This window comes from Mugil cephalus, chromosome 11, assembly GCF_022458985.1.
Source record: "Mugil cephalus isolate CIBA_MC_2020 chromosome 11, CIBA_Mcephalus_1.1, whole genome shotgun sequence".
Lineage (NCBI taxonomy): Eukaryota > Metazoa > Chordata > Actinopteri > Mugiliformes > Mugilidae > Mugil > Mugil cephalus.
The window spans coordinates 324326-444890 of NC_061780.1; the positions used below are offsets into that span (position 1 = coordinate 324326).

Genomic DNA, 120565 nt, shown 5'->3' on the forward strand with positions numbered 1-120565 from the left:
TGCTAAGCCTTATGCACCAGGAGATCAAGGATCTCAAGACAAGCTTAGAGTTTTCTGACGATCACCCCTGGCTCTACTGAAGGATAAGTATTAAGAAAAGTAAGCCATGTATATTTGTTATTTGTATGTTTATCATAAAGGTGTACATTTGCATATATAAATATAAATATTTAGAATAGAAAAAAAACAGAAAAGAAAAAAAACCTCACAAAACGTTAATGTATGTCACTCCTCTTACCTTCTCACTCACTCACCCCCCCCCCCCCCCCCCCCATCATCAATTATTCCAACACTAACCCCCTGATTTCTCTCCATTGTCTGTAAATCCTTTCATGCTGATAGCAGCAGACGACCCCGTAAAGACATACAAAATCCTCTACCAACACAACATACAAAGAAGGACTGAATGCTTTCAATCTCCATGACTCTGTTAACTGGGGGTCATCTCTTGGAATGTGCATGGCATTCGCTCGCAGGCAAAAAAAATAAAATAAAATTATGGATTATGGATTATATCTCCAAATTACAAGCCGATATCTTACTCATTCAAGAAACTCACCTACAAGATACAGAAGAAAAATCTCTTACAGATTTTCTGACAAACAATTCTATTGTACAAAGAATCAACACCAGTATACACCCTATCATAATCAGTGATCATGCACCGGTGTCCCTCCACCTTCAAATAGAACCTTCCCTAAAACCACCACCCACATGGCGCCTGAACACCTCATTACTGAGAGACCCTGAATTTGACTCATTAATAAGGAAGGAATGGAAGGGATTTTTGGAAATAAATGACTCTCCAAATTTATCCCCATCTCTGATTTGGGAAACAGGGAAAGCCGTAATCAGAGGCAAAATTATATCTTACTCCTCTTACAAGAAAAAACAGGACCAACAAGCAGAAAAAAACATCGAGGATAAGATTAAAGAAATAACAGAACAATACACCACAAACCCAAATGAACAATTATGGACCAAACTACAAAATGCGAAACTACAATTAGAAAATATCTTGACAAAAACAAAAAAAAACAGAATTCATACTTCAACAACTTAGATACCAAAATTTTGAGCATAGCAATGAATCAGGCAAATTTCTTGCAAATCAACTCCAATGCAACAGAGAAAAATCTCTTATAAATGCAATTCAGGACTCAAGTGGCAAACACACTCAGTCACCACAGGAAATGAATCATATCTTTTACAGCTTCTATGAAAAATTATATTCAACAACTACCAACCCGAATCCTGACGACATTCAGGCCCTCCTCAAAAAACTCAATCTACCCCAACTGACGGCAGAACAAAGAAACATATTGGATTCGCCACTGACCATGGAAGAACTATTAACAGCTTTGGAAAACATGCCTACGGGCGAAGCTACTGGGCCGGATGGCTTCCCTGCCAAATTTATGAAACAGTTCTGGTCAGATCTGGCCCCCTTGTTCCTAAGGACTGTTACAGAAATCAAAAACACGGGTTGCATAAGATCCCAAATGAATACTGCTGCAATTAAATTACTTTTAAAACCAGATAAAGACCCAACACTCCCTTCCAGCTATTGCCCTATGTCATTGATTAATACAGATATCAAAATTATTTCCAAAGCACTAGCATCTAGACTAGAGAAAGTAATTTCATCAATAATTCGCAATGACCAAACAGGTTTCATCAAAGGCCGACAATCTACAAATAACGTTAGACGGCTCCTTAACCTGATCAGCACGTCCCAGCGTAGAAATACAGAAGCCATTGTTTTATCACTGGACACTGAGAAAGCCTTTGATAAATTTAACCGGGCTTTCCTCTATGCCACCCTTCAAAATTTCGGCTTTGGAGAGTCATTTATCCACTGGGTGCTGCACTGTATAATTCACCTAAGGCCACAGTCACCACCAATGGTATCACATCACAAAGCTTCACCTTACAGAGGGGAACCAGACAAGGATGCCCCCTGTCTCCCCTACTGTTTGCTATATTTATTGAACCGCTCACATCAGCAATACGTCAGAACTCCAGTATCCAGGGTATCCACTCATCCATCTTTGAACATAAGATCAATCTATATGCTGACGATGTTTTACTTTACTTGCAACAACCTCAGAGATCATTACAGGAAGCTTATAATTGTATTTCAAAATTTTCAGCCCTCTCTGACTACTCAATCAACTGGTCCAAATCAACAATACTACCAATAACGGACAAAGCATGGGATCCTGCAGACCATAAACCCCAACTACCCTTTTCCATAGGAAATATCAAATACTTGGGCATAAACATCTCACCTAAATTGTCAGAGTTAGTGCAACTGAACTTCGATCCACTCCTGGATAAAATCTGTGATGACCTGAAGCGCTGGACCAATCTTCCTATCTCTCTGATGGGACGCATAGCAACAGTTAAAATGAAAATTTTGCCACAAATTAATTACTTATTTTCCATGATCCCATTCAAACCCACAGCAAAATGGTTCCAGAACCTAGATTCTGCAGTCACCAAATTTTACTCAAAAAACAAACAGACAAAAATTAGCCTCACCACCCTTTCAAAAAATGTATCAGAAGGAGGACTTGATGCACTGAACTTTACAAACTACTACCTGGCAAATCAGCTACAATACATCACCAAATGGATAAACCCAGAGGCAGATTACAATTCGTGGTTATAAATAGAACAGGCCAACTGCCACAACATATGCATTTCGGACCTGCCCTTCATTACAATCACCCTTAAGCGTCATAACTGCTTCCAAAACCGCCACCCTGTCGGCTTGATGGAAGAGTCTAGAGACCACAGGATCCCTGCTGGAACCCTGTGGGTTCTCCCCAATTTGGCACAACCCTGACTTTGTGAATAACAAAGTCCCTCTTCACCTCAGCACTTGGAAGCATAAAGGAATAACCCACCTCCATCCCCTCTTCCAGGGGAACTTACTTATGAATCACAGAGATTTATTTGATACGTTTGAAATAAGAAATGGAAACTTCCTTCGATACCTACAGGTGACCAAGACAATCAGAAAGAAAATCCCAGTGCTCCAGAACTGCATACAGCCACCACAATTCGTCACCAACATTAAAAAACTCACACCGAAAAAGAAGAAAACCCTCTCTTTAATATATAAGCTGCTATCAACCACACATTTAATACATGTACCAATATCAAAATGGGAAGCCGATCTTTCCCTGTCTACAGACTTTGATTTCTGGACTCAGATCTGCCAAAATATATTTAAAATGTCAAAAAACTCGAATTTACAGCTGATCCAGTTTAAAATACTCCACAGATCACACACAACTTGATACAAGATGTATAGAATGGGCTTCTCCCAATCCGACAAATGTACGCAATGCACCCAAAACTATTCAGATTCTTATATCCACGCTCTCTGACTCTGTTCTCCGGTACAGCACTTCTGGTCACTTGTAACACAGAAACTCGCCTTAATTTTGGACTGCAGAATCCCATTAACCCCTAACTTGTGCCTCATTGGTGACCTGGAAACAATCAGTCTTCCTCACCATCTATCACAATCTCTCCTTGTAGCTCTCACCATCACCAAGAAAACAATCCCAATGAACTGGTAGAACAAACAGTCACTAAACATTTCCCAGTGGTTGAACCTTCTTTCCGATTATATATCATTGGAGGAAATACCTGCTACCCGAAAAAATCAGTTGATTCTGTTTGCCAAAAAATGGTCTGTATTCTGCGACTCCCTCAACCTTAATTTACATCTTGACTTTGCCTGCTAGCTTTTGCCACTTCTGTTCCACTTACTGTAATGCAATAATAACGCGCCGGGCGTGGCCCCGACCGCCCGTGCCTTGGGGTCGGAGCCTGAGGGTGCGAGGGGCTGCCTGAATACCACCCTGGGCGTGTCCGGTCACTCCGTCGCGTCGGGGCTGGGGGAGCTGCGGGGGTTGGGTCTCCGTCCACCTTGGGGGCACCCCTGCCACCCCAGGGGGTGGATGGGGGGGGTAGGCGAAGCCATTGCTCGGCTGGTCGGTGTTGGTTCTTCTGGGTTTCCTGGGGGTCTGTCGCATTCTGGTTGCTGTGCTGGGCTAGGGGCAGTGTCTGGTCGGGGGACTTCCTGAGTCCTGGGGGCCCTCGCCCCGTCTGTGGGTCCCATGGGCTGCTGTTGCGCCTCGGCCCTGCTGCCGGGGACTTGGCCCTCACTTGCCTGCCTCCTAAATTGCACTCACCTCACACTCCACCTTACACTATGTGGCTCATTACAACCAAGGCTAGGTACACCACACACACCCATCCCAAGTTTTTAATGCACCTCACCTTAGGGGTCCACCCAGGATCGGTCAGGGCAGGCTGCAGGACAGTAGTGTGCTACAGTCCTCTGACCCATCCGACACTCCTGTTTGCTCCCTGTCTTAATGCACCACACCACATCCAGGGTCACAGGGTCACGGTGTAGAGGCTTGCTTCCTCATCAGGGACTGAGGAAGCACAGTAATAGGGACACTGCCACTTTTCATTATCCCTTGGCACGGCTTGGGGGGCCTGGTCCTCCGCTAGCAGGAGCATCTTGGGCTGGTGGTCTCCCTGGCCTGGGTGCGCCAGGGGCATGGGGCCGGCACCTTGGCCCCCCTGCTCGGATGGCCCTTCCCTGGTTGGGCGCTGGGCCGGTGCCCGTCTGCGGGGGCTTTGCTGGGCTCCTGAGGGAGTCCTCTCAGCTGTAGAGGTTTCCATGGGGGGGGTGTTGGCGGCAGTGGTTGGGCGGGCTGCGGTGGCTGGGGGGCGTGGGGGGTATGGGGGGCTGCTCTGGCCTGCACCGGCTTGTGCTCACTTGGTCGGTCTGGGGGTGTTGGTCGTCGCTCGCCATCTGTGCAGGGGTGTGGCTTGCCCCGTGGCTACGGTGGTTCTCTGGTCCTCTCACCCATGCGCCCCACACTGGGGTGGAGGTTCTCAGGCGCTGGGGCTTCTGACCTGACTCTGGGCCCTGGTAATGGTCTCACTCATATTTAGGGAATGCCCACATGCATGTGTTTTGTCACCTGCCAGCCCATGCTGGATCACATCAAGAAGAATTGATGAGTCCCTGCTATTAAGGGCTGGATTATTGTTTTCATTCTATCACTACGTGCCCTATGGCAGACTTCTCTCCTTCCACCCTTACCCCCCTGGATTCTCTGATCTCTCCAGAGATGACTGTACCCAGTCATACTTGAGTGAGGTGACTCGGGAAGCACAGAACCCTACACTCCAGTACTTCCTACTAGCACCACATGCCTCTCCTCCACTGTCCATCCTTCTACATCTTTTCTTTCCTTTGTTCTCCCCCTCTATTCACTGAGGTGTAGCACTGCCCTCTCTGCCACACAAGGTCACTGCACTCAATAAAGATCAACAGGACAGTTCTCAGGGAGGGCTGGTGATGGCCACACTCATGCACTGAAGTAATAAAGCTTTCAGCCGCAAGAATATAACTGCATCAACCTCATATAATGTTGACACCCTGTGGTGTTCAACTATGCAGACAAATGCAAAAAAAAAAAAAAAAAAATGAAGAACAACTTTAAGACAGACTGTTGAGAGTGTTGCACAGGCTCTGAGTGGGGCTCCCTTCTTGTGTATTTTGGGAAGTCCATAAATACACGGTGTAGCTTCCCCTGGGTACAGAAAGTAATAAAGGAGTCTGTCGTCTGTCGATGGCCTTTTCCTTCTCCAGCCTTCTCCTTCTCCAAGGAAGAGGAGCACAGCAGAAGGAAGAACATCACCATCCCCTACATAGCTGGTGTATCGGAGAAACTGAGGAGAATGTTTGGTAAACACCGCATCCCAGTTTATTTCAAACCTGCCAACACACTAAGACAGAAACTGGTCCACCCCAAAGACGAAACACTTAGGCAAAAACGGAGTAATGTAGTGTATGCTGTTCAGTGTAGTGAGGAATGTACAGACTTGTACATTGGGGAAACAAAACAACCCATCCACAAACGCATGGCCCAACACTTTTTTTTGATTTTCTATTTATAATTCAGTCTTGACTTCTGTCCCCAAGAAGTTTCAGCGCCATTCACACCTTGAGCCTCCAGGCTCCCATTGACAATAGCCTCGTTAGAGCTCTATTCATAGAGTAAGTAGCTTAGGCACACAGTTCCCCCCATAAGGTAAGTACCAGCCATTTTGGAAATCAGTGGCCCCAGTTTCTGGTCAAGCTAGTTTCGGGTGGGTGGTACCCACAGAGTTCTTCCTATTTAAACCTCAATTTCCCACTAGTTTATCAGAACTGAAGAAGCTACTCGGATGAGTGGTGAAACGTCTTCAAGAAATTCAGAAAGAAGTCCAGCTGACCTTATTCAACCTTTTTTGGGTCAGATTTTATATTGATGTGTTTTTTTAGCACATTTAATACACTTTTAATGCCTCCAAGTGAGAAGGTCCAGGTTCAAGTCGGGCCTTTCAGGGTGGGGTTTGCATGTTCTCCAGGTACTTCGGCATGAGTGGACTATATATATATATATATATAGTTATAGTTATATCTTTGTGTTGGAAAAACAAGAGCAGAAGTTTTCGAAGTATTATTATTATTATTATTTCAACCTAAAGTGTTACTTAATTCAACTAAAATGTCAATGCATTTGCCACTAATTGTTGTTTACTTGTTTGTTTATATCGATAATTATACCTGATTTTCTTACAAGAAATCTACAAAACTTCCCCTGCACTGTCCAGTATCCAGGTATTTACCTCAGTCACAATGGTTTAATTTTTGGCTTAAAAGTTACTGAATTAATTTCAAGTCACTGAATCGTTTCGGATCGCATCGGCAACCACAAATTGGGATTCGAATCTAATTGTTGTTAAAACAAATTGTTACACCCCTACGCACTAGCATCAGATACAGGGACCACAAGAGATCCAACCTATACCTATTGAGTTTCTGGCCCTGAAATCTACCATACCTGCAGATTTCTGTATTTACGGGTGATGCGTTTCAACCATGCACGCTGAATTGATTTGAATTGAATCATTTCAATGTGATTTATATAGCATCAATAACAAAACAAATTGTCTTAAGATGGTATGAGGAGGCTTCAACACCACGGACTGGGAGGTTCTCTGCAGGCCCCATGGCGAGGACATTAACAGTCGGATGACCTGCACTCTTGACCTGCTTGACTACATTCACTTCTGCATGGAGAACACTGTACCAGTCAAGAAGGTACAGTGCTTTTCCAACAATAAACCCTGGGTGACCCCAGAATTAAAGACCCTGCTGAACAGAAAGGGGCGAGTTTTTAAAACTGGAAACAAAGAGGAGTTGAGGAGGGTCCAGAAGGAGCTGAAGAGAGAAATACGGAGTGGCAAGGACAGGTAGAGACACCAGTGCCTCCAGGGAAACAACACCAGAGAAGTCTGAAGAGGCCTAAAAACCATCTATGGATATGGCAAGAACAGTGGAAGGGGCTCAGAATGGTTTGACTGTGTTCCTGCCCCCTCCTCCACCAACCACCACAGCCCAGACCAAATAGCACACCTAAACCATATCCCATCCCTACCCCCCAGAACATTCCTGTCGCAAACAACACACCTCTCACCCCAGCCCCCACTTAACCCAACACTGGTCTCTTCACACCCTTCCCCCCAAGTTTTCCATAACCACAGACCAGGTGAGGAGTGAGCTATGGAGGGTAAAAGCAGGGTAAAAGCAGAGAAGTCAGGGCATCAGCTCCAGACTTCTCAAGGACTGTGCAGATCAACTCTGCAGGGTTTTTCTGCACATCTTCAACTTGAGCCTCAGTCTGGAGAGAGTTCTGCTCCTGTGGAAGACATTTTGTGTGGTCCTGGATCCCAAGTCTGGACATCCCAGTGAGCCGAATCACTTCAGGCCAGTAGCCCTCACCTCTTTCCTGATGGGAGGATCCTTGGAGAGGATCATCCTCGGTCACCTCCGTCGTCTGCTCTCTCCCCTCCTTTTCACCCTGTACACATCAGACTGGGAAACGTTCTGGAGTACAGGGAGGTCATCACGACCCGGGTCTCGATGTGAAAAGGTCGTTGAACCCGGGTCAACGACCCAGCAATCAACTCGGGATTTTATCGGATCATTTCGACGCAGCTTCGATATGAACAGGAATACTGACCGTGAACGGTCACACAAAGCAGCTGGGCTAGATGGTGTGTGCCCCTGGCTGCTGGAGGGCTGTTCAGCTCAACTGGCTGTGTCCCTCCAATGCATCTTCAACAGAAGTCTCCAGCTGGGAAGGATACCGGTTCTGTGGAAAACATCATGTCTCATGCCGGTCCCTAAAGTTAGACAGCCTGCTGAGATGACTGACCAGTGGCCTTCACCTCCCATCTGATGAAGACCCTAGAGAGACTGGTTCTTTGCCACCTGAGGCCTCAGGTGGAATATGCTCAGGACCCTCTTCACCCTCTTCGTTCTACCTGAACGAGTGGCCACAGTTTGTGAGATTGTAAAACGGGGTCTTGGAGACTGTCATGAGCAGCGCAGGGGCCCCCCAAGGGATGGTGCTGTTCCTCTTCACCCTGTACACGTCGAATTTTTGTTCTCTGTTATCTTGAGACTCTTGGACAAAACAATTTCCCTGTGGGGATCAACAAAGTGATCTTGAATCTTTCAGTGAGTGAGTTACTAGAGTCTTTCTACCTCTCTGTTGTAGTGAGTGCCCTGTACTTTGCTTAGAAGTACCAGCTAAAAAGACATCAGAAGGATTAACAAATTGATCAGAAAGGCTGAACATACGATTGGTAGGGAGCTGGAGACATTTGTCTCAGTGAGGGACAGGAGGACACTTAAACTGATTCAGCTCTCATAGTGAACACTACAGAAGTTCTCTCATACCAAACTCCAGCTTACAACAACTTGTCTTTCAGTGGATAACTCCATGTTATTCATGTGAATAATGTATATTTTTCCATCTCTATTTATTGTACATTTGTTTATATGTCAATTCTGTAAATATTCTGCTTACACTATCTTTTATTTTATTTTAGTCGATTTTTCTCGTATTTTATTTAGGTCTTAAATTTTTCTTATTTTATCTTTCTTTTTTCAACTGTGACACTATTGGTCACAGTAATCTACTACAGAGACTTGAAAGTGTGATCAAGATAACAGGAACTTCATTTGATTGGTTTGAATCATATCTGTCAGACAGATTTCAGTTTGTCCATGTACACAACAATTCTATGCATACCAAAGTAAGCTATGGAGTTCCTCAGGGTTCTTTGGTAGGACTAGTATTATTCACATTATACATGCTTCCCTTCCCTTAGGCAATATTATTAGAAAGCATGGTATAAACTTCCAGTGCTACGCAGATGATACCTAGTTATATTCATCCATGAAAACGGATGAAACTAATCAGCTGATTAATTTCCAAGCATGCCTTAAAGACACAAAGGCTTGGATGATCTGTAAATTTCTACTTTTAAACTCAGACAAAACAGAAGTCATTGTATTTAACTCTAAACATGTCAGAGATTCATTATCTAATGACTTGGTTTCGTTGGATGGCATTACCTTGGCCTCCAGTACTACTGTGAAATCATATTCTACAGTGAAAAACCTTGGTGTTATATTTGACCAGGATATGTCCTCTAATTCTCACATAAAGCAGGTGACCAGGACTGCTTTCTTTCACCTGTGTAATATCATCAAAATTAGGAACATCCTTTCTCAAAGTGATGCAGAAAAACTAGTTTGTGTTTTCTCTCTGTCCTCTCTGTTTCTACCTGTCTGGCCTTCGGCAGATGGGTCCCTCCATATGAGCTGGGTTCTGCTCAAGGTTCCTTCCTGTTAAAAGGGAGTTTTTCCTTGCCACTGTTTCCCTCAGGCTTGCTCTGGAGGTTGTAGCCTGTTTTTTGTAAAGCGTCTTGAGACAATTTATATTGTTATTGGCACTCTAAAAATGAAATTGAATTCAACTTAATTGAATATTTACAGGTACCTTCATAGTGTTTTAGGGAAGTTGTTACATACACAACGAGTGACACTACGAATTTGAGATTGCAAGCAAAATTTAAATCTGAATTTGAGACACCAAAATTAAGGTTTGTATAGAAAATTTCAAATAAACAGTGATTCCTAATCTTCTGATTAATTTCTGTTTTGGCTCTCCAAAATTAACCTGAATTGAATGTGAAATAAGTCTTCTATTACAAACCACCTACTGACAGTTAACCTTGTGAATGAAAGTGGTCACCCAATAACTGAAAGGTTGGCGATCTGATTCCACCCTAAACCTATATACAGTAAGCTATATAAAAGCCAGTATTATAGCTATATAAAATCAATTATTAATATAACTGCATGCAGCAATGAGGGGGTCCAAGCACATCGGCCAATCGGCCATAAGGCTAGACGAGAAGAAGAAAACGTAGAAAAAACAATGGGTTCCAGCAACTTCGCTGCTGGGACCCCAATAACACTAACAAAAACAATGGGGTTCCTTGCAGCTTCACTGCTTGGACCCCCAATAATAATAACACTAACAAAAACAATGGGGTTCCTGCAGCTTCGCTGCTTGGACCCCCCAATTACTGCCAATCGGATTAACTGCCAATTAACATCTCAGAGACAGCCAGGCTGTCAGTTGATGGGCATCCCACTTCTGTCTTACTTTAGGTCCTATTAATCCAACTCCTGGAGGTCCTCTGGGTCCTGCCGCACCAGTTGGGCCTTGGTCTCCCTGTGACAAAGAAGTTTCATTTAAAAATTAATCAGTGGAACAAGTGAAAGTCAAACCTCCTGCATTTCCTTTGCACACACATTCCACCAAAACATTAAACTTTTTCTGTTTCTATTTCGTAACTATTCTATTTTTATTTCAGATCCATGCTTTGTTGCAATTTTCCAAATAAAATTTGCGTAACATATGAAAAGTAACACCTTTATTTGCTTATGTGCTGTGAGAAAGTCGATTCTTCCAGTACACAGAATATTAATGCTAATTTTACCTTTTGTCCTTGAAGTCCTACACCAGGAGCACCTACTGGACCTTGAATACCTGGTGGCCCAAAACCGCCCTGGCAAAAACATTTGCGTGATATACAATAACGTTTAAAGACACAGGATGGATGATAAATCAGGAATGTTCATTTGAATAAAATTTTCAAGTGTTTTCACCTTGTCACCTTTAACCCCAACACCGGGAAGCCCACGATTGCCCTTTGGACCATCAAATCCTCGATCACCCTGAAACAAGACTGATGTATTTATGTAGATCTGCCTGAAATGCATACAATGTTTATGGTCATCCGCAGGTATTATGCGGAAAATGAAATGCACGAAAGGCCTGACAGAAACTTCAGAAGAGTAAGAATTCTTTAAACTGCAACACTCCAGCTGAATTAAGTGAATATGGGGAAATGGTCTTGTATTTATATAGCACTTTTCTATCTACTTTTGGACCTACTGTAAAGTACTCAAAATACTTTACAGTCACAGTGACACATCTACACATTTGCTCACACAAGCACAACTAATCACACAGTATGGTCAAGATCTGGGAGCAACTGGGGGCTCAGTGTCTTCCTCAAGGACAATTCGGCAGGTGGCATATTCTGGGGATTGAACTGCTAACCCTCTGGTTCACCCCTCATGGACAACCTATTCTAGTAATGGCATTCATGTAACTACAGTAGTGTGAAAAAGTGTTGCCCCCTTTCCTGATTTCTTATTTCTTTACATGTTTGTCACACTTAAATGTCAAATCACTGATTAAATAGTTAATGTTTGAGATTTGAAACATTTATCAGTGAAGATTGTGAAATCTGAGCGCAAACTCCCTCAACCAGCTCTTTTCATAATACACAGTCACAGACATAGTTAAGAAGAATATGACAATATTTATTCTACAGAAACAATCTCAATTTACAAATGACACCACTTTGATGAACAAATACTCATATACTACTCCTTCATTTATAATCTACTTCTACCAAGCAACAGAAATATAGTGTATACTATAGTTTAACAGAAGTGTGCGTGAGGACTTTAGGAAGTCCTAAAAGGACTCCCTTTGTTTGAATTAGCTGGCACTTTCCTGTGCTCAGACTGTAGTGTAACCATACAGGCCCCACTCAGGCTTGTAGGCCTAACAGTTGTCATCAGGCAAAAGGTGGGGTACACACTGGACAAACAACCATTCACACTCACTCATGGGCAATTTAGAATTACTAATCAACCCAACGAGAATGTCTTTGGAAGTAGGAGGAAACCACACAGACATGCCCAAACGGGACTCAAACCTGGACCTTCTTGCTGGGAGGCACCAGATTTATCCCCAGACCCAACAGGAGGGGGGAGGACTTCTCTGGACAGTCCATAATGGACAGGATTGTTTTGTTTCCTTTGCAGATTTCTGAGCCTAGGAACCCAAGTCATAAAACAGGCTTTTAAGCATATTCCAGTGCCAACAAACCAAGAATTCTGATGGACATGTTAATCCACATCCAGGTACCCCACAGATAAGAAACCAGACCTACAGGCGTCACTGGACATCTGGCGAGATACACATCATAAATAAATTAGAACTGCAGCACCTTTCTTTGACTAGAACGTGGAACAATGAAATGTACACTTGTAACCAAAAATACAATGTCATCTGATCATCTTCGTAGGCCTTATAATGACAAAGTTAGCCTTTGAATATTTTTATCTTAAGTTTCTACCAAGGAACCATACTGCCATCCAGAGGCTAGTTAAGGAAATATCTTTGGAATGTAATTCTACTGAGTAATACTGTGATAGCGTTTTAATAAGTTTATATTCTAAAAAGCCAGACTGGTTAGTAGCCCGAATATAATCTACCTTTTCTTTCTTCTTTCTTCTCCTTATTGTAGCTTACTATTAACCATTAACCATTTTGAGGAAAGTCGAAGAAATTAATGGATGTTTCTTACAATGAGTTTTCATACCGACATGATGTTTGATTGAAGGTGTCTGATTTCATATGTCTCATCTTAATTCTGGATAGGGTTGCAAAGGGGCGGAAAATTTCCGGTACATTTCCAGAAACTTTCCATGGGAAGTTAAGGTGGGGAATTTTGGAAATATTCCAAATTGGAAACTTTCCATGGGAATTATTGGGAATTAACTGTAAACTGGGGGTAATTTAAACAAACTGGATCATATCCAAACATAAATGTAATTACATTTGAGGTAGCTACCACTGCCATAATAAGCTAGCCTCTTAAATGGTCAATGAAATGAAAAATAGCTTATATTTAGCACCTATTTTTATTTGATATTTCCAAGTTAAACCTCAATACTATTATAGATCAAATATATTTACCCCATAATATTATCAAAACTTATTAGTCCGCACTCAATTGTGTGGCTTCAATAGTCTTGTGCTTTGGGCTTAAAAGTGTGCCCTCCAGGGTTCAAGAAAACATCTGTGCATGTGATGGAGGAATACACAGTGCATGTAAAGGGTGTGGCCTCAACAGCCCTCCAGTAAGCAGTGTGCATGTGACTGAGTGTACCTGAAGTAAATCTGGTTGTTTTAGCCAAGATTATGCTACAAGATATTTCCCCCAACTATATTTAAGTTCCATGTTGAGGGCCAACCTCCCATTTTGTAAATTTCAGATTTATTCACATTCATTTTCATTAATTTCCGTTTATTCCCATGAAAAGTTTCCAACTTTGAAAATTCCCGGAATTTTGCAACCCTAATTCTGAGCTTAACATTGTGAGAAGTACTACCATTATTTAATGCTCTTGAAATGAAAGCGCTCATACGTAAATCTTTCCAAATTTGCAAAGACCAGTTTCGCAGCAAAGGGGTACACCCTGGACGGAAGTGGTGTGATTAACTGGCTTCCCAGTTAGTTTTTGTCTTTGTGATACTTTTTACTTTTAACTTGACATTTTGTTTGTTTTTTTGTCCGCCTATTGGCATGTTTAAGTTTTATTCTTGAATTTTTCTCGCCATATTGAACATATGACTTTTTCTTTGGCATTCGCATGTATTAACACACTTATATTGGATTAAATCAGATTTTCCCTAGTTACATACATGTGAAAAGCCAGAGTTATTCAAGGAATGTTTAGACTAAACAATTAAACCAAAAACAGTTCGGCAAACAACACAATTAATTGTTACTTGTAGTCCTCTGCACAAATCCCAAATACGACTGGACAGTTCTCCTGAGACAGCCATTTGACAGTGACAGATTTGAGTATTCACTTATGTCCATCTTGAGATGAAGGTGTGCTATTATTTTCTCCATTACATATACATTTTCCACTCTCTCCTGCCACTGAGGTATAGTAGGAGGAAGCGATTTTAGCCATGAGGAAGTTATCATCCTTCTCACGCACGACTTTTTTAAAGTTCTAACTGAATTTGTTTTAACTGTCAAGACAGTCACACATTGATGATATTTTTGTAGATATGGTCAATCGGCCATCAAAGTATTTTTCAGTTTCATTATTGGCAACTACTTGTTTTATCACATGTCATCAGACTTTGTCACACGGCAACTTCAAGTGCCACTTTGTCTGCGCAACCCTGAGGAAGACCCTGGGTCAGGACCTGTCTATGAAAGTTCTCAGTCATCCAGGTCATGGCACTCTAACCCTGAGATCTGAGCTCACGAGGACAGCTTTGGTCACCCAGAGTGGTTCGGAGCGGCATCAGTGGCGTCCTCTGGACATGAGTAAACTCAACTTTGAGCAGAGTTGATGTGCTTGTGATATATCTAAACAAGCCTTAATCTTTAATTTAGGAAATTAGGTTCCGTTTGCGTCCTCATTTCTGTTCACACTAGTTTGTGGAGTATGCGAGCATATGCGGAGTGAGAGGACAGAAGAGCTGAGAGCTCCTGACTGCATGTCAAACAATTCTGCTAAATAACTGGAAAGGAAAATTATCCAAGTGGTGAAAATTTCCCAAGTACATCCTCGAGGTTCTGGCATTGGATGCAGACCCAAGGCAAGCAGAGATGCCAGGGCAGGCCAGCTACAACGGCAGATTTGATGAGATGTGCCAATGATTCACCTTTTGATTAAAACCATGGTGCTTAAGGAAGACGATTTCGAAAGAATGCATCACATTGGAGTATTCAGGAATAACGCAAAATACCCTCGGGCTATTAGATTCAAACTTCATTGTGTCAGAAGAAACTGGAAATCTTGAAAACAACCAGAGGGAGACAAGAAAGATGTAACTTCAGAGTGGTGACGGACATGTCAACCCAGCTCACAGGAGGATAAACAAACTTTGGTCAGAAAGAGAAAAACTGCATCAACTGGACCTTCAAAACCTTCATACATTATCCGGCAGTTCAGTGTGTGGAAAACGGGAAAGCTTTGGAAATTTAGAAGAAGCAAAAAAGGAGCTGAAATGCCAATACCCATCTCTTGTCTAAGATAAAAACCGGGAGGCACAGGCAAGGTTACGGTCAGTGTGTCATTTAATTTATAGCCTTTATAGATCTTCATGTAAGTGCCTAAAGTAATTTAAAGGATGGTAAAGTTCTGATAAACTGGCTAAAAATGTTTTTTTTTTTTTTTTTTAAAAATGCTTATGAATTGAAAGTATAAACGAAGTAAATATGGTGCCGGAAAGAGCGTCTGAACTTAAGGATTTAAGGGAGAAGTATAGTTTTATTTAAATATGGGCCTATGAAATATATAAATTTAAATGGACCATATTATAATTTTTTTTGTTCTGTTCTCAAAAACATTTGTAACATGCAGGTAGGAGTACTAATTAACAAGAGGAAGAGCAAATGGAAGAACATAATAAAGGCTTTGCCCTAACAGAAATTCAACCTGCAATTAATAATTTCCCTAATGAAAAAAAAAAAAAGAAGAAGCTCCTGGAATGGATGGCCTCCCAGTAGAATTTTAGTTAGATGTTGAAACGTGGCCAGATTTAAAAATTAATTTGATGGGTAGAATAAATCTTTTTAAAACAATGTGGCTGCCAAAGTATCTTTATATTTTCCAAACTAGTACTATTTCCCCACCTAAATGTTTCTTTAAGGAAGTGAATTGACTAATATCATTAATATCTTCATTCATTGGTCCAATAAAGCTCACAGATTAAAGAGGAGATTATTACATTACCCTAAGCATGAAGGAGGCTTAAACCTAACCAATTTGGAACTTTATTTCAATTCAGCTCAGATGTTTTATATCGAAAAAAAAAAAAAAAAGTATACATTTTATAATCAATAGTATCCTTAGTGTCTGGAAAAAAAAATAATGATTCCCAGACATACAAAGATTTAGAACAATTCATCAATAATGATTCAAAATACTAATTTGAACTGGGAGACATGGATAAAGGGTGGAACTAGTTGATGTTGTTAATCAAAATCAAATTTCCATGTCCTTCTTGCTCTGTTTCATGATGAAAGCCTACTAAAATGAAAATGGAGAGGATTGTAGCATCTACTCTCAGAAGGCCATTCAAGTTTTTTCATTAAACAAGTAGGTTACATGATGTTGGTTGTTTCACCCATTTCCCTCCATCATGTTTACTGACTTCAATAGCTTTGATTATTCACAAACATAACAAGACCAAGCCATGCTTAAACGCAATAAAAACTTATTTTATCATTGTAGTAAACAACAGTAAAACAGGAATATGTGACATTTTGTGGTCACGGACAATCCAAAATTCATTTTCCAACCTTCTCCTCTTAGTTCTCCTCGCAGTAGTCCATGCAGGGCTGCTGGCTGTTCGCTTTCATTTCCGAAGTACCAAATTCATGCTTCCGGTCTTCCAGAAGTGGGTAACATTGTGTGTGTGGCACTTCAAAGAGTCCGTATAGAACGCTTCCTTCAGGTAGTAGATCCGAAACGATTCAATGACTTGAAATCGATTCAGTAACTTTTTAGGCAAAATTAAACCAGTGTGATTGAAATAAATACCTACTCAGTGTTTCCTCTACATTCATTTAGGAGCGGCGGGCCGCAAACAGATAACTATCTTGCTCAGTATCACCTCGTTGGGGTTCTTAATCTACCGGTTACAGTCACTTTTTAAACTTCCTCAAGTGTCTTGATCTGCTCAGTTTATCAATAAAGAACGAGGTTATTATGGCCCAGAAGTTTAACACCACATGTCTGTTTCTATTTATTATCTCCTCTTTTGAGCGCTGATGTTCTCACTACAGGCTGGTCTGATGACAATATTACATGATGGTTGTGACCGACGCTGCATGTTAAATTATCCGACGTTTCATCGAGTTGTTTTCTTTTTGCTCAGGTCACTGTGTCACTGGTGAGACGAAGCGGAGAGGCAAGAAGATGTGAAGGCCAATGTTAGCATTAGCATATACATTAACGGTGTTCTCGGTACATAAACCTAATTTGTAAATTTTGTTTGTCCAGTTTTACAGTATTTCTGAAGTACATACTCTAAGCGGATCCTCTGTGCTTAATCCAATGCGTTATTTCCTAGTATCGATACAATCGATTGATTATCTTTTAAATCGATATTAGATTGATGTATGCTGCCCAGGAGGCCAACTTGCTGAGCACAGATTGTCCAATTGTTTTGCAGCAAACTTGAAACAAACTTCCACATGCTTTTTCTTCAGAAATGGAGTCTTGCGTAGTGAGTGTGCGTACAGGCCATGGCCATTGAGCGTATTGCTTATTGTTTTCTTTGAAACAATTGTACCCGCTAATTCCAAGTCTTGGTTGTTGGACAACTCTTCTGATAATTCTTTTCACTTCTCTGTCAGAAATCTTGAAGGGAGCACCTGGTTGTGGCCGGTTTATGGTCGAATGATGTTCTTTCCACTTCTGGAATATGGTCCCAACAGTGCTCACTCGAACATTCAGAAGTTCGGAAATCCTTCTGTAACCAATGCCATTAGAATGTTTTGCAACGATAAGGTCGTGAAGGTCTTCAGAGAGTTCTTTGCTTTTACATATCATGAGATGTTCCTTGTGTGACACCTTGGTAATGACACACCTTTTTATCGGCCATCAGTTTGGACTGAACCAGCTGATATTCATTTGCACTGACTAGGGGCAGGATGGCTTTCTAATCACCAATAGATTTAAGCTGTTGTCTTGGCTTTCCATGCCTTTCTTCACCTGCCTTTCTGCGTGTGTTCAACACTTTTTGCTTCTGTTATTTTACATTATTACACGTAACTTAATTTCTGAACTTATTTGTTTTGGTTTCTTTCTATGTATGGATTACCTGGGTTGTTACCTAGACCTGGTGAAACTTCCATGTCAACAGCACCTTTAGAAATATGTTTACTATGAAAAATACTTATACTTTTTTACCCGCTGTATTATAGTAGAGATAGGATTCATAAATTTGACAGCAGCTCCTCTGATAAATGTTTAAAATGTGGCATGCAGAGTGACTCCCTCATACATGCTTTTTGGTTTTGTGAAAAGTTTGGGAGAGCACTGAAACATGGATCTCCAAAATGTGTAATTGTAAAATTCTATTATCTCCAGATATATGTCTATTTCAAAATATTGAGGAAATAAAATACCCTACTGGGTGGCAAATCCTTTTTTCATCATTAGTTTATAAGAAACTTATTTTACAATATTGGGAAAAAAGACGCTCCGTCACTTTGGAGTGGAAAACATTATTGAAATACTACTTGAGCATTAAAAGGACAATGTCAGAGGACTGCAATAAGGCAACATCATAAATTGGAAATCAATTTAGGATGCTTTGTAACACGAGTATAGCCGCAAATACAATATAATATAACACAATATAATGCAGTTAAATATATTAAACACATTGGCAGCTTTACACAGGGGCCAACAAGGGCCAGTGCCCCTGTAAAATTGCTCCTGGCCCCTGTTGTGGCCCCTGTGCTGAACGGATAATAGATTTATTAATTTCTTATAGTGACATGCGCTGGCTCGAAGATCAGAACTAATGCGACGGAGCGTTTTACACAGACTCCTTGAAATGCTACACACAGAGTGTTACCCGCTTCTGAAAGACCAGCAGCGTGAATTTGGAGGTTTGGATGAGTTTGGAGGCCTAGGTTGGAAAATGATTCAATTTTCGTAACATAAGTGACGAAATTACAACACATTTGTTTTTACTGTTGTTCACTAAAATGTTAAAATCCATTTTTATTGCGCTAAATCACGGCATGTCTTGTTATGTTTGTGAATAATCAAAGCTATTGAAGTCAGTAAACATGATGTCACGCTTGGGAAATGGGTGAAATAACCAACAGCATGTAGCCTATTTGTTTAATGAAAAACTTGAACGTCCTTCTGAGAGTAGATGTTACAATCATCTCTATTTTCTTTTTAATAAGCTATCATCATGAAATGGAGCAAGAAGGACATTACGTCCTTTTTTGTTTTTTCTTTCTATTTTTCCTCTTTACTGTGCATAAAGACAGAGTGAGATGATGAGTGTGATTTAGATAGTGTCTCCTCTGCGTGTAGCTAAATGCTTAGATAAAAAAAAGTGTCATTGTGCAGATAAAAGCTTTATTTCATGCATAAAGAGAACTCTTATTTATTAAGACAAAGAATGTTTGTGTTATTGTATTAATACGCAATGAATTTTGTTTTGGATTTAAATAAAGTAGAGAATGTCTCACCATTAGTTTGTGACCTCAAGCTGAAGTGAACTTGGCTTCAGCAGCACAACAATGATCCATAATACACTTGCAAGTTTACCTGTGAATGCCTGAAGAAAAAAAAAGAGAGTGTCCTAACATGAACTCTAATTCAATGCTCTGGCATGACCTTAAAAAAGCGGTTCATCCTGAAAAGCTCTCCAAAGTGGCTGAATTACGAGATGAGTGGGCCAAAATCATTCCACAGCACTGTAAAAGACTCAGTCATCACAAACGCTTGATTGCAGATGTTGCTGCTAAGGTTGGTCCAACCAGTTTTTAGGTTGAGGGGGCAATCACTTTTTCACACAGGGCCATGTAGATTTGGATTTTGTTTTCATTAAAAACAAAAACCTTAATTTAAAACTGCTTTTTGTGTTAACTTGTATTACCTTTGGCTAATTTGATGATCTGAAACATTTAAGTTTGACAAACATACAAAAAAAGAAAGAAATCAGGAAGGGGGTCAAAACTTTTTCACACCACTATGAGATACACATGCCAAGTCCTGTTTTATTGCGTATACATATGATGTTAATGGTTTGTATATCAGTGCCATCACAACGATCATTTTGAGAGGTGTTGTGAATACGGACAACTCATAATTTCGCTGAGGGGACCAAAATGGCTGAAGCAGGCTCTGACAACAGCACACCTTCAGAGACCTATGTCTCAGCATGTCAGAGCTGTTTCCCTCAGACCAACTACAAATGTCAGAAATGCTAATATATGTATTTGTCCTCCACAATTTTAAATGAATGAAACATTTAGTGAAATTTAAGAATAAGACTGTATCAAAATAATATTTAAATTTGACATTTGTGTTATGACATATGGCTCAGTTTTAGGCTTATACATGATCATTACTAACCTTTGGTCCTGCAAACCCTTCCCCAGGAGATCCAGTGTTTCCTTGTCTACCAAGAGGTCCTGGAGGTCCCTGGAACCAACATGACTTTTCATTAAAAATCTATATATAAAGATAATACAAGATAGCCCAAACGGTCATACTGTATACAGTGTTATAATATAGTCCCTGTGATGGTTTTGATTATTACCTGTAGTCCTGGTTCTCCCTTCCCAATTGGACCAATGGGACCTGGTTTTCCCTGAATGCCCCTTTCACCCTGTAAGGAGTCAACCATTTTAAAACACCATCCTACGTGTTCGCAGACTTACTGGAAGTTTAGTCTCACACTATGAAGTCAGTGTGGCTCAACTAGGCCACAAAATTAAGCTCAGTTCACAAGCCCAGCTACTTCAGGTGAATGACACAGATGCTGCATCTACTGGTAAATCACATTCAGAGTGTCTTATTTTAGTCGTGTTAATATGCCTGCTTTTGCTGTTTCTTCTGTAAGCTCCATCCCGAGTTCCTCTCTTTATGTCTTTCCATGTACACACCACCTAAAATAATTTACTGCTAATGCAATAAGTTATTTAACAAAAGTTTTCACCTGTTTCCCCAGTCACCAGTTTTAACCAGTAAAGTATTCGGGCACCGTGTGGTGTTTCCGGCATGTGATCGCAATTTAAAAAAAGATTGACATTTAGAAAAAAAAAAAAAAATGTTGATGCGGGATATTGTCTGAAATAGTAATTTCAGGTCACCTACCAATGGAATGAGAGTAACGTAGCTTTCCCTCTGACTCACTAGCCATTCAGAAGTAGGGTGGGGGTGGGTCTTGGAAAGCTGGTTGAGATTCAGCTGATGCCACATTCATAACAACTTGGGAAAAAATTACCTCTGAGTTGTCAAACTAATAAATCACTGCTTCAAAATAAATAAATAAAAAATAGCTGCTGTACATATTGTATTGTTAAGCAAACGGTTGGTGACAATATACCATACTCTATTTTATCTCTTCCTAGTTAACCTGTAACATGAACACTATGTTATCAGAAGTCTGATACTTCCAGGTTGAAATGCGGAATTTGTGAGTTTTGTGAGCCAGCGTTTTTTCATCGAAGTCACTGTTGTCAGAAAGACTGACAGTACATTTATGGAGCAAGAAGAATGTGTCTTAACTGCAAACAAAGGACTTAAAAATAGTAATAGTAATAATAATAATAATATTTAAATAAGTTGTGTTGTGTTTTCACATTTGTTCTAATTCTAAGTGTCACCTTGGCTCCAGGGAATCCAATACCAGTTTCTCCTGATGCCCCTGGTGGTCCACTGGGCCCTCTGTCTCCCTGTGATGAGAAAAGAAGTTTATTGTTATAAATAAATTACCATTTGTCAGCTCCATGATTGATCAAACTTGGATAGACAGGTGGGTTGTAGTAGTTTTTATTAGTTATGGGTAGATATTTTAAAGGGGACGGGTGGAAAGACAAATTGCCAAAAATATTTTTTCTAATGTATAAGGCCCAAATTCTCATTAATGTTCTTCTTTTTTTAAAAAAAAGCTTTATATTTTTCAGATGTTATGATAAATGACCTTGCTTACCTATTTGTACTCAAAGGGCTTTTACTGTGATAGACGCATCTACCCATTCACTCACACAATCACACAGCAGTGGGAGCAACTTGGTGTCTTCAGTGTCTTGCTGAAGGACACTTCGGCATGTGGCACATTCCAGGAATTGAACCGCTAGCCCTCTGCTTCTAGACAGAAACTGCACCTTCCCTTGTCAAGACTGGGAAGTGATCCACTTGATCATAGCAGGCATCAGCCACTGGTCTTGGGGTTGTTGGTCTTTAGATTCATGTAGTAGGACTGCGCACATCCACTTCTCTTCCACCGGAGGGCCTTTCCTTTTCCTTTCCAGAACAGACAAGTACATCCGCAATGTCTAGCTTGAACATCTTGAGATTTTTGTGCTTTGGCACAATGCATTCGGAACATGGTGATCCATCCTCCATAGTAGGGATGGGTTCCCAACCAAGTCAAAGTTCTTTAACAGCACCATGGTCTGTGCAGAATATGCTCTTGCCACTATATGTCAGGAAATCATAAACAATGTCAAAAACAACTGCTTGAGCAGAGATCTTAATACTCCCACAGTGAGGTCTGATTGGAAGATATTGCCAGAGGGACCCTGCCTTTCTGCACTTGTAGGGGACTATCATTTCATCTATTAAGAACTAGTTCTCACTTTCAATTTCCAGACATTTCTTTCTCATGTGCTCCAGCACTGGTGAAATCTTGCAGAGCCAGACCTGCTGACAACATCCTGCTCCTTAACACCAGCAAAATCAAGGAGCTCATTGCAGAATTCAGGAAGGAGAGAAGAAGCATGCATGATCCTATCCATATGAACCGGATAACCATCGAGCGTGTCTCCAACTTCTTGCGGACCCACATTTCAGTGGACCTGTGGGCCAGCAAGCCCACAAGTCACTGAATCTTCTCCACCTCAGTGCAATAATAAAACAGCAGGAGACCTTTACAGCATACAAGTCACATCAGAAACAATGTTAAGCTGTCCAAAATGCTGATTCAACATTGCAGGATGTACAGTGGTTAATGATGCTGGCTACCATATGGAACATCTGGACCCTGGTCAAAAACACTCAAAAAGTATTTTTTCATAGTGCAGTATTGCTTGTTTTAGGTTCAGTATGTGAATATTCTCAGCTAAAGCTACATGATTAAAGTTATTTCATTTTTTTTAGATATATATTTCCCAGAAGTTGCACTTTTTTATTTCACTTATTTTGCATGAGAACACCAACTGATTCTGTTAAAAATGACTGTTAGTGAAATGTTGTGATTGTCATGTCCGCTTTATGATTAATGCTTGAAGGAGTGACTGAATAGAGCAACACTTGGCAGCTAATTGAGGGTAAAAGGAAATAGTTTCCTCTCTTGCATTGCCACTTGCTTGCACTTGTTTTTTTGTGCATGTTTTCATACTGTGATATCATATTCTATAGTGAAAAACCTTGGTGTTATATTTGACCAGGATATGTCCTTTTATTCTCACATAAAGCAGGTGACCAGGACTGCTTTCTTTCACCTTCGTAATATCATCAAAATTAGGAAAATCCTTTCTCAGAGTGATGCGGAAAAACTAGTCCATGCATTTGTGTCTTCATTACTGTCTCTCATTACTGTCTGGCTGTCCAAATAGCTCTTTTAAAGGCCTCCAATTGATTCAAAACGCTGCAGCAAGAGCACTGACAGGAATTAGCAAGAGAGATCATATTACTCCAGTATTAGCTTCTTTTCACTGGCTCCCTATAAAGTCTAGAATTGAATTTAAAATCCTCCTCCTTACAAACAAGGCCTTGAAAGGCCTAGCTTCATCATAACTGAAAGACCTCATAGAACCATATTGTCCCAACAGATCACTACGATCTTAAATTTCAGGTCACCAGGCAGACACCGTCTCTACGTTTAAGGTCAGGCTTAAGACTTTTCTTTTTGACAAAGCTTATAGTGCTGGCTTAACTATCCCTTAGTTATGCTGCTATAGGCCTAAGCTGCAGGGGGACGATGCACTGAGGACATGTCCTCTCCTCTTTCTTCTCTGTCTCCTGTCCTCTAATCTCTTACAATTTGTTTTCTATTTCTAACCACTGTGTCCCACTCTCTCCCTTCCCTTCCCCTCACCCTCCATCTTCTTGTGAGGGTCTCTGGTCTGGAGTGCTGAATATCTGACCTGTGGAGTTCTAAGCTACATCTGCTGCTGTGGCCTCATCAACCAGCCCAGTCTTCATGGTCTGGAGTGCTGTGTATCAGACCTGTGGAGCTCCATAAACTATATCTGACCCAGTCTTCATGGCCTCCTCCAGTTGTCCACTCCTACCTAGATTACCTACCTACCTACCTAGAATTCACCTACCTGTCCATGATTCCTGTTATACTCACAAACTGTCACATAAGATTATCAGCTGTGTGCCATATTACTAGATCCTATGTGTTTCCTTCAGCTTGATGTATGTGTCTATGACAGAAGTTTGTTTATCTTGTTATAGAGGCAATGCAACGCGATGCCTCTATATTGTTATTGCTCGCGTTTATTCTTTTTAAACTTCTTCTGTAACTTTTTCGGTGCGCTACTTGTCCCAGAGTTCTGGAGCAAAATGGACAATGTTATATCAAAACCGAGCGTGCAAGCGACCAACATTCCGCCCATCTGCTCCCATGTTAAAAAGAGATCAGATTTGGGGTGAAAAACGGCAACACGAGGTGTTCTCTCTCTCATCACAGCAGCCATAGTTTTCACCGTACGTGCGTGGAACCAGCATTAAATCGAAAGAGGACCCTCGTCTGACGCTCACAATGCGTTCATTTTCCCCGTACGACCTATCGTTGGGGAGTTATGAATGTAAAGTTCTTATCTAAGTGAGGGGTAGCTATATATGAAGTTCTTATGTAAGCTGTGAGAGAGCAGGGGAGGGGCCGTAACCATGGTTACAAAACCCACACAGCTCACAGCAATGGAGGAGGAGGGAGGATCTCATAGTGACAGCATTATATAGGGAGGAGGGTCTAATTAACAGCAGGTGTGTACCTGCTCATCATGTTTGCTGCAGTACTTAAGGAGGGGGGATTTCATCAACACAACAGCTGTGTACCTGCTGGCCATCACGACGTAACACCAAGTCACTCACGCCGCCAAATCATCATGACCACCTTAGACATGGACGGAGAAGGAGGAGGCCAAATCTCACTCCACAGACACTCAACTGTAGCTTATAACGTGCTCCTTCCACACACCCAACTGCGCAGCCAACCCTGACCTCACATTCGAATAAGTCTGCCAAAACATTATGACCACTCAAACGGTTACAGCAGTACAGTGGGGCGGGAACCGTTATTAACGCGACACTGGTCTGTCTGTCAACACAATGCTGGGTCTCAGACAATGCCAAAACATTATGACCACTCAGGCCCTTACAGCAGTATTCATATTGATAGCATTATATAAGGAGGTTTGTCTAATTAACAGCAAGTGTGTACCTGCTCAATATGGTTGCTCACTGCTGAGTCACTCAGGTGGCCATATTATTAGGAACACCTTACACATCCATTGTAATGAAGAAGGGCAGATCTGACATTTGCAGCAGTACCTAAGGAGGGAGGCTTTCATTAACACAACAGCTGTGTACCTGCTCAATATCGCTGCTCACTGTTGAGTCATCCAGGTGGCCAAATTATTAGGAACACCTTACAGTGAAGAATCTGACATTTGCAGCAGTACCTAAGGAGGGAGGCTTTCATCAACACAACAGCTGTGTACCTATTGGCCATCACGACAGAACACTAAGTCACTCACACCGCCAAATCATTATGACCACCTTAGACATGGACAGAGAAGGACAAGGAGGCCAGATTTCACTCCACAGACATCCCACTGTAGCATACGACCACCTGCGCCTAACGCACTCCCAAATATGCAGCCAACACTGACCGCACATTCAAATAAATCTGTCAAAACATTATGACCACTCTGGCCATTGCAGCAGTACAATAGGGTGCGGACGCTTATTAACGCGCCACTTGTGGCCCAGCAGCAGTTCTGTTCTGGGTCTCACACAACCTGCCAACAGATTATGACTACCTCATGCCAACACCAGTACGCAGTTACAGCAGCGACCCTGTAAACCCATGCAGCCGCAGCATTGCCTCGTTCAAAATTTCCCCTTGGGAATTTTCTAGTTTGCCCTGTTTCTCTTGTTTGTTTTCTCGCTGTCCTCTCTGTTTCTACCTGTCTGGCCTTCGGCAGATGGGTCCCTCAATATGAGCTGGGTTCTGCTCAAGGTTTCTTCCTGTTAAAAGGGAGTTTTTCCTTGCCACCATCGCCCTCAGTCTTGCTCTGGAGGTGCAGGCTGGTTTTTGTGAAGCGTCTTGAGACAATTTGTATTGTTATTGGCGCTATATAAATAAAATTGAATTGAATTGAATTACATTATTCTGAAAAACTGGTGAACAAATTAAACAGCGGAAGATAAATGACTAAAATCCATCTACGCACCATGAGTCATAATAAAGCTGCATCATTATTGTGTTGGAAATCTCTCTGGAAATTTTTTGGCAAACACTACTTTGAGCTTCCTGAGGTGTTTACCCAGAGAAAGATGCCTGTATCTACAGGCAACATTATCAGTGAAAGGGAGTAAGTGGCCTTATCTTAAAGGAGCTCAGATTCATCGCCTAAGAAACCACATCAGCTTGTTAATTGGCACCAATGCCTCCAAGTTGATGAAAACTTGGGAGATGGTTAACAATTATGGATATGGACCATATGCTCTCAAAACCTTATTTGGCCGGGTAATAAATGGTACAATACAAGGAAACAATGACAAGCAAAGTGGGAGTAGTTACCCTATAGTCATTAGACTTGGACTTGGCAGACTTTGGCGATCCACGAGGTAAATTACTCTGTCGCCGTACCTTCATTGAACATAAAAGCCATCATGTCTGAGTTGCAAGGGGCTGGGGCGAACCCCAGAACGATGAGGACAAACCCCAGAACAATGAGGACAAACTGTCGTGTCCAAGCTGCAAGGACCCGTGTTGGACCCCAGAATAACGAGGAATACCCGATCGCTTAACGAAGACTCTCCTCTAGACATACGCTTGGATCCTCCACACGCACTGCTCTGTATCTGCTGTGAGCTTGGCTCTTAACGAGATGCCATCTTGGCTTGGCAGAAGCGGTGCTGCTTGTGTTGCCATCTTGGCCACGCGACTCCTTCGCCATCTTGGTCACGTCACTCCTGTGACGTCGCCATTCTCTCTCTTTCTCCTTTCCCCCTTTACACACACAAGGACACACACACACAGATCTACACACATCACTAATGGTATTGCTATTACATGTGTGTTGCCAGTTGTAGTCAGTAACTTAATTTACTTTTTAGCATTAATAATTGAATAATAATAGTTTTTTGGTAAGACATATTATTGTAAAATAATCATTGCTTGTAATAAATCTTTTTCAGAATCAGAATCAGAATTACTTTATTGATCCCAGGGGGAAATTACTTTTCGTTACAGCAGCTCCTACCCAAAGTGTACCAGTATTAAGAACAAAGAGCAATGTAGGCAATAAGAATAAGTAAGAGAATGCAAAAAATATAAGAAATATATATATTTATAACAATATGTACAAGTGTAAGTGAACCTGTTGCTGGATTCATTATCAGTGTTCGAACGCAGACTTCAAACCCTTTTTGAGACTGTATCTTTTTTTTTTTTTTTAACATTCGGGCCTTTTTTCAGAAAAACGCCTATTTAGGACATACCCAAAGTAAATTGAATGCTGTTCATAAATAGTTTGGAGCTCATGCATGATCTTGGTCTCTTTTGAAAGCTAAGACTCTGAAGTTTCTGTGTTCCCTCTATCAAGGGTAATTCTGACAGGTAATCATCCATAGATTCTCATCACTCCCATGATTAGCTTGATACCAGCAAATGACCTGAGCTCATCTGCAGTGATACTGGCTCCAATTTGTTGACAGAGCTGGACTTTGAGCTATACTTACTAACCCCATGAGTGTGTAATATATTGGTGTAGACACAGATGGGCCATTAGTTCCAGGTATTATATTAATCCTTGAACATTTTTGTTTTCACAAAATTGTACACATACTCACAAGATGTTTATAGACAATCCCAAATGTTAAAAATCCCAAAGTGCATTATATTTAAGAAAAATGTTGAACACTATAAAGTAAATTGGAATGGCTTATTATTTGTTTATGGACAGGTTAAACAAATAAGGAAGGACCTGTGGGAAGAATTTTCTTCTGCCAACCAATGGTTAATTGAAAAGTATATCATTTTTCATCAAGGTTATTTGTTAGCTAGCACATATACATATTATCATGGTTACCAGTTCAGGCACACTAGTAATTCTGTAATGATCTGATTGTGATATCCTATTAAAATGTTTATCTTCCCCTACAGCATGTTAATTACTGAGCTTTAAATGGAGTATAAGGTGAAACCTGCCTGGTGAACAAAATAATTATATTTTTGCTTGTTTAAATTATTATTTTTTGTTTTTTGAATTAGTCCAATCAATTTCTCAGGTGCTTTAAATAAGCTCAAAGTCTAAATGAAAAATGCCCTGGTCTATCAGAAATCCACAAAAACATGATATTCTTTTATTGGTGGTTAACGTGTCTTTCTTCTTGCATTAAGCTTCTTTTATAATTTTACTTTAAAGACACTGGGAAAGCAGACAATAACATGAAATACCTCAAAAATTCAATGCATGTTAGGTCTTGGAGAAACTTACTTTAGGTCCGGGTAGGCCCTCAGGGCCCAAGTCTCCTGGTAGTCCTACTGCACCCTGAAAAACAAATACATGTACACCTTTTAGCGGTTTACACATAGAGATTAATTATGTAAATGTCCTTTCTGTCTTCCAGACTAGACTATACTGTTGGCCTCAAGCAGAGTTTTTCTTTGCCATGATCGCCTAATGTTTGCTTTGCGATTTTCAGGCCAGGTTTTGTAGAGTCTTGAGAAATTTTGTATTGTTATTGTAGCTACCTAAAATTTAATTCAGTACAATGTAATCAAACTTACTATTTCCTTTGCTGACAAAAGAGCATAAAACTATTATCTATGAGTTTTAAGAGAATGCCGCATGTGACTTGACAGATTAGCAGCCAAAACCAACGACCAATACAACAAGATTAACAGCAACAATCATGGCTTTGTAATGTTTAATTCTCAGACCTGGCTCACAAAATAACATGGTTATACTGACACTGTGCCAATGGCACAGAGGAGGAAACGTGGCAGCCAGATTAATGCACAAATCCCATGGTACAAAGTCTGTTCCTGCAAAAGAATAATATCCTGCAAGCTTGGATTCACATGTTCAAATTTGCTGCACTGGTATCAGGATTACCCATAATCAAATTTTCACATTCCATTAGTGCAGAGACGAATAAAAAAATTCCACCGCAATTTTTCAACTTGAAGGGAGACTATACTGTCTGATGGCGACGTATTGGAATGTAGCTCAGAGTGGAAGTAAGACACATTTATTTATAACCACAACATCTTGAAAGAAACTAACAAGAAAATGATTTAATTGTTTTCTATAAAAGTGAAATTTTACAGTGAATCGCTCAAGGAGGTTTTTCCATTAATACCTCCATATTAAATCAGATAAACTTATCTTTATTAACAGGATATGTGCCTCAGCCTTTTAAAACTGCTGTAATTAAACCTTAACTTAAAAAACCTACTCTTTTGTGCCCAAGAACAGATGCACTGATCCTTGGAGATTTTATAACCCTCGCACCAAGAAATATTCCTTCTTTTCTCAGATGCATCAACCTTTTTCTCGGAATGATTATTATTTCATTGAGGCTAAACTTATTCCCAAAGTACTGTCTGTCCACAACCCCAGTACTCAACACCTTGGAGGTTCAATATATTACTGCTCTCAGATGATAAGTTCACCGAATTTGTTGCATCTAAAATTGATGACTATATCTCTATAACTCAAAATGATACAGAACCAGTTTGATGTTCACTGTTATGGGAATCATTAAAAGCATACTTGTGGGGACAAATCATATCTTACTCCACCAATTTGAATAAGTCCCGTAAAGCCAAATTACAAGAACTCTCCATTAATATTACCAATTTGGACCAGCAGCTCACTACGTGTTTACAGACTGAATTTGATCTCACCACCACTAATGATGCAGAGCGACTTCTCTTACGATCACTCTCCACATATTATGAATATGGTGACAAGGCAAGACGGCTCATGGCTCATCAACTACTTCACCAGGTAGCCTCACGTATGATCTCTCAGATAAAAGACTCGTCGGGCTCATTGCATAAGGATCCCACCGCTGATAATTCTGTTTTCCACTCATTATTTTCTTTTTTATATAAGTCTAAATCTTCACCTGACACCACTGAAATGAATTCATTCTTTGATACTCTCAATTTTCCTGTGATAAGCTCAGATGCTGCTAAAAAAAAGTTGATTCACTATTAAGAGTAGAAGAGATCACTCTCGCTATGATAAGCATGCAAAATAACAAAGCTCCTGGCCCAGATGGACTTCCAGTTTCCAATTTTTTAAGAGATTTTAGGATAAACTGTCCCCTTTACTGCATGCTGTTTATAAGGAATCACTGGAACATGGCATTCTCCCTCCCACTTTAAGGCAAGCCTCCATAAGTCTCCTCTTAAAAAAAGATGAGGATCCAGATCTCTGCAGCTCTTGTAGACCTCTCTCATTAATAAATGTGGATGCTTGCTAAAGCTTTGGCCTATTGTCTGGAAAACATTGTACCAACTATTGTCTCTCATGAGCAAGCTGGATTTGTCAAGGGGCAGCAGTTATTTATTTTTTTTTATTTTTTTTTTTTTGTTATTTTTTTAATATTATTTACTCTAAAACTACCACGATTGCTTATGGTGTGGAAAGGCTCCCAGGATCCGCAAATCCACACTTCAGAGATGTAAACTCAATGGTGGACTGACGCTTCCAAATTTCCAACTGTATTATTAGGAGGCACATATCCCCAAAAATTCTTTTTGGTTTAAATCAATGAACCTACCATTGTTCAACTTGGAGGCACAGTCGTGTGTTTCATCCTCCTTTACTGCTTTGCCTACCTATTTCATTCAACCTCTCTGGCTTTACAGATAATCAAGTGGTTCACTCCACACTTAAAATTTGGTATCAGTTCAGGACGCACTTCAAATTTAACTCAGCATCTACTTTAGCTCCTTTCGTGAAGAACCATTTATTTCGTCCTCCGTTTACAGATTCAACCTTTCTCTCTTGGCATGACAAAGGCCTGAAATGTTTTAAAGACCTTTATAAGGATGATTTTTTTGCAGCAGCAGCAGGAGCAGCTTTACCGACCTCTCAGGAGAATTTCATCTCCCACATTCTCATCTGTTTCGATACTTTCAAATTAGACACTGCGCTGAAGCTTTGTTTCCAAATTTCCCCTTCTCACCGCCGACTTAACAGTGGGAGGTGCTTTTGAACCACAATCCATTTCAAAAATCACTCATCTCTAAAGTTTATAATGAGCTTCTGTCTTTTGATTGCTCACCAGTTAGTAAAGTCTAGGATCTAAACTTTGAGAATGACTGGTGGGATGCTGCTCTTAAGAAAATTCACACAAGCTCATTCTGCACTCGTCTCACACTTATACAGTTTAAAGTACTGTTTAGAGTCCATTTTTCTAAACCTCAACTGTCGCAAAACTATACCAGTATTGCCAACAAATGCGACAAATGTCAGGCTTCACCCTGCAATTTAACCTATATGTTCTACCCTTGCCTGCTACTCTCTTGCTTCTGGTTGAATTACTTTGATACCATGTCAAAGATACTTTCTTTCTCCCCCCATGTGACCATATTTGGGCTCCCAGACGACCATAACCAGTTTACTTCTAATCAATTAGATATTTTAGCCTTTACTTCTTTGGTGGCAAGACGCCACCTCCTTCTGCACTGGAAGTCGACGAAAGCTCCCTCCAGTACTCAGTGAGTACAAGATCAGATATTCAGTGAAAGGTAACTCCAGTCCCTGCCCTCTGATTGACAGAACCCCCTCCTTCTCCCCCTTTTTTCTCTGTCTTTTCCCCCTTTATTTTTTTTTCTGTTATTTGTTTTGTATTGTTATTATTTGATTTGTGTATTGTATTGTTTGCACGACCACATTCCTGTGGTCCACAAATTAAGAAAAATATCCTAAGAGGTAGATTGTGTGCCTTGTTCTTGGTTCACCAGGAGGAATAGTGTTTTTTTATGTTGTTGATGTTCATATTTTGTTGTTTGTTATGCAGGGATGGTGTGATACCCAATGTGGGTTTGAAGTTGACTGCTGTTCTGACATGCATGACCTTCTAATAAAAAACATTAAAAAAAAAAAAAAAAAACTACTCTTGATCCAGATTTTTTAGCCAACTATAGGCCTTCCTTTTATTTCTAAAGTTTTAGAAAGTGTGGTTGCCAGTCAGTTGTGTGGTCATATAAACAGGAATGGTTTGTTTGAAGAATTTCAGTCAGGTTTTAGAGTTCATCATAGTAGACTACAGAGACGTCTCTGGTTAAAGTTACCAATGATCTCCTCGTGGCTTCAGACGATGGACTTGTCTCTATACTTGTCGTGCTAGATCTTAGTGCTGAATTTGACACTATTGATCACAGTATTCTACTACAGAGACTTGAAAGTGTGATCAAGATTCTCACGCTCAGTGTTTTGTGTTAGAACAAATTTTATTCACATTATACATGCTTCCTGTTGGGTTTAAAGGGGTTAATAAGGCCTTAAGCCTGTCTATCAACTTGGGAAGAATTAAGTAGCATGTTACTTACGCTATCTCACCATATCAATCGTTGTCTTTCGCTTCACTACACCTTGCTCACAGACTAGGACACATTACACCAAAATTTCTCACACCCTGGAGACCAGATAAAGCCAATCGGCTACACATAGAAACTCACTGACACATGAGAGGCAGTACTCCTCCCCATTGTCTTACGGGCGGGGTCTAGGTAGAATAAGATCACTGTACGTCCCTGAAGTGAGGCTTTTGGTTCTTTTTACCCCTAAGGTGAACTGGCCAAAGCCTCAGCGCTGAAATCAATATCTATTCTCTGTGTACAAAATAAATATCCAAAACGTGAGAAATTGTCGCGTGATTTGTGCGTAGATGAACTACCCTTTCCAACCGGTATAAAGATCCTGGGCTGAAGGAGAGGAAAAACATCCCTCCTTCACAAACTGGGGGCTCGTCCGGGATACCAGGAAAGGAATGTAGTTACACTGGAGGAGCATCTCTTACAGTCAGCGGCCGCAACTAAGTAAAAGGTGAGCAGAAAACCTCTTAACAAATTTCTGCATGTCTTATGAGACATCTCGTGGCTGTGAGAGCATGATTCAACAGTAGTCCTGTTTGTAAGAATAAAACACAGAGAATACGTACGGATTAGTCTACCAGAGAAGGGTTTAGAAGGTCCCCTCATCCAGATAGTCAGGCTGGATATTGCCTGATTGGCTGGATGTAAAAGCTGCCCTCTGAGTTTATGAGAAAAGGCTAGAAAAGAAGAGAAAAGAAGATAAGAAAGAAGATAAGATAAGAAAAAGGGCCGACCGCGCAGTTTAAAGGCCGGAGGGGTCTGATCAGCCCCCAAAAAGGACCACCGACTAGGAGTTTAGGGTTTAGAAGGTCCCCTTTGTCTAAATATTTAGGCTTGTAGATCGCCTATGTATTCAGAGAATAGAAGCTGCCACTCCGAACGCCTTGTAGACCAGACTAGGAGTTAGGGTTTAAAAGGTCTCCCTTTGTCGGAATGTCTAGGCTTGTAGATCGCCTAGGTATTCAGACAAATAAAGCTACCACTCTGAGTGTCTGAGTAGATAATACTAAACGAGTTAGGGTTTAAATGGTCTCCCTTTGTCGGAATATCTAGGCTTGTAGATCGCCTAGGTATTCAGTCAACAAAAGCTACCACTCTGAGGGTCTTGAGTAGATGAGACTAGGAGTTAGGGTTTAAAATGCCTCACTTTGTTTGAATACTTAGGCATGTGGATCCTCTGGGTGTTCAAAGAAAAAAAGCTGCCACTCCGAGTGCTCAAGTAGAACAGACTAGGAGTTAGGGTTTAAAAGGTCCCCCTTTGTCTGAATATTTAGGCAGTGGATCCCCTGGATATTCAGAGAATAAAAGCTACCACTCCGATGTCTGAGTAGATAGACAGATTACTTCATTCATCCCCGAAGGGAAATGAGGTAAGGGAGTAGGAATAGGAGAAGTACAGGAGAAGAATTTAGAGGTCTCTCATTCAGACAATTCGGGCCCGATATTGCCTGTGTGTCTGAGTGTAAAAGACACCCTCTGAGGTAATAGAATAAAAAAAATAAGAAATCATTATAAAATAGCAGAAATAGGGAGAGATAAAAGAGCCTAGGTGCTTTATGTAGGTATTAAAAATGTATCTTTTGCTTTTACTGTTGTGAGTGAGATCTGCAGAGCACGCCGAAGCAGCGGGTGGACGGAAACCTAACGGTGATAACATAAGTCCACTGTCCGTTGAAGTAAGCTGTTCAAGGGTCTAAATAAGTTCTGGTGTCGTGACCAGGTCCTTACGTGAACGGTAACTTGGGCTGAGAACTCCGGACATAGCGTGCCATACCTCTCAGCTAGCCAGATTGTGTGAATGAGAACACAGTATGAGTGATTCAGACACAGCTGAACCAGGGACTTTAGGAGCCCATATAAAGAAAAGGAGGGACAGAATAAAACGATCTTTCCCGGAAAAGAGAGCTTAAAGATTTTGAAAAATGGTGCAGAGACGTAACAACAGATGGTCTGTTCGGTGGCTTAGGGGGGCCCCCCCACTGACAACCACTCTATACAGGAACTCTCTAAAATATAAAAACCAAACAAAAACAATTGATTCAGCTGATGACACAATTTGAAAAAGCGGGAAGGTTATCAAAGGGAAAGAAAGAAAAACAAAAGGTAAAGATTGAAGATCATATACATTTACAAGCATGCATTTTTAGCAGTTGCTTTTCTAGCCACAATAACATACCAGTGCAAGCAGTCCAGACCAGAGAAAAGCAGGAAGATAAGGACGGACTAACAATGACAACTGCCGCGACAACTGGTGAGATATACACCAACATACACCAACATACATGCTGTATCCACGTGACTTGACCCAAGATACAGAACGGGTATATGGACAAAAAGGGACAGATCATTATCAGCTGAGGTCCGGACAGAAGAATGAGGCTCCTGGTCAGTTCCCCCTGATAGAAACTAGGACCAGTATGGGATAAATAAAGGAGAGACAGTACCACCCACTGTCCTACGCAGACCAAGCATTGCTAAAAACCACACTGCCAGACCACAAAGATGGAGGAAATAACTGGATAAGAGAATTTCTAAAAACTTTTAGTGGGCAGGTGCTGGCCATGGGAGACGTAAGAGCGTGTTTGGTTGCACACTTGGAACCCCATGAATTAGCCCGGTTGGAAACAGCCGCTGGAACCGTACAGGTCGTTGCAGCGGAACCTCTTGAATGCCTGGCCCCTAGGCTCTGGGTGGCTTTGAGAACTCAATACCCAGTAAAAACTGACTCTAATCAAATGAATGATATGAAATGCTACAAGCTAAAGTATAATGGAACATTTCAGTGCGAGTTAGAAAAAGTTGAAAAAAGCAGAACACATGGCAGAGAAACACCGACTCTGAATTGGCTATGCAACTCTTGAAACATATACCAGACGAAGTGTGGGCGACTGGACCTTTTGATGTAGGACATTGCAGAGAAATAACTCCTATCATACTACAGATGAAAACACCAGAGATCATAAACCAACCTCAATATCCCCTATCGAGTGAGAAGGCAAATGGAATCAGGGGAACGATTGAAGGCCTGCCTAAAGCTGGCTCCCGTGGCTAAACCAGGGAGGGCAGATCATAGGTTAGTGCACGATCTCAGAAAAATAAATGCAGGATCAAAAATTTAAATGGTTTACTGTGATGGATCTATCAAATGCATTCTTCTGCATCCCTACAGCGCCAGAGTGTAGACACCTGTTTGTGTTCACTTTTGAAGGGAAGTAATATACCTATACTAGATTACCACAAGGCCTCACAGATAGTCCTTCCCTGTTTAACCACTCACTATGGATTCTAATGTCCAAATTCCAATTTCCAAAATCTGTTGTATATTGCAATATGTTGATGACATTCTGATCGCAGGCGAGACTGAGGAAAACGTAGCACAACTGACAGCCCCATTGCTCACATGGTTAGGGTAGAAAGGGTTTAAAGTATCCAAATCTAAATTATAGAACTGCAGAGCTCGAGTGGCGTTCCTCGGGAGAATAATTTCAGGACAGGGGGTAGGTATGACAGCGAACCACAAAAACAACATACTTTCATATGCAAAACCTTTTTGGGGATGGCAAATTACAGTAGGAATTACATATCAGAGTACGCTGAAACTGTGTATCTCTTAAGGAAACTTATTACAGATACAGGACACAGCCAGCTAAAAGCTGACCTTACCTGGACTAAGGAAGCAGAAGAGGCCTTCATCACCTTAAAACAACAGCTAACACAGGCTAGCGAGCTCGCCGTTCCTGATTTGGGAAAAATGTTTGAACTTGATGTGAAAGAAAAAGATGGTTTTGTGCGCTCCGTACTGTGGCAGCCCGGAGCTCAAGGGAGGGCAGTGTTATGCTATTATGGCACTAAATTAGAACCAGTGGAACAGTGTTATGCTATTATAGCACTAAATTAGAACCAGTGGAAAAAGACCATCCTACTTGCACCAGAGCACTATGTGCTATAGCTAAAACACCAAAAGGGACAGCTCACATCACACGAGGACAGGACATCACAGTACACATAAACCATGCGGTAACAAGCTACATTCAAAGCCAAAAGGTTCACCTTAAGCCAACAAAGGACCAGTAGAATGCATTATGTCAGTTCATGAAGGAAGAAATGAATGAGACTATGAAACAGAAAGTCATTAGTGAAGTAAGTGAGTATGTAAGAGAATGAGTATGTTGAGTATGCAAGCTAAAGCAGCCCCTCATGAAAAACAGGCGTGGGTTGACAAAAGAAAAGAAATGTGAAATAACAGGCATATGGAGGTCACATGATGAGAGAATTGTCACCTCCTCTACCTTACTGATGATGTTATGTGAAGAGGGACATAAAAGGGGACATCAGTCAGGAAGAAGGCTTACTGAAATGATAGGGGCAAAAATGGTGGCATCCCTATCTATCAGAAGTGTTTAAATATTTTGTAGATACAAGTGTTTCCCGTCCCAAACAGACCATGGCAAGAAGTGGTGATTGAATTCACAGACATGGGAATTTATCAGAGACTAAAAGGCTGTAGATATTTGCTTGTTTGTGTTGATACTTTTATTAGATGAGTGGAAGCTAAACCTACCCTACAGGTCATGGCTTACACTGGCCTGTTTGGAAGTGGTAAGTCTGATGGCGGCCGTGCTGTTAGTATGGCTGAATGTAGAGGAGAGATCACAGATTAAGGAAAAGGATGCTGTAAGTATCCCCCACAATATAATTATTCCAACAGGGGGACCTAAAATTCGAACATGACGAGAAACTCACCAAGATCAATATATACAGAGGTACGAGTGCTTGAACTTTTTTATGAACGGGGTATCAGATAAGTATAAATTAGTTGATCAAATCGCAGCCGGGTGGGGAATCCATATTCCTCTGGATCACCCCTAACAAAAATGTGGAGGGAATAAATTATTTACATCACAATATCTAGAGATTGGCAAACTATACAAGAGATGGGTCTCTTACTGCACACCAGAATAGACTTGCTCTGATCCTGACTGAAAAAGGAGGTGTCTGTAGCATGTTTGGAGAAGTGTGCTGTACATTCATCCCCTATAATACTGCCCCTGATGGATCCCTGATCAAAACCTTGAGAGGCCTTAGAGCCCTCTCGAATGAATTAGAAGAACATTCTGGGGTCACAGACCCCTTATCTGGCCTGTTTGACAAAATCTTTGGTAAAAAATTAGTAGTTAGCGTAGCTACCTCACTGGCTATTGCATTTGTGGTGGTTGCTCTGTGTGGTTGTTGTTGTATCCCATGTACTAGGGCTCTCATCATACGGTGTATCGACAAGGCGCTGGGGAATATGGAGTCCAAGAGAGCACCACCAGCGCATCAGATGAACCTCGCAGAGGGCGTGCCTCTGCTCGATCCAAGTGCCGAGATACAGGAGAGGCCATTCCAATATTCAGATAGGGACTCTGACAATGAGCCTGACCTGGATGATGTAGTATGAGCTCAGGGTCTACAATAACTGATCTTACTATGTTAGAATAGCATTTTGCTTTGTGGCTTGCTTCTAGGCTTTGGCTTTTGATATATACGTATATATGCATTTTATACACATATAGTGAATGTTAGTTAATTTTCCAAAGATGTTGCACACACAACCTGAGCCTACCGGAGAGATGGAAACGTGTTTGGGGGAGCACGTTCACGTGACCGCTGGAAGGAGACCCAGGTTACAAATATAGTTTAGATTGCATCCATACACCCATTTCATACAGGGTTTTTACATTACATGATAATTTAGGGGTGGCATACCCTTAAGGCACGCCAACAGGGGGGTTTGTTGGGTTTAAAGGGGTTAATAAGGCCTTAAGCCTGTGTATCAACTTGGGAAGAATTAAGTAGCATGTTACTTACGCTATCTCACCATATCAATCTTTGTCTTTCGCTTCACTACACCTTGCTCACAGACTAGGACACATTACACCAAAATTTCTCACACCCTGGAGACCAGATAAAGCCAATCGGCTACACATAGAAACTCACTGACACATGAGAGGCAGTACTCCTCCATATTGTCTTACGGGCGGGGTCTAGGTAGAATAAGATCACTGTACATCCCTGAAGCGGGGCTTTTGGTTCTTTTTACCCCTAAGGTGAACTGGCCAAAGCCTCAGCGCTGAAATCAATATCTATTCTCTGTGTACAAAATAAATATCCAAAACGTGAGAAATTGTCGCGTGATTTGTGCGTAGGTGAACTACCCTTTCCAACCGGTATAAAGATACTGGGCTGAAGGAGAGGAAAAGATCCTTCCTTCACATTCCCTTAGGCAATACTATTAGAAAGCATGGCATCATCTATTGCTATGCAGATGATACCTAGTTATATTTATCCATGAAACCAGATGAAACTAATCAGCTGGTTACACTCCAAGCATGCCTTGAAGACATAAAGGCTTGGATGACCTGGAATTTTCTACTTCTAAACTCAGAACTGAATTTAAAATCCTCTTCCTTACATACAAGGCCCCGAAAGGCCTAGCTTCAGCATATCTGAAAGACCTCATTGTACCATATTGTCCCAATAGATCACTATGATCTCAAAGTTCAGGTCTACTTGTGGTTCCTAGAGTTTCTAAAAGTAGAATGGAGGTAGAGCCTTCAGCTATCAGGCTCCTCTCCTGTGGAACCAGCTCCCAGTTTGGGTTCAGGGGGCAGACACTGTCTCTACTTTTAAGGTCAGGCTTAAGACTTTCCTTTTTGACAAAGCTTATAGTTAGGGGTGGACTTAACCATCCCTTAGTTATTCTGCTATAGCCCTGGGCTGCTGGGGGATGACGCCATTAGCGGTTTTACACAGGGGTCAACAGGGGCCAGTGCCCCTGTAAGATTGCTCCTGGCCCCTGTTGTTGCCCCTGTGCTGAATGGATAATAGATTTATTAATTTCTTACGGCGACATGCGGTGGTTTGAAGATTGGAACTAACACGAAGGAGCATTCTACACAGACTCCTTGAAGTGCTATACACACAGTGTTACACGATACTCGCTTCTGAAAGACCGGATGTGAAAGTGAACAGTCAACAGCCCTGCATGGACTGCTGCAAAGACGCCAAGGTTGGAAAACGATTAAATTTCGTCCGGTCAGTCATGTCAGTCACGCCAGTGACAAAATAACGTCACATATTCATGTTTTACGGTTGTTCACTACAATGATAAAATCCGTTTTACTGCGCTTATCCGTCTTGTTATGTGAATAAGTGAATAAGCAAAGCTTTTGAAATCAGTAAACATGATGTCATGCTTGGGAAATGGGTGAAATAACCAACAGCATGTAGCCTACTTGTTTAATGAAAAACTTGAATGACGTTTTGAGTGTAGATGCTACAATCCTCTCCATTTTCTTTTTAGTAGGCTATCATCATGAAACAGAGCAAGAAGGGCATTATCTACTTTTTTTTTATTTCTATTTCTATTTTTCCTCCTGACTGTACTTAAAGTAAGAGTGAGATGATGAGTGTGATTTAGATAAAGATAGTGTGATTCTACATTTAAGTCTCATGCTGTGAAAACTCTGCGTGTAGCTAAATGCTTGGATTAAAATGCTTGGCAGAGTTATGGATGCACTAGGACTTGGCAACATCAAATTGAAAATGATTTTTTAAAGTCAGTGATGTAAAGAATATCACAATGTATGATGTACTGTATGTTCCCAAGCTATCCGGAAATCTTTTCTCAGTGGGAGCTGCTACCAGAAAAGGAAATACAGTGCAGTTTAAGAAGTCTTGTTGCTACATTCGTGGAAAAGATGGAGGTCTTCATGGGATGGGAACACAGAGATCTGATGGACTGTATCAGCTGGATGTCGATGGAAGTTTGCCGGTGTGTCATGGTGCATCAAATGCATCAGTAGCAGCCAGCCTGTGGCATCACTATATGGGTCACACCAGCAAGTTGAAGCACCTCAGACATCTGGTAAATGGAGTGGATTTTACTTCAGACAAAGAAGCTCCCTTCTGTGAAGCGTGTGTGGAGGAAAAGCTGTCAAGCGAACCACATAAGCCAGTGAGAGATTCGCTCTAAATGTAAGTTACAGTTGATCCATAATGATGTATGTGGTCCCATACAGACTGAGTCCATAGACGGAGCAAAGTACTTTGTGACTTTTATTGATGACTATTCCAGATGGTGTACGGTCTATTTCATGCAACAGAAAAGTGAAGTTCTTAGCAAATTCAAGGAATTTGCAAAGACATTCGCAAATGAGTGTGGGCAGAAAGTCACAAGGCTGAGAACAGACAATGGTGGGGAGTACACATCCAGTGAGTTTCAAGAAAACCTGAAGGCTCAAGGTATCCACCATGAAATGACACCTCACACACCTAGTGGTGGGCGGCTATGGCTCAGTAGGTAGAGCTAACCGAAGGGTTAGCGGTTCAATCCCTCGAGTGTGCCATATGCCGAAGTGTCCCTGAGCAAGGCACTGAACCCCCAGTTGCTCCCAGTGCAACTGGCATTGGTGTGTGAATGTGTGTGTGCTTGTGTGAGTGAATGGGTGGATGTGTCTCTGACTGTAAAAGCGCTTTGAGTACCTTTGAGAAGGTAGAAAAGCGCTATATAAGAGCAAGACCATTTACCATTACACCTCAGCAAAATGGTGTTGCAGAAAGGATAAGCAGAACACTAATTGAAGCAGCCAGAGGTATGCTGTCTCATGCTAAGTTGCCAAAGATGTACCGGGAAGAGGCTGTAGCAACTGCAGCAATAACAATACAAATTGTCTCAAGACGCTTCACAAAAACCAGCCTGCAACCTCCAGAGCAAGGCTGAGGGCGACAGTGGCAAGGAAAAACTCCCTTTTAACAGGAAGAAAACCGTGAGCAGAACCCAGCTCATATGGAGGGACCCATCTGCCGAAGGCCAGCCGGGTAGAAACAGAGAGGATACAGAGAAAACAAGAACAGGAGAAACAAGATAAACAAACTTCTGTCATAGATACATACATCAAGGTGAAGGAAACACATAACATCCAGTAATATATCACATAGCTGATGATCTTATGTGACAGTTTGTGAGTATAACAGGAATCATAGGCAGGTTGGTGAATCGTTCATCTAGGTAGGAGTGGACAACTGGAGGAGGACATGAAGACTGGGGCAGATGTAGTTTACAGAGCTCCACAGGTCAGATGTATCTTAAGACTCTAAGGATTCCATAGGAGAGGACCCTGATAGCTCAAGGCTCCACATCTACTTTTAGAAACTCTAGGAACCACAAGTAGACCTGCACTTTGAGATCTTAGTGATCTGTTGGGACAATATGGTTCTATGAGGTCTATCGGATATGATGGAGCAAGGCCTTTCAAGGCCTTGTATGTAAGAAGGAGGATTTTTAATTCAATTCTAGATTTTAAAGGGAGCCAATGAAGAGAAGCTTCATCTGCTCTGAAGAAAGAGACACCCTACAAGAGATGGAGTGGCAAAAAACCTGATATGAGTCGCATGAGGGTGTTCGACTGTATTGCTTATGCACATGTTCCAGACACAGATCACACAGAAAAACTCCAAAGAGATATGGATATGATGAGTTTGCTGACTTTGTAACTGTTGATCATTATGCTAACATGTGCTGTGTTACAGAACTAAGCACACTGACAGAAGCACTGATGAGTTCTGATACAAAAGAATGGCAGGAAGCAGCTGACTTGGAGGATGAATCACTGCTAGAAAATGAAATGTGGGACTTGGTGACTCTACCAAGGAATCGCAAGGCCACTGGATCAAGGTGGGTGTTCAAAGTCAAGCACCACAGTGACGGACAAGTGGAGAGACACAAGTGTAGACTCGTTACTAATGGCTACTCGCAGATGTATGGTGCTAACCGTGATGAAAACTTCTCACCCGTGGTAGTTGACATGAAGGCAGATATCTTAACTAAGCCACTGACAAAGGTTTGAGCATCTTAGGAGAGAGATTGGGCTTTACCCTGTTTAAGTTTAGTGTGCTTACTGTACTATGCTTTACTGTTCAGTATGTTATTAAAAGAATAAACTAGGCAAAAAAAGAGGAGTAAAAAAACAAAGGAGTAAAAAAAATTAGCAGGTTTGAACGTTTTTAAAAAAAATATTTGTGATGTGGAGCACTAATCTTAGTTATGGAAATGACTAAAGTGCTTAAAAGTCAGTGTAAAATTAAGTGGGAGTGTTGTAAAGTCAGTAATTTGACACTATGTTGAAAGGATGTCATACTGCCCTCTACTGACTGTTTTTGTAACTGTTCGTCTGAATGAACACGGGAAAAAAGTTCAATAATGTATTTATGACAGAAGTTTGTTTATCTTGTTTCTCTTGCTCTTCTTTTCTCTCTATCTTCTCTGTTTCTACTCAGCTGGCCTTCAACAAATGGGTCCCTCCATATGAGTTGGGTTCTGCTCAAGGTTTTTTCCTGTTAAAAGGGAGTTTTTCCTTGCCAAGGTTGATTGCTCAAACATTAAATAGCCCTGCATGACTAGTCTACTTTTTGGCCTGGGTTGAAACCTATAAAGTATGCATTTTTAGTTAAAGACGATAAACCAACACGAAGACCAGAGAGCTGTCTATGGGAGAAAAGCAAGCCATTTTCAAGCTGAGAAAAAAAAGGAAAATCAATCAGAGCCATTGTACAAACATTGGGCATAGCAACCAAAACAATTTGCAATGTCCTGAATAAGAAAGAAACTACTGGTGTACTGAGCAACAGACGTCAAACAGGTCAGCCAAGGAAAACAACACTAGTTGATGGCAGAAATATTGCGAGAGCTGTGAGAAAAAAACTCAAAACATCAGTAAGTGACATCAGTAAATGGTATCACAATCCACTGTTCAAAGAAGACTCAGAGAGCAGAAATACAGAGGTCATACCAAAAAATGCAAACCACTCATCTTCAGTAAGAACTGGAAGGCCAGATTGAAATTTGCAAAGAAGTACACAGATGAGCCACAAAAGTTCTCGAACACAATCTTATGGACTGATGAGACCAAGATTAATCTCTACCAAAAAGATGGAAAGGCCAAAGTGGGGAGAAAGAAAGGGACTGCTTATGATCCAAAGCATACAAGCTCATACAGGCTACAAGCTGTGAAGCATGATGGAGGTAATGTCATTTTGTCTGCCATTTAACGGAGAAATGCATCCAAACTAATTGGGAGGAATTTTATCATCATGCAGCAGGACAATGACCCACAGCACACTGCCAACACAACAAGGGACTTCATCAGGGGAAAAAAAGCGGAAGGTTTTAGATTGACAATCACCTGACCTTAACCCAATTCAGCATGTATTTCACCTCCTGAAAAGGAGACTGAAGGGAGAAACCCCCCCCCCAAAAAAAAAAAAAAAAAAAAAGAACTGAAAGAAGATACGGTAAAAGCCTGGAATAGTATCACAAATAAAGAATGCAACAGTTTGGTGATGTCGATGAGTCACAGGCTTGAGGCAGTCATTGCAAGCAAGGGTTATGCCACCAAATATTAAATGTTATTTACTTGAAGAGGATTTGTTCCATTATTCTTGCTCACCTAAAAATGCTGTACTTGTAAAAAATATACTTGTTGCATTACAAGGAAAAAAACTTTTGTGAGGTTTAAAATGATTCATTCCAGATCAGATTTGTCATCTCTGACCTGATCTCCTTTTTGTCCTCGTGGTCCTGGAGGTCCTTCGAGTCCCTGCAAGACAACACTTAACCCATTATGAAGACAAAGTCTGTGACACACAAATATCTCAGCAAAAAATATCCTTACATTGTCACCCTTCTCCCCAGGAGGGCCACATTTTCCTCTATCCCCCTGAAAGACCAAAACACAAGATTAGACTGTTGTTTTCTGAAGAGATGAGAAAATCCTCTGAGGGAACCCATTCACTTACCTTATTCCCTTTGAAACCTTGGCGACCCTATAAAAGGTTCAAAATCAGAGAGACTTTTAATAAGAAGACCTTTAATAAGAAGCATGTCTGTTTGTAATTGTGCAAATAATTTGGAAACATTTTTTTTTACCTCTGGACCATCACTTCCAGGTTGACCGTTCAAGCCAGGTTCCCCCTTTAAAAAAACAAAAAAACAAAAAAAACATCTTACAATGAGTTGCTTCAGAGTGAAACAATAACACTTTTCAGAAAGATTTTGTCTTTGTTAGATTCTACCCTTGCTCCTCTCAAACCAGGTGGTCCTCTAGGGCCGGGCTCTCCTTTCATACCCTGCAATAAATAAAGCTGTGAAAATGAGGGAATACCAATAATCTTTATAATAATAAGCATTGATTATATTATGGGGAACTCCACTGTTACACAGAGGATACTGTATTGTTTCTGGAAACTCACATCCCTCCCAGGAAGGCCTTTCTCTCCTTTTTCACATGGACACACATGTGGACACTAACAGAGAGGAAAGTAAAGATTATTATTGTAATTATTCCTGGTGCAACTGTTTACACAAATTAAATAGAGAAATAAAATGATGCCTTTAAAAAACAAAAAATTAATAAATAAATAAACCTTACCCCTTCAACTGCAACTCCAGCCTGGAGACAAAACATAGTATCAGATAAATGTGTTATATTGCTACACGGCAGAAATCTAGTGTTGCATCCCTTTTAACCGTCACTATACAGTTTAATAACTTTAACTGGAACTATATACTATTGTAGCTTACTATAGATTTGCTTTCTGGATACATAATTTCCTGGATGACTAAGAACCTTCATGGACAACTTTCAACATATAACCTGAATTTAAACTACAGCTATTCTTAAAATAACATATTGGAGGTCCATGTTGCACTTTCATTCTGCATATGAACAACAGGTCAAATTCTATGCACATAAATTAAGATTTAGTAGTTTTAGTGAAAACAACTTGGGCAATGTTTATTAAAACATCTCCATTACATAATACTACACATTTCTCCTCCCAGCCTGTTAAACAGACCCTAATTATGACTGAATTACTATCTACATGCCTTACAGCGGTGTATACATTGATTTGTTAACTTCACATATATTCTAGGCTTTATTTACTTGTATGTATACATGTTTGATATGGACATGAGTCAGTGATTGACTTTTGATAAGGCCAGAGTCTTTTTCACCAGCTGAGATGCTGATCTTTTGATATTAATCCATCCTAATGACTAAGCATGGTTGGGTGCAATGTTTGAAAAGCATCTCAGCAGTCCTGAGACCGGTGGCACAGTCTGGAAGAAAGGTAGGAATCATACCTGCTGGTGTGGGATTGAATTGGATTTAGAAGACAAACGTGTAGGAATGTGTCTTTACCACCAACAGGTCAAAGTTGGAAGTACATTTGTGCACGTAACTTTTGAACCGTACGCCCGAAATTTACAAACAAGGTATCTCTGTGATCCTTGGATCATGCTGAGTTCAGTCTACCCGATGACGTCAAATGCGTCATGATAGATTTTCCGCCATCTTGGATTTTGTCAAAAACCTTTAAAAAGTTTCACGCGTCGCAAATTTTGTCCGATTCTCACGAAAATCGGCACAGACTATCTTTAGTCCAAGCTGCACAAAAGTTACCTATTGCCGTTCTTTGTGTCACATTTGTGCGCTCCCGCCACAGCCAATCAAATATGGTGGCGAAGGCTGTGCCGATTTTCATGAGAATCGGACAAAATTTGCGACCTGTGAAAACTTTTCAGGTTTTGACAAAATCCAAGATGGCGGAAAATCTACCATGACGTATTATGACGTCATAGGGTAGGCTGAACTCAGCATGATCCAAGGATCACAAGGATACCTTGTTTGTAAATTTCGGGCGTACGGTTCAAAAGTTACATACGCAAATGTACCTCCAACTTTGACCCGTTGGTGGCGCTAGAGCGTACTTACTGGCAACATGTAACTCAGGCAAATTAAATATACCACTGTCCTTAAGGTATGTACAAAATTTCACAACTTTTACCATACGGTTCTATGGGCTGCCATAGACTCCAATGGCATAAGACGGAATAATATTAATGATAATAAGAAAACGTAGAAAAACAATGGCTCGCTGCTTGGACCCCAATAAATATAGCTGCATGCAGCAATGAGCAGTTATGGACTCCATACAGCAAGATGACGCAATGGGGAGATGCAAAAAAACCCGGCCGTCATATGAAAAGAAACTAGAAGCAATTTGCATTTCTTGCAGAAATGCGCCCGCCACACCTGTAGAAATCTGCGCAGACACGCACGTTGCGGCGGCCATCTTGGGAATGGCGCAATGCATTGTTGGATGCATAGTTTTCCGCCACTCCCTTTCCCGACATGTGTTTGCAACGAGAGTCTCTGGGTTATATAAAATAATCCTCATTTGCATTCATAACAATGGCTGGATACAATCGATGTGCCGTGTGCGGATGTAGCAATGGTCGCCGATGTAACTCCGAGTGAATGTAAATGATTATGTCCGTAGATGTCTTGTTAAATGTTCTGAGTTTGATGAAGATGTTTTATATCATGTAACTGCTATGGACGTGTTGAATTTATGTGTAAAGCTTTGGAAAATTAAATTGATGTATGCTGTTACTAGCGTATGTAAGGATAAGACAGCAATTGTGATCATTATATCATAAACTGTAAGGTGTTATCATTAAATATATCATTAACACTGTGTTGATTATTAATATCAATCCGTTTTGATAAATGCCTACAAGCCTTTCAATGGCGTTGCACATGGTCTGCATTTTCAATTCGACCAATTTATATAGTATCATAAATATATGTCAGACATTTCTAATAAACCAAAGGGATTAAAAATCAGTTGAGTATTCAGTGAGTAATGATGATTGTAATCGTTGATAGTCCTCTGCCTCAGTTTACTAATAGAGTCAGTAAATTGTTGCAGTAGCAACGAGCGCCATCTGCCGGGCCCTAATTAGCGTGTCACTTGTATTCAGGGGTGCGCATGTGCACTGAGGTACCGCTGAGTGAATTCTCCGGTCGTTCGCTGTGAAGCAGTTTCTTGTCCGAGCTGTTGTGTATCGTTAAAGTTGAACAAAATAATATGAAACACAACTGCTGCTTGCTCTCCCACTGATTGTGATTGGGACATAATGCAACGGACCGCTGTGTTTTGGCATTGGAATCTCACAAATTTTGTCCTATAAACATGTAAATTGCATTCCCAGATGCCGCTCATTCACCACATTAGTGCTATTACCTGTCTTGCTGAAATATTAATTTTTCGCGACCTAAGTCGTTTGTTTCTGAACTGTCCGTGCTGTGTTTTAGTTCAGGCTGGTCGGGCTTCTCCCTCTCTCCCCCTCCCCTTGGAGAGGGGCCCGGTGGTCACCTGTTCGCCCAGCCTCATATACAGTAATGTATTTTGATATAGACCTGAACTAGGGGTGGGCGATATGACGGTATGAAATCGTGAACGATTACAACGAGAAGACGATCTGTCAAATTGCAGAGATTGTGGGATCGTCGAAGGCACATTCTATAAATTTGCTGTTCTATGCTGATGCACCGTCGCACCAGACATATTACGTCATCAACCTGACCGACCAATCATAGCGAAATACAGGCAGTGACGCGCTTTCTTACCCGCCTCCTTGTTTATGTGTGTAGCGTGTAACTGGAGGCTGTAACTATTCATTAATACACAGGATGAGATGTTACAATCCCTTGTGCCATGATCTAAGGCAAAACTCCCTTAGAAGCCAGGTCCAACTGGACAACCAACCAGCAGACCAGTGGTCAGCTGTTAAACTATGTCAGAAACCAGATACAATTAGCCTAGCCACAGAAATAAAAAACACCAGCTAATTAGCCTAGACACTAGCAGTCGGTAATAGAGATGATGGGAATGCAACTACACTCAGACCAGGACATCTCATCCTTCTGCCTATGTCAGAAACGAGGTACAATAAGCCTAGCCACGGAAACGAAACACTCGAAGGCACCAACTAATTAGCCTAACTGCCAATAGTAAGTAAGAAATGATGGGACATGCAACTATGCTTCAAACAACATTCCTCCCCTCTGCCAAGATCAGAAGTTACACGCAAGAAAACACCAGCAAACGAACCTAACTAGCAAAAGTAGGCTGTGTGCAGTGTGAAGATATAATTCCTTCACCCCAGTAAATTGCAACCGCAATTTACTGGGGTGCCCCAAGGAAGTGTCCTGGCACCATTCTTCTTCAAACTCTTCATCTCCGACTTCCAACACCACCTCCAAAAGTTAGTCGCATGTATTGCCAGTGATGATGAGGAGTCACCAGGGTGAGGAGGTGGAGATTGTGGACTCGTACAAGTTCCTTGGGGTGCACATCAACAACAAACTGGACTGGTCACATAATACAGACACCCTCTACAGGAAAGGACAGAACATGATGTTCTTCCTAAGGAGACTGAAGTCATTTGGCGTTTGTAGTAGACTCCTCAAGACTGGTGAGGTCAACAGACTCAAATAACTGGTGAGGATAGCCCACTCGATGGTGGGATTGAACTTGGGACTGCTTGGAAACAGTGGCTGCGAGAAGGTTAAAGGACAAAATCTGGGAAATGATTGGACAATCCCTCTCACCCTTTGCATGACAAGCTGTGGCTGACAGGCAGCTCATTCAGCCAGAGAATCATCCCACCCCAGGGCAGAACACTTCAGGTGCTCCTTTGTGTTCACTGCCATCAGACTGTACAACAGCGCACAGCTCTGACCTCACTGAGCCCATATATGCACAACTGTTGTCACTTTGTTCATGTGTAGTGTATTTTTTGTTGACTGTTGTGTTTGTCCTATTTAATGTCTTTTTGCTGCCTACTCTCTGTGTCCTATTTAATTTCTTTTCTGGTCACTAGTTTTCTTGACTTGTACTGCTGTAACGTTTGAATTTCTCCAATGGGGATAAATAAAGTATTATCTTAATTCCAACACAGATAGATTATTTTATTGACAGCACTGCAGCATCGCTTGGTACAACTCTAAACCTAGTTGCCCCTCTGAAAAAGAAGGTCATGAACCAATAGAAGTTAGCTCCCTGGTACAATTCACAATTGTGCAGTTCAAAGCAGGCAGTCCGAAAGCTGGAAAAAATGTGACATTCCACTAATCCTGAAGAAGCTCACATAACCTGGAAAGATAGTGTAACAACTTGTAAACAATCTCTCTGTAATATTAGAACAGCGTATTATTTGTAATTAATAGAAGAACCTACAGAATCAGCTACCAGTATGGGTTCGGGAAACAGACACCCTCCTTTTTTTTGTAATTTACCTTTTATTTGTTTTTCTTTTAGTACCAAACAACATATATGCGGCAACTGGGCACAAAACACATAACATAGGGAGGATCTAAGTGTTAAATAAGACAACAGAATTAACATAAATACTGCTTACACAAAAAGACACATGTACCCACACCCTTACTGTCTTTATACACCACATCCTTCTTTTTGCATGGGCACAAAATTTGGAGGATGTGACCTTAATCAGGACCAAAATCAGGTCTTACACCTGACACATAAGAGAGTCATTTTGAAGAATTTTCTTCTAAGATATCACATTGATGTCTTAGCCTAAATGTGATCCTCTCCATCACATATATATTGTAGATTATATCAATCCATTCATTTATTTTTGGTTTGTCCCTTTTCAGCCATTTTCTGGTCAGGGCCTTTTTACATCCCACTAATAACACTCTTAACAGGTATATATCTTGCTTTGTGTGTTCTAGTACGTTCACATCACCAAGATACATGATTTTAAAGTTTAGGTATGTTGTCTTTGTAAAGACAGCCTCCAGGACCCCATGGACATCTCTTCAAAGTGAAGCCACAGAGGGACAGCCCCACAAAATATGATAGTGTTTTGCTAATATGTTTCCACAGGACCTCCAGCAGGCGGTCTGATTTGAATAGTTAGTCTTTTGCGCCGGAGTGCTGAAGAATCGAGTCACATTCTTCCAGCTGAATTCCCTCAAGGAGGGGGAGCATGTCACTGTCCACTGCTGTTTGCAGATCCTGTCCCACTCTTCCTGTGATACTTTGAGGCCTCCCTCTGCTTCCCAACTTTCCTTAATGTACAAAGTGTGGTCACCTTTTAGATTTTGGAGAGCCAAATACAATTTAGATATTATTTTTGGAGGGTACCATTCTTGTAAGCCCTTTGAAAAATGTTGAGAATTTCTTCCCTCCGTAAGATGACATCTGTTGGGAATTTTTTATTCATAAAGTCTGTGATTTGTAACTACCTAAAGTGATCTTGATTTTGTAAGCCAAATTTATCCATAAGGTCCTGTAAACTTAGACTTGTATCCTTATCTAGTAGTGTAGTGTGCCGTAAAGCCATTCCCCATCCAGTTTCTAAACCTTGTATCATACTTATTGGGTATAAAATCTGGATAAGCGAACCATTTGAACATTTAAGTCTTTTTTCTCAAATTATACCTTTTAAATATTTTATATCATATTTTTAGGTAGCCCATTATCCAGGGATTATGAGGATCCAAAAGATGATTAGTTGATGATGGGTCACCAACCAGAGTATTAACTGGTAATCCCTTCCCCATAGACATTTCGATTTCTTTCCATCTCGATTATAATTTGTTATACACCATCCAACTAGAGGCTGAATTTGAGCTGCTTTATAGTAATTACTGAAACAGGGGAGATCCAATACACTTTTTTCCTTTGGTAATTGTAGAGTTTTGTATTTTATTCTTGGCTTTTTCCTTCTTGAGGCTGTGAGTACAGTTTTTTATGATATTCTTTGAAACAATCTTTAATTTCCTTAATCTGGTGATGGATATTCTTGGTTGTAGGGTCTGTTATCCTGTATATTGCGTTAACTGCCTGTTGTCTTCCCAATTTGTATGCTAATAATTTTGAATACTTGCTGCCCTCTACATAGTACTTTTGTAGGAGGGATATATATTTATATAAAGTGAACATACTTCCTACTACTTTCCCATGTATCAGTATGAATCTTCCTTCCTTGTCCTTTATAGTAGATATATGTTCATATGTCACCCCTCCTGAACCGCCGCCGCCGCTGCCGCGACTTTTTCCCACAGGCTGTGTTGTTCTTTCAGCAGACACAGCAGAGCCTCTTCGGTTACAGCGCTGCTTGTTTTCAAGACAGAAATGCGCTCCTCCGCTTCGGTGATAGCCTGGTCATGAGCTTGAAGCGTGGTCCCGACTTGTGTTAGCTTCTGGTCTAGCTCTTGTCTCAGCGTTGCTAATTCATCCTTGAAGTCTTTTTTTTATGTCCTCTTCAACATCAAAAATAGCTGAATTTATATTGTTCTTAAAGTCGCGGATGTTTTTAGAGATGTTTGACATTTCTTGTAGCAGTTTGTTTCTGGATTCATCAACTTCGATGCAAGCTAGCGGGTGGACCTTATCTTCGTCGGTCGGCTCCATTTGTTTTTGGTTTGGCTGTAATTGTTCAGGAACGTTAGTGTAGCGCTGGCTTGCAAGCCATATTCACGCGATATCACAAGATCATGTTGTATCATAAATGATTTTATGCTGCTCCACCTCAATTCGGCCATGACGTAATGTTGATGTGAAGTTGTGAGGCTATGTGAACGGCGTATTGTGTTGTATTTTGCAAGGGGACTGAAGTGTTTACATTGATTCTGTGGCGGATTTCAGGTCCTGGTGCAATTTGCTCTGTTGAGCTCAGCGCTGTTTAGCAACGGCTCCGTGAAAACTATAACTGCTATGGAATGATAGCGTAATGTTAATCTAGCGACAGGAAATACGACCCGGAGTCTGCTCATGGTGTTTTATTTTGAAAAATGACCGGCTTCGCTCTGCAATTTCTGTCTGACTTGCTGTCCGAACGATTCGCTCGCATCGAGCGTCAAAAACAGAACAGAGCGTAACGCGTAATGCCCGCGTGCCCGAGCGTTGAGACTCTTCTGGGACGCGTCTGAAACTGAGCACTACGGAGCGGGTGGAGATTAATACATTGAATTTAATGGGCGCGTATTACTCACGATGACGCGACGCTTACAATACGCGACGCAGACGGACCCAGTGGATTTTCGGGGTCAGACAACCTGCCAAAAGATTATGATGGTGTGAGGCGAATATCCATCTCCTCAATATCAGAGCTCAGTGAAAGGTGATCATATGTCTGTCTGATTAGCTCTGGTCGTGGGTTTGATTGCCATGTTGACAGCGATGGTACACCCAGCAGTAGCCCCCCGTGGCCAAAATTTCCCAGAGGGAATTTTCTAGTTTTTCATCAACGAGGTATATATAGCAAAACGTGTGGTTTGATCGGGAATCTTTGTGCTATTACTTTTCTCTATCTAATATGAATTTTTTGCAATGCAAGTCGCGAAAAACTGCGAAAAATTTTCAATTGAAATGAATTGGCTGGGCGAAAAAAAAGGCAGAAAAAGAGAATTTTTCAAACGTCTGTAGAAAACTGTTGACACAAGTCTTATATATTGGTGTATTAATCCACGTTTTGGTGCGTCATGTAGTGTTTGATCAATCACTGTTCAATGACCATGATAATTTGTGGAGAAATTTAGAGATTATAATGGATGTGTATTGGACGGAATGTTCATGCTAGAGTGGATGACATCACCACTTATAGTGGGGTAAGTTGTCTGAAATCGTCTGAAACTTCTCTTTCCAAGAGAAGTTTCCAATACACTCTATGGACGTGTTTTTTTCCACAGTTGTAGACTTGTTCTGTCACTCACAACATGCTCATCAAATCAGTGAGACGTACAGAATTTAAACTGTGAGCCTCTGAGTGTGATCACGCATCTCTCTGCTCACCATTAACTCCAATGCAAAGATTTTCTAAGACAAGCAGAAAGGACTCCTGTTTTAAACTCACACTAGTCTCCAAAATATTTACTCTAGAAAGACAAGAAACATATTGAAGTCTTACGACACCCACGGTCTGCATTTTCTGATAGGAGCTGGGAAGGGTTGTTTACAATCAGTTGGTTGATCATTTAAACAGGAATGGTCTGTTTGAAAAGTTTCAGTCAGGTCTTAGAGCTCATCATAGTACAGAAACGACTCTGGTTAAAGTTACCAATGATCTCCTTGTGGATTCAGACGATGAACTTGTCTCTATACTTGTCCTGCTAGATCTCAGTGCTGCATTTGACACTACTGATCACAGTATTCTACTACAGGGACCTGAAAGTGTGATCAAGATTACAGGAACTGCACTAGACTGGTCTGAATCATATCTGTCAGACAGATTCCAGTTTGTCCATGTAAACAACAATTCTTCTATATATACCAAAGTAAGCTATGGAGTTCCTCAGGGTTCTGTGCTAGGACCAATATTATTCACATTATATATGGTTCCCTTAGGCAATGTTATTAGAAAGCACGGCATAAACTTCCATTGCTACGCAGATGATACCCAGCTATATTTATCCATGAAAGCAGATGAAACTAGAAAGCTGGTTAAACTCCGAGCATGCCTTAAAGGCTTGGACAACCTGTAATTTTCTACTTTTAAAGTCATACAAAACAGAAGTCATTGTATTTAACCCATAACATGTCAGAGATTCATTATCTAATCACTTGGTTTCGTTGGATGGCATTACCTTGGCCTCCAGTACTACTGTGAAAACTTTGGTGTTATATTTGACCAGGATATGTCCTCTAATTCTCACATAAAGCAGGTGACCAGGACTGCTTTAAATTCACCTTCTTAATATCACCAAAATTAGGAACATCCTTTCTCAGAGTGATGTAGAAAAAGTAGTTCATGCACTTGTGTCTTCCAGGCTGGATTATTGTAACTCATTACTGTCTGGCTGTCCAAATAGCTCTTTAAAAAGCCTCCAATTGATTCAAACCGCTGCAGCAAGAGCACTGACAGGAATTAGCAAGAGAGATCATATTACCCCAGTTTTAGCTTCTCTCATTGTCTCCCTTTAAAATCCTCTTCCTTACATACAAGGCCTTGAAAGGCCTAGCTCCATCATATCTGAAAGACCTCATAGAACCATATTGTCCAACAGATCTCTACGATCTCAAAGTGCAGGTCTACTTGTGGTTCCTAGAGTTTCTAAAAGTAGAATGGGAGGTAGAGCCTTCAGCTATCAGGCTCTTCTCCTGTGGAACCAGCTCCTAGTTTGGGTTCGGGAGGCAGACACCGTCTCTACGTCAAAGCTTATAGTTATGGCTGGACTTAACCATCCCTTAGTTATGCTTCTGTAGGCCGAGGCTGCAGGGGGACGATGCACTGAGGACATGTCCTCTACTCTTTCTTCTCTGGCTCCTGTCCTCTAATATCTTATCATTTTATTTTCTATCTCTTATAATTTATTTTCTATTACTAATCACTGTGTCCCACTCTCTCCCTTCCCCTCCCCTCCCCCTCCATCTTCTTGTGAGGGTCTCTGGTCTGGAGTGCTGAATATCTGACCTGCGGAGTTCTAAGCTACATCTGCTGCTGTGGCCTCATCAACCAGCCCGGTCTTCATGGTCTGGAGTGCTGTGTATCAGACCTGTGGAGCTCCATAAACTACATCTGCCCCAATCTTCATGTCCTCCTGCAGTTGTCCACTCCTACCTTGATGAACAATTCACCAACCTGCCCAAGAACTCACAAACTGTCACATAAGATCATCAGCTGTGTGTTATATTATTAGATCCTACATGTTTCCTTCAGCTTGATATATGTATCTATGACAGAAGTTTGTTTATCTTGTTTCCCCTGTTCTTCTTTTCTCTCTATCCTCTCTGTTTCTACCCGGCTGGCCTTCGGCAGATGGGTCCCTTCATATGAGCTGGGTTCTAAGGTTTCTTCCTGTTAAAAGGGAGTTTTTCCTTGCCACTGTCGCCCTCAGGCTTGCTCTGGAGGTTACATGCCGGTTTTTGTGAAGCGTTTTGAGACGATTTGTATTGTTACTGGCGCTATATAAATAAATAAAATTGAAATGAATTGAATTACTATTCTGTCACAGTAAGCCCAAATATGAGACCAGCGCAGTGGGAGAAAATCGCCCTTTTTTGTCTGTCCTTGCCCAGCGTAGGGATATACACCAAGTACTAGTATTGTTTGGTACCAATGACTGTTCTACCCGGACCCATTAAAATTCTAATATTAAACCTTTAAGACCTGAACATCCGTGAGCGCACAAAAAGAAGCTTGCGGTATTTGAATTATTGTAACTCAATGGATGGAATTCAAAGCGTGGCTGAACATTGGGTAGCTGCGCATTCTGAAAAAAAAAAAAAAAAGAAGAAGAAGCTCCCATTAGGGTAATGATGACGCACTGCTGCTGTTGGCTCCAGATTCTCCAGGTTGAAGAGTGACGCACAATCGGGGAGCCCCAGGAAGAGAGAGTTGTTTGGAGGAATTGTTGGTGAAAACTAAATTAGTTATACCCTTGAGATGTCACAAAGGTCTTCCAGATAAAAGCAAAACTTCCCACTGTTCAGCCACACTTTATATATTGTCAATAGCGCAAACAACTATGAGTTACGGTAATTCAAAATCAGTGTGCTTTGACGGATTCTTCAGGCCTAAATGGTTCATAAAAAGATAAATCATTCGTGCATGCGTCGCTGAATTTGTTAATATGGAGGAACGTCATCAATGGCCAAGCCAATCAAATCGATTGTGGTTCTATAAGTTCAGACTCATTGGTATGTTAAAAGTATAAGCTATTACTTTGAAAACACTTGAAATTTGATAATGACATAGAAATGTATGTACATTGTTGATTTTCTTTACATCAGGGTACACTATTTCGAGTGACATTAGATTGGGACCTTTGCTGGGAGGAAATTTTAGTAACTGGAGCTCTTTGAATTTTAATTGAATACCCCTGGTCTAAGCAATCCAAAGTGTGGACCCAAAGTTGACAAAGATTCGTCTCGATGCAACATTTGTTTGAGACAAGTTTCGATGTACCAGCAACATCATTAAGTACTTGCAGCACACTCATAATATAAAACTGATGGAGTGCACTGTCTTTGACTGCTTAGATGCGGCAAAAGTTTGCATGTATGTGCGCCCATTCCACCCCGACACACACACACATGCGCACGTATGCACACACTACTCTCTCAGACTGGTTGCTATGGCAACACAATGTGTCACCCAAACCACCAAAACATTAAGAACATGTCAGACATTAACAGCAAAGAGCAATGGAGAAGGAGGGCAGATGTGACTCCATGAGGGAATTTTCTGGTTGTAAATTTAGAGTTATTACTCCTGTTTTGATACCTTAAGTTTTAAGGTGTTTTTGGTCGATTTACATCCCTGGTCAACGGTTTTAAAATTTGCAACTGGCTTTGTTATTGCAATTTTAGAATGACCAAGTCATGTCAGAAGTTCGAAATACTACAACTTGGTGACTGTTGCCGTTGACTTTGGTACTCAAATGCTCATTGATATCATCGACAGGGTCATATGGATCTTGACTGTATATAACATGGGAACGATAAGAAAAAGAAGAAAAAATAGTCGCTCGACTTTGAATTGTCAATGTAATAACAAATGAATGAATGATATAAGGACATTTTAGAGGCACAGGCAGGGATTTCTGAATGTGCTCCAACATGGGAATATGATACAGGAACTGGAACGTAATGAGCCATGAAGTCTCTCTCACTCACCAAATGAAAACACCTATAATATATTATACATTTACTTTCAGAGACAAATCCCCAAGAATAACGATAAATAAATTCCCTTGTGACTCTTAAACTATTTAGATCATCAAGATTTGTCTGTGTTAAAATGGAATTGAGTATGTAATCATTTGAGTTCTCTTGAACTTCGTTTCACAAGGATAAAGCCAACACCTCACACACAACCAGTTGTAAAGGTTTTGTTTTGCTGGGTGAATGTTGGCCACAATTTTTTTGCTATTCAAAATGTCTGCATGCATAGGGGCTTTAATAATTACATCCATCACTTACATGCTGCTGTCTCTCATTTGACATGAGCCAACACTCACCATCTCTTTGAGGAGCTTCGCTTCCAGCTCCGGGTCAAGAAGACTGTGGACAAACTGCTGAGAAGGTGTGCTGGCAATGGATCGGAGCTTGTCTCTATTTACAACATCTGACAACCCAATGGCGAAGATCTTTATCCTATGACCTTTGGCCTCTGCTGCTGCTGCAGTGACATCAGGGTTACGAGGATGGTCAATGGCATCGGTCATTAGCACCGCAACCCTGATGCTCTCCACTGGAGTCTCCTGCACAATAAGATGGGAGGCATTGGTGATGGCATAGGTAGTGTAGGTGCCATGGCCAATGTAGCGCATGCCATTGACTGTGCTGTGGAATGAGTCCATGTCTTTCCAGGTTGAAAATCGGTGCTCAATAAACACAGAGCTGCTGTACTGAAGCACAGCTATTCGCACATTCAGCATCAAGCCAGGGGGTACTGGCAGTGTGGCGAGCCGAGTGCTGAAACTCAGCACAAAGGCCTTCTCCTTCTCAAACAGCAAAAGTTTGGCACTCTCAGAGCTGTCCAGGATAAAGGCCACCTCCAGTGAACATGTCCGAACTGGGGGAGGAGGAAAGCACAATAAAATAAGTTGTTCCCTTTGTTTGCTTTTTTTATTTGCTTATAAGCAAATACAGAACAATACAGACACCTTGAACTGGAAAACATGTGATCAACATTGTTCATTAATTTGCATTATTACTACTGAAGACATTTTAGTAAATTAATGACTGTAGAAAATAATCTTTAACTGCCACAATGAGTAGCCCAAATATTTTGTACTTCTACACAGGTTCTGATATAACCACAGCTATCCAGCTCTTAGTTCACACATACATCTCTTGGGTAAACACTTTATAACAGATCACCATTTTGTGCTTTATATGTTCCAGGGCACAGCACAATAATGCAAACAGCTGACTCAGAACAATGGATCACTATTGTTACCACCGTATAAGAACAATGAACCACCTTACCTTAAATTTTAGCAACTTAGAAAATAGATGATCAACATTTTCCTCTGGCACGGGTAGTTTGTTTGAACAGTAATAAATGACTACTGACAATAATTATTAATTGCAACATTTTTTCTATTCTACCACTATAAACATTTCCCTGCCCAGGAATTTTTGTAGCGAAAAGTCTTGAGTCCTTTACTTGGGAACTGATTATGCACTAGCAAATATCTGCAGGACCAATCAAATCATTTTTCTGGGGCTTTATGTGATGGTGGACAGAAATTAATTCAACAAATTAGATCTGATTGATTGGAGGACTACCCAGCTGCATGCAGAGGTACTTTTTTCCTGAATCCATTTTTGTCAATCTATCTAAACATTAACGCAGATTAATCTATGGTTGGCAAAAGCTATGATGCAATTGATGGAACAGTTTTATCTATTCTAAATATACATAGAGGCATTTTTATCAACATTGGAGTGGAAAATTATGCCTGCTTTATGCAAATGTGCGTTATTATTATTTCAATACAATGACAAATACTGTCTACAATATATTCTAGAAGAACATCCAAGGCACTAGCCCAGAAGTAAGACCAAGTTCTCCTATCCACAATCTTTTTGTTGTAGAAAATTTGTCAGGAGTCTCTCTGTTTTGAACTGATTGTGCGCCTACAAAGTTCTGTCCATAAAACTGTTTGGGTGGCTTTATATGGTGATGGACAGAAGAAAGTAAGAGAAAAGAGTTTCTTGTCAGTAGCGGAGGACAACCGATCTTGTTTGTTAATTAATAAATTGCTTAACTTACTCCACAAATCAATAAAGGTTTTGGTCACCCATTTTTGCCAAAACCAAGTCACCACCTTCAACTCTCGCAATAAGAACATGCGATCCATTTCTTCCACTGGTAGAGCTGAGGATCAGCATAAATATCACAAAAATGTTTTTCAATGTTCTGACCACCATTCAGCAGCACTAAAGGACAATCAGTGGCCTGAATCTATAATTTTTCACCCACAGCATCCAGCGACTAACATTTACCAACAACATGTGGATACCTCATGTAGAGAATTACCATTTCCTCCATCATCGTTCAGCCGGTAGTTATTCCTGCGTGCCACCTTTCTCTGGCCTGTGGCCTCATGTAGCAGAGTCAGCAGCAGAAGGCAGAGACCCACACCTCTGGTCAGGCTTCTTGATTCCATCCTTTGAGTCGGAGAGCAGGTTTTGAGAAAAGCAATGACGTGCCATGACAGTTTTATGTTTTATTATCGTACAAGTACTCCTGTTAGCAATTATCTACTTTCAAATGCTCCAGCCTTATAACATATTTTCTTTACAAACAATAAAACTCTAAGCAACAGTTAAGACATATTTAAAATAAAACATGATAACAGAAGTAAATAAATACATAATGTAGTGTGCATGCAGTAAAAGTTTCAAATCCAGGGAGAGTACATCTTTTACCTAGAGTCTCATTTAGCTGCAGCCTGTGCTTGTGATCTTCGTCAGCTGTGGCTCTTTTGGAAGCAATTCCCTGCAGAATTGTGCCCTATAAACCAGACTGAGATTAACTGAGGACTATCACATAAGCTTGTGTGCTGTGTGTATAACTGTACTGACTGTATATACAAGAGGTGTAGCCAGAGGCTCTGTGGCCGCTCGAACAAATCCACAATGATCAGTTGGAGAGCGTGTTATGAGAAAAGCAAAGATGTGCCATGACAGTTTTATGTTTTATTATTGTGCATCCTGCAAACCATGCCCACAACTACTCCTGATCCTCACAATAGTTGTATGCCAAAACATGTGGCTGTATGAAAACTTATTTATCTACTTTCAAATGCTGCAACCTTCAACTAACATATTTACTTTATGAACACTAAAAGTCTAAGTAAGAGTAAGACACACTTAAACTGCAACATGATAACATAAGCAAATAAATACATACTGTCATGTGCATGTAGTTAAAATTTTAAATCCAGGGAGAGTACATCTTTTACCAAGTCTCATATAGCTGCTTCTGTGCTTGTTATATGGTCAGCTTTGGCTCTTTTGGAAGCATTTCCCTGTGGAATCGTGTCCTATAAACCAGACTGAGATTAACTGAGGACTATCGCATAAGCTTGTGCGCTGTGTGTACCCATTGACTGTATATACAAGAGTTGTAGCCGGAGGCTCTGGGGCTACTCCAACAAATCCACACTGATCCACTTCAGACTGAAAGAATCACACTGACTCTCATGTGCACATCAGGTTCCCATAGGAAAATTATTTGTATATTAGATTGGATTGCTACGATAGATATTAGCATAATTTAACTAAAACACTTAATATTGTATTGATTATTCCTCTTCTCCACTCCTTCCCACATATGTGAAAACAAGATGAGGTGTTGGATGAACCTCATGTACCTGATAATCTATCTAATTAAACTGTGTCAGAAATGTTGTAATCAGAAAGGAGGTAACTCAACTGGATGCTCATTTTGGAGGTTTAGATTGTGATGCTGTTAAATTATATAATATTGAACTATATTAACTAAACAAGATTATTTTTGGCCACTCTATTCTGGTCAGCGCTAAGTAAGGGAAACACTGCAACACTGCCTCTTTTCTGATGCTGTTTCAACATCTACTGAACATTTTCAAGAGGAATTTATATTGTCATATTAGAATGTATTATTTCCACTAGTGTACAGTGGCATATCACACTATTGACCCTTTGCACGTGATGTCACATTCGACTCGAGCGATATAGATATCACTGTGACATCACAATGTTGACTGAAGACAAAACAGAGGGAAGCTCTTGCTGTACTTTTTGGTGCCATAATCAAAAAATCTAAAATACTAACTGAAAGTTTTATCACATACCAGCCCCTGCCAGTCATAGACAACTTTGGTTTGGCTTTGGTGATTAGGTCATCAACGGGCACACTTCTTATGAGATGAGTTTAATAAGTAATACATCATCAGCTTGGACCTGGATAACATTATGGGACAGAATAAATCATGAGTCAAATTACGTTAAATTAATGCTTATTTAGGGGATTCTTGTTACATGCTAATGCTAACTGCTAGGTTAGTTACATGTTTCAGGGGAGTTGCATTTATTATGTTACCCTGTGGTTTCGCTTACTTCTTCTAATATAATAATAATACATTTCACCATACATTTTACAAACTCTTAGTTTGTAAAGTGTCAAACTCTGGCTCGAGGGCCAAATTTGGCCCGCAGTGTAATTTTATTTGGCCCGTGAGACCATATACCAAATGACTATTAGAGCTGGCCTGTCTGGTATACAGCGCATGTATTGCTGATACTACAAATCCCAGAATGCTCTGCTGGTGGCATATCAATCAGGATAGGACCCATTAACACCTCGCCTCTGTTGACAGTAGCGCGTCATGCTATTACTGGCACAGCACTACACCTCCCAAAAATGGAGAAAAGAAAGGCAGAAAAACAAAGCTTTCCAGTCAGGTGGGAGGCAAAATATCTGTTTACATATAAAGTAAGGGGTTGAGACAACATACAATTGATAAGTATGTTAGCAATGAAAAGACTGAAGTATTGAAAAACGCAATGAAATATGATAACTCGTTTAAGTCCCTTGCTGATGTATGTAGAGGGGGGGCATATAAAACGAGGAGTCAAATACTTAGGGTCTGGGACAAAAACATGTAAATAAATCTCATGCACTATTAATGCCAAAGCATTAATAGTAATTCTTCATTTTTTTTTCTCCTTTTGCCTATTATTATCAAATGCATTGCATGCAAACCCCATATGATTTTGAGTTTGACACCCCTGCTTCAGATCCATCAGTAAAGTCATCACTTTCTTTCCCTATTTTAGGAGATAATAAAACCAAATTATCTTCTGTCAGTTGCACTGTAGTCCAAATCTTTAAGTAGTGACATATAATTATTATTCCTTTTTTTCCTATGTACCTATATATATTTTTTCTTTTTCTTTCTTTTCTTTTTTTTTAACATTTTTTTTGTACTGTGTTGAAAAAAACAAGGAACAGGTTCAGGCGAGTTGAGAACCTCAACCACTTGCTGGAGCCTATCCCAGCAATTATCAGGCGAGAGGTGGGGTACACCCTGGACAGGTTGCCAGCCTATTGCAGGGCTAACACAGAGACAAACAACCATTCACACTTACACACACACCTACAAACTCCAACCAGAAAGGCCGCTGCTGGACTTGAACCCCAACCACCAAGCCGCTGTGCTGCCCCAGCTGAGAACCTGAACTTCTTTAATTTAACATTTAATCCCAATCCCAAAAGGTATTTCCTCTAAGGTCCAAAATAGAAAAGACAGAGTTATAGTGTTGTGTGTCACCTTTTAGTATTCAGAGCTGTGGGCTGGCACTGCCCCTTTGATAAAAAAAGCTGATTACTAGTTCCAACTGTGTTTTTTTTTAAATCCTTGTCACAAATGAATATTCTCTCACACTTGTTTTTGCTTTTGCACTGAAACACTTTTTTTTTTTAAACAGACAACCAAACAAAAACTTAACAGGTGCATTAGACTTGATCCCACACATTCTTAATAAAAAAAAAAACAAACAAACAAACAAAAAAAACACTACTGCTGATGTTTTGAACCTTAAAAAAAGAAAAAAATGCAGGTGCACTTCTTAGCAACCCTCTCCACCCTAAACTGAAGTGCCCTTTGCTTGAGGGGCCCTTATAAATTCTACGAAAAAATATGAATTCACTTACTTTCATTTACTTTAAAATAGCAGTTTTCATGTAGTGCATGACTTGGTGATTGTTTGTAATTAAATGTCCTCACTTTTGTATGTAAATTGAATCATTGGCTTAATTATTTGATATCTCCAACAAAATTATTGAATTGATAAACCGGTCCCTCAACGCAATTGACACAATTTTTTCGACAAGAACCCCTGGGTTCGGGGAGCCGGACTGCCCTGCCAGAACGTTTGCGGCTGGCTACACGATGGACACGTGGGAGAGGTGGCGGGTTGTGTGTCTGGTGGCTCTTTCCATGGAGGACATTGAAGACATGTACCTATTCGAAGCCATGATTACAGGTCTTTTTCTGATTGGATTAGGCATTGTCCTGGTTTATCGAGGAAATCAAAGAGTGGAGACAGCTGTTAAAAGCCCCTCAAAGCTGCCTGGGATGATTGAAGCGGTGGGCAGAGCTGTTGGACTCAAACTGTGGCTATTCAGAACTTGAACTTGAATCACAATATGGGTAACATCATGGAGAAGCTTTTGGCCTTGCAAAGGAAAATGGATCGTTTTGGAGACCAGAATGAACAAACAGAGAAGTTGTGCAAAAGAATGCGTCTACTCGCCGCAAGACCAAACAATCCCAATCTTATCTACTTTTGGCGCCCTAACAGCACTGGCCTTGGCCAAGACCACTGCTGGAACAACAACTCCCCGGAAGATCACTGCAGTGAGACGCTCTTGCATTCCTGCCCCCACTTCCCGTGGACACCTGCTGATGGTTGACTCTGCACTGGGTTTTTACCTCTACCCCTACCCCACTCACGTACCCCTCAACCACCTCCCCCTCACCCCCTTCCCTGTTTTTTCATGTTCCCACACTGTACTCCTCACAGGAGCATAGTATGGGGGTTGTTTTTTTTCTCCTTTCCTCTCCTCATGTCAATCTGCATCTCTCTTTTCCATCCCTGTCTTCCTGTCCTCTCTACCCCCCACTTTGTCAAAGTGTATGCATTTTTTGTATGTATATGTATGTAACCCAGCAACAGGGAATATCATTTCACAAGTGAGAAGAGAGTGAGAAGAGAAGAGTTTTATATTATTTAATGAAATGAATATTAATAATGCATTGGTTTTATATTTTAGATGCTCAAAGCACTTACAATTGAATGCATTTTTCATTCTTTCACACAGTCACATAAACTACCTCAGTAATCACAGCTGCCCTGAGGCAGACTGACAGAAAGATGGCTGCCAATGTGCCTCTCCAACCACCACCAACATCACTCACTCGAAATCATACACCACGGAGCACACACCTGGGGGCAGGTGGGTTAAGTGTCTTGCCCAAAGACACAACAGACAGACTACGGATAGGGCAGAATCAAACCACCAAACTTTCAGTTATTAAAATATAGAACATAGAAATCAGCCACTGTATGTAATTGTACTAAATAGACCATGTTGTTTCTAAATCATCTATCAGTTTCATGTATGCATATGACATTAACGTACTACATAACATAAGTTATGCATCTGAATTGTAGCTACATACACTGAACCCGGCGTTGGTCATGCGGGGTCGTTTTGTCCTTCAAATGTAAAGTATGTTATAAATAAAATCTATTATTATTATTATTATTATTGTTGTTGTTGTTGTTGTTGTTATATTGTGTTATTTTGCACATGCTCTTCATTTTGATTATTACATCATACATTCTACTGTATTATGATTTTTTAATATTACCATTGTTATATTTGTATTGTTATATATCAATCAGCTTTGATATCCGTTTTGACAACAAATACCTAGAAGCAATCACTGGTGTTGCACATTGTCTGTATTTGTAATTTAACCAATCTATATTGTATCATAAATATATGTCTGACACTTATAATAAACCAAATGGATTGAAAACTGGTTGAAAATTCAGTGAGTTAGGTTGAACTTCTGTCCCAAGAAGTTTCAACACCATTCACACCTTGAGACTGGAGACTCCCACTGACAATAGCTTCATAAGGGCACCATTCATAGGGTAAGTAGCCTAGTACGACCTCTTAACAACAGGTTCAACGATCATGGAAATTAGTGCCACCAGTTTCTGGCCAAGCAAGTTTCTGATGAATTTCACCCACAGAGTTTTCCTCTTTAAACCTAAACTTCCCACTTGTCTCTTAGAACTGAAAAAACGAATTGTATAAGTGGCAAAATGATTGGAATGACACTTAGTCCATTCAGGATAACCTACATATCCAGGGGCCCATTTCAGAAGGCTGATTTTGTTGAAAACTCTGACTCCGTTAACCCCAAAATGAGGTTTTTACGTTTCACAAAAGGGGGTTAAGCAACCCAGAGAGAGCGGGCTAACTCAAGCCCATTTCAGAAAGAGGTAATTTAAACTTGGAGTTGGTTACCAACTGAGTCTGTGAACCTAACCAGGGGCCCTTTGCACAAAAGTAGGATTCAGATATGCAAGATAAATGACTAAGCCTTGAGGGGTATTGCACAAAACCAGGATAAGGGATTAATCCTGGATATGTTGGATCTATTTTAACCTCACCCAGACTGTCCCCATGGTCATTACCTTGAATGATGTCCTCATCTCCCTATCCTGAATACCCATTTAAATATGCAAATGAATTGAAATAGGGACTGCACTGATTCCCCACTGTGCACGATCAGATTTTCAGCATGAGTGAAGTGAAAAAAAGGAACTTCACTGAGTCGATGTGTTATTAAATGAAACGGAGACATGCAGGAATATTCTATTTGGTAGCCTGTCATCAGGCATAAACACAAAAAGAAAGAAAAGTGAGTGGGAGCGTGTGTGTGAGGCTGTTCATGCCGTGGGGTTGGAGCAGCGCGCACACATGCGAATCAATCGGTGCCGGGGTTGGTGAGAGGGGTCAACATCCACATTCTCAGGGAGTAGCCACGTTCCCCTGGGGTCAAATGACGGCAGAAAAAATGTTAAGTAGATTAAGTAACTTTGTTCATACCATTTGAATGAATCACACTAATCTTTTTCTAATTATAAATGCTTTAGTGGGAAACGAACACAAAGGATAAAACTAATTTATTATTATTTATTATTAACAGATAAATTATTTATTCACCGAGAAGCCACCCATCGTGCACTGTGCCAGCCTGTTGGGCAGAATGAACAAGTCATGCGTTGAAGCAGGACACCTTGCCACAATGTTAGTGAGCTGCATTTGCGCAACACATATTATCTGAACATTTGATGGAATGAAAATGTTTATTGTTGACAACAAAAACAAATTCATCCTGTGATGGCGCTTTTATATCGAGGATTAAAAGTGCCACAATTAAATAAATAAATACACAATTAAATAATTATTTAAATTTGTCATTAATTAATTAAAATTGGAATTAAATACATAAATGTTTTATTTAGTATGTAATTAATTCATTAAATACCAACCCGTTCTCACTCCCAAGGCGTAATATATGGATGATTTGTCACGCCCCTAGACGTCTGATACTGACGCAAAAGGTACCCTTCCACGTCTGTATGAGACGCTCTGGGTTCTCAATTGACGTCCATGAAAACCTGCTCGCGGCGGTAAGAGACGCTTAGAGCAGAGGCTGCAGTCCTCCATTCACTACAATAATAACCCGTTCGCGGCAACGATAAAATAGCCTCATGTTATGGCTCTCACTTTGATCTTTTCTCCTTCGATTCTGAGAAACAAACTTGTATTCGTAAAATCCGTTTTGAAACATTGCTGAACACGGTGAAGTGAAAACACGCCAAAAATAGCACTAATAATACTATTAATACCATATCTCTACTCAAGATATCAACATATAGGTTGGGAATATACCTTTCTGTTTGATGTATTCTCTCTATTATGTAAAATTGTGACTGTGATCTTAGCAAACTTTGCATGCGCTTTAGGGCACGGGGAGCACTGTTTAATCAGATTTCATCTTTGTCATTGGTAAGAGGGTGAAATCAGGTTTTTTCAAGGTTTCAACACTAGTCAATAACACCATTAGTTTGCCCTTAGGTATCATAGTAGAGGTCAATAATTTTCCAAAACCATTGACCCTGTGTCTGTGCATGTTTTATTGTTGAACAGTAAGCCTTCAAATGTGTCTCAGGTACAAGGTTCAAAGGGCACACCTGAGGAGCAGGACCCACCCACAACTCTCATACTGACATATGTTACTTCCCAGGTCAAGACCTTCCAAACGATGTCATCACTGTTGTTCTACGACAAAGTTTAATTTTCATCTGGCTCTCAGCCATGGCTGTCTCAGGTGTACATCCAAAGACCTGTTTCTGGACCAAGTTGGATGAAATTAGTCAAACATATTTTAGGGAATATTTAGTGATCAAATGTATTAAAGATATTAATTTTTGTCTTATACACAGTCATACTTAAAAATTAGGACCATTTCAGAGCTAATTTGCCCCATAAACCAATTCATGTTTCACAGGTCATATTTTCCATTTACATAATATGACCATTAAACAACTCTTAACCCCTCCCCCTGTCTTAAAGGATTATCTTTGATGATCAAGAATATAAGGGCTTACTGTATCAGGATTATGCCCTTCCAATGGCATGACAACAGTCAAATCGGGTGGCATTTGTATTGATTGAGACCACAGCAGAAAGAAAAAGTGTCTCTTAGCCACTAGGTCAGGGTCAGCATGAATGAAAAGGCAATGAAGGTCACACGCTTTCCTTGTTCACAATTATTTTATTTGATTAAACAGATGCAAAACCACAATATGCAGCCATACAAACAATGGTAGATAACTAGAAACTGGAGCATCAAAAATGACAATTTCTGAATATATTCAAAATATAGACAAAACTTTGTGATTCTATGACTGAAAGCCTGTGCATGCTGCCCGTGGATTTATAGTTGGTTATAAAATATAGTTACAGTATATATTTTATGTTATAGTAGTATGAATGCAATCCATTTGTTGAACGAACTTCACACTGTTGTAGTGAGGTTGGCATTTTTGTAATGCACACAGAAATAAATGAGGATCACTTTGATTTTTCATGTGTACCACAGAACCTTCAAATATTTCCAGTTTAACAGTTTAATGTCATATAGAAATCTGTACAAACAATGATAATGGCTTCATCCTTGATGGATGCCACGTTGTGGTTCTTGTTATGGCCATTTCCATACATACCTGATGTAAATGCTATGACAAACGACTTTCTATAGTTGGTCCAGTAATGACTGCAAACACTACAATCAAGACTCACTTATTGTTATTAATGAAATGTATGTTTTGGAGAAGCGTTTGATATAGTGACATGTACATAAGTACATAAAGATTAGTCACACTATCAAAATAGTGTGACTCCTGTTACTGCCTCTCTGCTGTGCAGGACAAAGAGTGTGTGAACTGTAATATCACAGACTCTGTGGATCCAGAGTAGCCACCATATTGTCAATAAGAGAAGACCTGGCTTCTTTCCACTTTAGCAGGACTCCGTGTTTCCGATCTCCCAGTCAGTAGCAGCCAACTCAGACGATGTCTCACAAGTCACTGCTGCATCCTCTTCTCCATCCTCCAACAACTGAAGGAGCTCCTGACAAAGCACTAACAGAAAAAATAAAGAAACCCTGCCACAAAGTGAACAAGATACTATAAGTGGTATGGCTTAGGACTGCACAACAGCCTATAGACTTCTGCATAACTCAACTACAACAACAACTATAAACGTCAACTTAAAAAATGAAATCAACTTATCAATGTAGGTAAAGTACCTTTTGTTGGGTTGACACTGGCAACATCACAACTAGGTATTTCACCTGGACATTGATGCTGACCAGTTGACACTGAAAAAAAGAGATTGACTATTTACTTACCGAAAATCTTTGGTGAATAAAAGTTGTGAGCATGAATACTGACCATGTGCCAAGCCACTAGTACTTTGCCTTTGAGCAATAACATCTCCCATCTGTCGCATTTTTTCCAGCACACTGGTCTTGTCTGAGGTTCGCCCTGTGCCTCATTCTACACAGTTAACAAGAAAAAATTGCAACACTTAAAATACAGTGATTAAAGCAAAGATTATCAAACATCTTAAGTTAATTTCACAGAAATTGTATGCATACACAGCCATATACATACTCCCCACAATAAATTAGACAAAAGTGTTCCCTCTCTAACAACTGTTTTCCCTACATCTTTTAAAAATAATAATGTTACCTCCATATCCTGAAGAACTGCATCGGCACCCTGAAGCTCTTCCTCCAACTCAAGATCCTCTGAATCACTCATTTTTCAAACTAAAGAGGAAAGACATTTTGACAGAACTCAGTGACACAAACAAACACATAACGAAAGCAATCCACATGACATAACAACATTGATAATAACAATGGTGGGGCTATTTGGCTATTTTGTAACATACAACCCCTTTAATGTTTGTAATAGATTTAATCCATCATTGGTGGATTAAATAGCTAATGCTGCAGTAGCCACGTGTAGTCATTACCATACTCTATTTAGCAAGCATGCTGAAGGACACAGTAGACATTTTTAAAGTTTTTAAACTGCTTCCAAAATCAGACGCCTTTGTTTGTTTGAAGCTTTTCTGAAAAAAAAAGAACCGTTTAGTGAATCAAGCTAATCTGTCTTTCTAAAATATATATCACTTTCTCAATGTGGTCATGTATTTTTTACATACCTGCGTTACAATCAATTTCTTCTTCTTCTTCTTCCTCTTCTTCTTCTTCTTCTTAGAGGGTCTCTCCGTTCTCCCATCAACCTTTGCGTATACTGGTTACGTTTGATTGGTTGGAGTTCAGAGCGTCCAAAACTGACGGGAGTGGCGAATGAATCTATAAATGTGTTTTACGTATGAAAAGAAAATAATTAACCCAACAAAGCATTAAGTACGTTAAATCGGTTCCATTTCAGATCCTGAATCAGTCTGGAAAACACTGTGATTGCAGTGCATTTCATACAGACTGGAAGGGTACCTATTGCGATAGTGTCAAACGTTTAGGGGCGTGACAAATCGTCGGTGGTCGAGGCTAATGGGTAGTGTAGGTTTTCCCGCGATCCAAAACACGAATAAAAGTTTATTTCTCAGACTCGAATTAGGAAAAATGAAAAGTGATGGCCACAACATGAAGCTACTTTACTGTTGAATTAGCAGTGATACTCGGATGTGTTTGTGATGAGTAATGTTGACGATCTCATTCAAAGAAATGCTTAAAATAGTGAGAAAAACACTTTTGTGCAGATTGTCGATTCTCCAATCAGATTGAAGCTTGCAGCGTCATATTTTCTCGTGAACACATTATTATTGTAGTGAATGGAGGACTGCAGCCTCTGCTCTAAGCGTCTCTTACCGCCGCGAGCAGGTTTTCATGGACGTCAATTGAGAACCCAGAGCGTCTCATACAGACGTGGAAGGGTACCTTTTGCGTCAGTATCAGACGTCTAGGGTGTGACAAATCGTCCGTATATTATGCCTTGGGAATGAGAACCAATTCATATTATGTAAAAAACATATTTAATTATTAATCTCATCTTCCATACCGCTTAATCCTGCACTAGGGTCGCGGGGGTTGCTGGAGCCTATCCCAGCTGGTATCGGGCGAAAGGCGGGGTATACCCTGGACAAGTCGCCAGCAGTCGCAGGGCTATCACTGAGCCATACAACCATTTAGAGTCACCAATTAGCCTAACAAGCATGTCTTTGGAGGTGGGAGGAAGCCAGAGTACCCGTAGAGAACCCACACAAACACAGGGAGAACATGCAAACTCCCCCCACAAAGGCCCGAGCTGGACTCGAATCCGGACATTCAGCGCTAACCACCGAGCCACTGTACCGCCCCCATATTTAATTATTTCACAGTTTAATCTATTATTTTATGGTCCTGTGTTGCAGCACATCATGAATTTATTTTATCTGTCAAACTCACCCATCAAAGTCAGTTGGCGGGGCTAACGCTGATCTAGTCTGATCCATTGCTTTGGTCTGCATGCATGGAGAAAGACATGGAGGCCTCCAGAACCTTTCGAGGGAGTTGGTTAGAGATATTTTACACTTTGCAGAAGATGTAGAAGCGGAGCCTGCCGACCCAGAGCACGTAACAAATAAAGTTGAGGAATTTATTGAAGCTGTTGGAATTTCCATACTTCCCAACCAAGATATTGACGACAAAAAAATGAAACTGAAAACTGAAAATGAAACTTAACTAAATGGTGTGTAAAGGGTGTAAAGTGTGTGTGCGTACAAGAAAAAATGCATTTCTACACAACCTCCTGATCTTGTTGCTTTGCCTTCCGTTAATGACATTGCAGAGTTACAAAACCGCACTGATACTGAGGAGAAAAGGCTCTGGATAATAAAGGGCTGTGCACAGCAGGAGTCTGGCTTGTGGCTCCACCCGATGGTAGACATGTTTGTCCCTGTTCACTCCTCCATGTTCTGGCACGTGGAGCACACGGTTCATGACATGTTGGAAAAGTGGGGATAAATTAAATAATTTGATCTCAGTGGTTTGTGCCAGGTATTACATGTGTTTCACAAACACTGGTAAATACTTGTATGATCTGTCCACGGACACGAAAGGCAGCAAACATTATCAAACATGATCATTTGCCGCTGCCATCAGGACCTTTTGTAAATATGCAAATAGATTTTGTACATATACCTACCTGTCAAGGTTATAAATACTTGCTAGTTATCACTGACATGTATTCTAAATAGATAGAAGCTTATCCTACTAGAAAACAAGATGCAAAAACTGTTGTAAAATGCTTGGTGAAAGAAACAATCCCACGTTTTGGGGTGCCTATCGGGATATAGTTAGGGCTGGACTTAACCATCCCTTAGTTATGCTGCTATAGGCCTAGGCTGCAGGGGGACGATGCACTGAGGACATGTCCTCTCCTCTTTCTTCTCTGGCTCCTGTCCTCTAATATCTTATCATTTTATTTTCTATCTCTTATAATTTACTAACCACTGTGTCTTACTCTCTCCCCTCCGCTCCCCTCCCCCTCCATCATCTTGTGAGGGTCTCTGGTCTGGAGTGCTGAATATCTGACCTGTGGAGTTCTAAGCTACATCTGCTGCCGTGGCCTCATCAACCAGCCCAGTCTTCATGGTCTGGAGTGCTGTGTATCAGACCTGTGGAGCTCCGTAAACTACATCTGTCCCAGTCATCATGGCCTCCTCCAGTTGTCCACTCCTACCTAGATGAACAATTCACCAACCTGCCCATGATTCCTGTTATACTCACAAACTGTCACATAAGATTATCAGCTGTGTGCCATATTACTAGATCCTATGTGTTTCCTTCAGCTTGATGTATGTGTCTATGACAGAAGTTTGTTTATCTTGTTATAGAGGCAATGCAACGCGATGCCTCTATATTGTTATTGCTCGCGTTTATTCTTTTTAAACTTCTTCTGTAACTTTTTCGGTGCGCTACTTGTCCCAGAGTTCTGGAGCAATATGGACAATGTTATATCAAAACCGAGCGTGCAAGCGACCAACATTCCGCCCATCTGCTCCCATGTTAAAAAGAGATCAGATTTGGGGTGAAAAACGGCAACACGAGGTGTTCTCTCTCTCATCACAGCAGCCATAGTTTTCACCGTACGTGCGTGGAACCAGCATTAAATCGAAAGAGGACCCTCGTCTGACGCTCACAATGCGTTCATTTTGTGATATATTGTGATATATTACTAGATCTTACGTGTTTCCTTCAGCTTGATGTATGTATCTGTGACAGAAGTTTGTTTGTCTTGTTTCTCCTGTTTCTCTTGTTTGTTTTCTCTGTATCCTCTCTGTTTCTACCCGGCTGGCCTTCGGCAGATGGGTCCCTCCATATGAGTTGGGTCCTGCTCAAGGTTTCTTCCTGTAAAAGGGAGTTTTTCCTTGCCACAGTCGCCCTCAGGCATGCTCTGGAGGTTGCAGGCTGGTTTTTGTGAAGCGTCTTGAGACAATTTGTTTTGTTACTGGCGCTATATAAATAAAATTGAATTCAATTGAATACTGATTATGTACTAATTAAATCCTTGGGAAAGGATTCTCTTTCTCCTAGGTGGAAGTGTCCATACCAGGTGTTGCTGCTGACCAGAACAGCAATAAAGGTCAAAGGCAGAGCAGAATGGATTCACGTAACACGGTGCCAGCTGATGCTTAGCTTAGCTGCTCTGCTCGACCTGAGGTCACTGAGGAGACCTACCCGACGACTGGTAGCCATAGCAAAGTTACAGAGAAAGGACATTGGATACTTCAAATTACATTTCTGAAAACATTCACCTTTTGAGAACATTCACAACACTGCTGTGGAGTTGATGTTGCATTACACTCAGGAACGTAATCTATCACATTGTTGGTTGTGTCAGAATTTGACAAAATCTATGTATTCTCCAATGTTTGCCCCCATTCTGTTTACTCTGGCAGATTATGGTGGTGAACTGGAACAAGCTGATCCCAAGACTGGAACAAGCTGACCCAACAACGAGAGGACGATGGTGAAATTCCCCTGCATGTCCTATGGACCTCCTGGACTACTCTAGGCATCGAGGGGTGGTGGATACGGCAGTGAATGAGATAAATAAACACTATTTGCCTGTAGGAATTGATATGCGTCGATTGCTCCGCATTAATTCCGTGCAGATCGACAGCAGTGGAGCATTTACATATAAAATGTAACTTATCTTAGCTCAAACTAACTGTAAGTGTTTCCTTAGACATCTTTTACATGTGGTGATAACTGAAGTTCCTTTAGTAGTCATAGATGATTCTGACTGTAGAGGAAGAAAGACAGTTTTTTGGAGCAGGCTGAGATATTGCCTTTGTCAATTGGTACTGAAAACAACAGATTTTATGTACTTCATGTTTCATTCTTGTCATTTTATGTTTTATGAGTGTTAAAACTGAACAAAAGTATAAATAATTGGTTAAAACTGTAATAGAAATATTGAGTTCAGATGGCTGAATTCAGTTAACAGTCAGGTTGTTTAGATGAATGTGTATACTTGCTTGCCTTATACCACAGAATAACTGCTATGACCAAGCTGCTAATGTGAGCTCTTCGTGTGTGTCTTGTTATCACTACAGGATTTATTTTCACATACCTCCATTTGGTCAACGCTAGGCCACGGAGGTAACATGTGTAAATACAAAAAAATCCGGATTTATCAAACGCACGGACACTGGTCCCGCGCACACCAATAAGTAATCGGTGCTGATAAATCCCACCTGTTCCTCACTAACATCCTCGTGCATGGTTCGGGTTATTATTATTATTTATTTATTTTTTTACCAATCCGAAATCACGGCAAAGAGAAAGAGCCTGTGCGCGCCGGAGCCAGAAGCGGTGGATGAGAAAACCATTGCTCCAAAATCAACAAGACCCACCAAATCCATAAATGAAATAAAGGATCATCTGATCAACATCGCATATACTTTACTGCAAATAAACGAATCGGCGAAACAGATTGATGCATCGCAAAATAATTTAATTAGAGCAAATTAAAATAAAGAAAAATTAAATTTCTCACATTCCACACACCAGCTAACAGGCAGACTGACATAAAAAAATTGTATGATCCTCTCTCTAGTCTGAATGAGTTTTTGAGGTTTATGTGCAGGTCTACACCAACGTTTAATAGAGACGTACACTGTAAAACCGAAGAGTAAAAGTGTGTTAAAAGGATTAAGTTGTATTAACTCAGAATTTTAAAAAAAGTTAATTGACTGCTACGTTTTTGAGTTATCTTAACGGATTTTCAATTTTAAGTGCACAATACTCAAAAACTTTAATTCAGCTTTGTCAATGAACTCAAATTGTTTGACTTGTCGTCTTTGACGTCATTTCCGACGAGTGGAACGTTCCGGTTCCCGCTTGCGCCGAGCTTTGCAGCAACAGTATAATTCAGATATATTTGTACAAAAAGTCATCTTTCTTGTGGGAACTTCGCTTCCGGACTGCTACCATGGAGGACTTCTGGAGTTAATTCCGTTGTGACTTGTTTTTCAAATGTCTGATATAAATTTTACTTTCTCTTTTTTCCCCTTTGAGGACTCCTCTCTGGTAAGTTGACGTTCTTTGTCGTTTTACCTCGATGTTTAGCTAATTATCATTATTATTATTATTATTATTATTATTATTATTATTGAATAGAAACAATTATTTTATCCTTTTGAATTTAATGTGTTGAGCTAAGTTCTTTTTTTTTTTGGTAATTACACAAGGAATACAGTGGCTTGCTGTAAACTTTTACTCTTTGTTCATGTCTGGGCATGCTGGTAACTTCGAGGCTAAATATTAAGTGATACGTTTCATGTTAATTTTATGGCAAAAACAATATAGCTTATCATATTAGCCATGTAGCCCCCCTCCCCCTTCCACGTGTCTACAACCGCTGTATAGCCCTTCAACTGCGTGGCTGTAACTGAACATAGAAACAGTAACCAGGGGGCGGGGCTTAGCGAAACGGTGTAGGTCACAGTCTTCGTCAAGACAGTTTAGAAAGTAATAAATAGAATATTTTATATTTTATTGGTCTGGTTGCAGAGCTGCACGTGGGCTCCACGTGATAACTGACCTGACCTCCACAAAGTCTTGCAGGGCTTACTGTAAACACCTTTAGTTAACAGCCTTTTCAAGTCTTTTTCCCTTCACAGCCTAACAATGAAATACTAATGATGTTTTTGTAATTTTGTTTAGTATTCAAAGAGTTGAGTGATTTGTATGTCTGTAAATCTCATGTAAATCTTCTCTCTTTAAGGCTGAAGTAGAAGAAGCTGGATGTTACATGAAGTCTGCAGGCTGGTATGTATGATGTTTTAGGCATTCATTGCCAGCTTACTAAAAGTACTCAGTTTTCCAATGGTTTGGAAGTGCAAGCTTTGTGCTGCTGCCTTTTATAAACAGGCACAGTTGCTTCAACACTACCATTTGCATCATAGCAACTTGTCCTCAATTAGTCTGTTGCCATGTGTGTATGATGACTGCATCTGCACATTTCAGTCAATAAATGCATTGGAAATTTATGTAACACGGATACATACGCAGACAGTTGGACCAACTCAGGTGCGATGTGTGACATTTATCTGTCCCAAGTGTGGATTCAAGCAGTCATTCAATGATAAAAATCTTTTCAGTCATTTGAGATCACATTTAAAAAAACACACGAGACAGTGGATTGTCCATTCAAAAATTGTCACTACCGTATTAACGTGTATTCCTCATTCAGTGCCCACAAAAGTAGGACTAATCCAAACTGTGATGTCTCAGATTTTAAGAATGAGGTTGTTCACACAGAAACTGATGGCCACTTACTTCCAGGAGAGTAAGTTATCATGGTAACGTAGCTCGATAAGAATGAATCCAGCTTTGTGATACCGGAAACCCAGAGTTAACCCTGAAGTTACCTCGGTAAACCTCTAATCCTGCTTCGTGATACAGGCTTCTGCTGTCATCAAACCTTGGTTGAAGGTTCTGGTTGTTTAGTTTAAGTTTAGAATTAGTATTTAGTATTACCATAAATTGTTATTGTATGCAGAAGGGATGCAAAACAAGCAACATATTGTTGCAGAAATAGAGAACAGTAATCAGAACTACTAATAGAGTTGAACAAGTAATAGAAATAAAGAATTAAACACCTTATTCAACAACAAATAACTGTCAGCATAAACATATCAATATACAGTATATGCAACAGTGAATGCTCTGACCTTCTATCATTAAGAGTTAACAGTCATTAGCTAACCCAATAACTGGCCAATTAACGTACGTTCAAGTTACTGGCTTCTGAATGGACACAGGGTCTAGCTCACAAAATCAAAGGAACGGCAACAGTAATTTGCCCATCATTCTCTGTACATCGGCATGCTTCTCCCTGCTGCACTGACTAACTCTGTAGAGCTTTTTTTCTGATAGCAGGGGACATACTTCTGCACATTTTTAACTGATTGACATTTCTTGTCAGGCTGCCCTTCATCACATAATCATATTCAACAACAGTTGAATATGATGTCCCTTTACTTCAGCACTTTAAAGTGTTGATGAACATGATCAAGACATGTTATGGAAGTAAGCACTGTAGGTTCATAGATCAAAAAAATAACTCCCCTGATGTTATGAAATTCACTGGAAAGATACTTTTTTTAGTGTAGCGAAAGGAGATAATATAAATTTACATCAAGTTGGCAATTTGATACTAAAACAGTTTAATAAAGTCAGGCAAAAAATCTGCTTAAAAATTAGTTTTATTTTATAGGAATTGTCTGTGGTCATTTGATGCTGTAGCTTGTGGTGCAGTCGGTTTGTATTGTGGTACGCTAAGAGGTGTTTCTCCTTTCTCTCTCATCTTCAGCCTGTGGAGTCCCTTGAACTGGACATTGATGACGTACCAGTCAGCCTTGCTTTGATCCGTGCCAATTCAACTGATGCCACGTTCCTCTGCCCAGATACGGTTTCAGTTCTCATTGAGAGTAATCTTGTGATTGAAGTGTAGAATTTTAGAAAACAATTTGTTGTTTTGTTTGTTGTTTTGTTGTTGTAGTATGTTTACTCAATAAAGACTGAGTTGTATCTAACCTTGTTAATGTGTTTATGACTGTAGGTGTACTACATAGAGATTTTGCAATCTAATTTGGGCTTGTTGGTGATGTCTGTATGGAAACTATAAACCGAGACCAGAGAAATTATTTCATCCAACACTGTCAGGATGATTCTGCTTAGTGTCGGCTGTGAAATGCCGCATGTGTCTCCAAACTCTCGCTGAAATGTTCTGGTGTCCAAGCACAGGAGATGTGCACTGGGTTGGCTTTTATCCAAAACAAGACTTTTTTAAATCACGGCATAAATCCATCAGTATGTTTTTGGGGGAAGAGATGCGGAACAGATCAGATGAAAACGCACGGTTCTCAAAATCCTCCAATAATACAAGATAAGCAATAGTAGTGTACTTCAACTTTTCTTTTCAGGTCGTCTTTTATAGCTTGTCATGTCAATTATTCAAAGTGTCCACTAATTACTGACTAAGCATTTTTATAAGAGACCAGCAATATGTGGTAACGTGTGAACGTGTTTGAGATGCTGCTGAACACTGCGACTGTCTTAATGGGTTCTATGTGTAATTCCACTGTTCTACCACTAGCTTTTCTGTGTACGCACGGTCAGAGTTGTGTGGAAATTTACACACTTTTCTAAGCACAAGTACACATTGATAAATGCCACACTTTGAGTCAGAATGTGCTTACGCACTCATTATGCACAAATCTGTGCTTAAGCATGGTTGGTAAATGAGGCCCCAGAAGTTTTTCCTTCTGAGAATAATTAGTTGTGATCTGTTGATCAAAAAGAGGGGATTTGTGAAGAATTATTATAGTATGTTAAACATGTCTCTTTGGCCTACGCATTTTTGTGTTCCTTCCATAGACAAAACAGGGTCTACAAGGTTGGCTGGATAGACTGACTGTCGCCTCAGATGGTGATAACCAGTAGTTGACCACTAAATTGTCATCTTATATATTGCTCCTGGCAAGAGGGGCTGGTCAGAATGGTTCTGGCTCTGAATGCATGAATAGCTGTCACCATTTCTTCTGAACAGTAAACCTTATTTCACTACAAATCATCTGAGTCTTCTGTGTCATGTCCACCAGCCTCATATTTCCACAACATATACACTACCGGATCAGTCAAAAGTTTTAGAACACCACAATTTTTCCATTTTTTTTTAACTGAAAATTATTCAGTTTATTGTGTTATTGCACTCTGAAATGAAAGCATAGAACAAATAAGCAATTTGAGTTGAAAAAGAAATCATGGAATCAATTTGTACACCAAAAATGTATTCTAAACTTTTGACTCATCAAAGTAACCACCTCTGGCAGATGTAACAGCTGAACACAATCATGGCATCTTTCTACAATAGAAATCAGTAAGTAATCAAGAAAGGCTGGAACACCTGAAGGAATTAGTAGCACCAGCTTTCAAGGCTGATTCAACCTTCATTGCTGCAGAACAGTTTTAAATTGTTAACCCACTTCATGTTCCCTGAAAAGGCCTTTTTGTATAATTCTGAAAGGTACATTATTTGTAAGTTTTGGGTAACCAAACCTTTTTTTTTTTTTAAACCTCTGGTACTTACCAGGTACTTACCTTTGTACCATTTCAAGCTATTCATTGGGCGTGCATGACTTGATTTGCAATAAATTACCGGAAAAATTAGGGTGTTCTAAAACTTTTGACCGGTAATGTAAGTGGGCAGATCACTATCATCGTTACACCTCACGGTATCATTTACAATCACAACCGCATCTGTGCCAACATCACCTCTAGTAGCCGTTTGTCAAACAAATTAAAGTTTCAAATCAAACTTTAAATTAAACAAATCAAAGGGCCCCTGTTGCACAATGAGTTGTGGTGTACTCGGATGGGAAAAACATAATGTCAAAACAAATGTCCAGTTGCAACAAAAAACGTGGTTTATTTAACCAGAAAAGCAAGCAAACAAAGAGCAAAGAAAAGTCTTGTGCCTCTCCCGCTCAGGTAAAAAAAAATTTGCTCACACAGGTGCCCGCTGGTCCCTTACCAACAGCCTACCTATATAATTTCAGGTGCCCCTGTAACGTGCCCAAATGAAACAAAACACAAATAATAAACAAGAAACACCTAAATTAAACAAATAAAAAACTAGAATACTAACAGAAATCTAATCATAATTAAATCAAATAAACTGATTCAGAATAACCAAACTAAATACTCACTAAACAAAATATTAAACTAAACAGCACTAAATACTAACAATAAATGAATAGCTCCAGCATCACCAACTGTGGCCATGCTCTCACATCCGAACAGATATTGCACTTCGCTTATTTGCCAGTAGCCATTTTCTATATAATACATCAGCAAGACAACTAACTGTGAGGAAGGTGGGCCTGGCTTTAAAATCTTTCTTGGGCATCTTTGTGTGTTTCCCTGGCCACAAACCAGTGAGTGTCATTAAGGAGGAGTTCCACAGGATTGTAGGTAAATGATACTCTTATTGCATTGCACTGCATCCTCAGACTAGGATTAATAATCTGATTTTATTGTAGGATTCCTCAACGTTATAGGGTGCATAGATGAGACTCAAATTCCCATGACTCTTCCATCACAAAATGAAGGGGATGATGTGAACAGGATGTCCATTAATCTGCAGGTACAGATCTGTTCATGACTCCTTTGTGAGTGTGACATCGTGACATCAGCAACAGACTGGTCTGTGGTAAGCAACCTTAAGCTTTGCACTAATCTATTCATCTCCCTCTTTTGTTACAAAAATGAAAATGAAACTTAAATGTATCCTCTATACATTAAAGCAGAGTTTGATGGGCTTCTGCTGCAGGGGTTATCTTTGCCTCCCAACCCTGATGACCCCAATCCCCTATCCTGACCCAGGCCTCCAACAAAACTTAAACAGTGCTCATTGTAGAACAAGGTGGAGATGACCATAGCCTTGCTGAAAGCCCGTTTCCAGTGCTTACATCACCACATCACAAGGGTTACCCCTGACAGAGTCTGTGACATTATTGTGGCTTGTGTTGTTCTTCATAATATTGGCACGATTGGAGGAGAGCAACACCCCACCGCACATACTGAGGAGCCGAATGATGACCTCATCCATCCTGCAGGTGGTCTACAGCTTAGTGCATCACCACCACCATCCCCCATAATAAAGATGATGTATTCATGTTTCATTCAGTCTTCTTTATTTCCTGCAGTTGCAAAGCAACAGTTATTTACTTTTACAGTTAATACACAATTAACCTGTGACTATACACTTTTTCAGATGTACATTCATGATCTGACATAAATCGGAATATATGAGAACGATACTGCAATTATATATATATATATATATATATATTTCTATTTCATGTTGATCTGCTGCCAGGTGTGTTTCATACCAGCGGGATTGCACCTAATTGAAATGAATTTCGGGTTTAATTAATGCATTTTTTTCATCTGTAATATTAGCATTCAGATCACACAGGACCAACACTAAACTTACGCACTCACCCGAGCAGAGATGTTTTCCCAGGCCTGTTGTCTCTCTCTAGCAGCAGAAGCAGTGTTTCCTATTTTTTATTTATATTTATTTATTTATTTATTTATTCCTTAAAATGTGCTCCAGCTCACTATAGGAGCGCATTAAGACACCATGTACATGAAATATCATGACCGCTTTCTGTCCATCGTTTCCAGGTGATTGATCTGCTCGGGGTTCCATTGATGATGGCTTTTTTTTTTAAATTATTTTTATAGTCGCGGGGTTAGTGCGGAGCTCTGAGTGAAAATAGTCTGAGTTGATTAACTCGACGCAAATCACCTGTTCTGAAAACGAAAACTCAAGAGTTTCCGTCTTGGTGCATGTCAATTCAGTGTTCAGGGTTTTGCTCAGGGATTGCTCCTCCATTGCATTCACTTGGTCGCAGCGCCCTCTATTGGTGAGTAATTATACATGGTGGGCTAAGCGGAACCCAATATTACTGAGACGTCTGACATGTTATAGTGTAACACACAACATTCTCTGTATCTGGAAGTGTCCTGTGCTCGACATGTGTAAGTCCAATCTGGTCAAAGCTGGTTTCGTCTGTTTGTAAATGAAGTTTCATCGTTATTATTGTCAAGCGTTAAGAAATGTTTTCGACCATTAGATATATTAGGGAAAGTTTAACTGTTTTCTTTTTTTTTCTCTTTTTTTAGCTCTCCCGTCACTTGTTAGCATTAGCTTAGTTAAGATAGCATGTCTCTAAACTTGTAAATTCGGTCTTAACTACTGTATCACTTTGGTATGTCGTGGGTTTTCGAAATAAATCACTACAAGTCTCCCTTTTACGTCATAAATACGTTGCTAACAAGCTAGTTAGTAATATTTTGCTAACTGAAATCAATATACTCTGCTCTCAAGTGTATACGAAGAGTTTATTACGACATTAAGACATTATTACGAACGTTCTTAGTGCTGTGTATTGCTTAATTTTAGGTGTGAAACATATCTGTGGTGTATTTAGTGATGATCTATGTGCTCATACTTCCAGGTAGTAAAAAGCAGACTCCCTTGAAACTGTTCTAGCTTCTCCTCCATCATGAGTGGCTCAAAGCCAGACATCCTGTGGTCACCCCACCACCCAGACCGCTATGTCATTTGTGACTCTGAACTGGGACTGTATCGTATTGGACCAGTTGGCAACGCTGAAACGAAGGCTGGCACCCTCCCGCTCTCCGAAGAGACTGCTGCTACACTACTGGCCATTAACTCTGACACTCCTTATATGAAATGTGTGGCCTGGTACCCGAAGCATGAGCCTGAGTGTTTACTTGCTGTTGGCCAAGCTAATGGGAGAGTTGTGCTCACCAGTTTAGGCCAGAGCCACAACTCCACATGTAAAGAACTGGTGGGGAAAGAGTTTGTACCCAAACATGCCCGTCAGTGCAACACTTTAGCTTGGAACCCTGTGGACAGCAACTTGCTCGCTGCCGGGTTAGACAAGCACCGGGCAGACTTCTCTGTTCTCATATGGGACATAAGCAGCAAGTTTGCTCCAGAGAGCAGTGTTGTAGCTGAGAAGATTCGTCTCTCGTCTGTGGATTTAGACTCAAGCACTGTGGTGACCAAGCCTCTGTATGAGTTGGGGCAGAATGATGCTTGCTTGTCACTCTGCTGGCTGCTTCGTGACCCAAAGTTGCTGTTGGCTGGCATGCACAGAAACCTTGCGATATTTGACCTGAGAAACACAAGCCAGAAAACATTTGTCAACACCAAGGCCATCCAGGGGGTGACAGTCGACCCACATTTCCATGACCGCGTGGCCTCTTTCTTTGAGGGGCAGGTGGCCATTTGGGATCTGCGCAAGTTTGAAAAGCCTGTGCTCACGCTCTGTGAGCAGCCTAAGCCTCTTACAAAGGTATGGTGCTGCACTCATGTAAGATATTTTTTGGCTCCTTTTGAAAAATTGCATTAAGTTAAGTTTATAATTTCATTTCTGAGGTGGCATGGTGTCCAACTCGGACTGGCCTGCTGGCAACACTGACACGTGACAGCAACATCATCCGACTGTACGACATGCAACACACTCCCACGCCCATTGGTGATGAGACGGAGCCCACTATTATTGAGCGAAGTGTGCAACCCTGTGAAAGCCAGATCGGCAGCTTTGCCTGGCACCCATCTTCTCAAAACCGCATGGTAGTGGTGTCGCCGGTCAATCGTGTCATGACAGATTTCACTGTTTTTGAACGCATCTCGCTGGCCTGGAGCTCCACCACCTCGCTCATGTGGGCGTGTGGTAGACACTTATATGACTGTGTTGAGGATTCTGTTGATGGCGTGAAGAGCATGACTGAGAAAGACATCGCCACTAAGATGAGGCAAAGGGCTCAGTCCAGGTATGGACACGATACCATCCAAGTGTGGAGAAACCACCTGCTGGCAGGAGGGAATGATCCCCAGCTCAAGTCTTTATGGTATGATCTGTTCTATATCCTTTCACAGGATGAAGTGGTAGGTTTTTGGGTTTGTATAACAGACAGTCAAGCAGCATAAATGGTTCAGATCAAAGCTTTTTAAACAGTTATTTTCATTATACATATATTTTGTCATAATTTTATTTAAACAATAACTTGTCCTGTGTATTTAATTGTTTAGTGTATGAAAACTTCCTGTAAAGTCACTATTTACTGTATCCAAAGTAACATAGTTTTAGTGTTTTGTCTAATCAGGAAACCTAAAATATTTTTTGGGCTACTCTGAACATCAGTATTTAAGTTACCTTTATTATTATGTTTGCACCACAAAGTCTTTTGCAATTCCTATATAAGTATCACATATGAAGCAGTGTTCAGAGGATATCGAGCTGAAGCTGCAGGGTAACAAGCAGTCTTTGGTTTACTCTGGTATCAAGAACATTGTCAAGACCAGCTCAGGTAAGAAAATTATTGTGATTGCCTTGAATCTTCAGAATAATATTCTGCTTGCTTTTCAGTTAAGCATCTAACATTTGTAAAAATCTAACAAGATGTATCATTATATATTGAATATAGGGACAACGGAGAGCCGACGGTGCTGGAGTGGCTCGGACCGCCAGACAGATGTGCTTCGGTACCACAGTGAGGAGCGATGTCTCGCTTTGCAGCTGTGTGGTTGGATCTGTCGGGGTCCTGACTTGGATGTAGAGACCTTCCTGCGGTCGCTCGAGCAGGAACATGAGTGGGAACATGCGGCCGCCATTGCTCTCTTTAACCTTGACATCCGTCGGTCAATCCAGATCCTCAACAAGGGAGCCACCTCTGAGAAGGGTGAGTGAAATGGTCAGCAAAGGGACATTTTTTTTCTGTGTCATTCTTGTATCACTTACTTGTCTGGAGTTTAAATAATAATAATAATAATAACAATAACAATAATGACGATTTTTATTTATAAAGCGCTTTTAAAAGGTACTCAGACACTTTACATTTACAAACATAATAGTTAAAAACAGCAGAGACAATATAAAAAACACAGAAGAACAGTATAAAACATAAAAAACAGAAGAACAATATAAAACACACAGAAATTATATCTCAAAAGCTACTTCAATAAGGTGTGTTTTGAGCATTGACTTGAATGTTGGGAGGTGTGTGCATGTACGGATGGGTTTGGGGAGTGAGTTCCAGAGGGAGGGGGCAGCGATGGAAAAGGCTCTGTCTCCCCTGGTTTGGGGAGTTATAATTGATTTGTTATTAGACGTTTCTGATAAGAATTTAGTCTGTCTACGACAGGCACTGCATTCTATGCTCACTATTACAGCTCTACTTTTAATTATAATTCCTACAGAGATCTGGAGCTTGTTAAAATGTGAAAAAAAGAAAAAAAAAGAAAAAAGTTGTTTATATCAAAAAACTTGTAAATTACTGATTTCAGGATTTCCCATAGAATGTTAATACTATGGAGTCTCATAAGGAATTAATTAATTATTTTCTATTACTCCCTGGCCTTGTCCCAGTTTACATGCAGCAGAGAAAATTGAATAACTGGCAGGAACATGTCCTCCTCCTCAGCACTAGGTGGCGATATGTGTCTTTCATGCGGCAGACCGGCATTTTTTTGTCAGAAATACTCAACACCTTCTTCATCCGGTTAACAGTAACGGTACGATTGACAAGCGGCAGGTGAATTACATCATTCACTGAGTCAAACTGCATAAGGCCTCTGGCCCTGGCAAACTCAGTTACAGGGTCCTTAAGGACTGTTCTGTCCAGCTAGGTGGAGTGTCCACCTAGCCGCCTCTTGGGCTCAGGACATGTCCCCACTAAATGTAAGGAATCTACTATAGTTCCCATCCCCAAGAAGACACAAGCTAAGGAGCTGAAGGATTACAGACCTGTAGCCCTGAATTATGTGATATGTAAAAGCATGGAGAGGGTACTGTGTGAACTCCTTACCAAAATTCTGTCACGCAAAATTGGTCCCTCACACCAGGATCCTATTTATGGACTTCATGGTCTCCTCTGTTCTTAAAATCTTAACACTGTGCACATAGATACCCTGCTCAATGCCCTTTTAGACCTCTGAGTTAATCCTACACCGGTTTTATGGATCAGGAACTTTTTAAAAGAGAGGCCACAACAGGTGATTTTTAATGGTTTTAAATCAAACAAGCTGATTTTAAACACAGGTGTACCCCAGGGTTATGTTTTATCTCTTGTTTTCTTTTCACACCAACGACATCACCTGTGACAATGAGGGAATGAACCATTTTAAATATGCCGAGGACATGGTCCTGGTGGCTCACCTGACTAACGGCACTGATCTGGACAAGTGCCAGCAGGCTCTCGGAAACCTGGCCCAGACATTTAACCAATGTCTCCAAACAAGCTGTTATGTGGGGGAATAAGAGAGTCAGGAACTGCCCCCTTTTTTTTTTCCCTCAAATATTTTTATTGTCAATTTTCAAAGTAACAAGGAATACACACACACACACACACGCACACACACACACACACACACACACACACAAAACAATAATAATAATAATAATAATAAAGAAATAAATAAATAAAATAGACACAAATCATAACATACCAAAACAAAGATCACACAAAGAGACTTAATATAATGTCAGTTGAATGACCACTTGAGTGCATCAAATATGCCAGAATAGGTACTCTTTAGGGGGGTTAACTACAGGTTCAAGTACTCCAGGATAGGTGTTCATACACCACAGAATTTCTGTAAGTTGTCAGATATCTCAGTTTTTCAATGTGGAGGATTCCTACCAGGCTTCAAACTTAGGTGGTGAGTGAGATTTCAACACTTTCAAAAACGCATCTCTTTGCTATGACCATACCATAAGCCATCAGATTAAGATTTTTTTTAAGATTTTATGCATCTTAACCTTTGAATAGTGTAACCTGTGTATGACCTTGAATTGAATCAGCGGAGCATTAACTGAGCAATGGTGAATGTTATTAAAAGCCTGTTTCCATATTTTCTGGCGTGGTGGTAAGCGAATGCCTGTTGTGGCAGCTCCTGAGTGCGTACCTATTTTGTGTTTGTTTATTTTTTGTTTTGTTTTTGTTATTCACTTTTCTCATTTTTTCTGTGTCTTTTTACCTCAAACTGGCATTAGAATCCTGTGTTGCTATGTTTTTTGTGAGCTTCAGTTTTTTTTCTCTCACTTGCAACTTTCATTAGTCTTTGTAACGGAGTGTTATGCACAGAGCAGCATGGCCATTGTTTACACACGCGACCAGCTGATAGCGCTGTGCCATTCTGTACTGCTGCCCGGAGCCAGGCCTGTAATCCCCAGGTAACTACGGAGTAAGACTTGGTGTATGGTTAATACCGGTACTAGTATCGATACCAAGGCCAGCATTGGTATCAGATTGATACTAGCCTGCTGAGATTGACACTTTTTTTACAGTTTTTCGTCTATACGTCCTGCAAATTATTCGTGACAGAATTTATGCGAGTGCAGCTTCTTTCCAAGTCTGTGCACGGCAGGAGCTTCTCCATCCTCGCATGTAGTAAAAGGTGGATATGGACAGAGTTTGATACTCAAGTCCTAGCATCACCGCAGTATCACATAGCTGGAACTGATGCCATCATTAAAATGCGTCGTACTGGGAAGAGAAGACAACTACACAAGATACAGACTCACTTCTGTAGTGGAAAATTAATAAGCCAACATTTTCCTCTCTGCGCAGTTTTTAAAATTTGTTATTACATTGTTGCTTTTATTTATTTATAAGCTCAACTGCCTACTATTACTGACTTTATTAGGGTCACGGGTCATATCACAACCTCGCTCTGCTCACCCCAAAGTACATCCCTCTTGTTCAACAGCAGCCTGTGTCCAAATGGACTGCAAAGAGGTGGACGCAGGAGGCTGAGGGGGGAGGGACAGGCTGCTTGAAGAAAACTTGGAGCGTGCAAATGAGCTTAAGATATTGTTCAACAGGTTTACCTCTTGGACCCCTGTATCAGACCATCATTACACAGCTCACTACACTTTTTCCCCCGGATACCCCCCCTTCTGCCTGTGACGATTCCCACTTCAATTAATATACCAAGACACATATTTAATACATCTTCTGGTCCCCATTGGTCAGATATCTCTCTCATGTTCAAGATGTCCACACCTACTGTTGTCATTCTTTGAGGCCCTGTATTTTGCAGAACATGGACATATAACCTGGAAAAGGAACTGTTCAACATTTCCAGTACAAAGCTAGACATTGCCTGACATTGCCAGTCGTGAAGCTGTCATGTGCAGCTTTTAATGTCCAAAAGAAAAAAACACTTATCTGGTCTGTGGGTTACTGCTCCTCCGGCCTGTGATCCCAAGCCAAGCCGCCCCTCACTTTAAATTAGTTTTCTTTGAAATTCCTTATTTTTCAGATATGTGTTTTCTGCTTTTGTTTCAGACTTACAGTAAAGACAGGAGAACGTAAATAAACCTGCCTCTCTGACCTGTTATTCCACAGGTGACCTAAACCTGAACGTGGTTGCCATGGCTCTGTCAGGCTACACTGACGAGAAGTCGTCCCTGTGGAGAGAGATGTGCAGCTCTCTGAGGCTGCAGCTGAAGAACCCCTACCTCTGCATCATGTTTGCCTTCCTCACCAGTGAGCCTGGAGTCTATGATGGCGTGCTGGTACTAGATTTCTTAATATCACACTTTTAAAAACTAGTTAACCCTTTAAGACATAAACAACTTCATATGTATAATGTGAATAATATCGGTCCTAGCACAGATTCCTGAGGAACTCCATAGCTTACTTTGGCATATATAGAACAATCATTGTTTACATGGACAAACTGCTATTTGACAGATAGGATTCCAACACTCTAATGCAGTTCCTGTAATCTTGATCACACTTTCAAGTCTCTGTAATAGAATAATGAGTCAAATAATAAAATAATAGTACAAATCGTAAATTATAGTAATAAATAATAATAATAAATAAAAACAAATAATGGTGTCAAATGCAGCACTAAGATCTAGCAGGACAAGTATAGAGACAAGTCCATCCTCTGAAGCCATGAGGAAATCATTGGTAACTTTAACCAAAGTAATCCATACAAACCAAAATAAATAAGTTCAGAAATTAAGTAATGTGTAAAATATAAAATAACAGAGGGAAAAAGTATTGAACACATGCAGAAAGGGAGGTGGAAAAAGACATGGAAAGCCAAGACAACAGCTTAACTCTATGAGTGATCTAAAAGCCATCCTGCCCCTTGTCAGTGCAAATGAATATCAGCTGGTTCAGTCCAAACTGATGACCTATTAAAAGGTGTGTCATTACCAAGGTGACACACAGTAGACATGTAACGATATGAAAATTATATATCACGGTTATTGTGACCAAAATTATCACGGTTATCCATATTATCACGGTATTGTTAGATGTGTTCAAAATGTTCAAAAAGTACTGAACACACATACTGAAATCTTTTAACCGAGTTTTATTTTAAAAAAGAATACCTTTTCCTTACATCCACTGCTCAAGACTAAATCTAGTCTTACAGATTCAAGAACTGGTAAAGAAAGAAAACTAACTGATTTATGTAAGTAAAAATCAAATGTGCATATGAAAGCAACACTACCATTTTAAACAAAGTAATGTGGCAGAAACATTTTTTGCGTTTTTATTGACTTACCTTACACTCGCTGAAAAGCTAGTCACGGAGATGGCTCATCAAATTGGAAGTGTTACCCCCCTTTGTGGAGATTTTTTTTTCTGCATTTTCTGCACACGGGTTGGTTGACTTTATTTAATTTACTGTCAAAATCCTTTGTAAATCCAAAATATGTCCAGACTTCCGATCTTGGAAAATCTCGGGAGCCCAGGTGCCTTCAGCCATGTTTTCGCAGGACAGACAGTACAAACTGCATGCGCGCCTGCTTCTGGGAGAGTGCCGTTCAGGTGGTAGTGCTTCTCCAGGAAATGAGCAGTATGAATGTGAGTTTTTTGATAATCAGTTGCGGTAACCAGTTCGTCATGCCGTTAATCGTTACATCCCTACACACAAGGAACATCCCATGATGGGTAAAAGCAAAGAACTCTCTCAAGACCTTTGCAACCTTATTGTTGCAAAACATTCTGATAGCATTGGTTACAGAAGGATTTCTAAACTTCTGAACGTTCCACTGAGCACTGTTGAGACCATAAACCAGAAGTGGAAAAAACATCATTCAACCATAAACCGGCCATGACGAGGTACTCCTTGCAGGATTTCTGACAGAGGAGTGAAAAGAATTATCAGAAGAGTTGTCCAAGAGCCAAGGACCATTTGTTGTGAGCTTCAGAAAGACCTGGAATTAGCAGGTACAATTGTTTCAAAGAAAACTATAAACAATGCATTCAACAGCCATGGCCTGTACGCACGCTCACCATGCAGGATTCAATTTCTGAAGAAAAAGCGTATTGAAGCTTGTTAAAGGTTTGCTGCACAACATTTGGACGGGCCTGTAAAATACTGGGAGAACATAGTCTGGTCAGATGAGAGCAAAATTGAACTCTTTGGATGCCGTAACACAAAACATGTTTTGAGGACAAACTGCACTGCACATCACCCCAAAAACACCATACTGACAGTGAAGTTTGGAGGTGGAAACATCATGGTGTCGGCAATGATGGAAATAACGGCGTTAAAATAAACCGCTTTTTTTTTTCAGTAACGGGTAATCTAACTAATTACTAATTTCCATCATTACAACACCGTTGCCGTTACTGAAAATTAAATGGGGCACGTTATAAACTAAAGCTGTCTGTTGGCATCCGGTTTGGCTCTCTGCCATGGGAGCCACAAAGTTGTTTTTGTTTTCTTTTTTTGGCAATGACAGGAGGGAGGGGTGAGACAACCTCATAGGTGATGATGGTTGGCTAAGGTGGAGTAAGTTTTCATGATAAGCCAATCAGAGGCAGTGTTCAGTTTACACACAAACCACACACAACAACTTCACACACACCCTGCTAAGCGGCAGCAATGGCGAATGTGAGAAAATGTTGGCCTTTTCAAATTGGAAGTACAGGCATTACTTCAATATCCTTCATGTAAAAGGAAAAAACGTATATGTGAAGTGTATACATTTTTGCAATGAAGAAAATACTTGAAGCACAGTATAGCCCCTTCACATCGTGCGATTCACATTTCGCTCTGACGCTGATATATCTGCCTGTTAAATTCTGACTTGACGGCCTGACAGTAGGTATTATTGTAGAAGCTTCAGCTCAAAAACAAGTTTTGGTCTACTTCCATAAGACTGTTCTCTGAAGGACACAGATATTTGTTCTTTTTTTTTCAGTCAAACAAATCAAATGTGTTGTTACACGACCGTTAATGGATGCACGTAGGTGAACGGCAACTGTTTATGTACAGCTTGTATAGTGGTCTCCCACACTTTTTTAACAATCGTGGCAGCGCTCTGCATCCGAGAAAAGGGGGTATTTGGCGGCAGATATGTGCAGGACACAGTGATTTATTTTAATATCAGCAGCCTTTTGAAAGAGCGGGGGTTAACCGGTCCATTATCAGGTCATCAATGAACTGCAACGTTATCTGCAATGTACGCAATGACGTACGAAGGAGGAAAAAACAGGCACACAGCTCTCACAGGGGGACTTTTGCCGATGTGAAAACGCAGCAAAGGAAAGAAGGATTATATTAGAGATGGATAGCAATGCTCAACTGTTGTGGAGTACAAGAGGGTGGAGGTGAAACCGGATCGGGATGGTTTGGGATACAAGGTTGTTTTTTGTGGCGTAAAATAAGTATTGAACACATCACAGTTTTTCATAGTAAACATGTTTCTAAAGGTGCTATTGACATGATTTCACCTGGTGATGGTAACAACCCAAGTAATCCATACATAGAAAGAAACCAAGTTCTAGTCGCATGCATTGCTCAGGTGTTATTTTGGCCCATTCTTCCATCTTTAAATCTTGAAGATTCTGTGGGCCTCTTCTATGAACTCAGATTTTTAGTTCTTTCCATAGATTGTCACCCACACACCCTAGCCCTAGTTGAAATCCTTCCTTACAGGACTACCTCTTGAAATATCACTGGCACATGTGTTGCAGACTGCATAACACGGATCTTTCTCCGAGACTGTGAACTATTGCCACACAACCGACATCTTGTTTGACCTGTACAAGGAAAATGTGCGGGCCCCTTCCAACATCTGCAACTGCAAAAAGGAAGAGACAAAGGGTTGTGCAACATGGCCATAGAAAAAAAACAAAACGTCGGCCAATGACATCGATCATGTCATATTTTCGGCCAATACCAATGTTTAGCCAATGCATCAGTGCATACCTTATTAGAAGTGTAAGTCAAAAAACTTACACCTACTTTGAATTTTATTGGAACTCAAATACAATACTGGAGGGATGAACAGGATGGAGAGGCACAACCAAGTACCCGGGATAGTGTACAGCTACATCTGTACCCAGTATGGAAAAGAAGTACACAAGTCTCAATGGGCTGCGCCACTGAAGGTGGTTGAGAACAACAGAGCCAAGGTTAGGACAGCTAAGCTACTGGTGTTCCGGTGGGTTTTACTTCGTGACTGGTTGACTATTGCAGCTATGTTGGTCGTGCACTAATAGGTGGTGATTTAACCTTTTGTTACAAGTTGTTTTGATATGACCCACCATGATGGCTAAGCTAAACACTACTAGCGCCCGGACCGCCCAGCACTTAGAAAAGTGCAACCACCAACTTCACCATCGGATGAGAGGAACTACAACTACAACCACCTGAAGGTGGAGCAAAGCTGAATCATCTACTAGAGTTTCTCTGAGCTGCAACTACACACTATAGCAACGAAGACATATTTACTTGGCACAGCAGTACCTTTTTCCCCAGCAACCACCACCTCTGGACGAGTCATCCAGTCAACAAGAAAATGTATCCAAAAGATATCCGAACTGGAGAAGAGAATATCCAATTTGTATCAGATCCAGGCAGCACAGAATCTCTTGGATACCATCGTCTTCGGACCATCGCTCCATTCCACGCTGCTGGACCTGCGTCCCTTGATAAACTTGGGGACTTTACTCGCCACTCGGCAACTGATGCTGCTCTGCCAGCTACTGCTCCTGATGACACCTGGACACAGCTTGGAGTGAAGCCCAAAGGCAGTGACACCTCGACATTGTCTCAACCAGAGCGCTGGGTCAGAGTGGGTGCCAACAGGCCCCATACATTGTCAGCATGAAGGATTTCCCACCGCTGGATGTCTCTCCGGTCACAGGGCTCGGCACCACCAGCACGTGCACCCTTCCCCCGCAGCAACATTTGCAGGCAATCCCAGCCTATACTTACTCCTGCTCTTTGGTGGTTCATGCTCCCAGCACTGGCTGTCCATAACCGCAGAAGTTCAGGGCTCACAGCACTGGTCATCCCTCACTACGGAGGTCAGCTATGCACTCCAAGGTGCATTGCACTGACACTTTGCTCCTGTCCTTCCTGACTCACTGTATCATGGAACATCATCGGCTGCACCCAATCCACCCCCATCTGCTGAACTGCTTCCATACACCAGACGGCATTCCTGTACGTATCACAGCAAGACACTCCACACACTTCTCCACCTTGGTATCCTCGCAGACGGGATTGATGCCAACCACCCGTGAGTGTAACCTAAGCTCAACCCCATCTTCACCTACTACATCATTAACTGGGAACAAACGCTCCACCCCAACAATTAGACTGAAATCTCTGAATCCGGTGACACAGGAACAGCGCAAAATGCACTTCTTTAAGACTCTCAATAATGCTAAGATCATCTGGGACTCATCGTTAGATATTGAATGCACTGGACTCAACATTACTATTTCCTCTGAAATTTTTTTCACTGTTATGTCTATACCAACCTCCTTCCTAAAAATGTAATGCTTGCAAAAGGGAAACTATTCTTTTAGGTGATTTTAATATTATATATAAATGCGACACACTGCGACAATAAATTGGACAGGAAAAAACTGAGGCAACTAACAAATAATCACAACCTTATTTGAATCATTCAAGGTCCAACGAGAATAACAAAGACATCTAAAACAACTATTGATTTCATATTCACAAATAAACCAGAAGGGATCAGTAAAAAAAAATTATATATTTTTTTTCTGGGCTGCCTGAGTATAATTTCATTGTATGCTCAAGAACAATCAATTGGAAACGTTTTACTAGCCCTATCAGAGTTAGCACCTATCATATAATACCTAAAAGCGAACAACAAAATCTGAATAATACTTTGCAAGAGTATGATTGGTCCAATATAATAATGAATACTGGTGCTGGAGACAGCTGCAGCACCTTTTTTTAAATGGGTTATGGAAATTCTGGATGGCTTCACAAAAAAAGTGGAATTCAAAAAGCGTAAAAAGGCGCTCCCTTGGGTGAAGGATGATGTACGCAAATTGAGATTGAGAAAGAGATAATGCACGAAAAAATCTCTAAAAGTAGGATTTATCTGTGACTGCCAGACTTTTACATCACTTAGAAACAAAGTAACAAAACAAATTTGTAAAGCTAAAGCAGATTTGTTCATTGAAATGATAAAATAATATAAAAATAAATATTTTGTAAAAACAAATAAATAAATACACAGTGTGATCAAAGAAAATTATAAAATTAATATTATGAACAAATGTACAAAGGTAGTTGGCAAAACACTGTCCAAGGTGACGCGGTTGTTGGCCAGTTGCAAAGCAACAGTGGCATGGATCGTGGCGAATGGTGTTTCCTTGTCCGCTGAGATAGGGATGTAAATCTCAACGGAGTGTGTCCGCCCGTAGAGTCCTAAAGCTGGGCACAGACATACTGTGGTCCGTATGAACCCAGGTTCCCAAAGCACTTCATTCCATTCATTTTTTTCGTGAGAAAATCAGAGGTTTTCTCAATCAGGGTGGTTATCAACAGCCTGACTGCCTGAGGATAGAGGCTGTTGGCCAGTCTGCTAGTTTTCGCCCTGATGGACCGGTACCTTCTCCCAGAGGGCAGCCGCTGGAAGAGGTGGTGTGCTGGATGGTGCTGGTCCTGGAGGATGTTATTCACACACTGCAGGCATTGGGAGGTGAAGACTGTGGAGATCTCTGGGAGGCTAATCCCAGTGATCCTCCTAGCAGCTTTGACCACCCTATGGAGGCTCTCCTTGTCCACCTTGGTGCAGCTGCTGAATCACACCAGTAGTCCTTATGTGAGCATACTCTTCCTTACACAGTGGTAAAAGTTGGTCAGTAGTCTCAGGGGAAGATTTACCTGCTCAAGCTTCCGGAGATGGAAGAGGCGTTGCTGGTCCTTCCCTATGGCAGAGGTGGTGTTCTTCCCCCATGACAAGTCCTCTGTCATGGTCACACCCAGGAACTTGAAATTCAAGATCATCTCTACCTCCTCGTTCATGATGAGGAGCAGTGAGTGACTGAGCTGTCTGGTCTTGTTGAAGTCAATGATCATTTCCTTTTTTTTTGTTGGGTTGAGGGCCAGGTTGTTGGTGCTGCACCATGCCGCCATCTGTTCAACCTCTGTTCTGTATGCAGTTTCATTATTTCGGGTGATGAGTCCAAGCACAGTTTTGTCATCTGCAAACTAACAATGTAGTTGGTTGGAGCGTAGGAGCAGCAGTCATGTGTGAAGAGTGTGTGGAGCAGCAGTCATGCTGGTGTTGATGGGCAAGGTGGGGGAGGTGTGTCGGCCAGCTCTAACACACTGTGTGCGATTTGTGAGAAAGTCCAAGATCCAATTGCATAGTATTGTGTTTAATCCGAGGTTATGTAGTTTGTAATGGAGCTTGTTGGGTAGGATTGTTTTAAAAGCGGAAGTGTAATCGACAAAGAGAAGTCGTGCATATGTGTTTCTGTGTTCCAGGTGTTCTAACAGCATGTGCAATACAATGGCTATGGCATCCTCACTTGACCTGTTTTTCCTGTAAGCAAACTGGTGCTGGTTTAGTGAGGGTGGTATGGCAGCTTTAATGTGTTTGCTAACGAGTCTCTCAAAGCATTTTGCATTTTCCTGGAACAAGCTACCACCACACATCCGAAACTGCGACAACTACCTACTTTTTAAAAAAAATATCAAACACAGGTTAAAAACAAAACAAACATGTACTCACATAGCCTGAATAGTTCATTTTTGGTTTGTTTTGACATTGTCTATCTGTGTCTGGTTCTGTAATTGTCTATTGTATGATTTTTTTTAAAGTCTTATCTGTGTGTATTATGTATCTACCTCGGGACTACAGCTGAAAATTAGCATTTGTGCCAAGTCCAGCACATTTACACTGATGACTAACTCATCAATGTTGATTAATGTGCATCGTCGCAATTCAATAAACTAATAATTATATATATAGTCTATGACCTGTTTCCACACAAGAGGCGAGTGACAGCTGAAGGCTTTATTTATTTCCCATTATACATTTTGAAATTCTAAGAACCACAAGTAAGCCTTAACTTTCAGATTGAAGTGATCTATTGGGATGATATGGTACAATGACGTCTTCAAGGTGCAATTGAAGTAGGCCTTTATGGGCTGTATTGATTATCATGATATATCGAATAATAATACCTTTAGTTTGATCATATTTGATTATAATAATATGGTAGAATTACAATGATGAGCATGACCTTAGTGTCGTTAGTTTGATTACAATATGATGTTTGATGTGATGGGCCTTCATCAGGTATATGCTACTAGAACACAAAGGGAGAGCACTGGAACCAAAAGTATATCTACTGTATTCCTCACAAGAGTATGTGTGTATGTAGAAGATGGTTGCACTTATTACACTTTATTTAAAATTTGGCTTGTTTGCAATAAACTTGATTATTTCAAAGAAATTGAGCTAAAGAGTGGACTGGAAGATAAAGGTGTAAAATGAATGGGAGTAACCTTGTGAAACTGGGAGCCTAGGGAAATTCCAAAACTACTGATAAATGCAGGTGTTTGAACCTGAGGAAAAAAAATAGAAAAGGTATTTGGAGTAGATCACGGTGCTCCAGAGCCATGTGGCACATCTGGCATCCAAGGCCACATGACTCACCTGGCTTCCCAGGCCATGCGGCACATCTGGCATCCAAGGCCTTGCGGCACACCTGGAATCCCAGGCCATGTGGCTCATCAACAGTGATGAAGACAATTTCTAAGGGTATGATTGGTTAAAATAAGGGGCTGGTGAGGGTGTGCCCCATGTAGGGGATGGACAAGGGTGTCACTTGTGACGTCCCAAAGGTATAAAAGATGAGGACAGTAGCCCTCGCACCTCAGAGCGGGGCCGTGGTGACAATTTTTTGTCCTGTGATGCTGCTGTCCTTTTTTGCCGACAATAAAGATCATTCTGATGCTCTGGACTTTGACTCCTGATGATTTTTGAGACTCCAAAGAGAAGTTTTCTTCAGGCTGAATTGAACATCTTTCCAGGACTAAGTTTTACAAGGGTCTCCTATTTCGGAATAATTTGACACAACAATACATTGACATTCACACCACTTTAGACAGTGGGATGAAGCCGGAGTCATTTCCTTCTGTACCAGAAAATTGCAACCAAAACTAAATTTTCATTGTTTCTATTTCAGTATGAGAGCAGCGTGGCTGTCCGAGACCGAGTAGCCTTTGCCTGTATGTTCCTCAGTGATGCACAGGTAACAGCAGTCTGTCCCCTGATAATACTAAGTTGTGCTGAGCAATATTTTACTGTTACACCTACACATGTGCGATGTATGATGTTTTGTATCTTTCTTGAATGTTTTGCTGCAGCTCCCACGATACATTGACAAACTGAGTAACGAACTAAAGGAGGCAGGAAATCTGGAGGGCATCCTCCTGACGGGGCTGACTAAAGACGGCGTAGATCTTGTGGAGAGCTATGTGGACCGAACTGGAGATGTTCAGACTGCAAGTTTCTGTATGCTGAAGGTATAAAAATAGTCAAAGTGTGAATTTCTTTGTCTATTAGCAAGTCTGATTAGAAAGTAGAGCAGCTTGTGGATCCAGTCTGTTGGACTATGTGACTAAAGCTAAAGGTTTACAATTGTTAAATAAATATTATTCTTAAATTCATTAAAATAACATTTAACTCTGTGTATCATACCTGAGGGAGGTAGTAACTACTATCTAAGAAAAAAAGCCTATTCAATGAGCTAAATACTGGACTGTGACAAAGAAATAGTTGATTGCAAAAAGGTCACTGCTGTAACAATGTGACACGGGCCTTTTTGGAGTTGCTTACTCTTGTCCACTTGTTTCTATAAAGTAACACAAAAGACACTCAAGTTGCACAACAGGTCTGTACGTGTAGAACTACTCCCTCTTATTTGACCACCACAATTGACTGGAAGAGTCTGGGCAGGAAGAAGTAAAGACACTGAACCCACACTCAAGTGAAAATGTGGAGTAAAACTCTAGAATCTCTCCAAACAGGGCTCCTCTGGTGAAGTGTTAAAAGACCCTCGAGTCCAGTGCTGGATCGAAAACTACCGCAACCTACTGGATGCGTGGAGATTCTGGCACAAACGGGCAGAATTTGATATTCATAGAGGGAAGCTGGACCCCAGCTCTAAACCATTAGCTCAGGTAATGAACTTTGTCTGGCTTCACACTTTTCTCTGTTTTGTTTCATAGTAAATTTGATGTACTTTGGTTTTACGAAGTTTTTTAACTTATGGTAACATTTGTGAAATTGCATCTAACCAACTTTATTTGTCTTATACAGTGGGTAAAATAAGTATTGAACACATCACAACTTTTCATAGTAAACATATTTGTAATTTGTCATATCTGGGGAAAATTTTGAAGCTTGTTTCAACAGTTGGACAAGCCTGTAAAATACTGGGAGAACATAGTTTGGTCAGATTAGAGTAAATTTGAACTCTTTGGATGCCATAACACACACCATGTTTGGAGGACAAACTGCACTGCACATCACCCCAAAAACACCATACTGACAGTGAAGTTTGGAGGTGGGAACATCATGGTGTGGGGCTGTTTTTCTGCATATGGTACTGGCAAACTTCATATAATTGAAGGGAGGATGAATTGGAAAATGTACTGAGACATTCTTGAGTAAAATCTGCTGTCATCTACCAGAATGATGAAGATGAAACAAGAGTGGACACGTCAGCAAGACAGTGATCCCAAACATAGCCAAGGAAACTCTCAAGTGGCTTCAGAGAAAGAAAATAAAGCTGCTAGAATGGCCCATTCAGTCACCTGACTTGATGTTCATAGAAGAGCCCCACGGAACCTTTGAGATTTAAAGAGTGTTTGCGGAAAAAATCACACCAGAGCAATGCATGCGACTAGTTTCTCTACACAAGAGGCATCTTGAAGTTGTCATTATCAACAAAGGCTTTTGTACAAATGTTATCAAATCAAATCCATTTATTTATAAAGCACGTTTAAAAACAACCAACGTTAGTGCTGTACAATTCAAAGATCCCAAATTACAAACCAGTGCAGAGCAAAAAAAAACATGGCTGGCACAGCCTGGAAAATCATGGTCAAAAGGACACACAGATGGGAGGGGGAGAAGACACCTGAGACTAATTAAGGACACTTAAAGGCCTGAAAGAACATAAAAGTTTTAATACTGACCTTGAAGGTGATTACAGAGGAGGAGCATCTGATTGTGAAGGGTAAGCTGTTCCACAGCTTTGGGGCGGCTATGGCAAAGGCACGATCACCCTTTCTTTGTAGCCTAGACCGGGGGACAGTCAGGAGCAGCTGACTTGAAGATCTAAGAGATCTTGGGTTGGAGAGTGGGGAGAGTAGGTCACAGATGTAATGGGGGGCTAGGCCATGTAGTGCTTGAAAAACAAATACAAGAAACCTTAAACTCTGTCCTGTATTTGACAGGGAGCCAGTGAAGGGACACTAGTATTGGTGTTATATGTTCTCTCCTCCTAGTGCCTGTTAGCAATCTGGCAGCAGAATTCTGGACCAACTGCAAGCAGGATAGAGATGTCTGGCCGATACCTAAGTAAAATGAGTTGCAATAATCTAATATATAGGTAATCAAGGCGTTGGTAACTGTTTTAAGGTCAATTTTAGTTTGGCAATATTTCATAGTTGGAAAAAACAACTTTTCACCACAGAATTTATTTGTTTATTAAATTTTAAATGTTGGTCGAAGATCACCCCAAGATTTCTAGCCTGTGCGTGAAGATTTGGCGACAGGAGACCTGTAGAGAAGTTTTGGGGACCAAAAAAGACCACTTCTGTCTTCCTGTCATTCAGTTGGAGGTAGTAATTTGCCATCCATTGTTTGGTTGAGTTCCAAGGTGGAGTCATTACTATGACCAGGTCCAAGTGGGAGGTATAACTGCGTATCATCAGCGTAGCAATGATATGAGATGTTGTGCTTAGGGGAGCTAAGGGGAGCAAGTATAGGGCAAATAGGATGGGGCCTAAGATGGAGCCCTGGGGTACACCGCACGTGATTGGGGCAGATGAGGAGTAGAGATTACCAATGTTAATGGAAAAATATTGATTTCAAAAGGTAGGAGGCAAACTACTGGAGGGCGCTGCCTTGGATACCGACCTGGTGCTCAAGCCGGTTCGGCAGGAGGGAATGGTCAGTATCAAAGGCGGAATTGAGATCTAGGTCGAGGACCTGGACAAGGAAGAGGACTTTCCCTGTGCCACGAAAGACCGGACAGCCGCCCAGTCAGCATTTGTCACGGGTGGAGTGACAGCAGGGGCCCGGACGGCACTCGCTTGGGAGGAGTGACAACAGCAGATGCTGGGAGTGCCTCAGAAACAGCAACAGACAAAGGTCAGCGGTTTGATAGCTCCAGGCATGACTTTGACCCAGGAGCCAGGGATTTTGTTTTGGCACCTCGGACCAGTTCCATCCAGCAAGGCAGTGGTGTAGGTCAGCTTGGAGTGGAACAGAAAACCAGTGGGACCTTTGGTTTAGCCCCAGCCGTGATCCACTCAGCTTCAGAGGGAGCCCAAGCTGCCGCTGGAGAAGAGGGCGGTGAGCAGCCAGGTAGCTGCGGACAGAGGATCGTGTGGAATGCCGCAAAGAGCGAGGAGATCTTACAGGATTGCTCGTGGGTCAGATCCATGAACTGAGACAGCAGGAGCTCGTTATCTTTGAGCTGCACAGCCAGCCGGAGATTTTCTTCGAACAGGTAATCTTTTTGTTAGCTCTGATGAGCGGTAGGCTGTCATCAGATGACACGGCCGTGGAGGGAGCCGGTTTAGGACGGTGGCTGAGGAACTGTAGGTTAGCCGCAGGAGCCGCAGGAGATAGGGCTGTAGCCATAGACATTAATACGTAGACGCCCTATAGAACGCTGAACGGCGTTCCTACATCACTGCCATCTTTGTGGAGTCAGGAATCGGAGATGGTAAAATTACCTTTCACATGTAAGTCTTAACAATTACTCTTTACCGTATTTCATCCACATTCTGCATAATTGTTCACCATTATAACAGTGTTTTCGGAGCATAACTTGTCAACGTTATGGAAAATACCACTGCGCAGAATTAATTTTTTCGTTTTATGGTATTTACTTTATTTTTTTTTTTTATTTTTTTTTTTTTTTTATTTTATTTTGTCTGCATAGTTGAACACCACAGGGTGTCAACATTATATGAGGTTGATGCAGTTATATTCTTGCAGCTGAAAGCTTTATTACTTCAGTGCGTGAGTGTGACCATCACCAGCCCTCCCTGAGAACTGTCCTGTTGATCTTTATTGAGTGTAGTGACCTTGTGTGGCAGGGAGGGCAGTGCTACACCTCAGTGGATAGAGGGGGGGAACAAAGGAAAGAAAATATGTAGAAGGATGGACAGTGGAGGAGATACATGTGGTGCTAGTAGGAACTAGTGGAGTGCAGGGTTCTGTGCTTCCCAAGTCACCTCACTCAAGTATGACTGGGTACAGTCATCTCTGGAGAGATGAGAGAGTCCAGGGGGGTAAGGGTGTCCCAATGGAAGGAGAGAAGTCTGCCATAGGGCACGTAGTGATAGAGTGAAAACAATAATCCAGCCCTTAATAGCCGGGACTCATCAATTCTTTTGATGTGATCCAGCACGGGCTGGCAGGTGACAACACACATGCATGTGGGCATTCCCTAAATATGAGTTACACCATTACCAGGGCCCAGAGTCAGGTCAGAAGCCCCAGCGCCCGAGAGCCTCCACCCCAGTGTGGGGCGCATGGGTGACAGGACCAGAGAACCACCGTAGCCACGGGGCAAGCCACACCCCAGCGCAGATGGCGAGCGATGACCAACACCCCCAGACCGACCAAGCGAGCACAAGTCGGTGCAGGCCAGAGCAGCCCCCCATACCCCCCACACCCCCCAGCCACCGCAGCCCGTCCACCCACCGCCGCCAACACCCCCCCCAAAGACCCCACCCCCCGCCCGCAGGGCAGCCATGGACACCTCTCCAGCCGAGAGGACTCCCCCAGGAGCCCAGCAAAGCCCCCACAGACGGGCACCGGCCCAGCGCCCAACCAAGGACGGGCCATCTGAGCAGGGGGGCCAGGGAGCCGGCCCCATGCCCCTGGCGCACCCGGGCCGGGGAGACCACGGGAAGAGAGAACCCCCACCCGCCAGGGAGAGACCCCAGCCCCCCATCGAAGGGAGAGGGGAAGCACCAAGCCACCAACCGAACCAGTCGATACCGGAACAACCGGGTACCCAAGGAAGCCGCCACGAACCCGTCGCCACGCAGCACCAGGAGACAAAGCCAGGCCAAGAGGACACCAGAGAACCTAGGTAGATACCCCTACCAACGGCCGTGGGGCCACAGACCGCCAGCCCAAGATCCCCCTGCTAGCGGAGGACCAGGCCCCCCAAGCCATGCCAATGGATAATGAAAAGTGACAGTGTCCCTATTACTGTGCTTCCTCAGTCCCTGATGAGGAAGCAAGCCCCTACACCGTGACCCTGTGACCCTGGATGTGGTGTGGTGCATTAAGACAGGGGGCAAACAGGAGGGTCAGGTGGGTCAGAGGACTGCAGCACACTACTGTCCTGCAGCCTGCCCTGACCGATCCTGGGTGGACCCCTAAGGTGAGGTGCATTAAAAACTTGGGATGGGTGTGTGTGGTGTATCTAGCCTTGGTTGTAATGGGCGACGTAGTGTAAGGTGGAGTGTGAGGTGAGTGCAATTTAGGAGGCAGGCAAGTGAGGGCCAAGTCCCCGGCAGCAGGGCCAAGGCGCAACAGCTGCCCATGGGACCCACATACGGGGCGAGGGCCCCCCGGACTCAGGAAGTCCCCCGACCAGACCCCGCCCCCAGCCCAGAACAGCAACCAGGATGCGACAGACCCCCAGGAAACCCCGAAGAACCAACACCGACCAGCCGAGCAATGGCATCAGCTACCCCCCCATCCACCCCCCGGGGTGGCAGGGGTGCCCCCAAGACGGACGGAGACCCCACCCCCCACAGCCCCCCCATCCCCAGCGCGACGGAGCGACCGGACACGCCCAGGGTGGTACTCAGGCAGCCTCCCACACCCTCAGGCTCCGACCCCAAGGCGCCGGGCGTGGCCCCGACCGACGGGGCCCCCCGGACCCCAGGAAGGCCCCCCACGACCAGCGAGGGCCCAGCCACCAGCGGAAGGAAGGAGGGGCCGGAGGAGGAGCCGGGCGAAGGGAGGAGGGCGCTGCAGAGGGGAGGGAGAGGAGGGGACAGGGAGCCCGCCAGCCCAGACCGCCAAGGCCCACCAGGAGATCCAGGGAGAGTCGGCCACCAATACACCACGACCCCAGGAAAGTGAGCAAGCGCCGAAGCCACAGGGAACCCCAGGCAAGTCTCCATCGCCACCCCACGTGGGGGAGAGGGAGGCCAGCCGGGTAAACCGCTCAGGGCCGGAAGTCAACCCAGGGGTGAGAAGGAGTAGGGCACCCCTAATGCATGCTCAAGGTGTTGTGGTCCGGGGATCCTCCTTAGTGAACCTGGATGAAGAGGGCAATAAAATCTTTTCCATAACGACATTCATCACTGTAAGAGAAATATTATTATAGCATTACAGTAAGTGGAACAGAAGTGGCAAAAGCTAGCAGGCAAAGTCTAGATGTAAATTAAGGTTGAGGGAGTTGCAGAATACAGACCATTTTTTGGCAGAGTCAACTGATTTTTTCGGGTAGCAGATATTTTCTCCAATGATATATAATCGGAAAGAAGGTTCAACCACTAGGAAATGTTTAGTGACTGTTTGTTCTTCCAGTTCATAAGGACTGTTTTCTTGGCGATGGTGAGAGCTACAAGGACAGATTGTGATAGATGGTGAGGAAGACTGATTGTTTCCAGGTCACCAATGAGGCACAAGTTAGGGGTTAATGGGATTCTGCAGTCCAAAATTAAGGCGAGTTTCTGTGTTACAAGTGACCAGAAGTGCTGTACCGGAGAACAGAGCCAGAGAGCGTGGAAATAAGAATCTGAATAGTTTTGGGTGCATTGCGTACATTTGTCGGATTGGGAGAAGCCCATTCTATACATCTTGTATTGAGTTGTGTGTGGTCTGTGGAGTACTTTAAACTGGATCAGCTGTAAATTTGAGTTTTTGGTCATTTTAAATATATTTTGGCAGATCTGAGTCCAGAAATCAAAGTCTGTAGACAGGGAAAGATCGGCTTCCCATTTTGATATTGGTACATGTATTAAATGTGTGGTTGATAGCAGCTTATATATTAAAGAGAGGGTTTTCTTCTTTTTCGGTGTGAGTTTTTTAATGTTGGTGACGAATTGTGGTGGCTGTATGCAGTTCTGGAGCACTGGGATTTTCTTTCTGATTGTCTTGGTCACCTGTAGGTATTGGAGGAAGTTTCCATTTCTTATTTCAAACGTATCAAATAAATCTCTGTGATTCATAAGTAAGTTCCCCTGGAAGAGGTGATGGAGGTGGGTTATTCCTTTATGCTTCCAAGTGCTGAGGTGAAGAGGGACTTTGTTATTCACAAAGTCAGGGTTGTGCCAAATTGGGGAGAACCCACAGGGTTCCAGCAGGGATCCTGTGGTCTCTAGACTCTTCCACCAAGCCGACAGGGTGGCGGCAATAATGGGGTTTTGGAAGCAGTTATGACGCTTAAGGGTGATTGTAATGAAGGGCAGGTCCGAAATGCATATGTTGAGGCAGTCGGCCTGTTCTATTTCTAACCACGAATTGTAATCTGCCTCTGGGTTTATCCATTTGGTGATGTGTTGTAGCTGATTTGCCAGGTAGTAGATTGTAAAGTTCGGTGCATCAAGTCCTCCTTCTGATTTATTTTTTTGAAGGGTGGTGAGGCTAATTTTTGTCTGTTTGTTTTTGGAGTAAAATTTGGTGACTGCAGAATCTAGGTTCTGGAACCATTTTGCTGTGGGTTTGAATGGGATCATGGAGAATAAGTAATTAATTTGTGGCAAAATTTTCATTTTAACTGTTGCTATGCGTCCCATCAGAGAGATAGGAAGATTGGTCCAGCGCTTCAGGTCATCACAGATTTTATCCAGAAGTGGATCAAAGTTCAGTTGCACTAACTCTGACAATTTAGGTGAGATGTTTATGCCCAAGTATTTGATATTTCCTATGGAAAAGGGTAGTTGGGGTTTATGGTCTGCAGGATCCCATGCTTTGTCTGTTATTGGTAGTATTGTTGATTTGGACCAGTTGATTGAGTAGTCAGAGAGGGCTGAAAATTTTGAAATACAATTATAAGCTTCCTGTAATGATCTCTGAGGTTGTTGCAAGTAAAGTAAAACATCGTCAGCATATAGATTGATCTTGTGTTCAGAGATGGATGAGTGGATGGATACTGGAGTTCTGACGTATTGCTGATGCGAGCGGTTCAATAAATACAGCAAACAGTAGGGGAGACAGGGGGCATCCTTGTCTGGTTCCCCTCTGTAAGGTGAAGCTTTGTGATGTAATACCATTGGTGGTGACTGTGGCCTTAGGTGAATTATACAGTGCAGCAACCCAGTGGATAAATGACTCTCCAAAGCCGAAATTTTGAAGGGTGGCAAAGAGGAAAGCCCAGTTAACTTTATCAAAGGCTTTCTCAGCGTCCAGTGATAAAACAATGGCTTCTGTATTTCTACGCTGGGACATGCTGATCAGGTTAAGGAGCCATCTAACATTATTTGTAGATTGTCGGCCTTTGATGAAACCTGTTTGGTCATTGCGAATTATTGATGAAATTACTTTCTCTAGTCTAGATGCTAGTGCTTTGGAAATAATTTTGATGTCTGTATTAATCAATGACAGAGGGCGATAGCTGGAAGGGAGTGTTGGGTCTTTATCAGGTTTTAAAAGTAATTTAATTGCAGCAGTATTCATTTGGGATCTTATGCAACCTGTGTTTTTAATTTCTGTAACAGTCCTTAGGAACAAGGGGGCCAGATCTGACCAGAACTGTTTCATAAATTCGGCAGGGAAACCATCCGGCCCAGGAGCTTTGCCCATAGGCATGTTTTCTAAAGCTGTTAATAGTTCTTCCATGGTCAGTGGTGAATCCAATATGTTTCTTTGTTCTGCCGTCAGTTGGGGTAGATTGAGTTTTTTGAGGAAGGCCTGAATGTCGTCAGGATTCGGGTTGGTAGTTGTTGAATATAATTTTTCATAGAAGCTGTAAAAGATTTGATTAATTTCCTGTGGTGATTGAGTGTGTTTGCCACTTGAGTCCTGAATTGCATTTATAAGACATTTTTCTCTGTTGCGTTGGAGTTGATTCGCAAGAAATTTGCCTGATTTATTGCTATGCTCAAAATTTTGGTATCTAAGTTGTTGAAGTACGAATTCTGTTTTTTTGGTCAAGATATTTTCTAATTGTAGTTTCGCATTTTGTAGTTGGGTCCATAATTGTTCATTTGGGTTTGCGGTGTATTGTTCTGTTATTTCTTTAATCTTATCCTCGATGTTTTTTTCTGCTTGTTGGTCCCGTTTTTTCTTGTAAGAGGAGTAAGATATAATTTTGCCTCTGATTACGGCTTTCCCGGTTTCCCAAATCAGAGATGGGGATAAATTTGGAGAGTCATTTATTTCCAAAAACCCCTTCCATTCCCTCCTTATTAATGAGTCAAATTCAGGGTCTCTCAGTAATGAGGTGTTAAGGCGCCATGTGGGTGATGGTTTTAGGGAGAGTTCTATTTGAAGGTGGAGGGACACCGGTGCATGATCACTGATTATGATAGGGTGTATACTGGTGTTAATTCTTTGTACAATAAAATTGTTTGTCAGAAAAAAGTCAATTCTAGAAAAGGAGTGGTGTACTGGGGAAAAGAAAGTGTATTCCCTCTTTGTCGGGTTTTTGATTCTCCAACCATCGCCAAGTCCAAACTCATCCATGTATTCTTTGAGGACTTTGGCTGATTGTGATTTTTTTATGTGTGTCGAGTTATGGGACCGATCTAGAGAGGGATTCAAGACTGTGTTAAAGTCCCCTCCAATAATTGTAAAGGGTGTGACGGCTATGTCAGATAATTGCGAAAAGACTTTGTGAAAGAAGGCCGGATCATCGTTATTCGGGGCATAAATATTAGCAATTGTGTATAATTTATTAAAGATTGATGATTGAATGATGATGTATCGACCTTCTGTGTCTGTTATCAATTTGTTTAAGGTAAACACGAGTCTCTTATGGACCAAAATCGAGACTCCTCTTTGTCTACTGTTGAAGCAGAAAGAGAAAACTTGGTTAAAATTTGGATCTATAAGAGATTTTTTTTCTGAATCTTGTAGGTGAGTTTCTTGAATGAGAAAGATATCGGCTTGTAATTTGGAGATATAATCCATAATTTTAATTTTTTTTGCCTGCGAGCGAATGCCATGCACATTCCAAGAGACAACAGTTAACTGTGACATTGAGATTGAGAGCATTCAGTCCTTCTTTGTATGTTGTGTTGGTAGAGGATTTTGTACGTCTTTACGGGGTCGTCTGCTGCTGTCAGCATGAAAGGATATACAGACAATGGAGAGAAATCAGGAGGTGAGTGTTGGAATACTTGATTATACCTGGTACAAACAATGTCATACAGACATATCAACAATAGCATCAGTTCCTGGAAAATGGATTGTTAACTTAATAACATTAGCACCACGAGAAAGGAAATTATTGTGTCGGAGATATGTGGGGGGGTGAGGGGGTGAGTGGAGGTAGGTGTGGAGGGCAGGGAGACATGGACAGAAGGAGAAGAAAGAAAGAAGAATAGCAGGGGGGGATGTATGAGGTGAGTGAGAAGGTAAGAGGAGTGACATACATTAACGTTTTGTGAGGTTTTTCTTTTATGTTTTTTTTTTTTTTTTTTTTTCCCTATTCTTAGTATTTCTATTTCTATATACAAATGTACACCTTTATAATATACATACAAATAACAAATATACATGGCTTATTTTTCTTAATACTTATCCGTCAGTAGAGCCAGGGGGTGATGTTTGCATCCCGGAACAGCTGACCGTCGATGTAAAGTTTGTCCACTGTAAGTGCGGCCCTCTTTCCTCTCTGCCGATGATCCTTGAGGATCGGGTACAGCACTTTACGCCTCTCGTTGATTTCTTTCGGGAACTGGTCGTTAATTCCGAAAGTGGTACCTTTGAGTTCGCGTCCTTTGCTCTTCACAAGTACCTTCTGTTGAAAATGTTCAAATTTAGCAATGATGGGACGCGGACGGTTTCCTCCTCGGGCTCCGAGCCGGTGGACGCGGTGAAAGGAGATGTTATTCACCGTCTCCGTTGGCAGCTTGAGAGCGGTGGTCATGAATTTTTTAATCAGGGCCTCTGGATTGTCCGGGGAGCTCTCTGAGATCCCTGAGAAAATTAGGTTGTCCCGCATACTCCTTAACTGTATGTCCAGGACAGTCTCTTTCAGTTGTTTATTTTCCTTTTTGAGCTGGTTTACCTCAACTGAAATGGAGGTGACGTCCGCTCGCAGCTCGGCGTTATCTCTTTGAAGATTAGCGATCTGATCGTACGAAAATTCTAAGCTTGACTTGAGATCCTTGATCTCCTGGTGCATAAGGCTTAGCAGATCTATTTTTTATTAATAGAATCAAGTACTGATACCTCAGCTGTTATTAGATCGCTTGTGTCCGTGGAGGAGTCAGCTTTCTTTCTCTTGGCCGGATTGTCAGAAGGCTCCATGACGCACCGCAGGTAGTACTCGTCGATAAAGTTTTCTAGGGCCTCCACTCTGGCGGTATTACAATGTTTTAATTTAGCCTCTTCGATTGCGAGTGGAGTCCGCGGATCTCTGTTGATGTTATCCTATAAAGTCTTGATTTAATCGGTTTAATCGTGCAGCGTTATGCCGCCATGTAACAATTCAAAACCTCACCCGTCTCGTGAGATCACAGCATCTATTTACTTTAGTCTGCTCATGGTATTATATCTAATAATCAAAATATAACGTATAGGTAATAACAACTAGGGTTGCCACCTGTCCCGTAAAATACGTAATCGTCCTTTATTTTGCAATTAAATGTTGCGTTCCATATCGAACATATCGATACAGGACGCGATTTCTTCCGTATTTTCATAAATGTCCAATACATGTGTCTGTCTCACACGTATACACTAAATCTAACAATAATGAACAAAACAAAACAGGAAATACTACGTTATGATAGTACTTTGTTGTGCGTGTGGCGCTGTCGCGGATGCCTGGAGACAGACGCTGCTCAAAAAAAATATGCGCCTTTTAAAATGGTCCGCTGTACCCAGGACTCCACCACGTCCTCAGAAGCGAGTAACAAGAAGTACACTTGGAAAAAGAAGTGAGGGAAATTGTACCTTGGGTCCAGTATTGTTGCCATGTAGTACAGGGCCTTTTCCTCAATGTGACCAAAACGTGATTGCACTGCTTTTACCAGAGTTTCCTTTAATGTTTTCAATCTGGTCTGTTGGAACAGTTTGCTCAGGCGCGTCAATACTTGGATGGATGGGATCACGTCTGCAGTTGTGGTGTTGGCCTTGCTGATGTTTCTCATCAGCTGTTCACACGGACTGAGGATGGTCAGCATGTTTTCAACCAGGGTCCATTGGTGGGAGCTGAGTGTTGCAGGCAAATTGTGTTCAACTGCGTATGCTGCAATAGCTTGTTTCTGTGCCACTAGACTCTTAAGCATGTAAAACTTGCTATTCCATTGTGTGGCTATCTTGTTGGTGTCATGTTTGTGGCACTTGCAGCTGTCCTTGTAACTCCCCCAGGGCAGCGGACGCCACTTGAGAGTGACTGAAATGCCCAACAATCTTGCGCCTGATGGCAATACAGTCAGACACCGCTCTTTGACTTAACACAGCCTCGGTCACAGCAAGAGTGGGCCATGCAGCCCAGGTTAGCAACACCACACTCATTAATTGCCTTTGTCATATTACGTGCATTATCTTGTACAACGACATGCACCATCTCTTTCTTAATATTCCATCTCTGTAGCATAGCTTCAAAAGCCTGGTGAATCGTGCCGAGAAAAGCCCCTGTCTTCAACGAGAATGAAAGGCTGGTTGTCCAGCGCCATCATGTCCATGATTAAATCTCCAATAGCTTTAGCCCTTGTGTCATCTCTGGGAAATTTTCTCAGACTTCTCGAAAGCCTCACCACTAGGTGTAAGTCCAGATGGCTTCTTTACGGCTGGCTTGCTATCGTCTTTAGCGGCGGTGGCGTCCTTGTAACTCGCCGTCAAATCAGTGGTTGTGTTTTACCTGACTTCTCAGGTTCGACGTATTGGAGCTGGTGCTATTTCTTCCCTCCCCGTGGTATTTTCTTTAAACATTGTAAGCACTCAGCCACCGAACTGTCTTCCTCTGAAACTTGAAAAAACTCCCACACTACCGCTGCCATCATGTATATTTACAAATGCATTCATGTGGTGACGGAAATTCTCCTTTCCCGGTTTGCGAGTCATTTCCCTGACCTTTTTATGTTAATTTTTCTATGATTTATGTGCAACATGTAGAGCAATGAGGAAAATACTGTGGATAAGACGTTGATATCAGTCAGTCACTACCAAAATTATGTTTTCCGACAAGAGGGAGTAATGCATTTGTTCAGTCAGAATGTTACTTTTACGATTATACTGGCACCACTTGAATGCAGCATTCACTGAAGGCCATGCAGGTCTCATGTAGTAGAGGGAGCGCCTAATTAAAGCGACGACTCACACCGCAGTGCTGACAAAAATATATATTATATTTTATCGGGCTGATAAGTCACCATCAGGCTTATCGGAGTGATGTCATAATGCCCTGATATCGGGCCGATAATTATCGTGCACCCCTAGTATATGTATGTGCGTGTGTGTGTGTATATACAGTCCTGCTCACCATTATTGTCAGTCAATATCTTCAGAAATAAATGGAAATGTACCAAATTTATATAATCAGGATCTTTTAATTGGAAGTCCAAAGTAATTTAACAAAGAAAATAGTTTTTTCAACTTACACATTGTTATTTCAAAGAAGAAACTGAAAAAACAGCATGTGCAGCAATAATGGCACCCCTCTTTAATATTTGGTTGCACACCCTTTGGCAGTGATGACAGCCTCAAGAAGTTTCTTGTAGCCATCTATAAGCTTCTTGCACTTCTCAGCTGGTATTTTCTCCCACTCTTTCTTTGCATATGGTTCAAGCTCTTGAACATTTGCAGGTTTCTTTTCACCAATGGCAGATTTCAGCTCATACCAAAGATTTTCAATTGGATTGAGATCAGGACTCATTGCTGGCCATTTTAAAACCATCCATTTTTTCCCCTTCAACCGTTCCTGTGTGCTTTTGGGTGTGTTTTGGGTCTTTGTGTTGGAGAACCCGTGATCTTCGACTCAAACCAAGTTTTCTCACACTGGGTAGGACATTTTGCTCTAAAGTCTCTTGATAATTCTCTGATTTCACGAGTTCTGTGATACGGTCAAGGCCTCCAGTACCAGATGCAGCAAAGCAGCCCCACAGCATCATGCATCCTCCACCATGCTTAACTGATGGTAGGGTGTTCTTTTCCTTGTAGGCTTCATTGCGCCGTCTGTAAACAAACTGTTGGTGTACATTGCCAAAAAGCTCTATTTTTGTTTCATCTGTCACAGAACATTTTCCCAGAAGGATTGTGGTTTGTCTAGGTGCTCTTTGGCAAAGATTAGTTGTTCCTTTTTATGTCTTTTCTTCAGCAATGGTGTCTTCCTTGGCCTTCGCCCATGAAGCCCTGTTTGGTTTAATGTGTGGCGTATGGTAATTGTTGAAACGATGACCCCTGACTGTTCCAGGTTGGCCTTCAGGTCTGTAAATGTTTGACGTGGTGTTTTTTCCACCATTCGCACCAACCTTCGAAGACTTCTGTCATCAATTTTTCTCTTCCCCCCACGTCTAGGGAGGTTCTTGACAGTTCCATGCTTGGCAAACATTACGCACTGTTGAAACAGGGATACCAAGGTCTTTGGAGATGGCTTTATACCCTTTGGAGATCTTGTGTTTGCTAATTATCACACTTATATTGTCCTCAGACAGCTCCTTTGTCTTCACCATTGTGACAAAGGAACAGGGGATAACAGATGGCTTTTTAAAACACTGAAGTCATCATTCATTGGCTAATTTATGTCACATGGGCACAGACAATTTCTCACAGGTGATTCTCATTTGTGATTTACCACAGGTGAGTTACAATGTGTTTCCATACTGATTTACAGAAAAGGGTCCCAATACCAGTGACACAGAAAGCTTTTAGTTTTTCAATTTTTTCCTCCCATTGTTTATTGTTTTAAATTGTTGTTTATCATTTGCTCTTCTGCATTAAACACGAGTTCTCTATAGAAAAAAAAATGTTTCACACGATTAATTTTTTTCAGAAGATATTCCACATTATGTACTTAAACTTCATGGGTGCCAATAATGGTGAGCAGGACTGTATATGTGTATATATGGGGTATATATGTATATTTATGTGTATATGTGAACTTAACTGAACCAGAACTTTGGCTTGGTGCCATTGCCCGGATGTATGTGGGGAAAAACCAAAGAGCTGGTTGTGGACTTCCACTGGAGCAAAGCCACTCCCCCACCACCGGTGAACACCCAGGGAACGGACATTGAGATAGTGGACTCTTACAGGTACCTGGGTGTTCACCTAAACAAGAACTTGGACTGGACTGACAACACTCAGGCACTATACAGGAAGGGTCAAAGCCGACTCCATCTGCTGTCATCAGTCATGGACAACACCTCCCACCCCCTGCATGACACTGACAGAGCCCTGGAAAGCTCCTTCAGCGCCAGGCTTCTTCACCCACGTTGCGAAAAGGAGCGGTACAGCAGGTACTTCCTCCCCTCTGCTGTCGGACTCTACAACCAGGTCTGCTCCCAGTAGACCCCCAACTACATATGTGCAATGTCTCACTTAATGTGCAATATCTCTTACATATACTTGTGCAATACTTTTCTCGATCTTAACTTAACTACATATACATATACCTATATTTAATTTATGCCTTGTATACCTGACGTTTTTTGCACTGTTTGCATCTCCCTGCCAACGGGAGATGTGTGAATATATACGTACATTTATATTTATAAGCATACCCACTTCTTTACTTGAACACTCCCTTGTTTGTTGTAATGTAGCTTTCATATATTTTTTGATATTTTTATATGCTATTCTTTAGTCCACCCATGTGTGCACTGTTTGTGATGTTGAATGTTAAATGTTAACATTCAACATCATGCTGCTGTTAACGAGAATTTCCCCACTGTGGGATGAATAAAGGCTTGTCGTGTGTGTGTGTGTGTGTGTGTGTGTGTGTGTGTGTGTGTGTGTGTGTGTGTGTGTGTGTGTGTGTGTGTGTGTGTACACGTGTAGACGTGTGTGTACACGTGTGTGTACACACATATATTTGTATATGTATATATTTGTGTAAGTTCTATTTTTTTTTCCTCGTCAGTTGTCTTGGAACTTGAACCAGTCTCTTTCTTATGGTGGAGTCATTGGATTATTACTCTCACTGTGGTTTGAGTCCCAAAACTTTAGATGTGGTTTTATAGCCTTTTAGACTTTAGGAGAACCAGACCACACCCTGAGAGTGTCCTCATCAAAGGAGACTCTGTGGAGGTGGTACACACCTATAAATACTTGGTAGATGATGTCTAGCTTTTGAAGATGATTTAGTCTATTTCACTTTGTCAGCCAGGTCCTAATTAAGGGATTTCTTGATTGAGAACAGGTGTGACAGTAATCAGGCCTGGGTGTGGCGAGAGTAATTGAACTCACGTGTGAGTTTGCTTGTTTCCCCCACTTTATTGGATTTCACAGTTGAAAATGTAACCGCTCATATACAGAGATACAAGGACATTTTTCCACCTCCAAAACCTCATAACTGTTTGAGCAGATATGCAATAAAAGGTTGCCATATCCTGCTAAAATTAAAATTGTCATTTGGACGTTGAATCTTTTCTAACTTTGCTGACCCACTTGCTGACCCACTATTTGTAGGAGGGCGGGTAGCCTGTTTTCAATTTAGTAAAATTGAGGGTGACAAAAGCAATGTGATCAGAATGTGCTCTAGGAATAAATACCAAACAAGGCTGTGAAATTCGGGTTTATTATTCTTTTAAATATCTTGGATAGAGCATCAAATATAGATTCCCAGTAATCTGAGAGTCTAGGACAAAAGTGTGAGCTGAAATTGAATCTCCATACTAATAAAATGTAATGGAATAATCTCCTGGTCAAGCTCTGTTTACCAAAAGATATGATCTCAATCAAACCAGTTGAGGTAAAAAAAAAAAAAAAAAAAAACTATTTAAAAAATAATAATTAGTGATGCAGTTAAGTTCTGTTATGTCCAGCCAAAACCTTTTCTGTTGCCGTGTTGACCACTCTGTGTCAGACTCTTTTTTTTATTCTCTCCCCTTACCTGGCTCCTGAATGTCTGCGGTCACATGAAGAAAGGCAGCTTTTTGATATGATGGTTCTCTTTTTCTCAAATACAAATCACATTCCAGTAATCTCAGTAAAGCATTTTTACATTATTGGTGCATTATCTAATGCTTCTAATCACACTTTCCCCTAAGAATTTGAACAGCTGGTGACCATGTGCCTGTGGTGTTACCTTCATGTTTGTGTTTGTTGTTGTGTTTGTTCTTGGCAGGTATTTGTGAGCTGCAACTTCTGTGGGAAGTCCATTTCCTACAGCTGCTCAGCAGTACCTCACCAGGGTCGTGGCTTCAGCCAGTACGGTGTCAGTGGCTCACCCACCAAGTCAAAAGTCACTAGCTGCCCTGGCTGCAGGAAACCACTGCCACGCTGTGCTTTATGCCTCATGAACATGGGCACACCTGTTTCCAATTGCCCAGGTAAATTGTAGCAATGTTTGAGTTATGCTTCCAGGTACAGACATACAGTGGTGTGAAAAAGTGTTGACCCCTGGTTCATTTTTTCTTTTTGCATGTTTGTAATTTAAATAGACACTGGACACTGTGGTCCAATCTGTCGACTGACGAGACATGCGTTGAACTTTTTGGAAGGTTTGTCCCATTACATCTGGCGTAAAAGTAACACCACATTTCAGAAGAACCTTATACCAACAATAGGGATGGGTACCATTGCCGCTTAAACGGTGCCTGAACCAGTGCTTAAAGAGTGAAAAACATACAAACTCTGTCCAAAAACGCTGGCTCTTTATTTTTAAGGCAATTTGTGACATGCAAGTTGAAAAGATTAATTTAAAGGATATAAATTAATCTCTTTAAAGTAAAATTGACAACAAACTGTCATAATTATCATAGTAAAAACAGCAGCGTATCAACTGCTCTCCTCTCAGGCAGTACTGTAGTACAAAGAAAGAAACCAAAACAAATAAGTTCAGAAATTAAATTATGTGAAATAATGTGAAATGAGACAGGGAAAAGTATTGAACACGCTTACTGATATTTAATACTTTGTACAAAAGCCTTTGTTGGTAATGACAGGTTCAAGACGCCTCCTGTATGGAGAAACTAGTCACAAGCCAGTTGAGAGGTTCTTGGGCTATGTGTTTGGGATCATTATCTTGCTGAAATGTCCACCCTCGTTTCATCTTCATCATTCTGGTAGATGGCAGTAGATTTTTCTCAAGAATGTCTCGGTACATTTTTCAATTCATCCTCCCTCCAATTATATGAAGTTTTCCAGTACCATATGCAGAAACACAGCCCCACACCATGATGTTCCCACCTCCAAACTTCACCGTCAGTTTGTTGTTTTTGGGGTGATGTGCAGTGCATTTTGTCCTCCAAACATGGTGTGTGTTATGGCATCTAAAGAGTTAAATTTTGCTCTCATCTGACCAGACTATGTTCTCCCAGTATTTTACAGGCTTGTCCAACTGCCGTGCAGCAAACTTGAAACAAGCTTCAACATGCTTTTTCTTCAGAAATTGAATCCTGCGTGGTGAGCGTGCATACAGCCACGGCTGTTGAGTGCATTGCTTATTGTTTTCTTTGAAACAATTGTACCTGCTAATTCCAGGTCTTTCTGAAGCTCTCCACAAGTGGTCCTTGGCTCTTGGACAACTCTTCTGATAATTCTTTTCACTCCTCTGTCAGCAATCCTGCGGGGAGTACCTGGTCATGGCTGGATTATGAACGAATGATGGTTCTTTACACTTCTGGATTATGGCCGCAATAGTGCTCACTGGAACGTTCAGAAGTTCAGAAATCCTTCTGTAACCAATGCCATCAGAATGTTTTGCAACAATAAGGTTGCCAAGGTCTTGAGAGAGTTCTTTACTTTTACCCATTGTGAGATGTTCCTTATGTGATAACTTGGTAATGACACACCTTTTTATAGGCCATCAGTTTGGACTGAACCAGCTGATATTCATTTGCAAGGGGCAGGATGGCTTTCTAATCACTGATAGATTTCAGCTTGTGCCTTGGCTTTCCATGCCTTTTTCTACCTCCCTTTCTGCATGTGTTCAATACTTTTTCCCTCTGTTATTTCACAGTATTACACATAATTTCTGAACTTATTTGTTTTGGTTTCTTTTTATGTATGGATTACATGGGTTGTTACCAACACCTGAGGCCTGTATCACAAAGCAGGATTACGGGTTTAGCGAGGTAATTTAAGGGTTAATCCTGGGTTTCCGGTATCACAAAACTGGATTAATTGTTATCAAGCTACGTTACCATGGTAACGTACTCTGAATGGCAAACCTGCTTCGGGTCAGGGTAACTTTCAGGATTTATCTGAATCAGATAAAAGGCTCCACCCACTGGCCAATGAGCTGTTCGGGAAAGAATCGTGTGCCCTTTCATTGAAGACCCGATTGAGATTGGAGCCCAAATCACGAGAAGAGCGTTCTGGCGTGAACCCATCTTCCACACACAAAGAAGAGTTTTTTTTTAGCCATTTGTTCCCGCTAAGCTCAAATACAGCTCAGAATCAGTATCATTTCATTCAGGCCAACAACTTGATGTATTGAGATGATGTAATTGTGGCATCAGCTTCCATCTTTATTGTAGCCCATGTAACATTATGAATTAAGAAATCCAACTCCCCAGATGAAATTATATTTTTGTGCTTGGTTTTTATCTGCTTCCACGTTCTTTTTACTCCAGAAGGGTTACACCTGGGGGAATGAGAATAATTGTCATACTCGCGATTCATCTATGCAGCGCAGTGATTGGGTTTGGTCGGTTTGGTTAAATCTAAACTAATTGAGCCACTGATGTGAAATTTGTGCAATCTGCAATCCTTTACCATGCCTTAGGACGTCTCTTCGATGTAGCTGCGGTGTTTTGCTTTTCGAGATTTCGGGTGAGATTTACCTTTTCTTTTTCATATTTGAGTAGAATCAGTCTTTGCTCCTCGTAGGAGACGTATGCTGTCCTTTTTGCTGGCAGATCAGCGCTCATGATTGTGATTAGTCTGCTGCCTCTGAACCTGCCCTTATATGTGCGCGTTCACCGATTCACTACAAGACAAATCTGGATTGAGTTAGCGAGTTGATAACCAGCGTCGTGATGCCGCTTATCCAAATCGTCACTGTTCTGGATAGGTTCAGCTGGATAAGTTGGAGTAAAGCCGGAAAAGTTGAGCTCACTTCGTGATACAGGCCTCTGGTGAAAATTTCATGTCAATAGTAGTTTAGTATAGTGTATAGTACAATACAATAGTATCTTTAGAAATATGTTTACTATGAAAAATTGTGATGTGTTCAATACTTATTTTACCCGCTGTATAAGACATATAAAGTTGGTTAGATGCAGTTTCACAAATGTTACCGTAAGTTGAAAAACTTCTTAAAACCAAAGTACATCAAATTTACTACACAGTAAAATCAGCATACCCAAATTAACACTGTAAGAGTTGATCTTAACACTTTTAAAGTGTCTATATGGGTCCACACCTCAGAGTGTTAATTTAACACTTTTTCAATGTTGGTACCTTGACACTAAGTTACTGTAAATTTGGCTCTTCTTGTAGTTAAATTTAACACACTGCCTATCACCAACCAGTGTTAGCTTTTTTTTTTAACACTTTTATGTAGTGTTAACAATTAACTCTCTCAGAGGACTATTTCTTAACTACACAAGCGTTACCCCATAACGCTTAAAAGGTGTCAGTATAAGACTTATATAATCCTACACTTGAAGTGTTAAATACAGGATCAGAGTTTAGAGTAAGAAGTTCAGAGTTAATATTTAAACATTTACACCTAGAGGTTTGATTTAGTGACACCTCCTTTTTACACTCGGTTTTGACAACAACTATTTATGGACTGAGAGTTAATTATAATGGATTAACTCTACCCAGAGTATAATTAACTCTACTAGTGTATGTCCAGAGAAAAGTGTGAAGCCAGACAAAGTTCATTACCTGAGCTAATGGTTTAGAGCTGGGGTCCAGCTTTCCTCTATGGATATCACATTCTGCCCGTTTGTGCCAGAATCGCCACGCATCCAGTAGGTCTATGTATGGATTACTTGGGTTGTTACCAACACCTGGTGAAAATTTTCAATAGCACCTTTAGAAATGTGTTTACTATGAAAAATTGTGATGTGTTTAATACTTATTTTACCCACTGTAGTTCTGCACAGTAGTTTCAGTCAAGTCCTACAGTTTTGTCAGTTGGATCCTCTAAGTTTGAAGTATATTGTAGTCAGAGAGTTTATTCAAGTTTCTTTGTCTGTTGTTCTTCTGGGTGCACCCTATTTGTAGTAAGTCAACATCAGGATGTCATTTCAAACCGTACCACACTGATGAACTTGTGCAAAGAAGAAAAATTAGTGATTTCTCTCTCTGATGATCGAAACAATCAGCAGTTTTCCAGTGGTTCGCTGTATCCCTCATCAGGAAGAAAATCCTGTTTCCTGTTTCCAGAATTCAATGAAGTTTCCAGTAGAATCCTTGCCTGCATAACAAAATAAAGCCCTTATTGTTTACAGACACAATATTTCAATCATTCATGACCATATCTCAAATCTATATCCTCAGAAAAACACAGTAAACACTACATTTGTTATATAGTTCTGTGATAGCAATGTTGTTGTTATTGGTTCCACCAGTAACAATAAAATAAACTTAACAGGCACATACATCAAGTATAAGTCTGAAGATGAGTGGGCCAAAATTACTCCACAGTGCTGTAAAAGACTCCTTGCGAGTTATCGCAAACCCTTTGCAGTTGTTGCTGCTAATTAAGGCCCGACCAGTCATTAGGTTTAGGGGGCACTTTTTTACACAAGGACATGTAGGGTAGAATTTAGTTTTCTCTCAATGATAAAACCTTCATTTAAAAAAAAATTATTTTGGGTTTATATGAAATCATGAATGGGCCCAACATTTTTTAACACCACTGCATATCTTAGAGCACCTTTACTTAACTTTGACCACCATTTAAAGACACTCCCTGGACTTGTAGGAGGCAATTTAGCCTCCTTATTGCACTCATCGCAGCATTGATTGATGTCTGACATACTGACATGGATAAATCTTGTCTGGCAGGAACGGGGAAGTCAGATGAGAAAGTGGACTTGACAAGGGAGAACAAACTTGCTCAGTTCCACAACTGGTTTACCTGGTGTCACAACTGTCGGCACGGTGGTCATGCTGGCCACATGCTCAGTTGGTTCAGGTAGGACTGGTGCACAGCTGTTGATCAATTCCATATTTGATATAGAAACAAACAGGACAACTAAAAGGGTTTTATATAATGAAATGGTAGCAGATAAGTTAGAAACGTGCAGATAATTATGCATGTAGAGAGGAAGTGTTAAAGTAGACTGTTGGTGTCGAGCCATTGGTGAGCAGCCGTCGCCCTAGTTTTGTGGTATCTCCTGCACCATTGGCTCTAGTGCATGTTTTGGTATTTTAAAGAAACAACTGTTCTTTGATTTTTATTTTTGTTTAAAAAAAAAACTTTTATTTTGCAGTCTACAATGAAAAATAACTCATAATCTATTTTCTTTCTACTAATGTGATCTACAAAAAACAAGTCAGGCTTGGGAATGCTCCTCACTAAATAAACTTTGTGTTTCTCCATATGAGAAATTACTTATTTATTATTTTTTATTTTAGAGTTTAAAACCAAACTTGAAATACCAAAAACAACATGCACTGACTCCTTTTTGCTTTATATACCATAAGTCATGAGACAGTTTTTGGAGTTAAGTTCTAGAGTTTC

At 41.2% G+C, this 120565-nt stretch overlaps 2 protein-coding genes and 1 long non-coding RNA gene across 6 annotated transcripts; 2 read left to right on the forward strand and 1 right to left on the reverse strand.

Moving 5' to 3' along the window:
• Window positions 1-10149: 10149 nt before the first annotated feature.
• LOC125016547 (collagen alpha-1(XXVIII) chain-like) lies at window positions 10150-60258 on the reverse strand. Its single transcript, XM_047599089.1, has 17 exons — window positions 60207-60258; window positions 59815-59945; window positions 57785-58341; window positions 45374-45394; window positions 45195-45248; window positions 45018-45071; window positions 44872-44916; window positions 44742-44768; window positions 44618-44662; window positions 44498-44542; window positions 28783-28836; window positions 21709-21777; window positions 20640-20708; window positions 20453-20521; window positions 11120-11188; window positions 10951-11019; window positions 10150-10682 (listed from the first exon to the last, which is right to left on the reverse strand). The coding sequence occupies exons 2-17, from the start codon at window positions 59942-59944 to the stop codon at window positions 10557-10559; spliced, it is 1503 nt and encodes a 500-aa protein (XP_047455045.1). The 5' UTR covers window position 59945; window positions 60207-60258; the 3' UTR covers window positions 10150-10556.
• A 14962-nt stretch (window positions 60259-75220) lies between these two features.
• Window positions 75221-78036, forward strand: LOC125016583. The gene is made up of 3 exons (XR_007113707.1): window positions 75221-75526; window positions 76224-76267; window positions 77814-78036. It is a non-coding gene; the product is annotated as an uncharacterized LOC125016583 (long non-coding RNA).
• Window positions 78037-81961: 3925 nt separating this feature from the next.
• Window positions 81962-120035, forward strand: mios (missing oocyte, meiosis regulator, homolog (Drosophila)). Of its 4 annotated transcripts, none has more exons than XR_007113714.1 (11): window positions 81962-82051; window positions 82531-83397; window positions 83481-83970; window positions 84317-84415; window positions 84533-84787; window positions 88457-88626; window positions 97559-97624; window positions 97740-97898; window positions 98403-98555; window positions 112076-113216; window positions 115046-115187. XR_007113714.1 is itself a non-coding variant. In XM_047599197.1 (11 exons), exons 2-11 carry the CDS (start codon window positions 82579-82581, stop codon window positions 120018-120020), a joined length of 2550 nt encoding a protein of 849 aa, XP_047455153.1. In that variant the 5' UTR covers window positions 81962-82051; window positions 82531-82578; the 3' UTR covers window positions 120021-120035. The 4 variants fall into 4 exon arrangements, 2 of the variants coding, with proteins under 2 accessions (XP_047455153.1, XP_047455154.1); XR_007113713.1 differs by lacking the exon at window positions 112076-113216 and adding an exon at window positions 100480-101116 and having other exon boundaries at window positions 115046-115180; XM_047599197.1 differs by lacking the exon at window positions 112076-113216 and adding an exon at window positions 119887-120035 and having other exon boundaries at window positions 115046-115250.
• Window positions 120036-120565: the final 530 nt, after the last annotated feature.

Bases quoted from the DNA above. Each gene is read 5' to 3' on its own strand.
- LOC125016547 (XM_047599089.1), bottom strand. From the start codon at position 59,944: ATGGAATCAAGAAGCCTGACCAGAGGTGTGGGTCTCTGCCTTCTGCTG. The intron at 44,543-44,617 runs GTAAGGATATTT...GTTGTCTTGCAG, and splicing joins CTGGGGAGAAGGGTGACAAT to GGACTCGAAGGACCTCCAGG. The intron at 10,683-10,950 runs GTAAAATTAGCA...TCTTTGTCACAG, and splicing joins TAGGACTTCAAGGACAAAAG to GGAGACCAAGGCCCAACTGG.
- mios (XM_047599197.1), top strand. From the start codon at position 82,579: ATGAGTGGCTCAAAGCCAGACATCCTGTGGTCACCCCACCACCCAGAC. The intron at 83,398-83,480 runs GTATGGTGCTGC...TTCATTTCTGAG, and splicing joins AGCCTAAGCCTCTTACAAAG to GTGGCATGGTGTCCAACTCG. The intron at 98,556-115,045 runs GTAATGAACTTT...TGTTCTTGGCAG, and splicing joins GCTCTAAACCATTAGCTCAG to GTATTTGTGAGCTGCAACTT.